This window comes from Anabrus simplex, chromosome 10 (assembly GCF_040414725.1).
Source record: "Anabrus simplex isolate iqAnaSimp1 chromosome 10, ASM4041472v1, whole genome shotgun sequence".
In the NCBI taxonomy this organism is placed as follows: domain Eukaryota; kingdom Metazoa; phylum Arthropoda; class Insecta; order Orthoptera; family Tettigoniidae; genus Anabrus; species Anabrus simplex.
The window spans coordinates 3,805,171-3,945,476 of record NC_090274.1 but is presented as its reverse complement, the minus strand read 5'-3'; the positions used below and the strand labels follow the sequence as shown (position 1 = coordinate 3,945,476).

The 140,306-nt window shown below is 39.9% G+C and overlaps 1 protein-coding gene across 1 annotated transcript; it reads right to left on the bottom strand.

Moving 5' to 3' along the window:
- Positions 1 to 39,723: 39,723 nt before the first annotated feature.
- On the bottom strand, positions 39,724 to 130,390 carry LOC136881997 (uncharacterized). The gene is made up of 4 exons (XM_067154476.2): positions 130,200 to 130,390; positions 85,943 to 86,011; positions 76,903 to 76,973; positions 39,724 to 41,032 (listed from the first exon to the last, which is right to left on the bottom strand). The coding sequence occupies exons 1-4, from the start codon at positions 130,314 to 130,316 to the stop codon at positions 40,873 to 40,875; spliced, it is 417 nt and encodes a 138-aa protein (XP_067010577.2). The 5' UTR covers positions 130,317 to 130,390; the 3' UTR covers positions 39,724 to 40,872.
- Between the last annotated feature and the right edge of the window lie 9,916 nt (positions 130,391 to 140,306).

Sequence of the window (140,306 nt, the reverse complement as noted above, 5' to 3'; positions counted from 1 at the left end):
GTTCCAGTTCTCGGATCAAGTAATCCTGGTGAGAGTTCCACACACTGGGGTCTTACCAGAGACTTATATGACCTCTGGTTTACATTCTTACTACAACCCTAAACATCCTCATGACCATCTGAAGGTCCGCGTTAGCTGCCATCCTCACGAGTCCTGGTTCGATTCCCGGTACTTTCAGAAAGGTAAGAATGGCAGGAGGGTTGCAGCTCACCTCCCTGAAAAGAGCTGCACCACCTCTGGATGAGGACACATATGGAGATAGTTCCAGCCCGGCCCCGCGGTGTAGGGGGCAACGCGTACGCCTGTCACCCGACGGCCCACTGTTCGATTCCCGGCCGGGTTAAGGGCTTTTAATTGTACGTGATTAATATCCCTGGCCTGGAGACTGGGTGTTCCCTTCCTCACATTCAACACTGTACACTTCCGCAATTACGCTTACACGCAGGTTCATAACATGTGTTGCAAAAGATCTTCTTGGGTCGACGCCCCGAATAAAAAAAATTAAAAAGCCCGCACCAATTGCCGGAAAATGTATGGATCAAGAGCGAACTCTGAACACTAGCATGCGGCCTAGGCGGCTCAAGTTGGATGGACGCCTTCTCACTCATCAAAAGCTACAAGACTGCAAGCATGTCGCTCAGAGAAGTAAAAGGACACTTAGCTTCAGTGTCCTCTACCAAAGTTTGTTAAGTCTCGCTAAGCTCTTTCACAGGAGCGAGGAACAAAACAGAACTAGTGGACTTAAATCATCATCATCTGTTTACCCTCAGCGAGGGATCCCACCTCTACCGCCTCAAGGGCAGTGTCCTGGAGCTTCAGACTCTTGGTCGGGAGATACAACTGGGGAGAATGACCAGTACCTCGCCCAGGCGGCCTCACCTGCTATGCTGAACAGGGGCCTTGTGGAGGGATGGGAAGATTGGAAGGGATAGACAAGGAAGAGGGAAGGAAGCGGCCGTGGCCTTAAGTTAGGTACCATCCCGCCATTCGCATGGATGAGAAGTGGGAAAGCACGGAAAACCACTTCGAGGATGGCTGAGGTGGGAATCGAACCCACCTCTACTCAGTTGACCTCCCGAGGCTGAGTGGACCCCGTTCCAGCCCTCCTACCACTTTTCAAATTTTCGTGGCAGAGCCGGTAATCGAACCCGGACCTCCGGGGGTGGCAACTAATCACGCTAACCACTACACCACAGAGGCGGACGGACTTAAATCACTAATAAATTATTATTATTATTATTATTATTATTATTATTATTATTATTATTATTATTATTATTATTATTATTATTATTATTATTATTATTATTATTATTATTTGGGAAGTGAGTAAAAGTAATCTAATCACACGGAATGCTGAGAGTAACTTTTTGAGTTAGCGGAACGAGTAGCTTCACCGGGTCTGAATGAGACATTCCATCCATGTTCTCAAAATTAAACGCAGGTATCTCTTCGGGTGCACCTACAGGGCGTCTTTGTAGTAAATACGAAGATGTAGTTTTCCGCTTAAGACGTAGAGAATTGGCGGTTCCAGTTTTAAGAACGACTTCGATTATTTGGAAAGTAAATAGAAAATATTTTCAAACGCTAAAAGTCATCACTCAAGTAAAAGTGTTGGGAAAAACAATTACAGAGAATTCCGGGCATCATGTTGAAACTCACAGCCACTTAATGCCTCCGGAAATAAAGTAATATATTCCTTTCCCTTGCAGACTTCCAGCCCCTAGCGAAAAGAAGTCAGCCATTTCCTTACAACTAACGTTCTGTAAAGTAATTGTAATCATACCGATTACTTGTTGAAAAAGTGGTTTGCAATTGAGCCCAGTAACTTTTCTGTTGTACTCTTCCGATCACTGATTATTACCTACCCTCAATCGTTCAATGTTACTGTGTCGGGTTCAAACCGGAAACAAGTAATCGCATTATTGAAAAGCGGAAAAGAGTTCATGCGGCATTCCGTGATGTTGGTGGCCTGGGTTCCATTCCCCATGGCTAGAGGGCTGCTGTCTAGTTGAAATGGTACAAGCAATCAGTGTGTGCTTCTGGACGTGGACACGACTACCGAGCAATTCGGGTCACGTATCTAACAGCTTGCATTCGAGAGATAGTGGGTTCGAACCCTACTGCCGATAGAACTGGGGGTGGTTTTCCGCGGTTCCCCATTTTCACGCCAGGTTGTACCTTATTAAGGCCTTCTCACTCCTAGCCCTTTCCTATACCGTATCGCGATAAGACCTATCTGTGTCGGTGTGACGTAAAGTCGATTATATAAAATTAATAATAATGTCCGCCTCTGTGGTGTAGTGGTTAGTGTGATTAGCTGCCACCCCCGGAGGCCGGGGTTCAATTCCCGGCTCTGCCACGAAATTTGAAAAGTGGTACAATAGCTGGAACGGCAGCCTCGGGAGGTCAAATTAGTAAAGGTGGGTTCGATTCCCATCTCAGCCATCCTGGAAGTGGTTTTCCGTGGTTTTCCAGTTCTCCTCCAGTCAAATGCCGGGATGGTACCTAACGTAAGGCCACGGCCGCTTCCTTCCCTCTTCCTTGCCTATCCCTTCCAATCATCCAACCTCCCACAAGCATAGCATAGCAGGTGAGGCCGCCTGGGCGAGGTACTGGTCATTCTCCCCAGTTGTATCCCACCGACCCAATGTCTCACGCTCCAGGACACTGTCCTTGAGGCGGTAGAGGTGGGGTCCCTCGCTGAGGTTAAACAGATTAGGAAAGAAAGAATAAAGTCTGCTTAGATGGATTAGAATGGTAATGGATGGTAGTGAATGAATATCTAATCTGTTCATCAGAATTATTTTACTTACTTTTCATTGCACGGCCAATGTTAGGAACTCCAGGGCCCTGAAAAGGGCCTGTAGGTGTCTTTCTCCTCCGTTTTACTTGACCGAGAGGTCGTATACGACACTTCGGCATCATCTTATTCTAATGTTGCTCACATAGCACCACCCGGCGGACAGTGGCCCCCTCCCTCTTCTTTCTGACATATCAGCTTCTCCAGCTAAACGACTGAAATCCAGATATCCTCCTTGGTGTACTGCAACGAATGTACAGGACACCTCCTTTAATGTATCGGACACCAGGAAAGAACAATGGCAACAGCAGTCCTCGTTACCACATCATTGAGAACCCCTGCAAGTGCGCAGGTGGTTTTTCCTTCCCAGATGGCAGTGGAGGACCGCCTAAGGTAGATGTGGAATCATTCTCTTCAAGTGGGGATGGAATGTGACTGCGGAGAAGAGGAACTGACAGAGGATCACATTGCTTGAGTAGCCTTTGCGTGCTTATCTACAGAGTACTTACACTGTGTCTCAAGCGAAGCTCTTTTCTGACTCTCAACTTTCGAAATGTAACTTTAGTTATGAACTTGAGATGGTTGTTCGAGATACTGTATATACTATTGTATTCATCATACGCTAAATAAGTACTTACTGCTATGAACGACATGGTATTTTGCGTAAACTCACCGACTCCAGTCGGGATTGAAATCGCGACCCAAAATACAAGAAGCTAGCATGCAAACCACCAGGCTGGCTGAGAAAGTAAAATAGCTCCGGCGTTGCGGAAAGTCAAACTTGAGAATTTCAATTCATGGGTAGAAGAGGATCATAGGCTAGTGTCCTCCTGAACGAATATTGCAAAACGAAAGTTTCCGCACAAAACACCCTGCTGCGTGAATTGGCTGGATGACAGTGGCGAAGTCAACCACAAAACAGTACAAGAAAATAGTCTACTTGAGAAATCATCATCATCATCATCATCATCATCATCATCTGTTTACCCTCCAGGTTCGGCTTTTCCCTCGGACTCGGCGAGGGATTCCACCTCTACCGCCTCAAGGGCAGTGTCCTGGAGCTTCAGACTCTTGGGATACAACTGGGGAGGATGACCAGGCAGCCTCACCTGCTATGCTGAACAGAGGCCTTGTGGAGGGATGGGAAGATTGGAAGGGATAGGCAAGGAAGAGGGAAGGAAGCGGCCGTGGCCTGAAGTTAGGTACCATCCCGCCATTCGCCTGGAGGAGAAGTGGGAAACCACGGAAAACCACTTGGAGGATGGCTGAAGTGGGAATCGAACCCACCTCTACTCAGTTGACCTCCCGAGGCTGAGTGGACCCCGTTCCAGCCCTCGTACCACGTTTCAAATTTTCGAGACAGAGCCGGGAATTGAACCCGGACCTCCGGGGGTGGCATCTAATCACGCTAACCACTACACCACAGAGGCGGACTACTTGAGAAATACTTTACTCAATTCTTTCTGTAAAGACGCTGTGCAGGGCACTTGAAAAATAACCTGTGTTCATTTTGAAACATAACCCGGCGTTCTCCATTCTCTTTTGCATTTCATGACCCAGGATCTAAATGCTGCTAATCCGTGCAAATGTATAGTGTAGTGGTAACGCGCTGGCGTGCCGATACTGGATACTGGAGTTCGAATCCCAGTGAAGCGAGACTTTTACTGAATATTAAGTGGATGTAACTTTCAGTAAGAGAGTGTCGAGCAAGTGAATGGAGCAGAATAGATGATGTCATACCGTCGATATGCAGGACTGGAGAAACCTGGCAACGGATGTCTGAAATGAGACGAAGGGAAAGTCAAGGAAATGATTACGAAGAAATACGATGGGTGTAAAGGACTGCGTTTAAGGGTTGGACTCCATGCGCCTGTGAGGTAGGCAAGCCTCACAGCAGGAGTCAACGACCTATTTTGCATAAACCGTCGTAGCTTCCGTCCGTTGTTTAAGATAGCTGGGGTCGGACGAGCCCGCCCTTATACGTCTATTTATCAGCGTGAATGCATTGTTTAGCCCGCCTCTGTGGTGTAGTGGTTAGCGTGATTAGCTGCCACCCCCGGAGGTCCGGGTTCGATTCCCGGCTCTGCCACGAAATTTGAAAAGTGGTATGAGGGCTGGAACGGGGTCCACTCAGCCTCGGGAGGTCAACTGAGTAGAGGTGGGTTCGATTCCCACCTCAGCCATCCTCGAAGTGGTTTTCCGTGGTTTCCCACTTCACCTCCAGGCGAATGCCGGGATGGTACCTAACGTAAGGCCACGGCCGCTTCCTTCCCTCATCCTTGCCTATCCCTTCCACACTTCCCATCCCCCTACAAGGCCCCTGTTCACCATAGCAGGTGAGGCCGCCTGGACGAGGTACTGGTCATACTCTCCAGTTGTATCCCCCGACCAAGAGTCTGAAGCTCCAGGACACTGCCCTTGAGGCGGTAGAGGTGGTATCCCTCGCTGCGTCCGAGGGAAAAGCCGAACCTGGAGGGTAAACAGATGATGATGATGATGATGATGAATGCATTGTTTAGCTCTATTCTCTTTTGAACTTCATTACCCAGTGTCTCAATAACAACATTCTACAATGATGTGTGCGCTCGGGGTAACGCTCTGTAGTATGAATGCTGAGCGCTGGAGTTCGAATCCCAGTAATGCGGACATTTTATTAATAGTAAATAACCCAGGTCCGCCTCTGTGGTGTAGTGGTTAGCGTGATTAGCTGCCACCACCGGAGGCCCGGGTTCGATTCCCGGCTCTGCCACGAAATTTGAAAAGTGGTACGAGGGCTGGAACGGTGTCCACTCAGCCTCGGGAGGTCAACTGAGTAGAGGGGTTCGATTCCCTCCTCAGCCATGTTGGAAGTGGTTTTCCGTGGTTTCCCACTTCTCCTCCAGGCAAATGCCGGGATGGTAGCTAACTTAAGGCCACGGCCGCTTCCTTCCCTCTTCCTTGCCTGTCTCATCCAAACTTCCCATCCCCCCCCACAAGGCCCCAGTTCAGTATAGCAGGTGAGGCCGCCTGGGCGAGGTACCCCAGTTGTATCCCCAGACCCGGAGTGTGAAGCTCCAGGACACTGCCCTTGAGGCGGTAGAGGTGGGATCCCTCGCTGAGTACGAGGGAAAAAACCGACCCTGGAGGGAAAACAGATTACAAACGATGTACAATAATCCCTTTGTTCATATAATCTGACAATATATTTATTGAATTACTTTTACCTTAGATAATCATAGATTTATTTGAAGGAGCACTATCACATTCATTACATCCCCGACTCTGGGGGTGGCAGTTAATGACTACACCACAGAGCTGGACAATTTGACATTTACTTCACAAAATAATTGATTCTCGAAATTCTCATAGGTAAAGCAAAGTACGTCTTTGTACTCGATGTAAAAACGCTCCACATGCCAATTGAAAAATGCCTGTGTTCATTTTGAAAAACAATCCAGCGTTCTGCTTTCTCTTGCATTTCATTACCCAGGATCTAAACGCTGCTATTACGCACAGTGTAGTTGTAACGCGCTTGCGTCCGCATACTGAATGCTGGAGTTCGAATCCCAGTGAGAGGAGACATATTTCAGTAAGAGAGTGTCATGGAAGTGAGTGGAACAGAGCAGCCAATAGGAAGCTAGACGCAAGGGCTGAATGTCATACCGTCGATATGCAGGACTGGAGAAAATTAAAAACGCATGTGTGAACTATGGCGGATGCGAGAATATGAAGAAAAAATATCTGAGGAAGGGAAAGTCCAGGCAATGGTTACGAAGAAATACGTTTAAGGGTTGGGCCGAAAGTGAACCATGCGCCTGTATAGCAGGCAACCCGCACATCAGGATAAGTTCGCTACACACGTCAGTTCGCCTTGTCAGTTAGAATTGAGAAATCTACAGTAACTGACACAGCAATCACATACACACGTTCAGTTTGGAGTGTCAATTCGATGTGGTTAACTCCAAAATTTGGTCGTGCTTGTGTTTCGGAAATTGCAACTTAATGTTTTCGGACGATACGTTATTACTGATGTATGGTGCAGTGGCTTGTGTAATTGTGAAAAGAGGACATCAATTCAAGCGGAATGTGTGGGTTAAAGACTGGCTTTTAAGACGAGCCGAGTACTCCCATGTTAACCTCTTAAAAGAGCTTCGGTTTCACCCCAAAGATTGGCATAATTATTTGCGGATGAGCGAAGAAAGATATCTAGATCTGCTGTCCCGTGTTTCTCTGTTGATAAAGAAGGACACTGATAACGAAGATTTGGACATCACTGGTACCTCGAAGTACCATAGTTTAGGTACATACAGGTCGTCTGCACTCATTCCACTAACCAAACTGTCTGTTTTACACAGTTCTCAGATTCTTTGTCACTAGTGTTTTGTTGTCAAGAGGATCGATCTCTTTAACTTTTTGTATGAGCGTGTTATAAGCTGCCTCACGTTTCACTTTATGATAATCTTTAGAGGTTATTTTCCGCAGGCATTTTCCCCCCCTAAACAACTCTATGAACTGAAGAAGGAAATTCTTACTCCAAGAACTCATTGCACTGACAACACTATGTAATGTAAATAAAAAAAAATACTTTAGCAAAACCTGGTGTCACTTGAAAAAGGGCCATCAATGTACTGACTACGCATACGGCAAAAAATACGCGGGACACTTGTTGCGCATGCGCAGAACAGCTGATTTGAGGAACTGAACTGGCGCTCCCACACACACGATCAATTCGGCTTGCCGTCAAGCCGATGTGTCAAGCAAAAATGATGAATTTCCATCATGCCATCAGTTCAAATTTCTGGCTTGTTCACATGGTTTGAACAAACGTTTGCAATTCGGCTTGTCATTTCGATGTGGACAAGCCGAATTTATCGTGTGTAGCGCACTTTAGACTAGCTGATGTACCCGCGCTTCGCTACAGGATTTTCAGAAAGACTGACTTTGTGGTTTTCCTAACTAAAGTCAACATAGGTCATTACAAAAACGTCAGTAGGAATGTAGCTATTAAAAACAATGTTATCATGTAAAATTCTCGATCAAATGAAAAACCGCAAATATTCTCACTTTTAACGAACAGTACTACGGTGCCGATCTAACAGTCCTAAGTTCCAGAGCTGGAATGACCAGGCCGCAGACAGCCGTGAACACTCCTCTGCCATTATTTCGTGAAATATGCACACTGCTCATTCCAATCAGTGCCTCAGAGTAGGGATTGAATAGCTTTAAAGCTATGATGAAGCAGAGGAACCGCATGCTAAAGAAGACAGTTATCTAACTCTCCAGCTACTTCCCGCCAACATTTAGGAAGGCTCTTACATTCTGTATGACCGGGCGTGATGGCCGTGTGGTTAGGGGTGCGCAGCGGTGAGCTTGCATCCGGGAGATAGTGGATTCGACCCGACAGTCGGCAGCCCTGAAGATGGTATTCCGTGGTTTCCCATTTTCACACCAGGCAAATTAATTAAGGCCTTAATTGAGGCCAAGACCGCTTCCTTCACACTCCTAGCCTTTTCCTATACCATCGTCGCCATAAGACCTATTTGTTTCGGTGCGAAGTAAAATAAATTTTAAAAAATATGTACTCGGTACGCAGCAGTAATCCTATCTGTCGGATATGAGTGGCAACAGAAGACACAAAGCACACCACAACAAACAACGGTCAATGCAATGTTATTGTTGATCAGTTTTTTGAACTTTCTACATTGTAGGCCTTCACATTTAGTTTTCTTTCGATTCTGTGATATTAGGGCGTCTTATAAAATTATTTATAGCGTAGACTGTAGTTCCTTGTTCTCAGACTTTACATACCGATTTTCATTAAATTCTGTTCACCCATTTTCTCCTGACTCGGCGCTGATATGGATTTAGTAACAAAAATAAAATTTCATGAATATCTCTGTGATCATCGCCGGCACAATATTGTGATAGTACATATATCACACCCCCGAATTATATGTAGAAGTTAGAGATATTATTGTCAGTATTCAATTTATTATTATTATTATTATTATTATTATTATTATTATTATCAGTATTTCATTTGTATATTTTGCCATTTATATTGGTAAGCTGGAAGATATCCACGTATGTAGGTATGAGTAATTTGTTTTGCACGAGTGGGAAAACATTGCTTTAATAACTCTGGTAATTTGGTTGAGTCATGTGGTTACCCCAGTGTTTGTTGTGATGTACTTGTGTCGGGATATTCCATGAGTCATGTAAATATCCCAGTGTCTGATGAGATGTGTTTGTTGATGTTGTTGTACTAGGGAAGTTCGGTGAGTCATTTAATAAACCCGAGTGTTTGTTATTGTCTTGGAACCTAGTATGAGTTCAGGGCATGGTATTGACCACTAGAGATCACTCATGATTGGTGGGCAAGGAGCAATCCAGACGTATCATCTGAGAGGAGGGGGATGTTGATGTCTATAAAGGTTGATCATATGGCGGCAACCGAGGTGATTGTAAAGGAACGAGAAGGAAGACAACTACAACTACAACTGACGCACTGTACGGGAAGGAAGTAGTGCTGATACACGGTACTGGAGTGACACGGCTGCAATGGACTGGACTTCAAACGTTCGTGGAGCGTAGTCTTGTTATGTTCGTGGAAAGTGGCTGATTGTGGAGAGTGCTTGCGCATTAAGTATTGTAGCACTTGTGGCGGCCTAGCATTATATGTTGGTGAAAGCTATCTCAGACTTTCCATAATTTATGTTGAGGATCGACAGACGAGTGTATATATCTTTATAACAAGTGTTAAAATATGTGAACACAGTAGTACAAGGTACAGTATCTGTGTGATGTGATAACTGCCGATTATGAGAATCGGTAAGTCGAATTGATATAGAGACAGTGAAGGGTATTTATCTTCATACATGTACATTGTTCATCGGACTATCTACAAATGGTAGCTTAGTTCTCGCTTTCGTTTTCCCACGATTTTCATTATTGTTGTTGTAAATATGGAGTCTTCCATCAATATTTTATGTGTGTATTATATGTATAATGTTGTATGCTGATGAGGTGCTCATGCACGGAATTTGTTAAGAATATAGTTAGCTATTTTAGAATCAGTGTTATTGATGAACCTAGGTGCAGTTCCTACCTAATTAGTCGTTTTCAGGAGGTTAGGTAAGGCCTGCAGCAGATGTACCAGTACGCAGCATTATGTACACGCCCTGGGATATAAAGTCTATCATGGTCTTATCTAAATTCGAGGGATCCATTCTGGTGAACTCTGGCGCCCATACTACGGACAGTTCGGTTAACTATTTTTATTAAAGTAATTCATTTAAAGTATTCTATGAAGTTTTTGAGTAATTTTATTTATATATTTTTATTCATGATTTATTTATTATCAGTATTCATAAAAAAAAATTACAATATATAAGACATACATGATGGTAAATTTAATACAATATAACTTAAGTTATGTAGTATTTATCGATACGGCCACTAATATAAATATTTGAGGATTAAATTATAGGCCTTCCTCTAAACTACCAATTCATTCAGCGTGAATAAAATTATTTATGGGCTAGATTGTAGCGACTTATTCTCTGACTTTGAATACCGATTTTCATTACATAGACAGACAGGTCCGCCTATGTGGTGTAGTGGTTAGCGTGATTAGCTGCCACCCCCGTAGGCCCGGGTTCGCTTCCCGGCTCTGCCACGAAATTTGAAAAGTGGCACGAGGGCTGGAACGGGGTCCACTCAGCCTCGGGAGGTGAACTGAGTAGAGGCGGGTTCTATTCCCACCTCAGTCACTCTCTAAGTGGTTTTCCGTGGTTTCCCACTTCTCCAGGCGAACGCCGGGATGGTACCTGACTTAAGGCCCCTGTTCCGCATGGCAGGTGAGGCCGGCTGGGCGATGTAGTGCTCCTCCTTCCCAGTTGTATCCCCCGATCCAAAGTCTCACACTTCAGGACACTGCCTTTGAGACGGTAGAGATGGGATCCCTCGCTGAGTCCGAGAGAAAACCAAGCCTGCAGCCGTGACTTATAAAATAGAAACAAATAATAGTATATTTTTTCTACATTGTGCATAATAAATCAAATTCATGGTACCTATACTTGAGTGCATGGCCTTTCTTAGCTCCGTTCTCTTTAGAACTGCATTACCCAGTTTCTCAATGATAACGTCCGACAGTAATGTGTGGTCTGGGGGTAACGCGCGGTAGTGTGAATGGTGAGCGCTGGTGTTCGAATCCAGTACGGCGCAAATTTTTCTAAGTTGTGATTCATATTTAAGTCAATACATTCATTACGTATATATTTTTACTACATTGCGCGTACTAAATCAAATTCGTGGCACTTATGCTTGAATAAATGGATCTTTTTAGCTTCCATCTCTTTAGAACTTCATTACCCGGTATCTCAGTTACAACTTCCGCGAGTGATGTATGGTCAAGGGGTATCGCACTGAGGAGCTGATCTTGAGCAGCGGAGTTCGAATCCCAGTAAGACGGAGAATTTTTACTGAATAGTAAATGAATATAACTTTCAGTGATAAGAGCATCAAGGAAGTGAGAGGTGCAGAGCAGCCAATAGGAACAGTTAAAATAGAAGGTGTCATGGCGGCGACATGGATGGCTTCGGAAACTTAGAAGCAAATATCAGAAATATGGCGGATGATAAAATATGAACTAAGGAATTCTGAAAAACGACAGTGTCCGGGGAATGGATAAGAAGAAGTATGATTTGAGTAAGGGAAGGTGTTGAAGGGTTAGGTTGAAAATGGGGGTAGTGCCTGTGAGGTTGGCTACCCGCGCATCAGGGGTCAACGACCTACTTTTAAACAAACCGACATCAAGTCCCCCCTGTATTTAAGACAGCTGGGGGTAATGGCTCCGGTTCCCCTCTGGGATCGGCCGACCGCTGTCTATACCACTGTACCGCCCTTATACCTACATTTATCAACACACCAGATCTACTGGTTACTGATTGGTTGTAGGCGATCACATGCTCACGCATGCGCACTACAGTTGTAATCGTGCAAGCGAAGAGGAAGGTTGTTGAGTGAGTGAGTGAGCGCACGGTAGAGGCAGGCCCATGAGGTGCAACAGAGCCGGACAGCAGGTGAGTTTGATTTCAATTTTGATGGCTGCATCCGTGATGGCAGTGTTGCTGGTCATTGGAGGGGTCGAGATTAACCCCGGACCTGATCATGATAATACGGTTGGTTGGGAAGAGATGGAGAAGATAAGGGAAATCGGTAAGGCTCAAGCTCAAGCCCAAGCTGAACAAATGAGAGAGTTACTACGAGTGCAATCTAGTGAACTACGAGAAATAGTGAAAGAGGAGATAGGCAAGGTGAAAGAAATGGTGTCCCAAAATAATAAAGAAAAGTATTTTTACTTATGAGCTACCCGAGAACACTAAAGAAGACTTGGTATACAAAGTGTTGGAGCTAATTAATGAGAGGTTGAAGATTAGCTGCAGGGAGGCCGATATAGACGAGTTACAGAGAATGGGGAAAGCAAAAGGCAAGAGACCAGTGAGAGTGAGGTTCGTATCAACCCTACTAGTGAAGAAGATTCTGCACAATACAAGCCGGTTAAAAGGTGAAAACTTATGGGTCAAACAGGAGATAGAGAAAGAAGCCTTCAGGAACCAGAAAATGCTACAGTTCCACCCCGGGCAGGACTAATGGCCTACATTAGTGGTGGGTGATGGCAAGTGGACCAGAAAATGGGGGGTACCGCAGCTAACACAGTGAGTACGTTGGCCGAGGAGGAAGCTGTGACGAGCAGAATGTGGAGCAGCGAGTGACGACCAGGACAGAGAGAGGAAGAAGCAGCTGAGTGCTGACTCTATGAGAGACACAACACCGAAACGCAGACGGGTGAGTCTCAAGGACTTCTGGCACAGAAAAGGTAATTTAAACGAGGGTGGTCTCGATTAAGAATGTGTTAATACTCTAGATGAGAACTCTGATGAACTGGGTGTTACTAGGATTACGAGGTCTAAAAACAGCCAGAGTGAGAGAAATAACTAGAGATAATAGTAGGATGTATCAATATTGAAGGCCTTAGAAGTAAGTTACAGAATGAATCTTTTAAAGAGTTGTTACGTAGCTTGCATATCCTCGCATGTGTGGAAACCTGGATTCCACCGAATAGTAATGTAGAAATAGAAGAGTTCACGGTCTACTTTAAGGCAAAAGATAGACGAACCGGCAGGGGCAGATATCCGGGTGGGATAATGGTTATGATTAGAGAGGATTTGCAAGCTAGAATAGTCCAAATAGAATCAGAAATGGAGCAGATGATGTGGGTCAAGGAGAATGAGCCAGATTTATGTATTGGGTTTGTCTACAACCCACCTGAAACCTCGCCATTTGCGAAAGGAGATTTCTTTGATGAGTTGGCACTAGAAATTAATAGAATGCAAAATATTTTTGAGGATGCAGGCATCCTAATAATGGGGGACTTCAATGCGAGGGTTGCAGACCAGAAGCCGGTGTATGACAAGGAGGCAGAAGAAGTTTATGTACATAAGAGAGTGAGCCAGGATAAGGGTTGTAGTAAAAATGGAGAAAAGTTGCTAGAGCTATGTGGTACGATAGAACTATATATTTTGAATGGATGGTGGCGTGGCGACGAATTAGGGAACCTGACATACATAATGGAAACAGGGGGTAGTAGCATAGACTTGGCGCTATGCTCCAGCAATGCGTTGCCCGTGATTAAGGTTAAGGAATGGGGTGAGTCACATCATCTTCCAATCATTGTCAGAGTAAAGGATGGAGAGGGTAGGACATTAACAAGCAATATGATAAAATTCAAAGAAACGTTAGTTGCTAAATACACGTGGAGAGAGGAGGTAAAAAATGAGTTTATGAACTATTATGAGGGAGAAATACGGCAGATAGTGAAAGCTGGAATAGATTCAATGATCGAGATTAACCAAACGAGTACAGCAGTTAAAATAATAGAAAACTCTGTAAAGATAGCAGGGGAGAAGATGAGGATAAAGGAGGGGCAGAACATAATAGGAAAAGGCTGGTACAATGATGAATGCAGGCATAAAAAATATGAAGTGCTGAAAGCATTGAAGGAGTATAGAAAGCATGGGAGAGAGAACCATAGGATGGAATTCTGTAAATTGAGAAGAGAATATAGGGAATTATTATATGAAACTAAGTCCGAATGGCAGGAGCAGAGAGTTGCTGAATTAAATAGTAATGCAAAACAGAACGATAGTAGGAAAGTATGGAGTACAATTAGCAGGATTTGTGGTATGCGGAAGCTGTCGCGACAGACTGAAATAAGTCAGGCTACCTGGATGTAGCACTATAAGAAACTACTAGAGGTTGAAGGTAGGTGGAGACCGAGAATTAATATCGGTAGGGCTAGGGTGTACTGTGCCTGCATTAGACAAGGAAATATCGAAAGAAGAAATAAGGGAGGTCCTAGGGAAAGCCAAGAAAGGCAAATCAGGAGCGATATCGGGCATCACCAACGAATTTTGGAAGCAGGTGACGCAGAATAAGGATATCCTAGAAAGTATAGTGAAACTATTTAACAGAATATTTGAAGGAGGTGAGTTTCCAAAATCTTGGCAAGAGGGAGTGATCTGCCCAATCTATAAGAAGAAAGAGATAAAAATAACCCAAATAACTACAGGGGAATAACGTTGCTAGATACATTAAGTAAAATATACACAGGTGTGTTAGCAAAACGGTCAATGAAGTGGGCAGAGGGGGAATTGATTCTGGAGAGGCTGCAATCAGGCTTTAGAGAAATGATGAGGACAACAGATAATATTTTTGTAGTGGAAACAATAATAGATAAGTATGTAAAAAAGAAAGGTGGAAAAGTGTACATTACTGCTATTGACTTGGAGAAAGCATTTGATTCTGTGAGGAGAGGGGCGGTCGTAGCCAAGATAAGAAGGACAGGGGTGTCCCAGAAGATGATAAGAGCGGTTGAAAACATATATTCAGAAGTAAGGTGTTCAATTAAAACCAAGGAGGGAGCAGTATTTGGGGAAATATTCTCTAAAATAGGGTTGAAACAGGGTTGTAAGTTGTCACCAGTACTGTTCCTACTCTTTATAAATGATATCTTTCAATCGAAAGGTTTTAAGGCAGTGGTTTACCCAAGTCTTGAGAATCAGGATATTCCGGGCCTCATTTTTGCTGACGACATCCTTCTGCTCACTTTGACACCCGATAGTATGCAGAGTAGTATAAATGTAGTGGTAAAGTACTGTCAAGAGTGGAATTTAAAAATTAATGCACAGAAAACCAAGGTAACGGTGTGCAAAAAAGGATATAAATTGTCAAAGAATGAAAAATGGTGGATGGGCGAGACGAGGTTAGAAGTGGTCAAGAAAGTGGAATACTTGGGCCTGATATTAAGTGGAAATGGGAAATGAACAGAGCAAATAAAAAGATCAAAACTAAAAGGTATGAGTGCATTGTCAGCCATTAGCATACTGGAGAAGAAGATGCCCAACACAGACTACAGTGTGTATAAAAATGTGTTTAATGCAGTAGTTAAATCTGGAGTGTTGTACGGAGCGGAAATTTGGGGAGCTGAAGGGAGGGTTGATTCACTTGATACAATTACGAGTAGATTTGGTAAAATAATTATGGGTCTACCCAGTTGTACAGCTAACTGTGGAGTGAGAATGATGCACAAAGATATAAGTCTGCGAGTGGATATTATCAAAAGGATAATAAAGTACTGCCTGAGAATGAAGCTGCGAGAAGGGGGTGAAGTTTTATAGATAGCGTACCAACACCAAATGAAACATCAGAACCAAGGTTACTGGGTGGATGGGGTACGGAACATTTTGGAAACGATAGGAATGGGATATTACTGGAAAAGAGACTGTATAGAGAAGGTGAGATAGTTTTAAGAATTACAGATATTGAAAAACAAGACATTGATGTACAATGTAGAAGCAAAAGGTCATTAGAAGAATTTTGTAATGTAAGTGGGAGAATGAGGATAAATGTAGAGATTATAACGAAAAAGGGAATGAGGGGTATAATATGGTGGTTAATGGGGATACATAAAAATAAAGCATACAGACGAAACAGAGATGAAAATAAATGTTTACTATGTTCTGAAGAAATGGGATGCGCACACCTTATAAAAGATTGTTCAATGACTAAGAAAATACGAGGAAAATTTATAGATGAGGAGGATGTAAAGAAAATTGAGAACGATAATCAGTTGTATACAATTGTAAAGTTATTGAACAGAGAATGGATGCACCCGGGTAGAATCGCAAAATTATTTAACATTATTAGGGGAATGTGGAGCAGGAAACTAAGGGAAGGAAAGGATGTGATACATGTCAGCCAAGAATCGAATTGTACCTAAGGTAACCTAGACAATATAACTCCGTTAAAGTCTAGAGCCACTAGGTACATAGGCTTATGGTATAGTATGGAATTACCTTGTTGCAGTAGTTCTATTAGTTTGCTGTACTGCCGAATAATAATTTTCGCTTTATCCCTTTTCTTAATAGCCTGCAAAGGCAATATTGAGGTTTTTTTAAGGTCTTGTTTATATCTGAAAAGATATCACTATGCATAGATGTTTCGGTCTTTCTTTCAAAATGCCATATATTAACGTAACGCCAACAATCAGGTTACATTATTCTTTCTCTGTTCAATCTCTAATCATCTGCCTGATATGTATATTCATCGTATGTACCAATTATTAATACAATTCACAATAGTTCTCTTAAGTTACTCCTTCTAATTTTGTATAGGCCCTACTGCATGTATCACAAATTATGAAACGATTACAATAAATAATACCCTCTCCCTAATCTATGGTTTTCGAGATTAAGGGAGACGAGTATCTTTGTCTTTGTCTTTGCATGCGCACTAGATTATACTGAGACTTGCTATTGTCCGTCAGACTTTTAGAATCATCACATCTTTTCCACATTCACGGATACCAACACATACGTACTTTCTCGCTCATAGACTACCTCATTAGATTTCTTGTTTGAATTCCTGTAAGTTTTATGTTTCCCGTCCCGTGATTTTGTGTGCTGACGACGCTACTTAGTGATGTCTAAACGACTTTCGTTATCAGACCTTATTGCAGATTTTTTATTTTAATTCACACTTCTATAATCATCTGTCCATAAAGCAATTATTCTTGTAAACTTCAAATACCGTAATTGAGCAAATATACATCCCAAAGTGTTCGTTTGTGAAAGGAGAAAGAAATCGGTTTAAGGGGAAGAGAATCGCTATTACCGGCGAGCTGTGTTCAAGGCGCGGATTAAAAGGGGAGGCCAGCGCCTGTGTTGTAAGCGACGATAGAATGATAAAATTCTCACTGTGATAAATGTAAGCATCATGGAAGGCTTTATCCAATACTTAGTTTTCGGGAAGTCATAAGACAAGAGAGATTAGTTCAAAACTATTGTAGATCATACGAGAACAGCCGAACAAGTGACAAAGGTACGTTAGCTGATGACAGTGGATGAGATTAGCACAGGATTTGCTGCACTCTCAACTACAACACGCTCTGCTGCATATTACCATTTGATTCTGGCTTCTGATTGGTAGACGTTAAATTATCACGCTTGCGCACTGTGGTATTATTCACAGCGAATTTTGAGGAAATCGCGTTACAAGCCACTGGACCGCCGCCCCCTCAGTTCTTCAAAATCTCGCTCGTTTGAATGACCGGTCAGGGCAGAGCAGTACTCGTCACTTCCAACACTCACACAGGCACTGTACTTGTTACCACATTAGCCCGTCATTTCAAATGTCTGCCAAAGTTACTTGTAATTTTGTCTTTGTTAGAGTCCAAATTTAAAACAATCCACAGCCTGCTTCCAGTCATTCCACGGGTCAGGAATGGAATGAATGAAGCCCCCATCTAGCATCTAGGACAGGAATTGCGCCCGCTGCCGAAGCCTGTCGCATTCCCCTCTGACAAATGAAATGATATTGGAGACTGTTGCTAGAATGAAAGATGACCCCATCTCAGCTTTGTCCAGCACAAATCTTACATGGAGTGACCCAGCGGTGAGAGGCCAGTGCGCTGCCATCTGAACCATGGAGGCTCTGCAAATATAAAATAACAATAATTATAATAATCATGAATGATAATAATATGTCCGCCTATATGGCCAGTATCCAGTATTCGGGAGAGAGTAGGTTCGAACCCCACTGTCGGCAGCCCTGAATATGGTTTTCCGTGGTTTCCCATTTTCACACCAGGCAAATGCTGTGGCTGTACCTTCAGCCCTGTCCTGTCCCATCATCGCCATAAGACCTATCTGTGTCGGTGCGACGTAAAGAAACTAGGCCTGGGTTCGATTCTAGGCTCTGTTACGAAATTTGAAAAATGGTACGAGGGCTGGAACGGGCTTCAATCAGCCTCGGGAGGTCAACTGAGTACAGGTGGGTACGATTCAATCGTCAGCCATCCTGGAAGAGGTTCTTCAGGCGAATGCCGGGATGGTACCTAACTTACGGCCACGGCCGCTTCCTTCCCTCTTTCAATCTTCACATCCCCCCCACCAGGCCCCTGTTCAGCATAGCAGGCGAGGCCGCTTGGGGGTACTGGTCCCCCTGGGATACAGATTCCGCCATCCCAAAGTCTCACACTCCACGACACTGCCTTTGAGACGTTATGGTGGAATCCCTCGCTGAGTGCAGGATGAAAAGCCAACCCCGGAGGGCAAGCAGATTAAGAAAGACACAAATAAGGCGCGGAACGCAGAACAATTTCTATTACATTTATGTTGCAAATAATTCAAATCTATTAATGTCACGGTAGAGTACCTAGTGGGTACAGGGACTGCATCAGGTCGGTTCCTTGTTGTACTTTATTACAAGAGATCTAAACAACAATGCTCGCTGGTGCCTTGTGGTCTCGGGGTACGGCACCGGGGTTCGGGTACAGAGCGCATGAGTTCGATTCACCACAGGGCGGAATTTTTTTACTGAACAGTAAATGAACACTACTTTCAATAATCGAATGTGACGGTGATGGTTCTAAAGATCTGAAGAACAATATTTTAAGTCCCAATATTATGCAGTGCGCATGCGTGACCATGTGATCGCTTACAACCAATCAGTATCCAGAACCAAATCTTGGATTTCTGGTCTGTTGTTTGATGTAGGTATAAGGGTGGGTTAGTGGTTGGGAACATGTCGAAGGCAGCGGTCGGCCGACCCCAGAGGGGAACCGGAGCCATTACCCCAGCTGTCTTAATTACAGGGGGGACGCTATGTCGCTTTGTTTAAAAAGAAAAAAAGGTCGTTTGTCCCGTCATGTGCGGGTTGCCTAACTCACAGGCGCTACCCCAATTTTCAATTCAACCTTTGAACACCTTACCTCACTCATCGCATTTCTTCTGAACCATTTCCTGGACATTGTCATTTTTCAGAATTCCTTAGTTCATATTTTATTATCCGCCATATTTCATAGATTTTCTTCTAGCCACCCATGTCGCCGCCATGGCACCTTCCAATCAGCTGTTCCTACTGGCTGCTCTGCACCTCTCACTTCCTTTTGCTACTCTTATCACTGAAAGTTGTATTCATTTACTATTTATTAAAAATTCTCCGCCTAACCGGGATTTGAACTCCACTGCTCAGCATCCACTCTCCATTGCGGTACCCCAAGACCATTCATGCCTGTCGGACGTTGTGACTGAGATACCGGGTAATGGAGTTCTAAACAGAAGGAAACTAAAAAGATCCATTTACTCAAGCCTAAGTGCCACGAATTTGATTTAGTAAGCGCAATGTAGTAAAAATGTATACATAATGAATGTAATGACTTAAAAAAAGAATCAGTTATTTGCAACACAGAAAAAATGCCGGCTGTACTGGATTCGAACACCAGCGCTCACCATTTCCACTACCGCGCGTTACCCCTGGACCACACACCAATGCCGGACGTTACCATTGTGAAACTGCGTAATTTAGTTCTAAAGAGAACGGAGCTAAGAAAGGCCATGCACTAAAGTATAGGTACCATGAATTTGATTTATTATGCACAATGTAGAAAAATATACTATTATTCGTTTCTATTTTATAAGTCATCGCTGCGGGCTCGGTTTTTCCTTCGGACTCGGCGTCTCAAAGGCAGTGTCCTGAAGCGTGAGACTTTGGGTCGGGGGATACAACTGGGAAGGAGGAGCAGTACCTCGCCCAGGCTGCCTCACCTGCTGTGCCGACCTGGGGCCTTGTAGGGCATGGAAGAAATAAAAGGAATAGACAAGGAAGAGGGAAGGATGCTATCGTGGCCTGAAGCACTTTGAGAATGGCTAACCAGGGAATCGAACCCCTCTACTCAGTTGTCCTCTTGAGGCTAAGTGGACGTCGCTCCAGCCGTCGTACCACTTTTCATATTTCGGCGATGGCAGCTAATCGCACTAACCAATACGCCATTACTCATCAAAATATATACGTAACCATGATTCGAAGCACAGATTCAATTGTTCGCATTTCAAGCAGACTACATTGTACAGCTTAAGACTTTTATCGGCTTCTTGAGATAAGTGAGCTCAAGAATTCTATGTGCACGAATGAAATTAACCACAGATTTTGTGAGCCCTTCATAGCGACATGTAGTCCGTTTACCCTCCAGGGTTGGCTTTTCCCTCGGAGTCAGCGAGGGATCCCACCTCTACCGCCACAAGGGCAGTGTCCTGGAGCTTGAGACTTTGGGTCGGGGGATACAACTGGGGAGGTGGACCAGTACCTCGCCCAGGCGGCCTCACCTGCTATGCTGAACAAGGGCCTTGTGAGGGGATAGGAAGACTGGAAGGGATAGGCAAGGAAGAGGGAAGGAAGCGGCCGTGGCCTTAAGTTAGGTACCATCCCGGCATTTGCCTGGAGGAGAAGTGGGAACCACGGAAAACCACTTCCAGGATGGCTGAGGAGGGAATCAAACCCCCTCTACTCATTTGACCTCCCGAGGCTGAGTGGACCCCGTTCCAGCCCTCTGGGGGTGGCAGCTAATCACGCTAACCACTACACCACAGAGGCGGCGATTTAAACAATTACTAAATATAATATAAATATATATATAATTATTGCATTATTTACTTTATTGTGTTTGAATGAAATTATTGTTCTGTGTTGGAATTCGATTCGCGCAGATCAGAGACTTCTGAGGATAACGTCTCGAGGTGAACAGCCAATTTGTTCTCATAATGTACTTCGTATAATAATTTTGACAGTAAACTAGAAATATTTTTCCTCATACTTTGTTTTTATCGCAAATTAAGTTCAGTCGAATTTCGATATCTGAAAGTGCTTGTGGAGGCTGAAAACACTTGGAATTACCGAACAACGAGCATATTTCTTTGGACTCCGCCAATACCATCAACAAGTTGGTGTTTCCAAACAAACTTTATGGGGAACATTCTGATTTTGGATACTTACAAATTCGCATAGAAGAGGAGTCCTTAATTTTCCTTGGCTGTTTTCTTTGTAGCAATGTGCTGTCTACATATTTCTCTATCATATTGGTTGCAACAAATACGTCGTCATCAATTAAACCTGCGAAATGTGGCCGAGGCTTGACCTACCCAACAGTACAGGAAAGGGAAAGCTACACATAACCCCGTACTGTCAACAGCTTGATTAGTGCTGCAAAGTCACAATGAAATGTTGACCGATCTATGGGCCCTGCGAACTGTTGCTAAAAGTGCCGAAGGTCGATCTGTCGGCCACATTTTCTCTCGCCTCTATGTTCAATTGCTGCTGCACGATGGCAGCATAAGAAATACCGCCGGAAATATTGAAGCTTTTACTCTCTGAAAATATCGATATCAGTGTTTTATAAAAGGTTTCTTTCAACACATTGTTAAGTTCCGCATGGTGTCATTTCCAATAGTGTGAGGATAGATAAGTATATGAAAGATGATTACAATATGCGATATTTTAACATTAAGTGATTCATTAGAGAATAATTTATTTATTGACAAATGTTCCAAGTAAAGAAGAGTTTATTGTGTACCGGTATTTAAACTGCGCGTGCATAATTTTGAAAACAAATCGTAATTCTCAAATGTACTATCAAGAATTACGTAAAATAGTCGTTTCTTAATTCAAAATTAGCTTAATATTGTCGCGAAGGTATCATACCCATGATGAAAATACACTATATATGGAAGAGTTAGGTCAAATTTTACATTTCGTTCACTTTTAAATGAAGAAGACGAAACGATAATGCACCCACACGTTCTATATTCATCTGTGTGCTATGGAAACAAAGGAACACGGATTTACCTCCAAAAATGTACGTAGGAGATTATTTTTCCTTTTCATTAAAATTGTCTTGGCATTCTTAGCGCATCTACTACATTACAGCCTGCCATCAAAAATGTGAAAACCAAATTTTAAACAGAAGCACATATTACTGAGATATATACCACACGACATTTGGAGTTGATTAGTTAATTGGTTGCAAAATTACTGATCATTTTTACTTGTATATGTTGCAGGGAAAATGCTCCTTTGGACTGTTCTCACTTTTTGGGGCGGACTTGTCAAACAGACTCAAGAACAAGTTCGGGTTTTGCAGTCAGGTATAAACTATTCGAGGCATCATTTTTTCATTTTTCATTCAATAGGCAGAAATCTAGTTTCGTGCTATTTCAGGAGTAAAACGCGAAGGTGAAATTCAGAAGTATCTTACTTCCTGTACATATTCAAAAACTGTCTGAAAATGTCAGGTGACTCCGATAAGAGTCCTCTCGCAAGAACCATTTTGCGGATGACAAAGAGCTGACAAGTTTTAAGGTAGAGAAACACACTTGCTTTAAAACTGCGCTGGACTATAAATTACTCCATCAGATTACGGACAGCGTAGACGTACTACAAGGTAGCCCTATTATTTAAATTGTAGTCCGAAGGAACTTTGAAGCTAACTCAGTGTGAAAGAAAGTGTTGTGGGCTCGCTACTCTTTAATTCCGACATTCAGAAAAGTGGTATAAGGGGATGTGAAACAGAACGAATTGGGAGATTTCTTTTAGGTTAAAATTTAATACTCAATTGTTTGGTCAAAAAACGCATCTCCTGTGGTACGCGCCTACTCAAGCAATACACTCTGAGTACAATGTAGAGATTACTTATACTTAAATAAGGTGCCGCCATAAGTTCACGAACTAGTTTATCGTTTACGCATAATTTCCACGTAGAAAGACTCCTTTGCCATTTCATATACCAGCCTCGTTTGTGTGAATTTTGACACGCACAGAGTGCGTTTGAGGAAGCTTGCTTTCACTCTTTCGATGACTGCCAGGTCTGCAGTTGTTAGATTATTCCATATTAATTGAATCCCGTATGTGATTATGGGCGTTATCTTAGTATTAGCCGCCTCTGTGGATCAGCGGTAGAGTATCGGCCTCCGGATCCCAAGATAGCGGGTTCAAACCCGGCAGAGGTAGTCGGATTTTTGAAGGGCGGAAAAAAGTCCATTCGACACTCCATGTCGTACAATGTCGGCATGTAAAAGATCTCTGGTGACACATTTGGTGTTTACCCGACAAAATTCATTAAATCTCAGCCATAGACGCCCAAGAGAGTTTCGGTTTACTCGGTCTGCCATCTAGTGGGGGCCTAGAGTAAAACGGAACGTCGAAATTGACGAGCAGACAGCCAGATGGCGTCAAATTGAAATGTCTGCACACGGTAGCTGAGGCCATACGATTATTATTATTATTATTATTATTATTATTATTATTATTATCATCTTAGTATTGAAGAGCAATAATGCCGTCTTGAGATCTAATAGTTCTGGATGTGAGATGTCCTCAAAGGCTCTGATTGCTGCTATCGCTTTCTCTTTTACATACATTTTGAACGATGTCCTTGTTGATTGTAGTCGTATTCCTAGGTAGTTATAGTGGTTGACTACCGTGAGTTCTTCTTTTCCATATTGTATGATATCCTTTTTGGCTATTTTGCCACCCTTTCTGAATATCATTTGCACGGTTTTGCTTCTGTTTAAATTGAAGTCATTCTGCTTAGCCCAGTCTTGTAGTCTGTCAAATGATTTTTGAAGTTCTTCTTTGTTACTGGAGCCGATGACCATGCCATCTGCATACGTGTATATTACTACTAGTACATTGTCAGCTATGACCATCTCCACAATATCTGCAGTTGCCACGTTGAATAGTATTGGGCTTATTGGGTCTCCTTGTAGGCCTCCATTTGTTTGTATAATACTGTCTGAGATACTGGTTCCATCATCTATGGTTATTGTGTTTACTGTGAGAATGTTGTTTATTATGGTGACTAATCTGTGATTTCCTCCTAAGATCGCTTCTAGTTTCTTGATTAATTTCTGCCTATTTAGGAAGTCAAATGCCTTGTTGTAATCAATGAAGATTGCGAAGATAGGATTTCCATACACGATTGCATCAGAGAAACATATAAAAGAGAGATATGAAAAGAGATCAAGTATTTGGGAAGATTTTTACAGCACTGAAGCCATGATGAACAGAGCTTGGACGATGGCAAACTATGAGCTCAGGCATATGGCAACCCGTTACGCAGTCAATGGCCTCCATCATAAAATATGCGTGATCAAGTCATTCCATACGCCAGGTGATAAGTGTAAATGTGAACTTTGCAACAAAACATGTACAAGATACCATCTACTCAGTTGTGCAAAAAGAGTGAAATCTCTCATAGAACTAACTATTTAAAAATGCACAAATGTGCGCATTTGTTATATTATTACAATTTTTACGGAGAGAAACACATTTTACACCTGGGTTTCACATATCCTTCGAGATATAGACAATTCGAGTAACAGAAGTTGGAGTTATGGAAGTTTGACTGTAAATATCGAAAGTAGGTTTAGTTCTTTGTTCTGTCTGTCTCTTATGACATCGCGGGAAAACGGTTTAACAGAATTGCTCGAAACTGGTATTCAAGTTGAGGGATTGGACTGCACAGAATGTTCCCAAATAAGTGGAAAATATAATCGGAGGAGTGGATTTTACGCCCCAGCTAAGCCCGTTTCAGTTATTAACTGGAATGTTGGAGAGTTCGTATTTAGTATTACGTTTGGAGTCAGACGTGCAGCGTGTGGGAGTGTTCCAACATGTCCGACATGTTCAGGTGCAAGCACTTCTTCCGGTACACGTGAGATGTAGACCAATTGTTCATACAGAATTCGTGTGTTATTTTGTGGTATACTTCCCCCCCCCCCACCACACGATTACTTCCCTCATATTTGGTAACAGTCTATATATAACTAAGCAGTATTACCAGGAGTATGCATAAGTCTGTTCCGGTTTCACTAAGACATGACGCCAACGAACAGTACGCAGTGTATGAGTTTGACACATACGTCAGTTGATTATAAGAACTGTATTACCATTAGTTCACCAGTATTGTACCGTTTCCATTGTTCTAAGAGCAATTTAGTTGAGTCGAATTGCACGCGATTACCGCTAGTGAAATTAAACATTGTGCATAAAGTGATAGAATATCAAGGAAATACGGAGTAGTGCGACAGAGTATGGTCACGATCGCAGAGGCAGTGCATAAGACAAATTACCGTTCGAACTGTTAACGCCAACACCAATATAAAAAATTACAAATGAATACACATTGATGAAAAGCGGACAATCTTTGGTCAACAAAGGAGCAACTCATTAAAGCATTGAAACTGATATAGCAGCGGAAGAAGAAAAGGATATATTGCAATTATACGCAAGAACAATGGAGCAACTCATTAAAGCATTGAAACTGATATAGCAGCGGAAGAAGAAAAGGATATATTGCAATTACACGAAAGAACAACGTATAATTACGATAGTAATATTAATAAATTCATGCTAAATACGTGAAATACTGCAAGATTCAATCAACCAAGCGTTAAGGAGAAGGCATAGAATAGGCCTTGGCTCGTAAAAGAAAAAATGAACTATAAAACGCCATTAACTTAAGTAGCAATTGCATTCAATATAAAGAAATAAAGCAAAAGCGGACATATTGAATGTCTGCATAAAATTAGGGAGATAAACGTCTATTTAAACGGGTTCTCGATATCATTGTTATGTTAGAATGACTTTGCTTATGTCAAGATGTTTCAACTAATCTCTTCTATGAATTTGCATCTTCAAATTGCGCAAGACAACTACGTCATGGACCTGTAAAAAATGTGGGCCGACTGCTCTTAGAAAATTTAGTCGATATGACGGGCACGGAAGAGCTGCATTCCCGAGAACATCCTAGTGACTGGCGGCGGAACATCGAGGCTGACCAAGGCTACCGAAGGCTAGCCAGAAATAACAATCCTGGTGGCCAAAGGGAAAGATAAGTTTCGTAGAGATATGAATATAATCGCTAGTTTCTGCTTGCATTTGATTAATAGATGGTTAATCATATATGTTTTCGAAACGAATCAAATTAAGATAGTTTCTCGCGAGTGACCTAATAGTGTCATTATAATGAAGGAAATAAGCAGTCTTCATAAAACATACATAAGACCATCTCTAGTTAGGGAAGTGACTAAATAGTATGCTAGTGCAATGTCTACGATATTAATGAATCATAGTGAATCATGCCGTAACATATGTGAAGTATTTGAGAGTAGAATGCTATAGGATTTTAAATCAAATGTATATATTATGTCAACGAATATAGGTTAAATGTTGTCATAAATGAGTGAGAAGAGGTTAGATATGGATATAAAGATAGAAAGAAGACATGTTGATGTTAAATGTGAAGACATTGATCTGATAATAGATTTATTTAGTTAAATATGAAGTTTGTTATGCGTCAATGTAGGTTATATACTATAAATGCTGTGAAGTATTGCAAGAGATATGAAGTGAAATGTGAGACTAGGAATATGAGATGATGTTATGTGAGGATAAAAATGAAAGAATTGAAATATGGATATAATGCTACGAGGATATAATGGAAATGGAAATAGAAAGAATGAAGTATTGACGCAGACGCGGATCGATAGTATTTATTAAGCAATAACGATGTTTGTTTGGTTGGAAATCCATATCGTACAGTAAGATGACAACATGAGGTATTAGTTGTGAATAGTGAGATAGGAGTTGATCATCAAAGATAAATCTTAATATGAATGATTATTCATTTAAATGAGTATTTCAATATGATATTCCTACTCATATGTTTTATGAAATATCGATTATAGCAGGCATTGATTAACATGAGTAGTTATTCCTACTTCTTATTAATAATTTTATGTGTATTATAGTCACTCATTACCTTTAACCGTGGTATTCTCTACACTCATAGTTAAGTTATATAAGGTCATGCATTGACATTTTGATTCAGTTGAGAGTTTACTTGGATGCTTATGATATATTTAATTTAGGTTGGAAGCTGTTGATGAATAATGCAAGGATAATCAATTAATGTTATTGTTTTGGATGAATTATAGCATATAATTGCTACTGATATACGAAACTAATCTTATCCTTTCCGCCAGTCCTACGAAACTTACAATAAATAAGAAAAGTATTTGTCCTAAGAATTGAACACAGACTTGCGGTAAAATGAGGAGTGTCATACGACAACAAAATTAAATGCTAAATTTAATTGATATTAACTCATGCGAATTTGCAATTGTTAATTTTTTATATGATATAGTATGAAAGTGAAGCAGATATCCATTTCAATGTTGATATTAAGGAGACATGCTTCGAATAATGATTATGTATGAACGATTCCAGCTTGTAATACTGAGCTAATTGATTAATTTTGGATCTTCAGTCCATATTTACACATTCTGTCCATCGTATTTTCCTTTTATGAATAAATGATAGTAAGGTATTTTTGAGATGTCATTCATAGCTACTTAGTATACTATATAATTTTGATTTAAATATTGCATAATTTAATATGTCTCGTCCCTCGACGACTCGTTTGATCGAGACGTCCATCACTGTTTTTCTTCGTCAACCAAATATTTAGTTAGGAGTCGGGTCCTTTTTGGACACACGTTAAAATACTACGATGATTACCCTGAGATACTCGCCAACCCTAGTTGAAGTTTTCTTGTACGCCATCCATCCTGGACGCGGGAACGGCGCAGTATCGTGTGCGTATATCACCAGCTTTACACTCAGTTAATAAACAAAGTTGCTCTATTCATTTAAAATGTAATGGTATTTGTTCGTGGCGTCGACTTCTGCATATCTTTTGTCGCTACTTTCACCGTATGATAGGAACATGCGTGTAAGTGCAATTGCGGAAGTGTAAAGTGTTGAATGTGAGGAAAGGAACGTTAAGGACGACATAAACACCCAGTACCCAGGCCAGGGATATTAATCACTTACAATTAAATACGCCTGACTCGGCCGGAAATCGAACCTGGGTCGCCGGGTGACAGGCGGACGCGTTGCCCCCTACACCGCGGGGCTGGACAAGTTGCTCTAAGTAATGATGATAATAAGCGACTTGGTATACCTAATTCAACAGTTACTCTAGCCTGGGGTAATAGTTCATTGATCATTATTACTTCACGTAGGTTTACAATTAGTTTATGTAATTTGTTTGTTAGATGATGTGTATTTGTACTGCATTGTTGTAAATAGTGTCATGTCAATAATGTAAAACAACTCTCATATTTATGTACCTAATTCCATCTCGTCGAACGCCTGTTGAATGCCCCCCATCGCATCGATCGTGATAGCCAAAAGTGATTTCTGGCTTGTGTTCGACGCGATGTCGTATGAAACACCACAATTATAATGATGTTCGACAACGTAGAATAGAGAATCAGGTAGTGGTGGTGGTCGGGGGCAGAGTTGATATATATCACCTGTTAAATGACATTTTTTGTTGAATTTTAAGCTCAAAAGCAGTTTTTTAAATTATCGGTTTAGGAGATAATGAATTTTTAAGTTAAGGGATATTTCCATCCCCTTCCTAACCGAGTATATTTTAATACACCACTACAGTAACACAGGTTGTCAATCAAATTCTGCATACATACGAGTATAAGTATACGAGTCTGATAACCGCGATGTTACAAAGCTCCTAATGCATCAACAATAACATACAGGTAATGTATAGCAGTTATCTTGCCTAGCAGCTGGTGTAGGGAAGGGGAGCCTGCTGATGAGGAGCCCCCGCAAGCGACACAAAACAATTACTAATGTCAATCACAGGGTATTTTCTCTCTCTGTAATATTTCAGATTTACCTATCGGAGTAGAAATATTGTCACTTCACACTTCTGCAACTGAGGTACTTGTCGGCAAGGTAATTTATCTGATTGATGTCTTTACTTCATTGGGACAAATATTCGTTTATAGGAAGGGGAGTTATGGATTGGAATAATTTACCAAGGGAGATGTTCAATACATTTCCAATTTCTTTAAGAAAATGCTAGGGAAAGGAATAGATAGGGAATCTGCCACCTGGGCGACTACCCTAAACGCAGATCAGTAGTGATTGATTGATTTTTGAGAAACATTTGCTGACAAATACAATTGCAACTTACCATTATTGTAGACCAGTTCGTCTAAGACTCAAATCAGTGGACTGCTGGTACGATGGCGTATTGTTGAAAAACACATTAAGGAACGGATTCAAATCACCTCTTTGGAAGGTACCGTTTCACAAATTTTGACTCAATGTTACTTTGTTGCATCTCCCACGCTACATTTTTCCAATCACTCCCATATAAACATTTTTCATAACTCCGCTAAAGAAGTTTAACTTCAAAAGTATGAGTGATTTGTAGAGTACTTAATGAAACTTACCTTTTGGAAAATACTTCCTGATGTGCATTTGATATTATCAAGGTCGCCGGGAATATGAAATCCACATTTTGACAATTTATTTAACACAATATCACTTGTGCGTTTTTATGAAAATGTATTCAAAATTGGTCTTATCTGATTTAATTTTCTTCAGCATATTTATTACGTGTATAATGAAAGCAAATTTCATTCGTGCGATACAGTTGGATACGACGCAAACGATTCAGCCGAAGAGGGTATGAGGATTCAACGTCGGGCAGGCGAGTGAGTCCCCGCTGTCAGTCTAGCCCTGCCTAGAGCTTCTCTTTCTAACATGGCAGCCTCACGGGAATGATGTGTAGGTAACGATACAAGGGAGTGATTAGAACAATATGAACAATCGTCGAAGACAAAAACTTAAAAATTGGAAACTGATCGTAAGTTTAGCTGTCAATTTCTCCATGATTTGTTTACCATTTTCTCATTCGTGGATATGTATTATAATAACTGTTCCGGGCTTTGGTAATTTTTGTCCGAGAGATTACGTTTAGAATAACTGAACAGATCTATTTGGATTCTACACTTTAATAGAGTTGAACATTGAAAGGTAAATCTGAAATTCCCTTCAGTTATTGTCTTCTTCGTTCGTTTAATTTCAGGTCCGTTTATGTGCTACGATAGCTTATGTGGTTATATCACTTTGACGGATTCATATTATTATCATTATTTTAGCTTGTGAGGGTTGAAATTATTCGGACGTTTAGCAATTTCTATCGCATAACGAATGATTCCAGGAATAAAATGTTTCTCTTTACAAATGACAGAAGCTGCATCAAAAATTATTTGATGGTCATTATGTATGGCATGTTCTGCCACAACAGACTTCTCTGGCTGACAAAGACGTAAGTGCCTACGATGTTCTTCAACCCGTGTTGCTACCTTCCCACATGTTTGGCCAACATAAACCGATCCACAGGAGCAAGAAATCATATATATTCCAGCGCAGTTTAAACCAATAGGATCTTTGACAGATTGCAAACAATTGCTTATGATGACATTAGGCTTAAAAATGGTCTTGATATTGTGCTTTCTGAGAATATTGCCAATCCTATCCGTGACAGATTGTACGTGGCAAGAAAGCCAGACTCAAAGGACGAGAATCACGTGACAATCTGTCTATTGGCTTAGGATGTAGCACTTCGTCAATCTGTTTCCTTGAATAGCCATTGCTCAGAAATGTTTTTGTTAGGAACTCAAGTTCACCGCTTAATTTATCCTCCTCAAAAACCTCCTTTGCTCGGCTGATAAGGGTGTTAAACACAGCACGCTTTTCGCAAGGATGGTGATGAGAGGACTCATGAAGATATCTATCAGTATGGATAAGTTTACGGTAAACCGAATGACCTAAAGTTCCATCTGATTTCTTAGAAACCAAAACATCCAAGAACGGCAAGCACCCTCCACGTTCAGTCTCCATGGTAAATTTAATGTTTGGATGTATGCTATGCAAGTGATCAAAAATATGGATAATTCGTATTCACCATCGGGCCAGATTACAAATGTGTCATCGACAAATCTCAACCAGATGGAATGCTTGCAAGATTGAAGACAACGCTCTTCAAAATCTTGCATATAGAAATTAGCGATGACTGGTGCCAATGGCGATCCCATCCATTTCTTCGTATATTGTACCACGAAAACTTAAATATGTGGTGATGAGGACAATGTGAAACAGATTTACAATGTGACCAGGAAAGATTTTATCCAAAAGAGACAAGGTGTCCATGATTGGAACCCTAGTGTGAATAGTGACACAATATCAAAACTGACTAGAATATCACCAGGAGAAACATGCAGATTGGATAAAATGCCAATAAACTGCGATTAATTCCTGATGGATGCCCCATTACCTATGTACGGCTTGACAAGTTCTCCAAGATATTTGCAGGTTGTATGTAGGGGAACCTATACTGTTACCAATAGGTCTAAGGGGAACTCCGTCTGTATGGATCTTAGGAAGGCCATAAAGTCGGGGAACTGTGGAAGCCTGCTGTCGCAAACCGCGAGAAACATAATTCGGAATTGAGCTAGCTTTAATAAGAGACGCTGTTTTCCTTCCATGGCGTTGGTAGGATAATTATTTTAGCACCATGTAGGTGGGATCACCGAGAAGTTCCCCAATCTGTGTTCATAACCACAGTCGCATTGCCTTTATCAGCCTTCAGCACCACCAAGTCCTTGTTCATTTTTAGTTGTTTAAGAGGATACCTCTGTTTGGAGAGGACGAGGCGGTTTGAAATGTCTGATAATGGTGGCGGTTTCAAGACGAATCTCTTCAGCAATATGATCCGGTAAAGGCTTTAAAGAAGTCTCAACACCACAGATGATCTCCTCCGTCGGAAGCTTAAGAGGTGAAATCGCAAAATTTAATCCCTTCTCGAGCACAGACATAGAAGGAGTATCCAAATAGTGGTGGAGAAATTAACCACTACTTTTGAAGAATTTTAAGTGTGGGACAGAATTCTTCCTCTGGCACATCGATAAACGGGAAAATTTGGATACATGTCTAGCCCTTGAAGAAGATGAAAGCGATAAGGATGCCAAGTGAGACACAAGGTCCAGATGGTTGAAAGTGTTCGCCTCTTATGTCCGACTTAAAAGAAAGATGAAGCTTATACAGTTCACCTGAAATAGAATCCAGTTCCCTTCTCAAAGCATGAATCCGCTCTCGAATGAGAGCAAAGCTCGCCCTACGTAGAATTCTACGAGTATGTGGCGATTCAGTCGAATGCTTTAACACCGCTAATTTAGGGACGATGTTATTGTCCCAATATCTAACACAGAATTTTAGAGACAACAAGATACGAGCCGTTTTCAGCCTCAGACGTTCAAAGGGTTTCATGTCGTAAATAATACTCTCCCCATAGAGTTTAGTAATCTTAATATGTAGACTTTCACGACCACTAAATGAGATTATGATAATTATTTGGGGATATTAGGTCGTGTTATATTATATACCAACTGACGCGTTTCGATCCTGCGACCAGGATCGTCTTCAGAGCAGTAACAAAGCATAATGGCTACGGTCACTCCATAGTAACCAGACTCAAGATAGAGAGACCCTGTTAGAAATACAGTTCATTCCAGGGCCTCCAGAGTCACGGAAAAAGATGTTGACGAGTTAACTATGGAGGGTAGCCATGATCTACTCAGTATATAGCCGTCACCTTTGTTGAAATTATTCGGGCGTTTAGCAGTTTCTATCGCCTCACGAATTATTCTAGGAATAAAATGTTTCTCTTTACAAATGACAGAAGTTGCATCTATATTATTTGATGGTCATTATGTATGGTATGTTCTGCCACAGCAGACTTCTCTGGCTGGCAAAGACGTAATTGCCTACGATGTTCTTTAACCCTTGTTGCTACCTTCCTACATGTTTGGCCAACATAAACCAATCCACAGGAGCAAGGAATCATATATACTCCAGCGCAGTTTAAACCGATAGTATCTTTGACAGATTGCAAACAATTGCCTATGATGATACTAGGCTTAAAAATGGTCTTGATATTGTGCTTTCTGAGAATATTGCCAGTCCTATCCATGACAGATTGTACGTATGGCAAGAAGGCCAGACTCAAAGAACGAGAATCACGTGACAATCGGTCTTTTGGCTTAGGATGTAGCACTTCTGTTTCCTTGAAGAGTCATTGCTCAGAAATGTTCTGGCCAGGAACTGAAGTTCACCGTTTACTTTATCCTGCTCGCAACCCCCCTTGCTCGGCTGATAAGGGTGTTAAGCACAGCACGCTTTTCGCAAGGATTGTGTTTATTATTACACGACCGAATATCCCCAAATAGTTATCATAATGTCATTTAGTGGTCGTAAAAGTCTACGTATTAAGATTAATATCTTGAGTTTTAAACCCACTTCACTGTCAAGTAGAAGATCAGACGACATTTAATTCTACGGTGGGAAGGAAAGATTCAATATCATTATCACTCATTATGAATGCACACCTGCCAAGTCCTGACCTTGTCTTCGTAAAAGGCTTAGGAAAATACCACTTTGTGTCACCAACCTGTCAACTCATCAGTCCTCACGAGTTAGGCTGCCCATTGTTTCATACACTTCTTACAGAGGATACGTTCTCTACATGTCTGTTGTTCGATTGTTGTGTCGCAATATGTCAGAAAAGGAGACTCTTTGTTGTAAAACGCTGCATGGCATTATAGTAGAACTCCGTGAAGAAGATGCTACTGTGGTGTAATCACGACTGTTTCATCCCAGTGGATAACCCTACTAAGTGTGCTATCATCAGGCTTTTCGCCTGTAAAGAAACTATAATATCACAAAAGAAAAGTTGAAAGAGTTATGCAAAGCTGTCCTTTCTGTGTAGCAGCAAATTTTGCAAGAAAAATCTTGCAGGGTGTTCCATGATAATAGATGCAAAACTCATTACTTTCACAATTTCAACCATTCAATCAGTTAACGCCTAGAAGAAGGATCGGTGGACTAGCATCAGGGCGAAGAAAGAGGAAAACAAGGGAAATGGTCTGTGGTTCACAGCACATCAATAAAATGATGGATCTCCTCCAGTTTATCGATAATTGGAACCGGCTACTAGCACGAGGAGAATAGACTATTCTCGTAAAGAGAAGTAAAATGATTCCATATGTTCCAGATGTAACGTTTGCATACATACGAGGGTGCTACAATATACAGATAAAGAAAGCACACATCTATAGTGGACCTCGTGTTTTTGTGGGTGCAATGACTGCTTCGAGGTAGTTATTGAAGGAGAAACTACGAAGGATGAGGTTAATGTAATGTTGCCCACTTATTTTCACTGCACCATTCAGTTGGAGATACATATTCTGTTAAATTCAGCAGGAAATTAATTTCGTTTGGCTATTTCCAGCCAGATGCAGCCGTTGTAAGGGACAGCACAAACACCCAGCCCCCAAGCCATTGGAATTAACCAAAGAAGGTTAAAATGCCCCACCCTGCTGGGAATCGAACGCGGGACCCTCTGGACCAAAGGTCAGCACACTGATCATTTAACCATGGAGTCGGACAATTCATTTTAATTATATATATGAATCATTTCTTCCTCTTCAATCTGTTCCTCCTCTCCATTTCTTCGTGTAAGCTGTGATGAAATGCATAAGCAGGTGTATCGCAGAATATCTTTAAATATCGTTCTTGCATTTGAAACAAATGTGAGTGTTTTATCTTAAGTTAATTCTAATGAGTGAGTAAATTTTATGAATTTTCTTCAACATTTGTTGCTGGCACATTGGAACATCTTCGTATGTATGAGAACGTCTTGTTATCATCTTACTTCGAGTGAATACTATTATGTCAGTAACAAGTTTAACTTGTTTTAATACTTATAAATGTTACCACAAACCTATTTACATTTTATTAGCATGTATGAGTTTAAATCTCTGATATAGATTTTTGGACAGTTCTAATTGTATAACAGTGTACGTATTTCTATCCTTACCTAGAAACAATTATGTACCTTCTTACATGCAACACATGGCTAATTGTATACCTATATCTAATGTAGAATGAACTTTAATCTTTAAGGTTTAAATATTATAATATGAGCTTTGGCTATCTGGACATGGCTTTGTAACTCTTCCATCTCCTCCAGCATCAGCCTGTAAAGAACATGTGAATATGTTCCATGTTTGAAATATAAGGTAGATGACAAATAATATGTATTTATGTAACATAAAATAATTCATCTATGTTTAGAGAAATTTATTGAGCTTGTGAACAAAGTTTAAACTTATATAGTTTATATATTAAAATAGGAGACAACAGTTACCACCATCTGTCCATCACCCAGTCCTCTTCTAAACTCTGGAATCTCTGCTTTTCCATTGCATAATTCATATCATCTCTAACAATGCAAGCAGACAGGAATAGGTACTAGCATAGTTGGGGACGTGTGGGATCTAGTTATGACAACACAAAAGATGTTTAAGTAACAGAGATTGATATCAGTGGGATACTGTGTAGGTGGGACACTCACTGGAGGGCTATCAGATATTAAAATGAGACTATAGAGTGGGTGTGTGGGAGATCGGAAATGAGACGTATAGATCCCAATGGGTTGGTAAGAGATAGGGATGTGTACTCATGTGGCTTTCACTTAACAGCAGTGGTATGTGTAAGTTAGGGCATTCGTTGGAAAGGATACTGGTGTGGTGATGAGAGGATAGGGAGCTGGAAGTCAAGTAAGCGTGAAATAAGTTGCTACTGTTAAATTGTAGAAGTGAAAGAAATAGATATATATTTATAAGATACGGTATTGTAAGAGGAGTTGATTCATGGTTGAGAAGTGATATTATGGATACATAAATTTTCTCACAGAATTGAAGTGTTTATCATAGAGACAGGATAGGAATGGTAGAGGTGTGAGCATTCATTGTAAAATAAGAATTTGTAAGCTATGAAAAAATTCAACATGAGATATATGAAATTCTAGGTGTAAGACTCGTCTCAAGAGATAATAGGCAACTTGATGTTTTTGTGGTGTAGAGGACTGGAAGGAGTGATGATGACGGTAATGCTGATACTGGTGGGGAATTATTTAATAAGATAAGTGAATAAGTTAATCTCGGATGGACAGCTGAATCGGAAAGTGATGGACAATGCAGTGATGGTTCAAAACTCTGACCCGTTCCAAAGCTCGTGCTAATAATTCCGGCATTTAAGACAGAACACGTCATTGCCGATAAATATGAGATTTCAAATTCATTAAACTGACAATAACCTCAACAATTGCACATGTTAAATAAAGACTAGAACTGTACAACTAGCCACCTAATTAAAAAAAAACACACACACACACACAAAATAAACTAACAACGAAAATAATACCTATTCAGGAAACAAACATGTAAATAATTGCATAAACCAGCAACAACTTGCACAGTACCACTCCGAATAATATCACAAAAGCGACTGAGAGCAAGCCAACCCACGTGGCGACAGCTTCCTTATATGTAGCATCTCTGTTATCGTTGCCATAACAACAGACCACAACTTTATCTCGCCGGTGGCGCTATCTCGTGATCACATCTATAGTTACTAAACTATACTCTCCTTCAGGTCGATAGGGAATCTGTCACCTCGGCGACAGCCCTAAATGACGACGGTTGAAGTGTAGACCGAGCTGGCCCGAGGACATTTGTACAACTTTTCGTCGAACTGTGCGCGATGCAATTTACGTGTAAACTGTGCTCGCTGGCACAGCTTCTCTGCGTTCCTATGCCTCGGGACTCGGCCATCAAGTCTTATATTATAGATTATACTCCCTGTACGTTGTCATTAAAGCATGTACATGTCTTGCTGTGCATTGTTTATTTCTAACAACCTAGCAGTTGACTGTACTAAATCACTTGTTGAAGTTTGCCTACATTAGACTTTACTTTGTTCGCAAGTTCACCTGCATGTCGGAAGTTTATAACAATATTCGTTAGAACGCAATGTATTGCATATTGGATGTTTATAGTTTTCATCGCCATTAAAATACTCTCATCACAACCAGCCACTTGCGTGTAGTACCGTATGTCGCTTGTTAAGTGAAGAATAGGCACGCCAGCGTCTCGAAAGATAATGCTGGTGCAGTGATTCTTACTTTAAGAAATACAGCCAAGAACCAAGCATGAAATATTAGCAGTTTATTAGTGTGTAGAATTTAATGATACTATTTTAACAATTAAAAACAATTTAACCTCTTATTTCTTTGTTTCGCAAAACACGAGTGATGTGTCATTCTAGAAAATAGATACCAGTATTCAATTTTTTGCTTTTTAGAAACGGAATATTTGTCACTACACTCCAATCTTCTTAAGAAAGCCATAATATTGACAACAATTGACATCTCTGTATTTATATGACATATCTTCATATATTATGTCGTCAATCGTCTTCCCTCATCTCTCCACTGAATAATGGGCCGGGATCGCAAGAGAAAAAAATCTGAAAGTTTCAGCAAATCAATGTATTCATCATGTGAAACACGTGTGGTCATTATATTACACCACTTGTCTGAATTTTTTAAAGGAGCTGTTCACATACGTACAAAACTTTTCAGACAGTTTACTTAAACAATAAACTGCCAAATTGTCAATTACAAGAATATTATTTTCTCATATTACAGTGTACACATTTTCACCGTTTCCCACTCAGGTTCTTTAGAAAAGAATCAACCAGTTAAACACAGTTAATTCATTATACTGCCTAATCCATTTGATAATGTATTAACTATAAACACCGTAAGAAAACAAATGTTTCTTAAAGACATTAAGAAGATGATCATTGTCACATTTCCAGATACACCTGAAACTTTGAAGCAAATGAAGTTGCTTTTCTCCCTCTCTTGCAAACTTGACACAGTTCACTAAGGATGGAACCATATTTGCTGTTACAAGTAGCTCGAGAAACTAGACATCCTTCAGCTAAAGGATTCTCAAGAAACAGCCTAATTGTGACTTGGAAATGATTTCAGGGTCTCATACAATTGCAAAATTCTTTCAGTTGTAGGCCTAAGTAGTAGCCACTTGTTTTGCTGTGAGATAGTATTGTTTTGAAAAAAGACAACAATGGTGATGAAAACTATGAATCATCATGGCAAGTATCCCATGCAGACACCAAACAGGCTTTCAGTTTAGCTCTTGTGCAGGCCGTGAATTTACTAAATCCGCCACAATCCTCTACTTGCAACTTTAGTTCTATACATCTTATCTTTAAATCATTAGGAAGCAAGTTTAACATTGTTGTCTTGGTCCCTCTCTACTTCTCTTACCCTCCATGACGAGTCCATTAGGTAACCTATCCTCTTTCATTCGCTTCACATTACTCCACCACTGAAGCTGCTTTATGTGTTCAGCTTCATCTGTTGAGTTCATTCCTAACTTAGCCTGTATTTCCTCACTCTGTATATCTTCCAACCATTGTTTATGTGCCTCCTGTCTCTTCTTAGCCTGTATTTCCTCACTCTGTATATCTTCCAACCATTGTTTATGTGCCTCCTGTCTCTTCTTAGCCTGTATTTCCTCACTCTGTATATCTTCTAACCATTGTTTATGTGCCTCCTGTCTCTTCTTAGCCTGTATTTCCTCACTCTGTATATCTTCCTACCATTGTTTATGTGCCTCCTGTCTCTTCCACATTATCCCCTCTTACCCAAATATCATTAACTCTTGCTGACTCAGCCAGTTCCTTCTTTCTTTCTCTCATAAGCCTCATTAATATTCATAGCTTCCCATCATATTCTATTTCGTTCACCAGATTGTTTCCAAGAAATCCCTCGCCTGTCAAATGGAAGTGGGACTCCGTTACTGCCTTAGGTCTCAGGGTTGCTTTAAAATGTTTTGAACTCTGTGGGTTCTATGAAGCAGGATGCTACCCTTACTTACACATAGCCCAAGTGAGGATATCTCCTCTATTGAGTTAGGGACCACCGGTGGATTGATAGACCTAGCTGCCTGAGCACAAGGAGGGCCATGACTCAAAATATATTCACGATGCCCCCCTCCTTTAGTAAGCTATAAATTTAATTTTTGTTCCATATTAATCCTTTTCAATACAATATAGCATGTGAATAATATTACATCAATCTTGATGTAATTTATTTCTTATATTATCTCCCCCCCCTCCCTTCTATTCCATAGCAACTGGTACCCTGACTCTCAGGACCACTTACTAGGTCACTCAGCTGTTGCCCATGGTTCATGGACTTGGACATGACTACAGTAACCTACACCCATTGAAAAGAATGATTGTTTCGCACCAGTGGATGTTTTGTGGATAAGGGAGGGATATACCAGCAACATCTCGGATGTCATCTGCCAGGCAAATGAGCATTCCAGATTTTTAAGGTACGCATGTAGTGTACTTTTATTATTACGTACAGTATTACAGTAAATACTATCGATCCTTTCGTAATCTGACTTTTCCTGCGTTCTGAACATGCCTTTAGACCCGAAGATGATGGATTAATGAGGTTCCACCTTGTATCCATACAAGTAGAGAAATATTTCAATTTATATTTGTTTCCAAGCTTAAAATAATCTTGATGACTGTAGAATAGGAAAAGATTCAGAGGACTTCCATGAGTGAATTAGGATAATAAAAGAAGCAAAAAATTATTATAAATGTTAGTGATGAAAGAACTTTAATTAAACATTCTCCAGAACTACAAAATTATAATACAACATATATTTTCTATAGATACCTATTACTTTCAATAAATAAAATAAGAGATAAAATCTTTTAACTAAATATTTCCCATAACAAAAAATGTTTTTTTATCTATATTCTCTATAGATAGCGTGATACATAATATTCTCATTATATATAAAATGTATCAATATATTGTACTTTATGACTAAGCTAAAATTTAAGCTGGCAATATGGCAAGCTTAAAAATATTGCAATATGACAGACATCCATAAACCAATAAAACAACTTACAAAGCAGAGAAAAATGCACAATGAAAGTTCAAAATATTTGCATTTTCTCTACACAAAATAAAATAAAACAAAGGTGCAAATGAAGGTATAATAGAATGTTTTTTAGAGTTTCAATGGGTGTTACAAACAAGGTTGCATTATGCGAGAAATATAGCTATTAAAAAAACATCACCACATGAAACTTGAAAAATATTTGTTTTGAAAACTTTCTAGGCTTAATATCAATACACCATATAGCTGCATAAGTTACCAATGTCTTATAGGGCCACTGACAAAACTGATTACCTCTTAAGTGGTCACCTACACCTTCCACCACTGAAAATTGTTTTATTAATGCTGTTCTTCTGACCGTATAGGCCCCAACATGTGGCTGGTTTGAAACTTGGTCTTCAGTTCACAGAAAAATATATGATCTTATTTATAAAAGGTTTTATTGCTCAATTTTCAAAATTCTCAATGTAAAATTTTCACTAAACCATCATTTTGAAAATTATTTCCAGGACAATTCCGAAGATAGAAAGTTTTTTTTTTAATGCAAAAGAATCAACTTCCTGAATTTACAGGTTGCCACTAAGGCTCATTAACAACCTGAACATCAATGGTGAAAGATATTTGCATTTTAAGAGGAAGAAGTTCTTAACACTTTTAACAGCACCATATTTTAACATGGACCCTGGCAATGAACTGGGTTTTTCCCTAAATTCTAATACAATATTACACAACAGCTAAACATAGTACATCATATGAAGGCATCAGCCATCCAAAATGAAGATGTTAATCACAAAGTACATATCTAAAGTAATTTTAATTATACTAGTATTATGCAAAACATAAAAAAATGTACAGAGAAAACTTTTACATTCAAGTTAAAGCCTCCCAAACAATAAAAATGAATCACTCAAACTTAGCCCACAAAAAATTATATTTGAAATACAGAACTGACCTATTTAGGAATAGCTTGTGTTGATAACATTCGGCTATGCACAGTCCAATCTTGCACCACCCTGTACTTTCTTTTCGCGATACAGGTGAACCAGCGGTTGTGTCTCTTTGTCTAAAAGAAAAAATAAGCCCAAAGTTCTGGACAGGTGAAGTATTTCCATCAGTTGTATTCAGAATAAAATAATGCAGCTAAAAACTTGCATTTAGAAGCAACATAACAAATGAAAATCTTGCCTGAATTACCACTTGATATGTTATTTGGTTCCTAAGCAAAGTCTTCATCACTGTTATTATTTCTGAACCTGCTTCTCACTATCATTGAGCTGGTGTTAGGACATGGTTTGTACAATAACACAGCTGACAGCACAACAGATTTCACGTCCCAGCACCGACACTTTGAGTGCTTCGGCAAAGGTCATAGCAAGGAGAAACTACCCTTTATATTGTTTCAGTTTGAACTTCCTAATAACTGCTGCATTCTAGTAGACATTAGATAAAACTACTACACTACCTGAGAGCAAGGGGCAGGAACCATATGGGATACATGCAGCTGCCTATAAACATGGGCACCGTCCACAACCGGGAAAGCAGTGTGCATGTATCTGTACGGGCAGTGTTGAAAGTGTTAAAAACTTTGAAATTATGTCATATTTCTTATCAAAAATACTTTGAGAATGTTTTATTAAAGACTAGTTAAAGATTGAGGTGGAGATTATAAACAGCACTAGGAAGGAGACATGAAAATCTTGTGCAAATATCGTGAAAACTGTACAAGCCATTATGTAAATCGTAAAAGAAGGTTGTATGTATGTATGTTGAGTATTCAGCCCGAAGGCTGGTTGGATCCTCGACAGGTTCACCATTAGCTGTCATAGATGGCCTAGGTGTCACTGAAGAGGCGTACTAGGGAAATGAGGAGAAAGGTAGTTTCACGTTGCTTTCCTCACTGAGCCAGAAGTTGCTATTGCACATCATTTCACTTCATGGTAAATAGGAAAAATCTATTTTATTTTACACTGGAAGCTGAATGTCCTATCTCAAGAATCAACTAAATTGTGAACATGACTGCCAAAATGAATAACAAGCTTTAGATCCTTTAGAACCTTTGAAAAGAAACAGATCACTTTCAAATGTAAAGCTGCACAGATAAACGCAAATACACCGACATCTATTGAATGCAAGATAACTGACTGTAACGAGAATTATTGCGTGTCAGACTTATATTAAGCAAAACATTTCACAAATTACAAACAAAAACTCTGGTATGTGCAGGCCTAGTCTAATAACCTTAAATGCGTAATAAAATGTCGTAAGATAATAGGCACTGACCGAGCAAGGAGAGGAAGTGAGCCTGGGAGGGTGTCTACTAACTGACCAATCACATGGAGCCGCATTGCCCTGGTAAATCCTCTTTGTACGTACTCTCCTGTTTAAAAGCCTCATTTTGCTGCTACAGGCTTGTGTTCTCACAATGTTGGTACTCCTGTGTGCTGCATTATGGTGTCGAAGGATGTACATTAAAAGCAGCAGCAACTCGAGACCAAATTCAAACCTGCGCAAAACATCTTACTTAATTTAGACACGTGTAGACATTCAACTCGATAAAAGAGATGATTGCATGGAACAAAAACGAATACTGTTCGGCGAAATGTGTGTGTAGAAGGCATACGTCTGTTTGGAGCTTCTGTTGCATTCCGACCGGGTTGTCCAGATTAAAATAATGTCTATGTATTCACCGCTGCTGATCACACTAGCCATTGGCCATAAGCAGACAATAAATATAGTGCGGCTGTACCATACACCGGCTTAGAACTATGAGGTAACATGCTGTGAGTGTGACTCTGTTTCTTATCTCTTCATATTCTGACGTAACCTGCCCGCTGGCAGTAGTTCTCCTGTTAAAATCAGTTGGTAGACACCCCACACATCACTTATGCATGTGGGACATTTATAAGTAGAAAGTACGGCGTCCGTGAGCCACCTGGTACATGCAGTTGGTACAAAAATATGTAAAATCAAAAATATTTGTTTTGTTGTAAATCCTACCTTGTTATTGGCTAAAACAGTATATAAGGAGAGTTGTCCTGCCTTAGGACTGATTGGATTTGCTTTGCCTGTAAGGCAACTTGCATGGATTCCCTAGTTTTCCTCATAAACAAAATTATTTCAGAACCAAGCACGCAGACACACACTGGTTTATTTTCGTTATATTTTATCAAACTGATGGCTGAGAGTTTTGAGTTACTAGTAATTAGTTGATGATAGGAAGGGAACAAAAAATAATGTAATATTACAGTTGTGAGTATAGCATACATTTTTGCACCACAAATGTTAAATATGTCTTCCCTGCCTCCCACACACCTGCCTCCCAGAATATGAATTTAAAAATATTGGTGCTATCTTTTTTAAAAATATAATTTTCTTCATGTTGCACCGGCACACATAGGTCTCATGGTGATGGAATATGAGCTCCAGGGGTTCTGAACTTTTGAGCGTAGGTTGGCGATCACGGGGCCCTAAGCTGAGTCCTGGCATTGCTTCCACTTACTTGATTAAGGCTCCTCACTTTCATCTATTCTTTCCAACCTCTTTTGGTCAACTCTTGTTCTTTTCCGACCTGATAGTATTACGTATGAAGGCCTAGGGAGTCTTTCATTTTCATGCCTTTCACAGCACTTGTCTTCTTTTGGCTGATACCTTCACTTTTGGCTGATACATTCATTTTTCAAAGTGTCGGACTGCTACCTTTTTTCCTTCTGATTAGTATTATATAGAGGATGGTTGCCTAGTTGTACTTCCTCTTAAGACAACAATCACCACCTCCACCATGATGGGATATGAAAGGGCTAGGAGTGGGAAGTGACCATGGCCTTAACTGGGGTACAGCCCCAGAGTTTTCCTGGTGTGAAAATGGGAACCACGAAAAACCATCTATGGTGCTGCTAATGGTGGGGTTCAAACCCACTATCCCCAAGCTGACAGCTTCAGGACTTAAGCCACACAGTACTATCAAACATTGGTCAAATAGTCTATGAAGATCATATCAAGACTAGGTTGGTGTGACGGAGCCTACAAGAACAGCACCCAGTACAATTGGACGTGGCAAGTACGGAAGGAACACTGCATAATGTTATGGAGAACAAGGCCTACACAAATAAAAGAGAGTGAAAAGAGTACAGAGGAAACTGGAACTGTGAACAGATGATAAATAATCCTACCCAATACCATACTCTTTGACTTAAAACAAAGATTTGCATACTGTAATTGTTTTTATTTCTCATGAAGAAAGGCGTTTCTTTTCCACCTAATCTACACATTGATATCAGTGGCGGCTGGTGGTAACTGAAGCTGGGTGTTGCAAGAACATCTTCAGTGTCACATTTTTATAGCTTGTAGAGTCCGGCTCCATGGCTAAATGGTTAGCGTGCTGGGGTCCCGAGTTCGATTCCCGGCAGGGTCAGGAATTTAAACCATAACTGGTTAATTTCGCTGGCACGGGGACTGGGTGTATGTGTTGTTTTCATCATCATTTCATCCTCATCGCGACATGCAGGTCGCCTACAGGAGTCAAATTGAAAGACCTGCATATGGCGAGCCGAACTTGTCCTCGGACACTCCCGGCACTAGAAGCCATACGCCATTTCATTTTCATAGCTTGTAGAAATAACAAGAAACTCTATTACCGTTAATTAATGAACTACATTCCTACTAAAACTGCAATACATCTGGAAATTACAACCCAGGAAATAAGAGGCTAATTGTACACTGTAACTACAGTTACTCTTATTTTAATGTTATCGGCATTACGTCCCACTAACGACATTTTACGGTTTTCGGAGACGCCGAGATGCCGGAGTTCTTTTACATGCCATTAAATCTACTGACATGAGGCTGACGTATTTGAGTCCCTTCAAATACCACCGCACTGGGCAAGGATCGAACCTGCGAAGTTGGGGTCGGAAGGCCAGCGCCTCAACTGTCTGAACCACACAGCCTGGCATAGTTACTTTTGCCTCACTTGAATTGAACATTTGCCCTCCTGTTTTTCATTGAAGCAAGACGTTGTGGGTGGTCTGGTATGGCGTGGAAAATAAATTACTCAGCAAATTGGCCGTGCGGTAAGGGTCGTGTAGCTGTGAGCTTGCGTTCGGGGTATAATGGATTCGAACACTACTGTTGGAAGCCCTGAAGATAGTTTTCCGCGGATTCCCATTTTCACACCAGGCAGATGCTGTGGCTGTGCCTTAATATTAAAGACACGGTCGCTTCCTTCCAACTCCTAGCCTTTCCTATCGCATCATCGCCGTAAGTCCTATCTGTGTCGGTACAACAAAAATTAAACTTCTAAATTTAAAAAAATGAAAATGGATTACCTTTGGGAGAGGAGAGGAAGTAGGAATGAAATAATGTCCGCATAAAGGCGCAATCTAACAGGGACATTTGGAACTGTTTCTCGATAGGGGACTTGCTAGCCTCGTGCAACTCCCTGAGGCTGATACTGGCGAGCATGCTACCTGATGCTATGCAGGCTTAGGCTCGCCCCTGCTGAGGTACATTGCACCGTGCTGTCCGCTAGGGAGTTGTCGTAGGAAAGCAAACTCCCTGAGTTTGATTCGAAGCCAGCAGCGTTTGTTGGTCCGTTACGAAGCATTAGTGCAGCGAACGATCAAAGATGGTTGATTTTAACAAGTTTTCGAATACATGTTAGGTATATTCAACTAAAACATTGGAAGAAAAGACGACAAAAAGTACAAAATTATTGGGAGTTGTGCAACCCTGCAACAATACCACGCACCGCCCCTGATTGATATGATGAAATTGCCATAAATTCATTTAAGAAAAAAATTTTGGACTAGTTTTGATCGTTATACGATCATCTTCAGCAGTTTTTAGAAGTCTAAGATTAGACATAGCAATCATGACATAAATGGAATTGCTTTATCATCACACTAGTGACCATTGCTACTGGGATATTCCTCAATTGTGATGAATTTCTTATTAATAATAATAATAATTATTATTTTAAAAGATCATATCATGCATACATTATCATTATAGACTGTTATGCCTTTCAGCGTTCAGTCTGCAAGCCTCTGTGAATTTACATAATGTCGCCACAATCCTTGATTTGCAACTAATGCTGTGGCCTCATTTAGTTCTATACCTCTTATCTTTAAATCATTAGAAACCGAGTCTAACCATCGTCTACCATGGTCTACCTCTACTTCTCATACCCTCCACAAGAGTCCATTATTCTCCTAGGTAACCTATCCTCCTCCATTTGCCTCACATGACCTCACCAGCAAAGCTGGTTTATGCATACAGCTTCATCCATCAAGTTCATTCCTAAATTAGCTGTTATCTCCTCACTCTGAATACCCTCCTGCCACTGTTCCCACCTGTTTGAACCAGCAATCATTCTCACTACTTTCATGTCTGTTACTTCTAACTTATGAATAACATATCCTGAGTCCACCCAGCTTTTGCTCCCGTAAAGCAAAGTAGGTCTGAGAAAAGACCGATGTAAAGATAGTTTTGTCTGGGAGCTCACTTCCTTCTTACAGAATACTGTTGATCACAAATGCGAGCTTTACTAATCTTTGATGCAATCTCACTTACTACATTACCATCCTGGGAGAACACACAACCTAAATACTTGAAACTATCAACCTGTTCTAGCTTTGTATCACCAATCTGACATTCAATTCTGTTGAATTTCTTACCTACTGACATCAATTAGTTTTGAACATACTTTTAAGTTAAATAGAATAGAACTGCCAAGTTAAAACACAGTTAATTTAAATGTATATTTAATGTATTTCAATCTTGACCAGCCTACAATTAACAATCAGTTCAAAAATCTCCACTTGTTCTTGACAACACAACCTGACATCAGTTACAGTACGTGGAAAGTATTGAATGGCTGGTTTTTATTAAATTATCATTAAAATTCTATGCCTAATATCAATTTAGCCTTCGAAAGGCTAATTTTCATACCATACTCATTGCACCTATTTCAAGTTCCAAAATATTAGACTGCAGGCTTTCGGCACAATTTGCCATTAAGACCAAGTCGTCAGCATAGGCCAGGCTGCTTACTACATTTCCACCTAACTGAATCCCTCCCTGCCATTTTATACCTTTCAGCGGATGATCCATGTAAACTACGAACAACAAAGGTGGAAGATTACAGCCTTGTCTAACCCCTGTAAGTACCCTGAACCAAGAACTCATTCTACCATCAATTCTCATTGAAGCCCAATTGTCAACATAAATGCCTTTGATTGATTTTATTAACCTACCTTTAATCCCATAGTCCCCCAGTATAGTGAACATCTTTTCCCTCGGTACCCTGTCATATGCTCTCTCTTGATCTACAAAACATGAACACAACTGCCTATTCCTCTCGTAGCATTTTTCAGTTACCTGGCACATACTGAAAATCTGATGCTGACACACTCTCTGTGGTCTGAAACCACACTGATTTTCATCCAACTTCCTCTCAACGACTGATCGCACCCTCCCTTCCAAGACGCCAGTGAATACTTTGCCTGGTATACTAATCAATGAGATACCTAAATAGTTGTTGCAATCCTTCATGTTCCCTTGCTTATAGATAGGTGCAATTACTGCTTTTGTCCAATCTGAAGGTACCTTACCAACACTCCGTGCTAATTTTACTACTCTGTGAAGCCATTTCATCCCTGCCTTCCCACTATACTTCACCATTTCAGGTCTAATTTTATCTATTCCTGCTGCTTTATGACAATGGAGTTTATTTACCATCCTTTCCACTTCCCAAAGCGTAATTTCACCAACATCATTTTCCTCCTCCCCATGAGTTGGCTGTTTGCAACACCACCAGGAAGATTTCCTTTTACGTTGAGAAGATGTTCAAAATATTCCTTACACCTCTCCAGTGATTCCCTGGGATCTATTATATGAGTTTACCTGAATTTCTTAAAATACTGTTCATTTCCTTTCCCCCCCCCTTTCTAAGATTCTTTATTACTGTCCAGAATGGTTTCCCTACTGCTTGACCTAGCCTTTCCAGGTTATTACAAAAATCATCCCATGACTTCTATTTGGATTCAACATCTATTTGTTTTGGTCTGTATCATTCATCTACATACAAATCCCTGTCTGCCTCAGCTCTTGTTTGGAGCCATTCTTGATAAGCGTTCTTTTTATGTTTACAAACTGCTCTCACCTTATCATTCCAGCAAGATATTCACCTTTTCCCATCTTACTACAAGTTATAAACCTCTTTATTGTTCCGTATTGAAAAGTGTTATAGTTCAAAGATAATGAAGTTATTTATTAAATCACCTGTTCAATACTTTACATCCACTTTTAAGTGGTTACATAAATATAATAATACTTAATATATTTTGGGACATGTTTTGCCCCTAATTTAAGGCATCTTCAGCCTGAAATACAACGTTAAAAATTTACACATATTATTAAAAGATACAAAAAAATCGGCCTTTTATCCTAATTTACTAAAAATTGGTACACTTAATGTGAATAATACAATGATAAAACATGTTATTGGAGCATTGTCTATGGTAATTCTAAAATTAATGGGTCTGAGACTAAAACTTGTTCTTATAAAATTATGTGGTTCTAATAAAATTGGTTCAAATAACAATTGGCTGTTATTTCACCAAATGTGATATTGCGTATTTTGCCAACAAAATTAGGCATTAAGACAAGCACACAAAATTATGTCTTGCAAACAATGTGTTTAGGGCTGCTTTTAATGTTGTAAACATGAGGATATAAATAATGAGGAAACGGAAACATCAGTTGATTATCATATAAAATGTAGCCCTTTATATAGGTAATACTGTAGGGAACCTTTGGCAAGAGAAACCAGTAGTATTCTGGAATAATGTTGTCTGTAAGAGAAGGAAAGGACATCTTAAAAAGGGTAAACACACGGAGAGAATCCTTTGATTAGAATAGATGAGGACTTAAGTGCTTTTTGTAAGCTGTTACACATTATCTTTTGTTGCGTTAGTAACCGCCATTCTGTTGGCTCTGTTTCTCATATTGTATCTTCTGGAGAGGTGGGCGTGAACTCGAAGGGGAAGGGAATGAGGAGTGTGGAAGGGAAGGGAGGAGAGGATGGGTGGAGGTAACTGTGCAGCAGTTGATGAAGGGGTGGAGTTATCAAATTTGATGGAAGTAGGCCTACTATTCGAAGATATGGAAGGAGCTTTAGAGTATAAAGAATTAAATATATTAGGGATGCTAACTTTATCTGAACTATCCATATTTAATAATTTAGGCATTAATTCATGTAATATACTTTTAATGTCTGTGAAGTCATTAAGATTCTGATCCTTATTATACGCCTGGTCTAAATAAATATATAAGCTTTCTAGTTTGTTTAACATTCTTCCTTTTTCTATATTTCTAATTAATGCTATAGTGCTATTAAAACAATGTGCGTGTTCTGACAGCTCTCAGCGTGGTAGTAGGAGGTGGCAGTTACTATGGCAACCGGTACACGCCTCCTGTTTCAGCCAATCCCAGCTCGGCATGCACTCTCCCTTTTCCTACCCCCGCTGTCTGAAAGCTTCGTGAGGCGGTCGGTCCGAGTTCCACGTTGCCAATATAGTATACCGTAACACATGTGGCTGGGCTAACAATGTCTACTTTGAGAGATATCATTGTCTGTATAGTGTGTTTTTTTAAATCAACTAAATATTATAGTGCTATTGTGTTCATGTTAATAAGTGTATCGTTATCGAGGCTGGCATTCTAGTGTAGTGTACCAATATAGTATACCGTAACACATGTGGCTGGGCTAACAATGTCTACTTTGAGAGATATCATTGTCTGTATAGTGTGTTTTTTAAATCAACTAAATATTATAGTGCTATTGTGTTCATGTTAATAAGTGTATCGTTATCGAGGCTGGCATTCTAGTGTAGTGTAAATTATAGTATTGTGTAGTATAGTGTAATTTTAACACCGTCTCATTTACTGAATTCAAAATGTTGCAACCCGTTCAGAGCGCCGCTAAACACCGAGGGCGACCTAGAATGCATTCACCTAGAAAAAAGGCAAGCGTAATGGAGAGGCATGGCTTCGCTATACGTGGTCAAGTTCGCGATATGGTATGTGCCTTACGGGAATATTTTGAGGCTGAAGGGATAAATGGAGGCCCACTGATAGACGTTAACAAAGTTGTAGAAAGAACAGCAGCAGCTTTAAAATTTCTCAAGCTACAGTAATTAGAATAGGGAAAGAAAAAGAAAAGAAAGAAAAGGAGCCTTGGGAAGAAGGTGAAGGGGAAAGAGAGGGAGTGGATGTAATTGGACCATCACATGACAGGTTATCAACACCGGGCAAAACCCGACTCATTAAAGCCTATGAGGAAGGTGAATGAGGAGTTTGTCTTACGATATTTGAGCTGATAAAATTACTGCTGAGCCATCTTGGAATAATAGCAACGATATTTAACGTTTTTCTAACTCTTTCATGATCGCCGTTAATGGATATTATTTTCCGCAGAGCCTAGCGCAGAACGAGAGCTGTTGACTGTGATGTAGTAACTCATGCCGGATCATGTGGCAACACAGCGCTCCCACTCCTTTGTTCGGCGCCACGTGCTGCGAACTGTCAGAACACGCACATTGTTTTAATAGCACTATAGATCTTTATCTATGGATTCAAATTGGTGGCCAGTCTCTCTCAAATGCAAGCTCATCGCTGAGTACTTTTTATGCTTTTCCGCATTAACATGTTCCATATATCCTGTCATAAAGCTTCTTCCAGTTTGTCCAACATATGAATAATTATACTGTGAACATTTAAGTCTATATACTCCCAATCCCAAGTAATGATTTTTGTCATAATTTACTCTATTATGATTAAAGAATATGGATTGGCTTGTGTTAGTAGTTCTAAATCCTATATTAAAATTATGTTTTTTTAAATATGTTAGCAATCTGTTGAATAGCTGGATTGTTATAAGTGAATATAGCAAACTCAGTCTTTTTGGTTTTGTCTGGTAGCAGGTTCATTGATAACCTGTTCTTAATTTTATTGATCAGTCGATTGATCATTTGAACTTTGAAACCATTCGATTTAGCAAGGGTTCTAATATAATTTAGCTTTCTCTTCAAATTTCTGGATGATAGAGGAATTCTAAGCATTCTGTATATTGGACTGTGGAAAGTTGCCTGTTTTTGTGAATTCGGGTGTAATGAGGAATTGTTTATAGTTGTAGATGTTTGTGTCGGCTTTCTAAAGAGTTGGAAATCAAAGGTGTTACCTTTATGCATGGCTGTTATATTTAGAAAATTCAACGAGTTATCTACCTCGTCCTCTTCAGTAAATTTCAAATTGGGTTCGATTTCATTTAACTCATCTAAAACTTCTTGGCTATTGGTGACCTCTTTGTTTATAATTACAAATGTATCGCCTATGTATCTCAACCATAAATAAATTCTTTTAATTTTTGCTTTTATTTCATTGTGCTCGATTGAATCCATGACTAGGTCTACAAGGATACCTGAAATTGGATCACTCATTGCTAATCCATTCTGTTTATAAATCCTATTATTAAAAGAGAAGTAACTATTATGTAATACAAATTTTTATAATCTAATTAATTCCTCAACTTCCAGTTTACTAAGCCCACTGTGTTTACAAATATTATTGTAAATAATATTAACAGTTTTTTTCTGTCGGAATATTCGGAAACATATTCACTACGTCAAATGAGCACGTCGCCTGATTTGGACCTATACCAAATTTATTCAGAATGTTACACAGTCAATGGAATTTCTTAGGTGTTGCTTATTATTAAAAGTGTAATGTTTTTTCAGAAAGTTATGGATGTATTTGGAGACCTTATACGTGGGACTATTTCGGCAATTAATTATTGGGCGAATCGGAAGATCTCTTTTTTTTTTTTTTTTTTGTACTTTGGGCAATGCTCTAGTTACTGGGAGCCTAGGATTCATATTGACAAGTTTTTTCCTTGTTTGGTAAAAAGAAATATGGATCTTTTAAGTAAAGCCTTTAAGTTGAGTTGTACATTAGCTAGTGGATCTTTAGTCATTACATTGTCCAACACCCGGATTGATACAACTTTATACTAGTTATATTCAACACGATATCCCTCGGATTAATGCAGCAATATAGTACTTACACAGAAGACTGCAACCTTATACAAATTTCATGTGCATGAGCACATTTTTATACTTGTCCAGTGGTCAATTGAGCGATAAGTATCATTATTTTTGTTATCAATTGCGCATGAAGGCTGTACATAATCATACACTTTACGTCCAACATTCAGATTTTAATCCTCTGTATATGTATTTTTCACGCATTATGATGAATGTTAGAAAGATTTCAGACCTATTTGACCTTTATAAAAGGACATTTTATGTTATTATTGCTATGTTTCTTTCTTAAACTTTATCTTGTAAAAACTGCTGACAACTTCATCACATCAGTGTATTGATTAGGTTGAAAATACAATCTTTTTCTTAATAAGAAATGAAGTCATATCCATGAACACAGGCCTAAGAATGAAGTTTACTGCATATACTGTTTTTGTTCACACAGACTAAGATGTACCACATAACTGAGGTGAGGCCTCCCTGCACCTAGATCAAGGCTCCTACTGTTATTACTAATTATAGAAACCATTCTGTAGGCGACTTTTTTTTAGAACAGGTACGCATGGACTTTTATTTGTAGAACTTTTGCTCTACAATTCTTGCACATATAATACTTCATGCATATCTAATTCTTTAGGTCGCATAAGCTGAGACATTTTTCATGTTGTGTCATTGTCAAGGGATTCCACATAAACCATTACTAGTCAAAGTTTCCTTCATCACAGTCCAATATTTAATATTTTAAAGAAAACTTCAGGCAGAAGCAAAAACCGTATAAAGATCTGTCCAGTGGTTCTCGAGTTATAATAACCTATCACACACACACAGTGTATGTAGTGATATTCATCTCAAGAATCAAGTGAATACACTTTTATGCGGTAAAAACGAAACTAGGTGGGTTTTATTAATTTCTTAACGCAGAATTCGAGAAAAAATTAGTTTTGGCGAATCAAGCCTGGTTTGGTGGCAATTTTACAAAATATTCTTTGGTTCTTACGTAAAATTGTTGATACGTAGTATTGATTAAATTTGATATATTAATGTAAATTTCAGCTTGCAAAACGTAATCATATTTTTCATGCATTGAATACACATAAATGCTGCTTTGTAAGCAAGTAGATAGTATGTATTAAATTTTTAATGCATATTGAAATTTGTGAAACTGAAACATAAAGCGCCTATTTAGTTTCGACTGTACAGTTGCTTTTAAATTAATATAACCGTACCTTGAATAAAAATTACATGGTTAAACATATGTAGTTTTATTACTTACATTATGTGCAGATTAGATTCACACCTCCGTCGTATTCCGTGGAATTTCCGGGTTTTTGAACTTCTTGAATGATCTCTAGAAAGGTTGTCTCGTGTAATCGACCAACAGTAATCGGCCATCATATTCACATCCCAACGTCCCTGATAGCGTCGTTCTGCATCTTTGAGATCCTGGTGAAACCTTTCACCTTGTTCTTCACTGACAGCTCCTAAATTTAGAGGGAAATAATCCAGATGCGAAGCTAAGAAATAAAGCTTAATGCTCATATTACAACCGAGTTCTTTAAACTTTACCAACATTTTCCTTACAATTTCTTTGTATTGAGGGTCTTTAATGTTGCCAAGGAATTTAGACACTACCTCTTTGAATGCGTTCCATGCCTTTTTCTCAATTTTGGTCATCGTGTCTGTGAAAATTTTATCCTCCATCTGTTTACGAATCTGTGGTCCATCAAATACGCCTTATTTGATTTTTGCATCTAATAATGAGGGAAATTTAGTGGATAAATATTGGAAGTATAGGCTACTTTTATCTAATGCCTCGACATACAGTTTCATCAGTCCTAATTTGATGTGCAAGGGTGGAAGTAGAATTTTTTCACATTCAAGACTTTTGGGATTCTGGTTGTAGTTGTTTCCTTTCTGTCCAATTCACTGTATCCAAATTTTATCCCTTTCCCTGCTATCCCATTCGCATAGGAAAAAGGGAAATTTTGTGTAGCCTTTTTGTTGCCCCAGCAACAATCCAATGATCTTCAAATCACCGCAAATTTGCCACCCATGCTCATGATATTTAATTTTTTCAAGCACCAACTTTAAGGTCTGGTATGTTTCAGATATTTTTGGGGAGTGTGCAAGTGGACGGATGCCAGAACATTTGTATTATGAAGCAAAACAGCCTTTAAACTTATTTTGGAAGTCAATAAAAACACGCCAGTTACTAGGATCATACTCTTTCTCTCCCAATCGACGTAGAAGATTTGAAACATCCGTACAAAATACAAGTTCATCTTCATGAGTATAATATTTTCGGACTGCTATATTTGAAAGAAAACTGCTTTATCAGTCCATCATAAACATTGCATAAGGGCTGGGGCTTTTAACACGTGTGATTATTCAAGTGGTCTAAGATGAAAGACAAACTCTCAACTGTCTTATCTTCAATCATTCATACCTCGCGGTCTATTGTATATATGGGGGAGTTTGTTATGAATTTACCAGGAAATCCCCAACTACAAAATGAAAATTTAGACAGCAATAAACCTATAATAAAATGCAAACAATAACAAATCAAATAATTGTAATCTAAAAAATGTTGCGCGAGGACATCTCTCAACATTACATCTTACAAATTCATGCAGATACTAAAACACCGAATTGCGTCAAAACTAGACATTATAGGAAAAAATAGCATCATTTTTGGAATCAGGGCAGCAATTACATATTTTAAAATCATGTTGGCTAGTGTAGTTGTAGTGCCTATGTATACATTATAGTGTATTAATAAAGTGTAATATATACATAGGCATCACAATTATGGTATAGTATTGAGTAGCTGGATTAAAACATTGTCAATTAAATTATATGTACTCTTAATTCAATACCGGAACCAAATGAAATTCATAACCTGGGACACTAAAGGAGTGCTTATAATGTGGCAAAACATGTATGCTTCATAATGAGTATGTAAATAATAGTTCAGTTGGTGGATTGAATGTTGCCTTTATACAAGGTTAAGTAGTTAATGTGGTGTAAAATATATTTTTCTACTTTAATATTGTACTCTCACCTCTTTCGAATTAATTCAAGCAGTATCAGTATTTTAGGCAAGAGATTCCGGACTATCTGCATCATCTTTACGTTCCTGTTGACAACTCGTGGCCATGAATTTGCGACAACATATTACGATTATGCTTTACTTCTGAATATTGTCCAGCATAGTAACTCAAAATTTATTTTAGTTGAGAACCACTGATCACACCTGAACGGTCATTTGTAATTCGGTATGTGTCAAAATATGACTTTCTAGATGTCCTTTGAAGAAGAAAGATTTGGAACATATCTTGCATGTGTGCTTTACCTCATTTGTGTGTTTTCTGAGATGTGAATACATCTGCTGTTTCAGTATGAATGCACGGCCACATAAAGTACATGGATAATGTTTGACATCTGCATGATGAGCCAAATGGTACCTTAGCGAAGATTTAGAAGTGAATCTCCTACCACAAAATGAACATAAATTTCCGTCTCCACCAGTGTGAATTTTCTCGCGAGTCTTCATTTCCTTTTGTATTGGCACTGTAATGTTATGCTGCTCGTCCAGATTTACACACTTTTCTGGTGATTTCTGGACGATTGAACCCTTAGGGCTGGGTGTTTGACCACCCAACCTGTTAAGATTGCCACTTTTTCCTTGCTTGTCTTTTGATGTGTCTGCAAGATTGTTTGGACTTTTGTTCTCAGATGTGTCTGCAAGATTGTTTGGACTTTTGTTCTCAGAAAGGTTAAGAGATTTTGCTAGTCTAGGATACTGAATTTGTCTGGTTGGGGTCTTCAGATAGGAAAGGTTTCTGCTAGGACTCACCACTGGGATTTGTGAATAGCTTTTCATTCTTGTTAAAACATTTCTAACTTCAACACAAAGCTTTTCAAATCGCTCTTTCTTGTTCATGTCAGTGGAGTACCTATCTGAAAGAGTGCAATTTGTCTTAGGTTTGCACATTTCTCTTCCAATAGGTTTACATATTTCTTTTCCAAACGAGTCTTGCAATCGTCTGGGATCAAGAAGAATAGGTTCAGGAAGTTCCTTATCTGTTGTAATGGGTATTTCTTCATTCTTTCTTTCCGTAAATGAAGTAATATCAGCAAGAGCCACAGTGTCAGACTTCGTCTGAAGTTTCCCATCACGAACCAATGATATTTTTTTGGTAATATCTTGAACAAAATCTTTCAATGCTTTATAAGTTCTCTGATCTGTGTGAACGAAATCCATGACACTCTGTGTACTCTTGAGTGTAATCTCATTCTTTGCGATGTGGATTCGCTTGATATGTAAATGACATGTGAGCATTCTCCTGAAAGAAGTCTTGCAAAGCTTACACATGAAAGGTTTCTTATCTGAATGTATCAGGATATGGTTTTGCAACTTAGATTTCACCTTGAAGGACCAGTTGCAAAGAGTACATTTGTACCAAGCCCGAGAGGCATGAAGCTGCATATGAGATCCAAGAGATGAATCCAATGCAAATGTCTTTGGGCATTCTGGGCATTTAAAAGGTCGCCCACCAAGCTCATGATTAGTGCGGTGATTAAGCATTAAGCTGTACTCCTCAAACATACTCCCACAATATTTGCAGGCATACTTCTTTTCACCAGAATGTGTCTTAACATGCGATAAAAGTGACGCCTTGAAATAAAACATCAAGTCACAATATGAGCATTTGTACAAACCAACACCTGTGTGTATACTCTGATGTATTTTCAGCCTTAAAAGATTCGTAAACCTCTTGTTGCATTTACCACAAGCAAATTTTAAATCTTCTTTCTTCTCAATGCTTGCAGAGTAACCAAATGAATCTTCGCATTGACGGAATTCTTCATCAGGGCAATAATTTACATTGGATTCTTTTGAATTATTAACATTAGGGTGTGGTGAAAAATGATCTGTATTCGAACTAGAAGGTGGTAACTTATTTTGAAGTAGAGAATTAGTTTGATTTGTAGGTTCAACAAGTGTAGTAGTAGAAACAATGGAACTATGTGATGGTTCCATCGGTTTGGGTGCACTGTCATCTTGAGTTAGTGGGTTAATGTTCTTGTTTGGAATGTCAAATGATGGAGACAAATTATTTGATATACTGGACGCTGATTTGTTAGATGATCTTTTATTTTCACTGATCATTTGTGGAATACCCTTCTCAAAATGGTCAGCAATATGGAGACCTAGTAGAAACCTCAGTGGAAAACGATCAGTGCAAATGGGACATTTATGAATCAACTGACCAGCATGAGTCTTTTTATGGACTCGAAAATGAGGCAAAAATTGAAAAATTTTACCACAATATTTGCACTTAAATTTCCCCACTTTTATCCGTGAAGGTTTGTTCTTTAACATGTACGTAGAACGTTTAGGAGGTTCTAATTCTTCTTTTTCACTGGAAGCACTTTTTCTATTCTTCCTCTCCGAGTGATTAGGTGTAACGTTATTTGACAGACCTAATTTATTACAATGTCCCATGTCATCGGCAGGGTGGTCCTCTTTATGACACCTGTTTTCCCCCTTTGCAGAATGAATTGAAGTATGTGCAGTAGTCCTGAAGGTATTAATTTTATTAGTTAATGGGGTGGATGTTGCCATAGGTGGGGACTTACTGATCACTTGGCTGTTTTCTTTTTCACAATGATTATTGACTGCATTTTCATAATGAAAATAATGTAGTAGAGTTCTTGGACCAAGTTTGTTATCATCCTTGGACAGACTTGTATCCTTAGCTTCAACAGACAAAGATAGTTTTTGAGTGCCGTTTCTGAGACTTTCATTGAACTTCTGAGATTGACCTTTATCATCAATTTCCCTTCCACTATGAATTGTATTTTTAGGGGATTTCCTGCTTTTGTGAAATTCTTCTGATGCATTTTTATTACTTCTAGTTACCTGATTTGCAATACTTCCTAACTTACAGTCTTCCAATCTGGTCAGAGATACATAACAATTTTTAAATTGTGAACTATATTTTGCATTCTTCTGGAATGCTATACTCTTGTTTGAATCAACTGTCATTTTCTCTGGCGAAAGAATTGGCATAGTTCTCTCCATATCTTCTGAACGCATACAGGTGACGGATTCTCTATTTGAAACATCATCAGCAAAACTCACTCTTAACGTGTTTCTCTTCTTTTGCAGAGATCGTACATGATGATTTGTATCCTTCAATATACATTTCCGTTTTGATGAGACAAGAGACACTTTGGATGACTTCTTTACAATTTCATGATTTTCCAGCTGGACAGAATCCTGAGAGTCACTCAGTCCTTCGTTAATACTACAAGCAGCTGATGAAATGTCAAAAGACTTGCTTCTACCAACTGAAGATGACAGCTTCCTGCTTGGCACTGTTGACTTATCAACAATTTCATCACTAACAGCATCACTGGAAAGATCAGCACATTCATGCCACTCGAGGCTATCATTACTGGATACTGCAGTTCCTCTAGCGAGTGGAACCCTCTTAACACTTCCGATATCATCTGATGTATGAAGATTGCTGCTTGTTTTATCTCCACCATCAGTGAGGAATGCTGGTGTTGATTCCTGTGATAAAACTACTTCCGTTTGTACCTGTATGGATAACTCTGGTGTACTGTTTCTTAGCTGTTCATTTGACAATTCGTTCAACTGGTTAGTATTAATATCATCAAGAATCATCATAATTTCATCATCAGTGTCATTGAGTTCAACTTCATCTGTGTTATGGATTTCCTTGTTCACAGTATTTTCATCATCAGAAAGCACTATAATATCATCATCAGCTGTATTGAGATTCTCATCATCCAGACCATCATGTAATGTGGTTTCACTATCACCAATACCAAAGGGTTCAACATAATCAATTATAGGTGAGCTATCACGTGCATTCTGTAAGCTATCTGGATTTCCTGTTTTAGTGTGTTTCTGTGTGTTACCTATGAGTATCTTAGCATCATGCCACCTGATATGTCTCTTAAACAAGAAACTGGAAGAAAACTGAGAGGCACATCTGTCACATTTGTACAAGAGTTGATTTGAATGTAAGGACATGTGTTTATTAAGAGCAATTTTTGTTGTAAAATTTTTACCACATTCTGGACACACTCTTTTCCTATGTGTTCTCAGATGAGATCGAAACTGGGTGCTTGTATGGAATTGTTTGTGACACCTTAAGCATTTGAAAATATTTGTGCATTTAGGCATAGGTGAATGCTGCATGTTAATATGATTTTGAAGGCTTTCATTGCTTTTGAATATAAGCAAGCATTTGGAACATTCAAATACTGTTCCACCTCTTTTACTATGTGGATTTCCTGTGCTAGATGAGAAAAAATTATATTCTGTAGACACAGCATGTTGAACATTTGTTTGTTTACTTTCAGTCCCTGATTTCTTGGTTACCTTCCCTTTTGGGCTTTTCAGGGAGGGTGTGTGGTTTAATTTCATATGAGTTTTTAGACTCTCAGAATCAGTGAACTGGATATTACACTCCAAACATTCAAAATTTCTTTCTGATATCTGTGAACATGTTGGTGATTTCTCAAGTATAGGTACTGCATTTGACTTACTGTCTTTAGTTACTAACATTACCTTCTTCTGTCCCTTTGGAGAAGGCTGCAGATTTTTAGCTGAAACATGCAAAGTATGATTCACTTCTGAATATTGAGATCCCATTTTTGATGAATGATTTAACTTCATGTGAGACTGAAGTTCATTCCTATCACTAAAATGCATGCCACATTGTGAACACTGAACAGTTGTCCCTGTATTGTCCATAGATACTGACATATTCTGAAGTTTATCTCTCTGGATTGAATTTATTTGGGTGTCTAGATCAGACAAGTCTATTACAACTACATCTTGAGGCAAGGTTGCATCACATAACTTGGTAGGTTTTTGTATGACTGAAGTATGATGTTTCATATGTGAATGAAAGGAACTGCCATCACGAAACTTCATACCACAAGTTGAACAAGTCAACATATTCTTTGCTTCCTCCAGTTTTGGTGAATGGGTGAGTGTTGTATGGCGGGCAAGCAGAGCTTGATTGTTGAACTTAATTCCACATTTAGAGCATTTGTGCTGATTACTGCTTTGGATCATGGAATGTCGTAACTTCATGTGCCTTTCAAGTAAAGCGTCACTAGAAAATGTTGATTGACACTTCGAACATTTAGGAGTACTAATAGTACCATGATCCTTCATGTGTGCCTGAAGTGCATTGCCATTGGGAAACTTCAAATCACATCGTGGACATTTCAATAGCATTTTGGAGTGACTTAACTTCATATGATGCTGAAGTGATATGTCATCAGGGAATTTCATGCTGCAGTTAGAACAGACCAGTGCTTTTTCCTTTTCTAGCACAGATGAAGGGCAAGTGTGAAGATGATGTTCGAGAGCAGTGCCATTAGGAAACTGCAGATTACACTTCACGCAAACATGAAGAGGAACTCCAGTAGGCGAACCTGATATGGAAATTGAAGTAGTATGAATGCCTGAGTTAGGCACATGGGTATGATCTGATTTCAAATGCAACTCATATGTATTGTTGTCAGTAAACTGTATGTTACACTCCACACATTTGTAGAAATGTGGAGAAATTAACAGCGGTTCTTTAATAATTTTGCTTGTGTTTTCAGAAGGTTTGCTAGGAAAGTGTTCGCGAGACATATGAAGGAGCAAATCCTCATTCAGGTCGTATGATTTTTCACACTTAGTGCAACTGTACAAGGGACTTTCTGAATGGCATTTCTCATGTTGCTTCAGTATGCATTCTGCAGGGAACACTTTATCACACACCGAACAATTAAAGAGGCCCTTCCTCTTGTGTGTATTCAAATGTAACTTAAAATTTCGTTCCCGTCTGAATACCTTGCGGCAACTCTTAACATTACACTGGTAAAAATGTAGCTTATTTTCCGCAATATATTTTTCTTCTTTTGGATCAGCATCTTCAGAAAAGCGAATATCTATATTTTGTTTTGATTGTTTCGTGCCATGGACATTTCTCCGATGCAATTTCAGATGACTCTGCAAAGTGAACACCTTGCGACATATGTGGCACGAAAACAGCTTTTTACTTTTCCTCACCATTAATTGTTGATAGGTTGTCAGGGCAGTGTTTGCTCCTCCAGATGTCTTTACATTATCCGTATCACTTTGGCCTGGTTCCCTTGGAGGGGTACTACCAACAGGAGAGTGTTTCTTACTAGGGCTTACTTTTGTTGTTACATCCTTCTGAGTGTCCGGGACACTGCTTTTGTGAGGTGTGCAGACGTTATTGCATAAGACATTTTCAGTAAAGTTCTTAGTTTCTTGGGCCTTTCTTGTTACTGCAGTAATTTTCTTGGATTCTACAACATTCTGCACAGGGCAAATGACATTATCAGTTACTGAGGCAGCCCTTACATTTTCTGTGTGTTTATCACTAGCTGAGCTACACTCTGGCACTTGTGCAGAATTTTCACTTTCAAAGGTTGCCTGATGATTTGCGAGTGAATCTGGACAGTTGGAACTTTCATTATGAGAATTAACTGAGACTACATTTTTGTCAGATCCACCACCATTACAATCATCATAATTATCTTCTTGTTTAATGTCCAATGGATCAGGATCTAAATCTAGATTTAACAATATATGCTCCAAGCGATCTCTCTGTTCTTTTAAATCCACTAAACCTTCACTATTACTACAAAACTGTTCCATTGCTTTTCGAGCACGTGTTCTTACAAGATCCAGAGCATCATCTGATGAAGATGGTACATTGTCACTTTCCAAGGCATTAGAAAAACATTTTATTGCAGTTTCTTGAATGACATTCTTCATCATTTTTATGAAAGCATTTGTATCAAGGGGTGGACTGTTGTTATCTGTTTCAGTGCCCTGTTCCTTATCAGCTTTACCATCACTATGGCTTCTCATGTGTAGTTTGAGATGATTACTTTGCATAAATACCTTATTACACATGTTACATGGAAATCTGCTTCCCCCTGAATGAGAAGATGTAATTTCCTCAAGTTCTGTCTTCTTTTTTGTCCTAGGAGAAGATGACTCTCCCTGTTTTGAAGTGGAAGCCATCGTTGATCTATTCTGTGGACCACCATCGTCTATTGAAGTGCCACAAACCTCCTTCTCATAAAGAGTACATGACCGTCTGACAGGGCCATGACTCTTCAGATGTAAGACAAGTGTATCACTGTTGGGAAAATTCATGCTACACCTGAAACAATGATGCTCCTTACTGCCTTCCTCACCAGCAGGTAAACAGCTGAAACAAGAAAAACATTCATTATGAGACAATGCTATAAATAACAGAGTTTATCTTACTCCAAGTGCTCTCCACAACAAACCAATGTTAACTACAGAAGCCGGCATGTAACTTGACAGTTGTTCACGCACAGGTGTGGAGCTTCTTCCTGTGCAGTTGCTATGTTCTCAAGAACAAAGTGTTTGATTGTGCCCTACTGTGGCGGGGGCTTTAGGACACCCATGCTATTCCCTGCCTCTCTTAAGTTGGTAACATGGGTTGGTGACCACAGGGCCCTTAGGTAAGTCCTGGCATTACTTCCACTTGTTCCATTTTTCTCTATCCTATCCAACCTACAATTGTACTTCCTCTTAAAACAATAATCACCAGCACCATATTGGTTGTGCAATCAAATACACCTAATTATGTTTACTTCAATCAAGTCTGTAGTAGCAAATGATGTGGGTGGATTTGTCAGTTGGAGGAATTAGGACTAGAATTGTGTCCGTGTATTCACCATGTGAGGGTGCAGATGAGGATGAAGTTGACAAGTTTTATGAAACATTGAGTGACAACGTGGTCAGGGTCAACTGCAAGGACAGAATAGTGCTAATGGGCGATTTCAATGCGAGAGCTGGGAATAGAACTGAAGGATACAAAAGGGTGATTGGTAAATGTGGGGAAGATATGGAAGCAAATGGGAATGGGAAGTATTTGCTGGACTTCTGTGCTAGTATGGGTTTAGCTGTTACGAATACATTCTTCAAGCATAAGACTATTCACCGCCACAAATGGGAGGCAAGGGGTACCTGATCCATAATAGACTACATCTTAACCGACTTCAAATTCAGGAAATCTGTTAGGAATGTATGAGTTTTCCGGGGATTTTTCGATGATACAGACCACTATCTGATCTGTAGTGAACTAAGTATCTCTAGGCCTAGGGTAGAGAAAGTTAAATCTGTCTGCAAACAAATAAGGGTAGAAAATCTCCAGGACAAGGAAATTAGACAGAAGTACCTGGATTAGTGATTAGTGATTAGTGAGAAGTTTCGAACAGTAGACAGTAAGCAGTAAGCAGGTTCAGGATATAGAAAGTGAATGGGTGGCAAACAGGGATGCTGTAGTAGAAACAGCAAGGGAATGCCTAGGAACAATTGTGTGTAAAGATAGGAAAAGGCAAACATCTTGGTGGAATGATAAAGTGGGTGCAGCTTGTAAACGTATAAAGAAGGCTTATCAGAAATGGTTCCAAACAAGGGCCGAGGCGGACAGGGATTTGTACGTAGATGAAAGAAACAGAGAGAAACAAATAGTTGTTGAATCCAAAAAGAAGTCATGGGAAGATTTTGGTAATACCTGGAAAGGCTAGGTCAAGCAGCAGGGAAACCTTTGTGGACAGTAATAAAGAATCTTAGGAAGGGAGGGAAAAAAGGAAATAAACAGTGTTTTGAGTAATTCAGGTGAACTCATAATGGATCCCAGGGAATCACTGGAGCAGTGGAAGGAATATTTTGAACATTATCTCATTGTAAAAGGAAATCATCCTGCTGGTGTTGCGAACAGCCAAGCTCATGGGGAGGAAGAAAATGATGTTAGTAAAATGACGCTTGAGGAAGTGGAAAGGATGGTAAATAAACTCCATTGTCATAAAGCAGCAGGAATAGATGAAATTAGACCTGAAATAGTGAAGTATAGTGGGAAGGCAGGGATGAAATGGCTTCATAGAATAATAAGATTAGCATGGAATGTTGGTAAGGTACCTTTACATTGGATAAAAGCAATAATTGCACCTATCTGTATAAGCAAGGGAACAGGAAGGATTGCAGCAACTATCAAGGTATCTCATTGATTAGTATACCAGGCGAAGTATTCACTGGCATCCTGGAAGGGAGGGTGCAATCAGTGGTTGAGAGGAAGTTGGATGAAAACCAGTGTGGTTTCAGACCACAGAGAGGCTGTCAGGATCAGATTTTCAGTATGTGCCAGGTAACTGAAAAATGCTACGAGAGAAATAGGCAGTTGTGTTTATGTTTCGTAGATCTAGAGAAAGCATATGACAGGGTACTGAGGGAAAAAATGTTCGCTATACTGGGGAACAATGGAATTAAAGGTAGATTATTAAAATCAATCAAAGGCATTTATGTTGACAATTGGGCTTCAGTGAGAATTGATGGTGGAATGAGTTCTTGGTTCAGCGTACTTACAGGGGTTATACAAGGCTGTAATCTTCCACCTTTGCTGTTTGTAGTTTACATGGATCATCTGCTGATAGGTATAAAATGGCAGCGGGGGATTCAGTTAGGTGGAAATGCAATAAGCAGTCTGGCCTATGCTGACGACTTGGTCTTAATGGCAGATTGTGCTGAAAGCCTGCAGTCTAATATCTTGGAACTTGAAAATAGGTGCAATGAGTATGGTATGAAAATTAGCCTTTCGAAGACTAAATTGATGTCAGTAGGTAAGAAATTCAACAGAATTGAATGTCAGATTGGTGATGCAAAGCTAGAACAGGTCGATAATTTCAAGTATTTAGGTTGTGTGTTTTCCCAGGATGGTAATATAGTAAGTGAGATTAAATCAAGGTGTAATAAGGCTAATGCAGTGAGCTTGCAGTTGCAATCAAGAGTATTCTGTAAGAAGGAAGTCAGCAAGAGCTGGGTGGACTCAGGATATTTTATTCATAAGTTAGAAGTAACAGACCTGAAAGTAGTGAGAATGATTCCTGGTACAAACAGGTGGGCAAAATGGCAAGAGGATACTCAGAATGAGGAGATAGAGGCTAATTAAGGATTGAACTCAATGGATGAAGCTGTACACATAAACTGGCTTCGGTGGTGGAGTCATGTGAGGTGAATGGAGGATGATAGGTTACCTAGGAGAATAATGGACTCTGTTATGGAGGGTAAGAGAAGTAGAGAGAGACCAAGATGATGATGGTTAGACAGAGTTTCTAATGATTTAAAGATAAGAGGTATAGAACTAAATGAGGCCATGGCACTCGTTGCAAATAGAGGATTGTGGTGATATTTAGTAAATGCACAGAGGCTTGCAGACTGAACACTGAAAGGCATAACAGTCTATAATGATAATGTATGTATGTATGTATGTAGTTCATCGTAAGGATTTACTGATATTCAGATTTACTCTGTCATGTTTTTATCAATACAAAACTGGGTTTCAACAGTATGAATCATCAAAAGGTTCAACAACATATTTTTCAAACAGTAATAAAATTAAATATCTTTAGCAAGACAAAACTAGCATTAAACAGTAGGAAAGATGAACACTTTTCCCTACTCTTCCCGACAGAGTTCAATGTAGAATGACTTTGTTTCTTCATGAGGACAGTTCATCATTGACAGCACATTCATCTTCTGACCTTTCACGACAGGTATTTCAGCTTTCTCTATATCTTTCATGTCTTTCCTTTTAAAACATTAAATTTTTTCCAACCTTCAATATCCTGAAAACCTTTCAAGCCTATCCCACATCTACTCAAAACAGGAGGCTTTTGTAATGTTCATTTTATTAAGAAGTCTGTGACAGATCACAAGTCAAAGAAACTGTTTGCTTCCATGTGTACAACTTAAAACTTAATCATGTTTTCTGCTGATGTAATCACTTTTTTATGATCTGCTGGAATAAATTACTTCAGTACTCATTTATGTTTCTCAACAAGAGCAAAATCACTACTGTACTATAAATAACTGTGCCCACTAACAAGAAATTTATGCTGAATGAATTCAAAAGCTCCAAAGGCAATTAGCAATAGGTGCAAATATATATTACTCCATTTTTGATTTTGTACTACACAGTTACCACTAAACATATGTAGTTCTTCTTTAATACCACGATTAATAATATGTAAAATACATTAGGGTATTTCGTTACATCCTTTATTAGCAATACCTTCACGCCATAAACACACATAGGAAATGTATCACCTAGGCTGACGCAGAAGTTAAAACAGCTCAACTGATGACAATAAAACATCTCAGAATATGTAAGTGTAGGAAAAAAAAAAAAAAAGCTGCAAATCCATTCAAATAGTGGATATTTCACTTCCTGGCATTTAAGAAAGGCTAATGCCGTCTTTCATCTTGTTTATAGCACTTTCTCCTTTACATAGGTGCAATTTTAGTGTCTGTTTTGCAGATACACTTCGAGGAATTTGCACTCAAATTTCGCATTGCAATTTGTCAGAGGTTTTATATGAATCTACCACTGGGCGGCCGAACTTCAGTTCAGGAAAGAAAGAAAGAAAAAAAACCCTCTAACAGAATTTGTATCCAACTGTGCAGTCTGAAAACATTTCTTTAAACACAAGTGACAGGCTGTGAATATTCAAGTCAGAATTCAGAAATTGTGTATTAGATCTGGCCCTTGAGTAATGGCTTTTATCCTTTGGTTATGAATTAATATGACTTTTTACTCTGCACTTATCATCTGTATACTTACACAATGCACTTTGTTTCCTGTTGTAACATGCATCACTATTTCTGTTTTTACAAATTATCACTTCTATTTCTTTGTGGCCTACATCATGAACGGATTTTTACAAACCTGAATGAAGTTGCCTTTTCCATTTGGGACACTGTACAGTGCAATAATCTGCCATCTACTGGTCCCTTCACACTCGTTATTTCATTGTTGATGCCTCTGAACGTCTCCTAGGAAAGCATGTTGCATAAGAAAATTTTTCTGGCATCTCGGATATAGCTTGCAAAATTTCATGAAGACATGCAGTTTTGAATCTTGAGTTCTCTGCTTTGGAATTTGTATTTATATATTTTCTGCAAGAATTAAATTATAAAGATGCAAGTTATCATATTAATAACCCAATCCCTATCCCAAACAGTGGTTTCAGTTTTAAATCACAATTTACTATCATAAATGTTAACATGCCCTACACATATCCTGAGTGCTGGAGGTTTCTTCTCTTTAGATTCTGTATTAGAAGGCATGATTACAATAAGAAAATATAATATTTTCACTTAAATTAAAGCTGATGTGTATAATATGGTGGTAATGAAACCTGAACCAAGCCGAAATCAGAACCGCCAGCATTAACAACGTTAATTTCCATTTCATCAGTGATATTATCAATGTGGCAGTGAACACTTTTCAAGAGGCCATGCATGACATCTGAATTAATACCAGTGCTTTCTATCGCCATCAGTTTCAACATGAAGATGACGAACAGGAACAGCACTTTTGAGAGAAAAATGGCCTCGGCTTAAAGAACTTTTCTGAAGAAATATCTCAATTTTGTTAATTTTGGCACTTTACACTTGAAAATTTCAGTCATCAATTTATGAAATACATTTTCTGTCCTCCCATTGCCTGCACTTCAGAACCTCAAACAGCATAAAATAAAGTGCAAACAAGTCACTGAATGGCAACGAGCTATTCTCATTGGTCACCATGAATGACTTTAGTTATTGACACTATTGCAAGTTCGACTTCAACTGCCATGTTACATACCAATCACTTTAACATCAATTTGATTTTCAAGTGCTTATTATGGGTGGCTACGAGTGAAACTCAAATTCAACCAATTTTCTTTTTACTTGGGATTCAGGTGTGGGGACTGGGAGTTTGTATTAGTCTTAATAAATTTTTCTTCAATCATGCACAACACACGACATTCTAGGGTTCGGATGTTCGGGAAGCGTCATTTTTCTCCTGTATTTCCTTTCGGCTAATTGTAGGAATAAAGCACAAACTGGATGTTCTGAGCAAAGTTGGCCTAATTTGATAGGTCATATAAATGAATATTTTCCAATTTTTATGGCTTTGGTAAAATATCGATCATTTTACTTGTTTAAGGTCATATTTTGTACAGAAAAATGAACTGTAATTTGAATGTGATATCCGATGTTGCATGTGTACATGTGCTTGTGCCATTGTGAAGAAACCTGAAGCTCGGGCCTCAAAGCTGAATAGTTGACACTTATTGTATTCTGTTTGAGTTAACATGACTCACAGTATGGGTCACGCTTGTCTTAGCACTTGTGACCACTTTATGTAGTGCCTGAATTACATTTTCCACCTCATCTTTCTTAACACATTGTGGACGGGAGACGAGATAACTCTCGTCTTTATACAATAATATAGTTTTATTATGAATCCACCTGTTCAATACATTATAATGTTGTTACATTAAAATAACTTCATTAGTTAAAAAGTTATATATGGGACATGTTTCGCTCCCTTATAGAGCATCATCAGCCAAATCCGAATCTCAAACAATTGTTATTTACGTAACAAAGACTTAAGAACCATTAGAACACTTTTGACAAACTTAAAACTTATTCTATTCAAGAATCATAAAATATAAAATCTTTGTATACATGGCTCAATTACATGTGCTTAATAGCAACATACATTAAAATTATGGAAGAGAGAGTACTAAAATATAAAATAAATAATATATATATCATGTCACCACATAACCTCGGACAACACCAAACCGACAAACAGCAATTGGAGGAACATTCAACAAGATAAACCAAGCAGCAGCTTTCAATACAAACGTTGATTTACGTCCCTTTCAATCATCCTTATCAAATCCATTAGTTCAACGAACGGTCATTGACAACTATAAGAACATATCTTTTCAACAGCATTCGCCGAGGTCACATGACAAGCATTTAAATTTCTTGAAGACCAACATTTATCCTGTTATAAGTTCAATCATCAAATTTGACGATAAATTTTGAATCTTTATAGACTCTTATCCACAAGGGATAAATAACTTTTTTACCAGATCTTATTGCTAAGAAGATCCACAAATTTGGCTCCTAAGATTGATCTTCACATCTTTCTAGGATTTTGGACATGATATATATATTATTTATTTTATATTTTAGTACTCTCTCTTCCATAATTTTAATGTATGTTGCTATTAAGCACATGTAATTGAGCCATGTATACAAAGATTTTATATTTTATGATTCTTGAATAGAATAAGTTTTAAGTTTGTCAAAAGTGTTCTAATGGTTCTTAAGTCTTTGTTACGTAAATAACAATTGTTTGAGATTCGGATTTGGCTGATGATGCTCTATAAGGGAGCGAAACATGTCCCATATATAACTTTTTAACTAATGAAGTTATTTTAATGTAACAACATTATAATGTATTGAACAGGTGGATTCATAATAAAACCATATTATTGTATACTAACAGATTTCAATACGGATTAAAACATGAGATTAGTCACTTGCAATAACTCTCGTCTTCACGAGACTCGTATGTTTGGTGACATCCGTCGAAACTTCTGAAACCAGTTGGCAGTCAAGGTTACTAGAATCTCTGTGTTTAAGCTTTTATGTGATTCCATGCTAGCTTTGCTTTACGTTCTTCTTGTGTTTTATGATTAATTTGCTAAGTTTTCCTACCTCATATTTATATCGTTCAAGGAGCCATGTGGTGGGTAAAATGGCGCTTCCCAAACTGAACGCGACCTTAGACGCTGACGATATTTTTAATGAATTATATGTGGTTAAGTAACCGGATTGCTCCAGAGATGTTGACAATCGTGAGTTCGATGTTGAAAGCTATTGTGACAAAAGTGTCCCGGTTGATAATGATGTATGCCCTCCAAAACAACGTAAAGTAGAGGTGGTCGATTACGAGGCTGAAAGAGATGTTGTGAGTGTAAATGGAAGTATATGCCTATCTATTTTTTCTGATGAATGGGTAGAAAATAATGGTTCACCGACTTCACAGGATTAACCAGGAGTTCCTGGCATAACGGTAAGACTTCATGAACCTCAAAACATTGACAAAGTAGTAGGGCTTATTGTTTGTGATAATTTCTTTGAACTTGTTGCTGAGCAGACGAAATTGTATCACCAAGAAACAGCTTCATCATAAAAAATATTCCCTACGAGCTTGAAGTGGACTGATGTACTGTAAATAGTAGTGAGATATGAGAATATTTCGTGTTGTTTATATGGATGGGACAGGTAGAAAAGTCATATTGGAAAGACTACCGGTCAACTGATCCCCTCACAAAAAACCACATATACAAAGAGTAGAAATAGATTTGAGCAGATACCACACCGGAAGTATTATTAGGACTTTTACCAAAGGTATCCTGTAAATTTCACCATAATCAGTACAAGGTTAGTGAAGCTAGACTAATTTGCTTATGTGCATGTGCTGTAGCAATAAGTTACACAGAAAATGGCCGGGCACAGAGGTTGAACAGTATAATGAGCACCCGGGCTGCAATGTGTTAAAAATTTCAACAGAGAGAGTTTTCAAGATTCATAGTTACATTAACAGTGACGGAGCTGACATAAGCATACCTCAAGAAAGTATAGTAAAAATGCTAAATTAAGAAGTTGAAGTAAGCAGTTCTACTGAAGGGAAATGTGAAGTGCTATAAAGCAGCATAGCGACACACAGAAGGCATGGATTTTACTTCCGTGCCCATGACAACTGATGGCACGTTCTTAATTTTGATAACTAAAATGATTTTCATCAAAGTGACGATTTATTTTAATATTGTTTCTTAATATTTAATGTTCAAACTACGCTTTTATAAACAAGAGGTTGTGCACAATGTGCAATAAATGTTATTTAAGTGCAGTTATAAATCTATGTCCATCCCAATGGACATGTGGTCTGCAGGCTAGCTTTTCCCATAAGTGACCCTAACTTATTTCAGACTACACATTCTTGCATTACTTATTTATTTTATTTTTATTTTTAAATGCTCTCAAAATAGAGTAAATATGCAGGTAATGGCCAATATCAAAAAAATACAGGCCTATGCAATGTCATTCTCTAAATTTTCAGAGCATCTTCATCCTGATAAAGATGCTGATCACATATTGGAACTGCTGATGACTGGAGATGTTCCTGATTTAGAAGAATTGCAGAGTGATGAAAGTGACTGTGAGCTGGATGTTGAAAGCAGTACTGTAAGGGAAAAAGTGTGCCTATGTACTCCTGAAATCCGTGAAAATATTGCGAAAATGTTTGGTTTGGTTTATCAGTTGTACTGAAGCTTTCAGAGAGGAGCACCACTTTCTATTTTTGATACTTACTTTTCATCCTTCAACTTGCCTGAGTTTTTGAATGACATGCAGGAGGAACTGTTAGAATTTCTTGCTTTCCAAATGCTCCACTGACTTTGGATAAGGAAATAAATAAAAAAGGTCCAGGAGGTTGTTAGTCTGAACGATAAAGTAACAGACCAGTTGTAGGCTGTGGTACAAATGATGAGGTAAAACTGTGGGATAAGGAGAAACGGTCATATATTTCTGTGAAACAACTTGAGATTGTTCGTCGTTATGACCACGCAATGGGTGGTGTGGACAAGTCAGATATGCTAATTAGTCTGTGCAGGATATTTATAAAAATCTAGGGATTGGACTCTTTAGATGCTGTTACATGCAATAGGTCTTACTTGTGTACATATTTGGTTGGAGTATAAGAGGGAGATGGTGGAGTTGGGGGAGAATACGACACTAGATTTACTCCATTTTAAGTTAAGAATTGCTGAGGCTCTTTTAAGAAAGGTAAACCAAATAAAAGGAAACAGGGTAGGCCAAGGAGTGATTGAACATCCAGCATCAGGAGAATGAGAACAGAAATTCACACTGCACTAGAAACATGCCATGATATGAGTAATCATTTTCCTGAGTTTGATGACAAAAAGGAAGCATTTAGGTGTAAGATGGTTGGCTGTGTGAAGAAAACTCACATTTATTGTGAAAAATGAAATGTACACTTCTGTTTTGTTAAAGGGAAGAACTGTTTTAAGAACTTCCATAAGGAATGATTTGCACCTCTTGAGACCATTTGCCCACTGGAATGAGATTCTGTAAATATTAAATAAATCAATTTTTTAAGCAAATTGTTTTATTTGTGTGCTCCTATACTAGTACATTGGAACATGCATATATTTTTTTTAGGTATCCAGAAAAAAAGTCAGGTCTGAAAGGGTTAACAAAGATACATTGATAAAGAATCTGGAACATATAATTGGGAGAAATAATCTTCTGACCATCTCAGTAAACAATCTTTTAGCAAAAAATTGAAATTGTGGATGGTGTAACATCCTGGTCCGCAACGATACAGACTAACGATGAAACAATAAAATAATCCTATTTAACATAGCCACAGCAGATATAACGAAGATAACAGAGAATTCTTCAGTCGTACTATATGCCTATGCAGAAGACAAGATATTGGGCTCATACAGCAGAAAGTATCTCCAAGAAGCAATGAACAAGCTACGGAAGTGGACAGACGGAAACGAACTTCACCTAAACAGAAACAAAACTGTATGCATAGTTTTCTGGAGAGTAGGAAGAGTTGCAACAAAGAACAAAATTATATCCACAGGGAAACTCTTGAAAGCTGTTGGCAATTTCTGATACCTCAGCATAACTCTTCAATCTACTGCAGTGTTCTCTTCAGAAATTTTCGTAAGCCAGGTGGCAGGAATAAGTAGCTGAGTGGCGAATACTACATAAAATAATGAATATTATAAAATTTCAATTTATTCCCCTCAGGGCATTAACAGTAATATCATACAGGTAAAACACTAACTTCAAAATTTAACTATTCTAGTGTTATTATCATGAATAAGACATACCAGAGTATTTTGAACTTCTAGAATTCTACTGCTTCATCATAACCATGTTATACCAGGAATTACCACTTACTTGCTGTGAAGTGTCATATGGGTTTACGACATCACGTGGACTCGAGTGCTTGTATGCGATTGCAGGCTAATCAAGACGCCGCTTGTGTATGACACTACGTAATAGTCAAGCTAAACATTTAATCGCTGATGTAACAGATGCAATAATCCTGACAATAATTAAAGTTTATCATTTAAATAAATAATTTTACAGCATATACATTTTAATTTGGAGCACCCAATGAATTAAAAATTATTATGTAACCAGCACATATCAAGGTTATGTTAGTCAGGCGGTCTGTAAAAAATGGCAGGGCGGTGGGCCCATTAAAAAGGTCCTAGGGAGAACACTGTACTGGGATGTCATACGGATTAAACATCACAGAAAAGATGGCGACAGCCATGAGTGATCTATGACATACAAAACCTTACCTGAAAGACACTCACCTACAGCACTGAAATTATCTGGGAACACTTCACACTGACTGACTTAGAAACTTTGGGGGAAATAATAAAGCTGATTCCTGACAAGAATACTGGGAATTGGTAAAACAGCACCATCAAAGTTGGCATATATACTGTACGCTTGCTAAAGAGTGTTTCCTCAAGGAAGATTTAAGATACAACCTTCAGCTGCCATCTATGCCACAAGTAGTATTAGAAGAAGAAAAAGATGACAAGGGAAAACATATGGCCAGAGTTTTCAACAGAGTCTAACAATGGAGGGACCCAAGCCAGGAGCTGCGGAGCATGAAGTGCCAAATACATTACCATTCCACACTTTGTTGCACAATGTACAAAGAGGGACAAAACCCTAAGTGAATATAACAAAGAATATCAACTTTATGCATATTCGTGCACATTATTCTTAATTCATAATTTATTCCTCTATTGTTTGCATTTTTTTTTTTTTTTAGATAGGGAAGAGGTGTTCCAAGAACTTGATACTCTTCATTATAAAGAATGTGAGCCTAATGGAAGAACAATCTACTGAAGGGATCACTAAATTACTTACCATATAACAAATGGAATAGAATTAGTACTCGAAAAAGCAGCAAAAAGTCCACATACTAGGAACAGCATCCAACCCCCCAACAAACTACAGCTGTTACCAGATTCAAAATTTCTGAAGAGAAATATCCACACATTAAAAGGAAACAAGAGAAAGGATATATCATGTACCGATCACAGTTCCTGGGACAACAAGTGTCTGACAGGTTCATATCTGCAAGAAATAGCATGCACATTGTAAAAAACAAAGATCTACAGTGTTGGGCATTAGAACTTGCTATGAAACTAAACTTAAATGAATTTTGAGCTAGTGTCAAATCGCCTCACTATTTTAGTAAAAGGTTTTTATTTTGCATCTAGGAAGATAACTGTGCTGAAAACGAAACTGGGACGGTAAAATGTTCAAGATACAGCAATACCATTTGATATACAAATTAACCCTATGCTTCCGCAATATGAAGAACAGTGTGTCTTTAACACAAACCAAAGTGGATTTGAACAAGATATGCACAACATGCTAACTCTTGAAATAAAGGTGAAAAACAAGTGTCAACTCCAGTCGTCAATTTAAATACAACCACCCATTCGTACACCATTCAACCACTAATACATCTGAATGTCTAATTATCAGATAAACTTTGTATTATTCTTAAAGAGGCAGCAGGTAGGCAAGCATTAGCAAATTCGTTAATGATCTTGGTAATGTGTATGCATGAGGTAGCAGCAGTGGTAAAATCACAAGTGAACTGTGGTGTTCCTTCCTTCTTAACCCAATTGCATAATCTGACGAGCTGTGGTCGTGTGTGGTGCTTTGGTGCACGATGCAGTGTCTCGCTTATCTTAGTATACGAGAAGCAGGTACTGTTGGTAAACAATGCTGTCTGTACTTCTGGAAGGAAAAATGAAATGGCGTATGGCTATTTTTTTTTTATGCCAGGAGTGTCCGAGGACAAGTTCGGTTCACCAAATGCAGGTCTTTCGATTTGACACCCGTAGGCAACCTGCGTGTCGTGATGAGGATGAAATGAAATTAAATTCTCCAAGTTTTTCAATAGTGGGTGAGGTAAAACAGACTTGCTTACTTTACATGCTAGAGCTCAAATGGCTCAATTTCAGCCCTGTTGACGGTGTATCATCGGCAGCTTTTTGTTTCCGAGCATATAATTTCCTGACTAGAAGCTCATTTCAAATTTGCAGCAGTTTGTGTTTAAACTTCCGGTGGCTGTACAGGCTACAGTTTGTAAACTTATACTTAACGTACTGAAAAAGTTTAAAGTTAAAAACTTCATGATTGTTCCGTACTGAATAGAGAAATAAGAAGATGTACAATATTATAGGGAAGGATCCACCTTTCAATACTCCGTAGTAAAAAGTAGTTACAACCTGTTTATTGGGACCGGTTTCAACACATTTCAAGTGTCATCATCAGCCAATTAGCGAAGATCTTAAAACAACTAATATATTGAACACAGGCAAAATATTAACATTGTATCATATTGTAGCAATTCAGTTATTTGCTATAAAATGATATTTTCGACGATGATATTTTCATTACATGTAATAAATATCATTTTTGGTCCGTATTGATGATATTAGATTGAAATAATAACATTAAGTTATTTATTAGACCACCTAATCAATACAAAATCGTCTTGGATGATTTACATAAATTTGTTAGCTAATAGTGGGACATGTTTCGCCTTCCCTGAAGGCATCATCAGCCATAGTCTTAACCTTAAATTAAAAATAAGCGTCTAAATAACATGTAGTGATGAAATGAATTTTAAAATCTTGAAGAGATTTGAAGTAAAATAACATTAAAAATAATAATGATGGTTTGAAAATACAATGTGATGAGATACAATAGTGGAAGTATTAACAAAATTAACATTAGAAGGCTGCTAAAATAAGTACAATGGATAAAACAGATTGTTATACAACCAGTAGTAAGATTGCATAAAAGTAAAGTTGATAGTCATGGCACAAAACTTCAGTTATAACACACGTAGCAAGAAGTCTACTGTTGCAAATACTTCTAACTCATAATATTACAAGCTATCTTTGTCACCGTCAAATGGTAAGTGCATACGATTCTACTTCAATATTTTTCAAATATCTTTTCACACAATTAACTCTACGTTTCTTGCTTCCATTTACAGATTCCACTTGTATATGCTTTTTCAACTAGAATATCTACAAACTCACAATTTACAACATTTGAACATCACTTCAAATTTTGAGATGGTCCATAGTGATCCTATTTGAAACTGTTCTTCAACTTCTATTCACCAACTTCATATCCTCAACGTGTTCTACAACTTCACCATATGCATCTGACTTTCGTCTTTTATCTTCAAGATCATGATGAACTTCGGATCTCTCGACTAACTTGGACTTTTATTCTCTCCTCTTTACTTTGATTATATAAGATTTTTCGCCATCGTCTAATTATAACCGCCATGACTATCAACTTTACCCATTGTACTTATTTTAGCAGCCTTCTAATGTTAATTTTGCTAATACTTCCACTATTGTATCTCATCACATTGTATTTTCAAACCATCATTATTATTTTTAATGTTATTTTACTTCAAATCTCTTCAAGATTTTAAAATTCATTTCATCACTACATGTTATTTAGACGCTTATTTTTAATTTAAGGTTAAGACTATGGCTGATGATGCCTTCAGAGAAGGCGAAACATGTCCCACTATTAGCTAACAAATTTATGTAAATCATCCAAGACGATTTTGTATTGATTAGGTGGTCTAATAAATAACTTAATGTTATTATTTCAAAGATGATATTTTCACCCTTGAGCAAAGAAAAAAAGATGGCAATAACTGCAGCGTATGCAGCCCAGTCAAGTAGTAACATAGCTCTTACTCACCTTTCCACATCTTTTGTAGCTCCTTGGACTCCGTCCTCAAATGGTGTAGTCACTTTATATGCTGTTTCATCCTATAAAGAAAAAGAGAGATACATTTTAAAATCACTCTGCACTTTAGCAGTTATACAATAAACAAGTCTGTACTGAGTATTGCCCCTTCTCAGCTTAACCCATTCCTCTACAACGATGGCTCCAACACTGTCATAAATTCAAATTGGAAATACATTTCAAGATGCATTAAGGGCTTATAGCCCCATAAACCCTTCTTCAGGAGATTGGCTAAATCAATTCTCCGTAGTTTATTCTGTATACCTACAAAATTCTGATCCTTTAGGTTGGTATGAGGTTTTGATTCAAGTGATGCCATTATCTTATCTTGAATCTCAGTCTATGAACAGCTCGAATACAGCACCACAGTTATTATTTCATTCTTTCAAAGAAGACAGAACAGAATCCTAAACTGAAGCAGATTATTTTCTATCTCATTCACCTGGGGGTCAAAATAAAAACTCAACAACTCGTTCCTGGTTATCCAAAACTTATGCTGTTGATGTACTGTAAATGTTTCTGGTAAGAGGACATTCCTTTGGACAATGTGATAGAAATTTTGGACAATGAAATCCAAATTTAAAAAGACAGCAGGATTGAAACTCCTGAGATACACCTTCTCCTTTTTTTCTTCTTCACATCTGTACTTCCTCACTTCAGAAAGACCTCGTTAGCTAAAGGAGCTGCATTTAAAATACAACAATACTTCATCCTCAAATGCAAATCTTGTGGGACCCTGTTGTGTAGTAAGACTCACAATGAAGTGTTTCAACCATTCAGGTATTTGAAAAGCTTTCCCAAAGAGCATCTCCAGAACCTGCATCACTTTAAATCAAGCAAAGGTTAAGGGTTTGAGAGACGTGTTTTCTTACCTTTCAGAAGAAAGTAGGAGCTTCTATATGAGAAACTGATAAACTTAGGGAGAGAATATTGTCCAAAAGGCAGAAAATGAAGATAGTACTACAGATCTGGAATGTGGATGCCAACAATGATCATATGGATATTGAATGAACAGTAAAAAGATCTTGGTATTGTAATTTTGTTGCCTTGAGAGTGATACAGTACATTTTAAGAATTTCATTCTTTTTAATTACAAATGTTTAGAAAAGTATAACTAGTGAAATTGTTTAATCTTTTTGTATTCTAAGTATATAATTGTTGTGCGCGATTGAACTTACGTAGCTGATGAATTTGCCTTCCTCTCTTCCCAGAATCTCTTCATCTTCTCTTCTGTCCACGCAGTGCTGGTTCTTCTCTTGGGTTTTGCCGCAAAATGACGTTTGTTTACCAGCGTTCTAAAGCCAGACCTGTTCTTGACTTTTACTGAGGATCTATAATTAAATATCATTTTAGCCAGTCTTTCATTGTCCATACAAATATGAGCATAAAATTTCAGTCGTCCTTTTCTAATAGTGTCTGATATTTCTTCAGAATGCTGGTATCACCCACACTTCTATGCATACTGGACCAAAGCTTTTCCTTGTTTTTCTGAAGTTTTAGTTAGTGATCTGCCTCCAAAGATCAAGGTTTCTGTTGCGTATAATCCTTCAGGCTTAATTACCGTGTTATAGTGTTTTAGCATTACAAGATACTGATTTTGTTGTTGTACCTGTTCAACATGATTCTATAAGCTTTTTGTAATTAAGAATTTCTTTCTCAGCTTGCTTCAATCCAGATGGCTGGATTTCTCATAAGTATTTGAAATTATTTTACCTGAGGGATTTTGCCAAACTGAGTTACCAGAGGTCATTTGTCCAAGTCTTGAATAAACATTTGTCTACTGACTAACATGGACTTTAAATTTACATATTTCTGTACTGTAAAGTCAATACAGATCGACTACGAGCTTCTTAAATTGCAATCTTTCCATGTACCAGCTTCTCTCCTGAGATACGAGTCCAATTTTAGATGCAATTGCATGAAGTTTTTCCAGGGACTGAGTTGCTTGTTGGATAGAATAACCAGATCTGCGAAGGCCAAACATTTTATGTAAATTTTATCTTGAACTAGCTTGCTGTTATTAATTCCTTTTGTCTCCTTTTCCCAGGTTCCGACTACTTTCTCTAGCACAAGATTAAACAGTAATGGAGATAAGCTATCTTTTCTGACTCCAGTTTAATATCACAAGGACCGAGCTCGATAGCTCCAGTCGCTTAATTGCGGCCAGTATCCAGTATTCGGGAGATCGTGGGTTCGAACCCCACTGTCGGCAGCCCTGAAGATGGTTTTCTGTGGTTTCCCATTTTTACACCAGGCAAATGCTGGGGCTGTACCTTAATTAAGGCCACGGCCGCTTCCTTCCCACTCCTAGCCCTTCCCTGTCCCATCGTCGCCATAAGACCTATCTGTGCCGGTGCGGCGTAAAGCAAATAACAAAAAAATCACAAGGTTCAGAAATTTCACCTAAGAACTTCACTGACCAATTTTCCTGTTTTCTTATCTACTCTAAACTCTTCCAGCACATCAAGAAGGGTTTATCTATCTAAAGAATCATATGCTTTTCCGAAACCTATAAAAACCATCAGAGTTTGTCTGGTTTTATGTATCTGTAAGATTAAAAATTTGTTCTTCACATGATCTTCCTTTTCTGAAACCTACCTGAACCTCACAACACCTGATTTATCAAGGAGAGCATCTGACAGAATTGGTACATTAATGCACAATACAAGAGTTGCGACTAGCTGTGGGAGATGCCCCGGACTATCTCCACAAAACATCTGTCAGGACATGTAGCAGAATTCAGCTGTCTTAGAGTCTTTATCCTCGGAAATGTAAACCATCAAGTAAGACAGTGTCCATTTAGCCATTACCATTGTAGTAATGAAACAAATTGGGAGGGACCAGGCCCACTCTGTGGCCATCCTGTAGTGTATAAAAAATTACAAACTATCTGGGTGTCACTTTAGATGAACTGTCCTTCAAAGAACACCTAAGGAAGAAAGCCAGAAAATTTTAGCCTAGAAATAATATTCTCTAGCAGCACTACTTGGGGTTCCTCAGGTAACACACAACATATCACAGCCCCTTAGCCTGGTCTACTCAACAGCCAAATACTGCTGTCCAGTGTAGTTCGATATTAGTTATACCAGTACAGCAGGATACCATCACGAAACCCATTACCAAGTCATCCGACAGTCAGTGATGTCAACCTACTGTACATCTGGTGCCTGTTTCATAAATCTTGTTATTTATGAGGGGCGTACTATATTGTTTTCCACTTTATTTTTTGTACATCCATGTACGATTCACATTTCACTTTTGAAGGTGGTGATGTGTAACTAGTGTCTTGTTCCACAGCTTGGTAGCACACACACAGGGGCCAACGAATGCACTCGTCACAGCCATTTCATAACAACACTGTCAGCATAGGAGCAGACAATATGGAAAGCAACCGTCAGGGACAGCACTATATGACTTGTTGGTTCCTATGGAAAGAAGGCGTGACCACTGCAGAAACTCATCGGCGCTTGGTGCAGTCTGTGGAGAACATGCATCGTCACGGAAAACAGTTTACAACTGGGTGAAACGTTGGAAAACAGGGCACACATCGGTGGACAAGGGAACCAGTTCTGGAAGGAATGTGACAGTGTCAACACCAGGCAACATGGCCCAGGTTGAACAGGCCATTCAAGGAAACAAATGCATCACAATTACGGAAGTGGAGGCAGCCACGCGAATTAGCCAAAACACCCTGCAGCAGATCGTGAACGGCCACTTACAGATGGGAAAGGTGTCATCCACGTGGGTGCCTGGACTCTTGTCTGCAGACGAAAAGCAGAGGCATGTGAACATGTGCAGAGAACATTTGCAATGCCACGATCAAGATCCAGCCTACTTCTTGGCTAGGCTTGCAATTGGTGATGAGATATGGCTCTATTACCATGAACCATAAACGAAGCAGCAATCGATGCAGAGGAAGCATAGGGGCAGTCTGCCACCAAATAAAGTGATTATCACATGTTCAGAAACATGAAGAAACCTCTGCGTGGTCGCCGTTTTGCGGATTTTGCAGAATTGGACACAGCTGTCAAGGCATGGGTACGCAGCACTCCGAAAGAATGGTTTCAGGAAGGTCTGGAGAGACTGAAACATCGATGGCAAAAGTGCATAGAGTTACAAGGAGATTATGTTGAGAAGGTGGACGTAACAACTGATGTGTAATGTACTTCATTTGGGTAGAAAAAATGAAGTGTAAAACAATGTAGTACGCCCTTCGTGCTACAACTTCTTCAGTTGTAGTTCAGAAAAGGCCAATTGTCAATCAGAAAATGTCAAGGCGTAATTAATTTTTCATTTATTTATTGAGTTTCTACAGACTATAATATACAATTAAATATGAAATATGCCAGGAGTAGAAGAATTGCCAAGTGAACTCTTAAAATAACAATAATCTACGCACAAATATGAACACAATGTAAACAAACAAACATACAAACAAACAAACAAACAAATACCTCAACTTAAGAACAGAACATATTAACCTTTGGCATGCCAGCAATGATATATCGTTGTTTGAACAGCGTGCCTTACTATCTGCATTTAACATGATTATGAATGGCAGATGGCAACATCTTACGTTTTGCTTCCATAGAGTAAAGACCATAGTTTCTAATCTTATCACTTCACGCCTAATTTGTTAATTTACTTACGCACATTGGATTACTGTATTTCGTGTGTTGGCAGTTACATAATGTTATTACCTACTGACTACCAGTCAGATACTTTTCAAATTTTCTGTGTTTATTCGCTTGGATGGATGCTTTGTAGAGGGATTACCACATTTTATCTGTAGTTTTAATTTTAAATTATTTTTATTGCTATTTTTGAAATTTGATTTTTTGTTTTCTAAGCATTCAGAAAATATTTTAATTTTCTTTTGTGGTAATTTAACGGTATTGCAATGATTGTCGGCAGTAAGTACATACCATCCCCAACATTTCGCGCAAGTAGAAAGTCAAAATATTCAAAATTGTAAATTATGTGCACTTTAAATAGGGACTTGCAACGTGCTACTGTCAGTGCAAGAGCACGGCACTAAGAGAGTTAATAAATAAAAAACAAAAAAATGTCCTGCCATACTGAATTTATACATTTCATGCTCTGATAAATATGTTAGTTAAACTGGTAACTTGGTGTTACGTACTCAAATGTTTTGCATAGAATATTCTAATTTATTACCTTCCTTCCTATCCCAGTAATATGTTTTACCCACATTTTGAGTGTATCTCACTTAAGGAGTTCGGTTAGTTTCCGCCAAACACGATGAAAACCATGATAACATAAGAGGAAAAGTTAAAAACATAAACCATACATAACCCTGAAGACTCATAAATCTTATTAAACAATAATTATCTACTAAAAAAATAAATCTTAACAAAATCAATGCCAATCTTACCTCATAAGAAATTGTTTGAGCAACAGCCCGCAAGCCCCCTAATAGTGCATAATTAGAATTTGATGATCACCCCGCAATCTCCGAATGCTAACCACTACTAACAGCTCAAGGACTGACAGCAAACTACAGTGAAGTGGTAGTAACTGCTTGACAAGTAGGCTGCTTTGCAGTACTATTAGTGCTTACTCCAGGAATTCTTTAAAGGTTTGAAGATATTACTTGGTTAACGATGCTGATTCATCATTTTTGTCATAGTATGCTAGATTGTTATGGCGTAAATCAACACCAGTGTGGTTATGCTCTAAGATAAAAAAAATGCCATATGTGCTATTTTTTCATAAAGTGAGATACATGCCCTGAGATGCACTCCACACTTTTCTCTCTTAGAGATCGACTATTAGCATGATCTAAGATATAGAGAAGACCATATCTTTCTAGGGAAGTCAATGCAAATAATAAGCTCTTGCAGGCTAACTTCGTCCAGCTGAAAAGAGAGGAAATAAAGAAATATGGAAGGCAACTATCTGGTGCACAAGCAAAAGAACTGCAACAGAGAATGATTGGTGGCACTGTGTAGGGCTTTTGGCTTGGTTAAGAAGATCACAGCCCTTAGACAACTAGCTAGCAAACAGAAAACATGGATCTTCCCCAGATGGATCATGTGGCTATCTTGAAAAAGTCTCAAAATCCTGAGAGGCACCAACCTGGCTTTAGATCACTACCAGCAAACTGAGACTCCTCCCTGGAAACACAAGGCCCCAGAACATCTCCTAAACAACCAAGAAGTAAGTCAGAGGTTGAATAACTTGGATCAAATAACTAGGACCATCTGAAGGAGGCCCTTGTCAAGATGGTCTGTTAACTCGCTCCCCTAACAAGGAGGAAACATGTGACTACACTATAGCCCCACTACAGCTGCGATGCGCTCCCAGAAGACCATGTAAAACTGGGAGAAATTCCAAGAAGATAGGATTCTTGACCAACATGAAGAATACAAAGGCATTAAGGTTTAATACCACCAAATTGGACCCATTTACTTTTATCAGTGAAGAAATCCAGGATGTGGAAAGTTTTATTTACTTTGGCAGTGTAGTTGCTAAAGATGGAGGAGCTATACAGGGTGTCTTACAACATATTCACACTTCTCTGTGACCCTATATGATACAGAAGAACGGAATATGTGTGAAGACCAAACTGAATCTTCTGAAGAAATGTAAAATCACTATTGCTGTATGAGTTTGAGACATGGAAAGTAACAAAAGTGATGACCTCCAAGCTGCAAACCTTCATCAACTGCTTTTATCATCTACTGATCAAACCACAAACTCTGAAATCCAGACATCCCTACAGATCACATGACAGAAATCTAAACTCTGAGGAAGGGAACTGAAGCCATCAAGATGCAACTTGCAGGGCTAAAGGGAGAAAGGGAGACCCAGGTACCTGAAGCAGATTTGTCCATTCTGAGCCACTGACATAAGCAAGGACCTGGAATGATGTAAGGAGGTTGGCTGACTGCAAGATGATGTCATACATTCCACATGGGACAAGTGTGTTAAGTAGTAGTCGAAGGGTTTATGCAAGGCGTGCAACCACTCACGAGTTAAAGGACTGGGGTGATGAACTGCCATAAATTCTAAATGAATAGAGAGAGGTTGAGAAAGATCCAAATTACAATTTCTGACTTGGTTGAGAATAGCAATACAGCAACAGAGACCTGAACTGGTACATGGTGAAGGGTGAAGAGTGGTGGAGAATCCAGCTACGACATTTAATCTCGCATATTAGACATCCCTACCTGACCTTTCAGGACAAGAAAAAATAATACAAGCTCACACTATTTCATTTCAAATTTTTATAGCAGTAAACCTAGGGAGCCTCTTAAATGCAAGGAAGAATTTATATATATATATATACATATATATAAAAGACGCTATGCTTCGCAGCAAGTGTACAGTACTGTGTGTTCAGTTGTTGATCTCATTTTACTAGTTTTGTTGCATACCATTCAGTTTTAAGATTTGAAATATACCTACTAAGGTAATTTTAGTTGAAAATTAAATGTGTCCACTAAGCGAGGACATTTTTTCCAAAATTTTAAGGAAAAAACTGGGTCTGTTGTGTAAAATTATCAGAAATTCAATTTTTATGTATTTATACATTTTTATTTTAAAAACAGTGCAATCTAGCAATAATTACCCGGACTTTTGAGGAAGTCAGACACACCATCGCAAAACTTTTGCGGGATGCCATCAAAACCGGCCTCCAAATTTCATATGAGAGAAAGCAGTACATGAATTCCAAGACTCCTGGTAGAGGCCAGAGCAAAATGTAGCTTATGGCTGTGACAGTATGGATCCTGCTGTTAGTGTGCCTGAGTGTTATGTTCCTCATTGCCCCAGTGATGAAAGTACTGCCAAACTACCTCACGCCTTGTCTCACCTAGCTCGCCTCATTTTGGTGCCACCATCTCTTTTTTTGCAGTTTTCCATAACCGCACAACCTTTGATGGTCCTCTTTGACCGAGCAAGTTGGCCATGTGGTTACGGTCACATAGCTGTGAGCTTGCGTTCAGGATATAGTGGGTTAACCCCCACTCCCAATGTTGGTAGCCCTGAAGATTGTTTCCTGTCGTTTCCCATTTTCACACCAGGCAAACTGTGCTGCTTTTAATTGGATATTTCAAGTTCTCATATCAACTAACCCCGGTGAAGGTCCCATACACTAGAACCATTACTCTAGTTGCGGTCTTACCAGACTCTTATATGCCCTCCCCCTTACATCTTTACTACAACCCCTAAATCTGGAGTCAAAGGTAAATTGTTGTAAATGCGAAATGATTTTCAGGTTTCTATCATACTGTATGTGGCTTGTTTTGGTTTGTGTTTGCATGGGTACACTAATGAATGTATTTGTTTAGCAAGAATCAACACAAGCTTTGTGATACTATTGTATGTGCAAGGAGAGCTCAGCGATACACAATGGTAAGAGATCATACAACAGTTCAACCTTATGCCGTTATCCTTATCGTATTGGATCTTACGATGTCTTACCATGTTCAGAACTGTTGATGCGACCTGCCTGAAAGGAACCAAATATGTGCAGCTTCTTTCTGTTCTCAGGGAAGTTAGTGACATGTCACTTATGTTAGTTTACCTCTGTCATCCAGAAATATCCCCATAACTATGTGAAGAGATCTGTGACTTATTTACAATCCTGTTTTAGGTGATTACCCCAATGAAGATCTGTCCTTATATTAACTCCAAAGCACTTACAGAGATCCCCATGAGGAACTTTCACCCCATCAATGCAGTAATTAAAACTGAGAGGATTTATCTTCTTTGTGAAACTCACAAGGTGACTTTTCACACAGTTTGTCATCATACCGTTATCTGTTGTCCACCTCTCAACATGCGGAGGTCTTTTTGTAGTTGCTCACAATCTCAATTTATTCATTACTCTATAAATTATAAAATCATCCGCAAAGGCCTCATGTCTGATTCCAGTTCTTTACTATCACTTATATAAGAAAATGGAAAAAACAAATTGTATTGCCAGGCTTGAGGCTAATAATTTGTAAATTATTTATTCACTCACCTGTTCCTTCAGCCAACGTCCTTTCACACGGCTGTCATTGGCGTCTTTTGATGACCGAGTTGTGCGTGTCTGAAAAATTAAAAGGAAACAATTCCAGTGAACTAGGATAACAACAACAATAATGGCTGGCGTTATGACTGGTCATTGTTGAGGCCTTCGGTTCAGAGTGTCTGTATCTGTAATTGCTTTGACTCGGGGCTTAAGTATTTGTTGCAATACACTCCACCTCATACACATAGCACAGAAAAACTGAATACATTCCTCCACATAGCACTGACATTATGAAGGGCAGTCGGCCGTAAAACAGGGCCAAATAACATGTCCAAATCAGTTTGCAACTGCAACCTCAGAAGCAGCAGAATACTCCACGATCGTGAAGGCATCAAGTCTACACCGTGCTTGGCCAGCACCAATCACTAGATTGTGTGCCAAAAGCCTGGATTAAATTCGTCATTCGGATGGGGACGTTAAGCCATGAGCAGACTCGCTGGTGCTATTTGACAGGAGCAGGCTACGTGCCAGGACTGGGTTTCATCTTCTCTCCCCCCTTGTTTTTTTGCTATTTGCTTTTCGTCGCACGGGCACAGATAGGTCTTATGGCAACGATGGGACAAGAGAGGCCGAGGAATGGGCCGTGCCCTTAAGGTACAGCCCCAGCATTCGTCTGGTGTGAAAACGGGAAACCACGGAAAATCATCTTTAGGGCTGTCGACAGTGGGATTCGAACCCAACTATCTTCCGGATGCAAGCTCACAGCTGCGCGGCCCTAACCGCACGGCGAACTCGCCCAGTCTCTCCCTTCCTACTATCATGTACCTAGTCATTTATTTCATCTCAATAACTTATCTGATGAGGTTGACGTCAGGAAGAGCATCCGGCCATAAACATTCGCTACGACGATTCATCTCACTTCACATCCCACCCCATGGAGGAACGGGTCAAGGGTTGGTTACACACTGTGATTTACAGTGCGGAACATTCTGCTTAAATTTTTGAAGTATTTCGACCATGCCTTTAACTTGATTATTTAGTAAGTAACTGCCAAAATTACAGAACAGTACACTTTGTAAATAATCGAAAGCAACAACGATGGAGGTACAATTGTGTGCCATAATAAAAGGAACAGATGGACATTTTTTGAATACATTAATACTAGTACAGTACGCATGTCATTAGTATTAGGCCTACGTATTTTACAGTGCATAAAAATCCGGGCCCTCGCAGTTCGCTTTCATCTATCCTATCCGACCTCTCTTGGTCAACTCTTGTTTTTTTCCGACCCCGATGCTATTAGGTTTGCGAGGGCTAGGGAGTCTTTCATTTTCATGCCCTTCGTCTTCCTTTGGCCGATATCTTCATTTTTCGAAGTGTCGGACCCCTTCCACTTTTCTCTCTGATTAGTGTTATATAGAGGATGGTTGCCTAGTTGTACTTCCTCTTAAAACAATAATCACCACCGCCACCACCTCGCAGTTCGTGTGAGGGTTACTGAACTCGTCTCCTATTTCGTGAATCTTTGGCAACAGCTGAGTAGCCTGGTAAGTTGTCCTGAGAGTTGTCAGTGTGGACATGCTCATTTTATATTTGATCTAATTCTTAACAGTAGGTTGATGGCGTTTGATTACCCTACTTTAGACATCTCAGTTGTAAACGTATCTTGTTTTGCAACAACCAATCCTGCGTACCGGTTTTCATCGTAGTACATGTCCGAGACTTAACAATTTCCACGTTCCACATTAAAGCCCTTGTTCAAGAATATGATAAGATCATGTCCAATCCAACTCTACCTATCCACAGAGATGTTGCAGATCTCTGGAGACAAAGGCTGAAATCCTGTAAGCCACCAATGAAAACAGCTAAGAATGTAATGGATGCTGGTTTCAATTTAAAAGAGGAATGGAAAGAGCAATGGATTCGTAGAGCTACGGAGTGGCCAAGCCTCTTTAATCCAAACCATGCCCCAGCTGGTTTCAGTTTGCCAAGAAGAACGTGGGCATCACTAAACAGGTTTCGCACTAATTGTGGAAGACCCGCATTCTCCCTTCACCAGTGGGTCTTCTGGGACTCTCCGGTGTGTGATTGTGGTGCTTTAGTCCAGACCATGCATCATAATTATAATGGACGAATGCCCCCTGCGTGCTTATGGTGGAGACCGGAAAGACTTTGCTAATGTCTCAGTATCCCTAGTGCAGTGGATAAACAATTTAGATATCCATGTGTACTTGTTCCCTACTTACCATGTATTCTTTGCAGGTTTTTCTTTTGTATAATATTGTATATACTTGTCCATTCTGTAAATTCCATACGCTTAATAATAATGAGGCAAACAACGAAGAACCTTCTCCTTGATCCATCGTTGGCAGAATTCATCTCACTGAGGCAATCAGTCACCTGGTCTTATTCGATTTAAGAAGTACGATCGAAATGAAACGCATCCTTTATTCTTCCACCGATATCGAACTTTCTTGAACTCTCAGTAGTCTGGAACGTGATCCTACATACTGGATTATCCAGCGCAATTTGAGGAATATGTTTCTCACAGTAGGGAAGTCACTTATCCTTCTTCTGATCGCAAGTCAAAGTTATCCAAATCTGTACATGGTCGACGTCTATACTTACTTTTGATTGGTGTTCTGAAGTTCCATCAACACTAATTCCTTTCTACTTGTATTAATTAACGGCACAGAAACACCACACGCAGAAAAGACACGTACATACACTCTTTTGACAGAAATACCCGCACTTTCCGTCTTCATAATGAGAAAACATTTGCAATAACATTCCTTCTCTCGTATGGAGTGTTGATTATACGTGTACTGTATGTCCAACCCTTGTCCTGCTTCTCTACGGGGTCGGATAATGCCTCTTCAGAGATGATGACAGTAGAAAGGGAGAGGATAGCCTACACCAAGGCTTAACGTGTCCATCAAACGGACGACCGTCATATGGACACTGCAGAGAGGTTTGTAATTGTACTCAGGCTCTTGTAAAAAAAAAAAAAAAAAAAAAGAAAAAAAAAAAAATATATATATATATATATATATATATATAAAAATCAAATAACCAACATTACACCAATGTGCACGAAGAGAGAAATCAACAATAAGTCTCACACATTGGAGCTTCTAACACACCAACCACTTCACAAAATATGTGTGTGTGACGCAATAAACTCGATCGAGAAACGCGAAGAACAGTTAAATAGAACTGCCAGGCTCACAGAGCATCTCACACGCGCATCAGCACCTCTTCCACCACCGACTTCCCGCTTGCTGAATACTCCCGCCGAGAAAGCGGAGTTGTTCTACAGTACCTCTGAACGGAGTTGTTCATCAGCATAGCCATAGCTCACAACCAGGGAACATGTGCATATATATTTAGTTATTTTTATTCAAATATGGAATTATAAACGGACTTAAAATTAAAAAAAAAAACACATCATAATTTTCATTTAATATTAAAGCTAAAATAGTAGGATACTTTAATAAGAACTTTGAAGAACACACAACCTTTTATTTTTTGTTACCAAAACAATGGATTAATTGTATGAGAATACATACATCTAATAAAAACTAAAGCTGTTACAGATATGAAAAATTGGTATTTGGATCTCCTTTAAAAACAAAGAAAAACGCGTTTGGGGGGGGGGGGGGCGGGGCGGGAGTGAAAAGGAGTTGAATTCCTTTCATGAGGACACATAAATCAAAAACTGAAGAAGTAAGAGTCGTGATAATTGGTATTTAGAAGATCCTTTACTATTAAAGAAGCAAGTATATTTTTCCGGAAAATTCGCCGGCCTCTCACAGCTGGGTTCCGTGGTTCAAATCCCGGTCACTCCATGTGACATTCGTACTGGACAAAATGGATGCGCGATAGGCTTTTCTCCGGATACTCCGGTTTTCCCTGTCATCATTCATTCCAGCAACACTGTCCAATATTTCATTTCATTTGTCATTCATCGATCATTGCCCCAGAGGAGTGCGACAGGCTTCGGCAGCCGGCACGATTCCTATTGTCGCCGCTACATGAGGCTTTATTCATTCCATTCCTGACCCTGTTGGATGACTGGAAACAGGCTGTAGATTTTCGATGTACTTATTCTGATCATAAACCGATCATTTATTTTCGTTTTCAACAGCCATCTTTTCCTTCGGAGAACGTTCTTAGATTACAGTAGATTTTCCTGGCATATAAATAAAAATTTAAACACATTTGAAATAAATGATAAGAATAAGATTGACCGTCAAATTGTTCACCTCTATAATGAGGTCAATAATGCACGGAAGTATGTCATTCGTATCACCAGAAATCCCGCACACTTGCCTACGCGCGACAATGGTGCTGGTCACTTTGTCAACAATGACAATGCAGCAGATGTAATTTACCGCCAAGTTATGAGCGGTCTTGCATCTTTTTGTGGGGTCCAGAACATCTAATAATAATAATAATAATAATAATAATAATAATAATAATAATAATAATAATAACCTAAATTCAACTAATATCACCCGCTATAATAATAATAATAATAATAATAATAATAATAATAATAATAATAATAATAATAATATTCTGAACTGTCGTCAAAATGTGCGGACCGCGCTGGAAACGGGTCCTGGCCGAGTAATGACTACGAATGCAATCCGGCCGCGGGTTCAGTACCGCCAAGGCACCGAAGACGACACCACGCCGGATCTCTAAGGATTTGATCTATATTAAAAATGCTTATAGGAAAAGATGGCAACGATTTAGGGGCCCAACTGACCGTGCGGAATACCTGGAGCTAGTCCGGGAAGTACGAAATCGATTCCTGGAAAGAAAGATTGAAAAATGGGAGGAAATTTGCCGTAATCTCTCAGAAAACGAGTCAGATCACGAATTTTGGCGGATTCTCTCAAAAAAAGAGTCAGATCGCGAATTGCGGCGGATTATATATAAAACTTTAAGCGTTCAATTATAAATTTCAGTATAGTACCGTAGCGAAGCACGAGTCTTTTATAAAAGTTAACTTGCACAAAATATTTTTCAAGACTTCTTTGACAAATTTCCTTGACAGTGTATTACCAGCCACGGACTATCATCTAGTCTGCATCGAACTAATACTAGGCATAGGATAGAGAAAGTAAAGCCTGTCTGCAGACGGATAAGGGTAGAAAAATTCCGCGACGACGAAATTAGAAGTATAAAGAGACGATTAGTGGTAAATTCCAAAGATAGAACACAGGTCCCGGGTATAGCAAGAGAATGGGTGACATGCAAGGAGGAATGGCAAGGGAATGCCTAGGAACAACTGAGTGTAAAGGTGGGAAAAAGCAAACGCCCTGGTGTGATATGACGTCAGGGCAGCTTGTACACGTAAAATGAAAGCCCATCAAAAATGGCTCCAAACAAGAACTGATACAGGTAAGGAAATGTGCGTAAATGCGAGAGAAAAAGCGAAACAAATAGTTGCAGAGTCCAATATGAAATCGTGTGAAGATATCGTAATAACCTGGAACAGATTAGGCAAGCGTCAAGGAAACATTTTTAGCCTATACCGAAGAAGAGAGTTGATAGGAAGGAGAGCAATGATGATGATGATGATGGTGAGGAAGTGGAAAGATTGGTAAACAAATTCCACTACCATAAGGAGGAGGAATAGATTAGACCTGAAATAGTGAAATATAGTGAGAAGGCAGGGATGAAATGGCTTCAAGTAATATAATTAGCATGGAATGTAGTAAGCTACCTTCTGATTGTACGGAGGAAAGGGAACAAACAGGATTAACTACTGAGGTAATAATAATAATAATAATAATAATAATAATAATAATAATAATAATAATAATCGTATGGCCTCAGCTACCGTGTGCAGACATTTCAATTTGACGCCATCTGGCTGTCTGCTCGTCAATTTCGAAGTTCCGTTTTATTCTAGGCCCCCACTAGATGGCAGACCGAGTAAACCGAAACTCTCTTGGGCGTCTATGGCTGAGATTTAGTGAATTTTGTCGGGTAAACACCAAATGTGTCACCAGAGATCTTTTACATGCCGACATCGTACAACATGGAGTGTCGAATGGACTTTTTTCCGCCCTTCAAAAATCCGACCACCTCTGCCGGGTTTGAACCCGCTATCTTGGGATCCGGAGGCCGACACTCTACCGCTGATCCGCAGAGGCAGCTACTACTGAGGTAGTATCCTCCGACTGATCAGTATACCAGGCAAGGTGTCAAATGATGTTTTGGAACGAAGGGTGCTATCAAATGTGGAGAGTAAGTTATGTGAAAAGCAGAGTTGTTTCAGAGTGCAGAGTCAAGACCAGATTTTCAGTTTGTAGGACGTAATTGAAAAATGCTACAAGGAATAGCTATATTTATATTTTGTAGATGTAGATAAGTTATATGACAGAGTATGACAGGAAAAAATGTTAGCGAAACGACAGTCCGCTCTATTCCTTACAAGCCTCGGCGCTTGAGCCTGCTGTACTGCCTGTAAGCGACAGCTTGACCGTTAGAGACGTCCAACAACGGGCCCAAGTGATTGTTCTAGTTCAAGCATGTGGTGTGGATCACTTTGTGTATAAAGACATTCCCTATTGTGACCTTTGTTGTTGATAAGTGAGTGAACATGAGCGGTTCTACTCAAGGCTTAACGTCTCCATCCGACCGGCGAATCACCACCAACATCGTCATATGCCCTCACTCCATCTGAACACTGCAGAGAAGTTTGGAGTTGAATCCAGGCTTTTGGCACGCAATCTAGTGATTAGAAATGCTATTCTACATTTCTTATCCTGCCGTCAACATTCAGATGGTGAAAGATTTTTCCACCCCCTGTGGGCGGGGGACGCAGACGAAGAATACACCTACGGTATCCCCTGCCTCTCGTAAGCGGCGACTAAAAGGGGCGACCAAGGGATGGTCGAATTAGAACCATGAGACTTCTTGCAATTAGTACCACTAGCTATATGAGCGACAACGTGGGTTTGCGTTGCCTTTGATTAGTACACCTATGTGAGAAACACCACAGGTCTGCGTTACATGTGCACATGACATTACCTGTGAGTAGCACCATAATAATGTGTGGAACACCGTGAGTCTACATGACAAGTACCATGGTTCTGCTTTACTAGCGGTAAGTACCATTATAAGGGGCCGTTGACCTGCATTTTGGACCCTTTTAGACAATAAGAATTACCGATTCAGGATTGTGCTTTAGAAGCTGTCCCTTGGTCAGTAATACTATTGTTTTACGCTAGTTTCTGGGAATGTGGGACATTGCGGGTCGGATCCACTGATTGTTGTACATTCATTCTTCGTCATCACGTTTTGAATTCTGGTCAGTGGAGGATTCTGGACTTTTAAATTGTCATTACATTTCGTATCATTAGGGGACGATGACCTAGATGTTTGCCCTCTTAAAACAAATAGCATCATCATCATCATCAAAGATGTTTACAGCCATGGGATTTGAACCGGCTAACCATGGTGCCAGCAGTATTTAACGATCGTGGCCACCAGGAGAGCTAGCCGTCAGCTAACATAAGCCCATACTTCCGAAAGGGACAGGTTTTAATTACCTACACTCTCCTCAAGAACAACAAAAGATCAATACACTTCCTTTATTGTTTAAAATCTACAAAGAAAACTTTCAAGAAAGTATATTTCCCCTAAAATAAAAGTAGATTTTTTTTTTTTTTTTGCTATTTGCTTTACGTCGCACCGACACAGATAGGTCTTATGGCGACGATGGGATAGGAAAGGCTTAGGAATGGGAAGAAAGCGGCCGTGGCCTTAATTAAGGTACAGCCCCAACATTTGCCTGGTGTGAAAATGGGAAAGCACGGAAAAACCATCATCAGGGCTGCCGACAGTGGGGTTCGAACCCACTATCTCGCGAATGCAAGCTCACAGCTGCGCGCCCCTAACCACACGGCCAACTCTTCCGGTAGAATGGTACTGACAACCTCCAAATTTGCAGATCGTTGTTTCTTAATTACATTTCTTTCTGTATCTACTCCATGCTACTGCTGTCATGGCTAAAACTCGATCACACGATTCGAATATTATCAAACAGGCAAACAAATTCCGTATTTAATTTATTTTGCAACCTCGAATGTTGTCACCCGACAACATGACTAAGTCGTAACATGTGTGCCTCCGTAGCGTAACGGTGCGTACTGTTAGCTGCCGTCCTGTTAGTATGTGGTACATTGGGGGTTGCCTACCTCGGGACGAGTTTAGTTGTAAGATCTAATCGAGGTTCATCTTCTATGTGCTTTGTAGCTGTGTTGATAAATTAATGTAGATAGGTGGTGTTAAAAGGTGATCAAAGTTTGATAGTCTTGGTAGTTATTATTATTATTGAATTTCCCATTACAAACCCTATTTTACAAGTAGTATATTAGGGCTATAGATAGTGAGACTAAGTTAATACATGACAATTGAATTAAAATAGAGATGACTTATAAATGAGATGGAGAAATTTAACAAACACTTATAACAGCATCTTCTCTGAAATACCATAGTGAGAGGTGCTTGGTATTCTATATTGCACATGTTTAAATGCATTAATAATTCATATCTACTCCTGTTAAAAATCGGACACTCAAATAAAAGATGAGGAACAGTTTGTTGCATTTCACAGGTACAGCTGTAGGGCTTCTGAATACTGATACCAAACCTCTTGAAGTATGATCCAAACTTTCCATGTCCTGTCAAAAACTGAGTTATAATATGTTCATGTTGCAAAAACCTACTTTGTGGTCTGTCTTGAATATTTGGGAAGAACAACTCCCTTGTTAGCCGGCCATTAGTGCTGGTTGTGCTGGTTGTTCCACATATCTTGTGTATACTCCCTCAGTTCCTTTTGTACATGAGACATAGGGGGACTTTTCATATATCAACAAGGCGTCAGAAGAAGCTGCTTTGGCAAGTTCATCAGCTCTCTCATTTCCTTCTACTCCGTCATGACCTTGGACCCATTTCATGCATATATGGTTACTGTAGCCTAATATGTGTGATCTTATATTAACAGCTACCGGATTAATGTTTATATTTTTCTTGGATTGCTCTCAAAGCCGCCTGAGAGTCACTCAATGTTTCCGCAGCACAACTGTGTTTTTTAATCCATATAACTGCCTGTTGTATAGCGCACAATTCGGCTTGAAAGACTGAACATGAGGGAGATAGTCTAAATTTTTCAGCATGCACCTCACTGTTATTCTGTAGCACTACAAAAGCACATCCTACAAACCAGCCATCTTTTTCTTTGCTAATCTGGGATCCATCCGTATAAATATTGTAATGATGTTGTGTGTTGCACACTTCTTGCACAAGATTATTGGCAAATTTACTTGGGTGACCTGCTGTCAATGCATTAGCTTGCAGTTCAGGAGCGACCGTTAATATCCTACCAGGATACAAAACACCTTTTTTTTGTTAATGTGAGCTCAGCTTTGGCAATGGCTGTTAAATACAGAGGTGGGATTCCCGCCACGACAAGGGCTGCTTCTGTGGATACTGTGCGATACGCACGAATAATTCTGAGTACAAAACCTCTTTGAATTTGGGCTAGTTTGGCTTGAACCCACTTCCTTTTCAATACCTTACGATAAGCAGATGAACCATACAATAATGATTCCACTGCTCCATGATACATTGTCTTTAATAGTTCTGGATTAAGACCACATGTCAGTCCGGTAGCAATAGTGAAGCCGGACAGCAATTTGCTAGCTTTGGTAGACAGAGCATTGAAATGAGCTTTAAATGTTAGTTTTCTATCTAAAACAACACCTACGTATGACATTTGGTCCACCAATTTTATAACTTGTCCATTCATGTGTACTACAGGTGTTTCAGCTTTCCTCTTCCTCGTAATGAACATGCCGCTCGTTTTTTGAGGGTTGAACTCCAATTTATTTTCAAACCCCCAGTTGTAAATTATATTCAGCGCTGTATTAGCTCGAAAAGTAAAATTTGAAACATCATCACTTTTAAGTAAGAGAAGGGCATCATCTGCATAAGCAATTATGTGACAGTCAGTAGGTAATTCCAAAGTCAGTAAATCATCATATAGAATTGTCCAAAATCCTGGACAACATGCAGAACCTTGAGGACAGCCTTTTGTGACATTTTTGGTAAATGTAGTACTGCCCATTGTGAGCTTTGCCATTCGATTATTAAAGTAGTTTCTGATTATTATATACAAGTTTCTAGGACAGGATTTTTCCTTCAATTGATGTGATATTTTTGGCCACCAGGCATTGTCAAACGCTCCTGAAATATCTAACAAGATCAGCAGAGCGGTCTTATTTTCTGCAAATACCTCTTCTATCCATTCGACTACCAGTCGTATTGCATCCTCTGTTGACTTCTGTACTGTGAACCCAAACTGGTTGTCCTTTAAAAGATTGTTACTGCGGAGGTAGAACATAATTCGATCGATTAATAGTTTTCCTAACACTGGCAATAGACATATAAGCCTATAAGATTTTGCACTAGCCTTGTTTGAAGAATTTGGTTTTGGAATAATTTTCACTGCAGCCACCTTCCAACAGTCAGGGAACACACCAAGTTTCAGGCACATATTAAATATATTCAGAAATAGTTTTGGGCAACACATTTGGATATTTTTTTATTATATTGGCTGATATTCCGTCTATTCCTGGGGATTTATTATCACATTGTTTGTTGATTACACGTTGAACTTCTTCAAGTGTAAAGGGAGAATCATTCATCGTGTCTGGTGCAGTTTTTGTGGAATTTCTTAAAGTTATTATCTTTGATTCTTCGGGGAAGAATTTTTTCAAAAGTATCTCTGCTGTTTCTTGAATGGTTGTTGTGAACCCACTCGCTGTTTGTAAGGTTGTGATAGTATTATTGAAATTTTCAGGTCTTCGTATCATTTTATATACAATGTTCCAAGAATTACTGGTCTGTTGTGCAGAGCAGAAAGCTGTCCATGCCTCATTTTTGGTTTGAATTATTTTTATTTTATAATCCGATTTATTTCTATTATAAATAAGCCTCTTCATAATGTCGACGAAGTATTTCACAAGTAGATAGCTTATATCTCCTGTATGATGCTAAGACCTTCTTTCTTATCCGATCTAGTTCTGAGTTCCACCAGTAATTTTTTGCAGGTTGCTGCGACAATTTCGGAAAAGCGCTTCACAGATATTATAAATAGTTTGCGTAAGGTCATTTATCATTATATTTATTATTATATTAAGTTGTTTGGTGTTAAAAGGTGATCCAAGTTTGACAGTCTTGATACTTGGTGTTAAAAGGTGATCAAAGTTTGGCAGTCTTGATACTTGGTGTTAAAAGGTGATCAAAGTTTGATAGTCTTAGAACTAATAGTTTCGTAGATAAGAACTAACAAAATAAGCTGGTTTCAGGTTCAGGTGCTCTTCAAACAATGATACATGACATTTTAAATTATTGAGCAGGACCAAAATATAAAATATGGCTAAACTCTCTATTTTCATTATTGCCACTCCCGTTAAGATTTTTAAACCTGATGTTATACTCTGAATATGCAGGGTGAAGCCGAACTCCACGGTAAACTTTCGGAGGTTGTTCAGAGTATACGCGTGGTTACAGAGTAATTGCCTATCGTTTGGTTTGTTGCCCAGTTAACTTTGTAACTGTATTGCAGTGACTAGTTCTTGACAAACGCAAGACTGTCGGAATTTCCTCCCACAGGAGTCCTTTGACGTGCCCTGATCATGGCTGTCAGCATTTTGAGCAATATCTGTAAGGGAACAGTTCTACATTTGTTATTTACTATACTGTACAGAACATCTGTCTGTCTGTTAGGTCATCAGCCCAGAGGCTGGTTGGATCCTCAAACAGCACCACCAAAGGCTATGCAGTTATAGTAATAATAATAATAATAATAATAATAATAATAATAATAATAATAATAATAATAAATATAATAATGTTATTTGCTTTACGTCCCACTAACTACTTTTACGGTCTTCGGAGACGCCGAGGTGCCGGAATTTAGTCCCGCAGGAGTTCTTTTGCGTGCCAGTAAATCTACCGACACGAGGTTGACGCATTTCAGCACCTTCAAATACCACCGGACTGAACAGGCTCGAACCTGCCAAGTTGGGGTCAGAAAGCCAGCGCCTCAACCGTCTGAGCCACGCAGCCCGGCATGCAGTTATAGGGAAACCGCAAAAACCAATGGCAGAGCGCAAATCAGGCGTACTAGGCAAGATGAGGAGTGAGGTAGTTTGCCATTGCTTTCCTCACTGGGCCACAGAGTGCTACTGCAGCAGGACTGATCCTATGAGCAACACCTTTCGTAAAACTACTTGTTCTCCAAATGTCATTACTCAGCACCACTCACACCCCAGCAGCTTCCATATTGTCACAACCATGGATGAGACTGGGACTTCGGTGGAAGCTACACTTTACTCTGGCCTGTGCCAACAGACGGATACAAAAATACTGCGTCCATCAAGAAATGGCAACAGGCGTGTACAGTACATAACACACTGTTATAAAAGTGTACGTCAGAGGGTTGTTGCATTACTCTGTGTTTTGTGTTTTACGTTTTGGTTATTGCATAATACGGGCTTTTTCACAAACATGAAGCTATTTTCACAGAAACAAGGATGACTGGGGTAACAAACCGAATAAATCCTAATTACAACGTAACGAGGTGAGGAAAGCAACAGGAAACTACCTCACTCCTCATTTCCCTAGTATGCCTCTTCAGTGATGCCTAGGCCAGCTGATGGCAGAGCTGTTGAGGATCCCACCAGCGGAATCACTGACGGACTGAACATGCATACATACACTGTAACGAGCCACCCTGAACAATGTGGCTTCATCTATTTATCACGCCATTAATTTGGCAGTGAATGCCAAGGAAGTTGGTTCATAGAATATTGTCTGAAAAATTCAGGACGAGTGTTACTGTGTAAGATTTTAAGGATATGTAGGAATACCTCGTAAAATATTTGAGGGAAGGTACTGGTAGGATGCTGGATAATCATCAAATAGCATAGTAGGTAAGTAACAATGCACCATTCCATACTTTTTCCTCTGCCAGAATCAGATGCTGTTCCTGAAATACAAAAATACATCTCTCATACCAATCACAGACTAAACATAACAGTTCACAATTTGAATGTGTTTCCTAACTGAAACTGAAGTTTAAAATGACCATTATATATGAGGTAGATACATATAGGTTTGTAGCACTAAACAAAGCTCAAAAACACTTGGTACCACATAATATCTAACGTTGAAACTGCCGCCACTACAACAATGTTCTACTGTAAATTAAAAGAGAACATATTTATAAAGCCTTTTCTTTTTCATAAAAGGACATCTGAAAGTTCAGTAACTATCATTCAATTGTTAACAGTGGACGGGAATATGCGAAGTGGCATACTTCTGGAAGAGTTGGAAATGTTTGACCATTTACACATCACAGTTCGTTTTTTGTATACCAACATCTGCTCAGGATTAATAGAATATACAGTACATCCCGTAAGTTACGCTCGTCACTCAAATCACATTCATCAAAGAATTTGCTTTCCCCTGACATACTGTAGTTCCATTGACAAAGCGGAGCTATTGCGCACGAACGTAGTGGTTCACGTTCTCCCACCATTCCTACAATCATTGCAGGTGCTTCTCCTCGTCGTTTGTCTCCGACCAAGTAGTAAGACCCGTCCTTGCCCTGTAACAGATTCTCGAACAAGTATCCACCATCCGTCCTTTGGAACTTCCTTGCTATCGGTTTAAACATCTCCGTTAGACAGGCTGCTAATGGTATTAACACTGGTCGTGCCGTTGTCGTAACTTGCTTCCCCTTCGGTTTTTCCGAGGGTTACGAACCTCCATTAAAATTTAGTTTGCGCTTCATTTGTTTGTTCGGAAGAGCTTCTTGCTTGGAAGGAATCGTATCGGATGAATCTTCCAGGCACTGAACACTCCACTGTTCAACGAGTCGTCTAATAAGTCCTGGGCGTTTTGTGAGAATTGTTGAGCTAACGGTGATGGTGATGGTGTTGTAAGTGACGTTACTTCTTCTTTTACTGGAGTCTGCGTTGTTGATGGTAGGAAGAGAGACTTCAACACTGTAGCGGTAGTAGATGATTTACCTTCAGAAAAGCCGAACTTGTTGCAAGCTGTTCTACTTAATAACAGAGAGGGAACACTCGACCGCATGCAGAAATATACATATATCCGTATTGTTCAAAGTTCATCTACCGTCATCACTTTTAATACAGCAATGCGCACACCGGATGTAGGGTTAACATCGCGACTTTCTGACGTTATCTTCAGAGTACAAGCTCTATTCGATAGCATTTTAATGTAGTAAAATACGACAGCCTTGTGCTATTGAAAAATAAGAAACCATAGATAGCGGGATCTAGCAAGATGGTGATGGGAAGGGGTATCCGCTAGCTTGCCTTAAAACTAGGATCGTCTCAAGTTAATGGGGGTTTAATCGTAGCTCTATATAGGTGTGAAACCTTTCCTACCCGCCCCCCCCCCCATCGTCACTATAAAGGGCCCCACAGTCTTACTGTCCGTCTTGCCTGCGCAGTTCTAAGATGAGAGGTAAGACGGAACACGGAAGAGGACACAGACGCTCCGTTTTGCTGTCAGACTTGCGATCAGTTTTTGCTACTCGTGCACGGATAACATGCTAGAGCAACTTCTAATTTATACCGCTCTAGCATTAGCTTTGAGATCAAAAGCTAAAAAGAAAAGGGCTTGATCAAAATGGGCAAAAGCTTGGTTAGTTAAACGAGATACACTGTCGCATATAAATTTAATCAAAGATTTAACTCTTGAACCAGGTGACTGGTACAATTATTTGAGGATGGACAGTGAAACGTATTTATACCTTCTTCACTTGGTAGCGCCCCATATCAGAAAGAGTGACAGTGCAATGAGACGGGCAATAACACCGCATGAACGACTCAACGTCACACTTCGTTTCATAGCAACCGGTAGAAGTTACGAAGATCTGAAATTTTCCGCTGCGATTTCAGTCCAGTCTTTGGGAGTAATAATTCCTGAGACTTGCTCTGCAATATATAAGGTGCGCAAGAATCAGTATCTCAAAGTAAGTAAAATTTATTTATAAGTTTCTTGCACGAGGTAAAAGTAAATGTATTTCATGTTAATTTAATATAAAACAAGGTATAATGTATGCTTAGAGTACAATAAGAAACAATTATATAACGGAGTGTAAAAATTAAGTCTTCGTCCAACCAACCTAAAAACAAAAAATATAATTAATTACATTGGGTTAAATTATATTTTAGTTGCATGATTTAATAATAATAATAATAATAATACTAATAATAATAATAATAATAATAATAATAATAATAATAATAATAATTTTATTTTGTTTCAGTTTCCAACAAAAGAAGATGAATGGATTTGTACTGGACAGCAGTTTGAAAGAAAATGGAATTTTCCAAATTGTCTGGGTGCGGTTGTTGGAAAACATGTAAAAAATAACCCTGTACCGTGTACTCTTTACTTTTGATTTTCCACAAGCACGGATTACAACGGTATAGCTGTATGAATTCCATTAGAAACGCTCGAGGCATGATTGTTAAATCCGACATTATGTCCTACGAGCGAACTGCACTGTAGGAGCAATTGGTTAAAACTGACGCTAAGTCTGAAGACCCCACACACGCTCCAACTTGCTCGCCGACTTACCTGTACACGCACAGAAAAATCAGGCGCTGCCAGATTCACTTCGAGCCAAGCCTAAGACGGTACAGGGATGAAAATTCTACCACACACGGTCCGTCTTAACTGTCGTCTTGGAACTGCGCAGGTAAGACGGACGCTAAGACGGACCGTCTGTGGGGCCCTTTAGACCTGCCTGTTTCGGTGCGCACTAGCAAAAAATAAATAATAATAATAATAATAGTATCGATTATTCATGTTGTGGCAAGCAAACTTCTCTCTACTTTGACTATCCCTGTCGGTACGCCCCTCGTAATAACGAAGGGGGCCTTGGTCTACCAAGCGACCGCTGTTCAGCCCGAAGACCTGCAGATTACGAGGTGTCGTGTAGTCAGCACGGCTGTTGGCTAATGCGAAACGACGGAAAACTATCTTCACCGGCTGACGACACTGGGATTCGAACCTAAACTAAACCCTATAGCGCAACAGCCTCTCGAAGGAAGCCTTGGCCTACCCGGGTTCGATTCCCACCAGGGTCAGCAATTTTAACCATCACTGGTTAACTTCGCTGACACGGGGGCTGGGTGTATGTGTCGCCTGCGGACGTCAAATCTAAAGACCTGCAACTGGCGAGCCGAACATGTCTTCGGCACTTCCGGCACTAAAAGCCATATGCCATTTCATTCAACCTGTCATAAAGCTGCATCTGTGAGGCAGTCCTGAAATGACTGGCCTGCCAGAATTCCTGACCTGAACCCAATGGAATACAGTATCTTTGGGATGAGTTAGAACGTCGACTTCGCTCCAGAACCTAACGTTCAACCTTCTGGGTTTCGGTCCTTTGGAAGGAATGGGCTTACATTTCTCCACAAACCTCAATGTTCAATAACTCTCAGAGTCACGTGCCCTATCCTCATTGAAGAACACATGTGTGGCATTGTTTTTCTTTAAAATATGCTTTATAAGATACTAACCGAATCTCTGCACAATCCAGTTTCAGTCTTCTGTCGTTCGCCAGTAGCATACCCTAAATTACAACACTGAGGACGAAGAGGGATTATTAAGGTCAAAAGATTTGCAGACCGGACACTTGGCGCTGTATTAGATCGTCCGCGTGGTACACTAGATGATTACAGGATCAGTTTAGCTAGATTTATTGAAAACTTTTTGGCTTGACGTCGCACCGACACAGACAGGTCTTATTGCGACGACGGGATAGGAAAGAGCTAGGAGTGTGAGGGAAGCGGCCGTTGCCTTCATTAAGGTACAGTCCCAGTATTTACGTGGTGAGAAAATGGGGAAACCACGGAAAACCATCTACAGGGCTCCCGACAGTGGGTTTTTCCCGAATGCAAGCTCACAGTTGCGCGATCCTAACCGCACGGTCACTTGCTCGGTTTGGAATTCTTTGATCATTTGTACAACCCTTCAGTGACGATTTGGTTTTTATCGACGAGAATGTTTACCCCCATCGAGGTGCATCAGTGAGGAAATTCACGAAAGAGGTGGATGAATTGACCCCGTAATTCACCGGTCATGAACTGCATTGACCACACGCGGGACAGGTTTTTTGGTCGTCCACAACCTCCACATTCACTCGCAGACCTCAATAGATGTGCTGAATTATATTTCATAATGATTAAAATAAACTTCCAAGGACATCGCAGTTGATGCAGAACTCAGAAGAATGTATTGCCCCAGGGAAGTGCCTTGTCTCCCATTTTACGAGGGTGAGTCAATAAATAAGTCGCAAAACTGAACTGAGGCAAAAATAATCAAAGTAACCTTCTGACATTTATTTCACTTTTCCACATATTCGCCCTGTACATTCAGGCACTTATCCCATCTCTTTACAAGTCCTTGAAAGCCAGCAACAAAGAAGTCCTTTCGTTGCTGTCGCAGCCAACGTGTAACCTCATAGATTACGGCATCATCTGTATCAAAATGACGGCCACCCAAATGATTTTTTTAGGGGCCCAAACAGATGAAAATCACTGGGGGCTAAGTCAGGACTGTACGGTAGATGTTCCAAGCGCTCCCCATCTCTGATACTTTTCCTTCCATGGTTAAACTTCTGGACCCAATTGAACACAGCTTTCCGTGAGAAACAGTTTTCACCATAGACGGGATGCATTTCGCGATGCACTTCTTTTGTGGACAGTCCTTTGGCCCACAAAAAAAAGCACAACTGCATGCTGTTCTTCTCGTGTACAGTCATGCAACACACGTGCCATCACTGGCTGAATGCCTGCGAGATGTCGTACGACAAGCATACATACGCTGCCATCTGCTGGCAAAACTTGAGCGCGTAATTTCAAATGGTAAAAGGCACACACATGTTTGCGACTTATTTATTGACTCACCCTCGTATTTAATGTGTACACCGATGATCAACGACAGCCTCAAGGATGCAAAAACGTAATTTACGCTGAAGACCTTGCTCTTGTTGCTCAATCAGAAGAGTTTGAAGTCATACGGCATACGCTCAGTAGTGGCCTAACAGCTTGGTACTTACTATGAAAGGAACCAATTCATACCCAACTCTATAGTCAATTGCCTTCCACCTGCAACATATGCAAGCTAATCGGGAACTTTTAAGTATTCTGGAATGGTACGTTGCTGGTTCACTGCTTCCATCCTAGATATCTAGGGGTCAACTTGAACGGTACACTTACATACAAGGGGCAGTGCCTTAAGCTGAAGATCTCTTCGAGGAACTGCCTCCTCCCTCCGTATACTGGCAGGGACTAACTGGGACACCCATCCCCAAACGTTAAGAACATCACTGGCTGTACGCTGCTCAGCAGGAGAATATGTCTGTCCTATATGGTATAAGTCAGCCCATGCAAAACAGCCTGATGTTGCCTTAAAGGAGAGTTGCAGGTTTATTTCAGATTGCTTGAGTCCAACTCCCATGAATAAAGTGAACTATCTGGCGGGCATTGCTCCATCTCATTTCAGAAGAGAGCTGGCTGCTCACACCCACTCTACGGATATCAACCTGCTGGAAGGAAGAGCTCCCTAACAACTACTCAACCATTACAAGGAACAGTTGCAAAAGCACGAGTTGCCATGTGGAAGGAAAGAACTAATAATTTCTTATGTTGCCCTTTGTACCCATCCAGATGTACAACGAGTGGTTTAACTCAAGCTAATTCAAGGGATCTCGAAGTGGCCAACCTTTGGGCGGGAACTCTTTGAAGATACTTGAACACATATTTGTGTACTTATGTCAATTTCATGCTTCTTTTTGAAGTTGATATGTTTCATATTTTGTAATTCTGACACGAATAACTAAATAAATAAATGATTAAAATGAAATCTGTTTACATTTAAATGCAAATAACATAGATAGAACTCTACCTGCTGATAAGAAAATCAATCACATCGAGTGACGCACTCGAATCCTGCAATCAGTGTGTATAAACTGGTACCACGGCATATTTTTTCAGGCGATCTTCCTCTATGCGTTGAGAGTTCAATGGTGGCGTTCCTGTGGCAATGTCATAATTTGTGCCTTGTGGGACGGGAGCTTCTGTACCTCAATGCGAGGTGGTGTGGATGGTATAGCTGCTCACACTCGGTTGTTATCCATCATTTCATTCGCGAGATGTCTGTTGCACTGTAACTCGTCTAACTGCTCTAACCATTCGACGATTACCCGTCAATACCACCTTTCACTGGCGATGGTGGTTTTATCGGAATCTGCGTACACATGGTACATCGTCAACAGTGTGGCCCATAGAAGGTCGATGGCGTGAACGACTTGGGAGATGGATTAGCTCATACGTATGGCACCGACAACCTGGCCGCGATCATAAGCGCGTCTCGCCCATCCTATGCTCATCTGATGCTCACACAGCCAGTACCAGGCGTGAGGACATCGCACCCATGTTGCACGCCAAGCAATTACATTCGCCGGGTCGACCACAGCGCTATCATGCCAAACCGGCAGCTATCATTAGCTCAATTGCTCATCATTCGGAAGTCTGGATATGCCGATAACTAGGTACTAGCTGTAAGACACTCTAAGGCCGGTTCATTCAGAACCTCTACCCATTGTCAAGGAAATATGTTAAGTAAGCCCAGAGAAAAAGAGAGTAAGATAAGAATTTGGACGACTAATTTCGAAATTCTTATAACATCATTACTATTGACCAAGTTGAATAACATGAGCCAAAAATCAGAGAACATCCACCAGTTTCCAGAACAGACCAAATAATACACATTCAGCATAACTTTCCTAATCAAAGAAGAATGCTCGTAGAACCAAAGAAGATCAACGCTCAAGATCTTGCAAAGTCAAAAAGAATGTCAAAAGTTGGGAAAACCCCACACAATTTTGTAAAGTACGAACTAGCCGTATAAAGTGACATGACATCTTACACACGTACGTAAACCAAATGAGGTTTTCCTTGTCCCGCAGCTGCAGTGTCAAAGTAATTAAGTCAAAACGAAAGTACTTAAATGCTCTGCATGATGATTTGGCCTACTCTAACAGCTCATGGGCAAGGAGATGGCTTAGGCTCCTATGCAACGAGTCCAAACGCAGTGTACAATGTTTGATAAGAGAATCCCTCAGTTAGGTAATGGGCAGCGTGAAGTAGTTATGTCCACCAATCACTGTAAACTGATGGCTCCAGAAGGAAGTAGATAGGACGATGGCTGTGACGTCAAAGTAAATTGAGTCTTTCCGTACGAGGTGACCCGATAGTTAGGATGTTTGCTCGGTGGCAGTACAGTAAGAGCTGCTCCGAGCGTAAACACGAGGACGAGGCGAAGGTCCATTCCGAACAAACCCAGTAGAATAGGACAGCAACGTGAGCGATTGCTACACAACAAACTGGTCAATAACGAAAGTCGGCTCCATTTGTAGAAGATATTGTTTCCACATAACAGAAACCCTAAATGTCTGGGGGTAGTGCTGGACAGAATTGTGATTTTCAAGGAATATTTACCAAGAATACCTGTAAAGGTCAGAACAAGGAATAACATCTTGGAGCAATTCCGTAGGGTTACATTGGATTCGTCTGCTCTAATGCTAGCGTACCCGGTGACATAATACCGCCCTGTAGCCTGGATTAACAGTACCACTCACAACAGGCGACGTGCATCATCACAGGATTACACGGGAAAAGGGAGCCCATCCTTAGCTATATAGAACCCCGATTCCTGCGACGTTCATGTTCTCTCATAGAGGAGTTGACAAAAATAACTACTAAACCTAACCTTCCTGTTAATGAAGATATCCCAACCATTAACAGCAATATGCTTCGATTCTGCGAACCACTCAGGTATGGAGCCAGTGCTACCCCAGAGCAACTACACTGATCTCAACCAAGTCAACAGAATACAGACATAGTGTCAATGATGCGCCGTCTCTTTGGTTAAATGGTGTATGAAACCTTCATCCAGCTGTGATTGTTGTGCTGTTCAGCATATTATCGACATGTGGCCAATACAAGCGTTTCCAGGAGGAATTTCTGCTGGCGACAATTATTAGCACCCCAGATACTATTCCATGATATTCCTAAGCTCTGTTACATGGACCTAAGCTTTATTAGCTTAGTTAGTTCTTGATGTGGTGTTAACCATACATTCAATAAGCCCTGTGGGAGTTCACTCTCAACAAGATAAAGTATGGTTCCAACAGTGGGAACAGAGTGGGTGCAAGTACACATCACCGTTTTGCACCAATTGTGATTTCAAAGCATTATCCAAGGTCATTAGTCGTAAGTATGGTACCGCACATGTCGTCACGCAAAAGTCGAGAGATCTTAGGACAACCAATTCGAGTTAGGATTCTCAAAAGAGCATCTCAATCAACAGAGTCCAATGCCTTGATAGAATTTATGAACGTCATGCACAGGGACGATTTTGTTTCGTGGATTTCTCTTGCACTTGTATAGCGCAGTACATATCGACAGAGCCATGGTATCAGGTAAAAGCTCTTCAGCATGTGGCAACAGAATTCCGCCCGCAACAGAGAGCAGAGATAATCCACGGAATTATTGCAAAGATGAACTATACTCTGGTATTCGTTAGAAAGTGGCCCGAGGGACGGCATAAGAAACGATGACCCGATATGATCGACTATGGCTCAAACAAAATAAGCGCATTTTACAGTTCAAAAGACGGACGGTTATTTGGGTATTAGTGGATAAAGTGAGTTCAACGATAATTACAAACATAGATGGTAATTGCGGTTAAAGGGATAAAGGTTTGGTTTATTTATGAGCAGTGTTCAATTACTTGTCAAACATCAAGACTAATGAAGAACGAGGGATATGAGTCATCCTACTTCCAGTTGTAGGGACCCAAAGCATTGGATGCAATTTGTTTCCTACATAAGCTTGTCTGGGATATATCCGAACCATTTTTTTACTTTTCTTACATTTTGAATGCCACCACCGTTTGTGTTCTTTCGAACCACCAACATTATATATTATCAAATCGTAGTTCCAATTATTGTAAACTGTGTTGGATAACGGGCACCTACAGGAATCCTATCCCATTCCTCACAATAGACTTTATAAAGACCAGTGCCAGTGCCAGATGTCGTTTTAAGAGGCGGAATGCACAGAAATTCATAAGACGATGGAATGCCCTGTACTTAGAGCGCATGGATCCCTATTTGCTGTTCCTTTTTCACCGCTTTTCCACACTCCCGTGAGGTTGCGAACTTTGTAGCGTATGTTGACTTGGCCTTCTGTTAGAGCCAGATTTGCTCCCAGACGCCAATCCTGTGTATATGGATGTACTCACTACTGCGTGTTTCTGTAGTGGTTGGTAGTGTAGTGTGTTACGTGTATGCGAAGAGGTGTGTACTCAGAAGATTTAACCAGACACTGGTAAAACCCCTGGCCCAGTCGGGAATCGAACCAGGGCCCATCTGAACAGTAGGTATCAACGATGTCAATTCAACCAAGGATCATGTTCCCTGCTGTATTTTCCAAAAAAAAAAAAAAAAGGTAGGTAAGGCTTGATGCCTTGTTCAATTGAACGTGGAGCTGTGGGATATTCTCTCCATACGAACGATGACCGTAGGCTGGACAGTTGTCCGCGTGCTCACAATGAAAGAAGAGGTTTTCACCCTCCTCGCCATCTGAAATTGGGATGGTGGATTTTCGTTGCACGACTTGAAGGACAGTAGGCAAATATTCACTGCTGTCCTCTTACGGGGAACTTTCATACTGGGAGCACCAGAACGCACCGTCGTGCACAGTTATTTTCTAACCGGCCAAAGTATTCTCCCGACACTGTTCCACTATTCAGTCATACTAGAAACGTGTACGGAAAAGGGCTATGATAAAACTTCTCCAATTATGGTTATTTTTCACGGAGCACAAGACTATTCACTACAGTTGCATCAACCACTCAGCTGAATCTCACAGTGGCGTCGCAAAGTCGTTCATATTTTGATATAATCATGTTTTATGACTGAGAGTGATCCGAAGATTTTTGTAACGTAACGCGACAAAATGAGCGACGGAAGTGTAACCATAGCAACCGTGCCATCTAAAATTAGCAGCATAGATGGACGGTCATGACCGGGAGACATAATCATCATCATTTGATTTTCGCAAAGGGAAAGGGGTTTATTTTTCTGAACGACCTCTCCTTATACGCACCGTCATCATGCGTACGGAGACGATTTAAAAACGAAGTGTTTAAAAGTGGAGAAGCTTGTCGAATGAATTACTAACGCACTAATGACCTTATTTATTAAGCAGAAATAATAATATATTTATGTAGCTCGAAACAAAACCTACTGTGGGAAAACTGAAGATTTCTGAAGTTGCTCCAGTTCAATCTACCTGCCCCACCAAAGAAGTAAACGGCAAACTCCAAAGACTGATTCTTGTACACTGTGAATAATTTCTTGAATATTTTCCAGCATAGAACTCTTAAGTCTGAATCGGGCTGCCAGACTGTGTTAAAGGTTTGCACACCTCTTCACGTGCGTATGGGAGTATTTACGGGTTGTACTAAGGATGTAAGTCTCTGGTAACATCCCAACTAGGGTATGGTTCCAGTGTATGGGACCCTCACTTGATACGAGAACTGGAAAAAAATGCGAAGGAAAGCAGCATGATTTGTTCCGGGTAATTTCCGACAAAGCATTGGTGTTAAGACAATGTTGGGAAATTTAGGCTGGGAAGACTTGGGAGTAAGGAGACGAGATGCTCGACTATGTGGTATGTTACGAGCTACCAGTAGAGATGGCGAGGAATGACATTAGTTGATGAATAAGCTAGAGTGGTTCTTTTAAAATTATGAAATATAATATGAAGATGAGGGTAACCTCCGTGGCTCAGGCGGCAGCACGCCGGCCTCTCACCGCTGAATACCGTGTTTCAAATCCCAGTCACCCCATGTGAGATTTGTGCTGAAGAAGGCGGAGGTGGGACAGGTTTTCCTCCGGGTACTCTGGTTTTCCCCGTCATCTTTCACTCCAGCAACACTCTCCACTATCATTTCATCTGTCAGTAATTAATCACTGCCGCAGAGTGCGACAGGCCTCGGCAGGCGGCACAATTCCTATCCTCGCCGCAAGCTGGGGGCTTCATTCATCCCATCCCTGACCCGGTCCTTAACTAGAAAACAGGTTGTAGGTTTTCATTTTCAATATGATGATGAATTTCAAGGACATATTGGGGCCAATACTGATTTATAGGACGAGGAGTGAGGAATTGGAATACTTTACCAAGAGAAATGTTCGATAAATTTCCAAGTCCTTTGAAAACGTTTAAGGAAATGATAGGGAATATGCAACCAGGGCGATAGCCCTACAGGCAGTCATTAATAATTGATGATAAAGATAACTGGGCGAAATTGAAACATCCAGTATCACTCTGTTCCCGAAAGCTGTGGCAAGGAGATTTGCAAATAGTATCAAAGTCTTAAATATCGAAGGCATTAAAGTCCAACATTCGTAACAAAGAACATGACAGATTTGGCGGGAGTGAATAAAATGACCGCTTTAGTGGTTCCTACCGACTGCTTGATGAGGAATACAGAGTTCCCAAAATTGTGGCGCACGCTGTCCTTTTATAAAGCCCGACGTGCGCCATCGGTGGCGCACAATGTGGTTCGACATACATGTTGCTTTATATTGCAGTCGGCATTCTGCGCAAGGAAGCAGAGTAATGCTTCGGCTTTGTTAGGACTGTGTACATTGTGTACCATCGGTTGTACACGATACAACAAAAATTGGTGCACGAAAAGGTTGTAAATAACTGTAATTCAATAAGTTCTTTTTTTATGAAAACATAGCATTTTATCTATTTTAAACAATTTGAATATTACAAATTCCGTATAGTTATAATAAGGTTGATTTATTAAATCCCAATGCAAATTGACTTTCATGGTGTAAGAACACACAGGTTTTGACTTTTGTTAGGCGTGGTTCAACAATATTGTTGGTTCCTCTTTATTATGGAAATGCAAGCATTTCAGCAGGGTGCCAAATCTGCGTCATAGTTTTCTTTATAGGCTCATTTCCATACACAGGGTTGTTAGAGCAGTATATTTTTCTTTGGGGAAAAGAACAAATGCCCATCTACATAAGAACTCCAAGCAGCTTCTTCATTTCTTCTTTCGTGCAGTCCTTCCATTTAGCCATTGCTGAGCGTCTTTTTACTCTTCTAAATGCAGCGTTCTGCCGTGCATGTGTGTTGGTTTCTAAAACAATTACATCTAAGATTTCATCATCTAAAATTACTTATACACTGAAAAATGGTCTGATATATCCAAATTATACTGCAGCCCTGGCTGTCCAGAATAAGGCTTTCAAGTCAGTCCACTCGAAAATACTGTTTACATGATCATTATGAATAGCACTTACTTACTGGATCATAGTCACTCCTTTTTTCATCACTTATAAGGTTACCATCACTTTCAGTATCTGGTTAAAAATCTACTTCAATGCATGTACCACCGGTGGCAAACATCGGGATGAACGTGTTGAAGTACAATAAGTTTTCTTTTTCGTCAAGTGGAAAGTGCAGAAAGCTGGCGATCATCACGGTTTCCTGCCTCCTCGTTGGTGACTCAATGCGATACATCCACATTACAAAGGCCTGCAGTTGGACCATCCTTTAACACGAAAGAGTTTCTATAGGAGGTCATTGCTCTTTAAGCTCATCGCGATGTTTCTATAGCCGGACCTCATGCCTGCGTTAACCACCATCCCAGGCACTTGAAATGGCTTTGCTGGCTAATGCGAGAACAGGGCTCATTAGTTATTACCGTGAGCTTAGTTTCCTCTGTTTATTCAAACTCCTTCCTTATTTTGCTGATACAGCACTGTTCACAGGAATTAAAACTTCAAAAATCTCAGCAAGTATCACGATGCCAACGGCACAGCAGATGGTGATCTCGAAACCTTTATCAACTTCCTCAATGATAATTCGAAGATTGGCGTCATAGTATAAATTAGAAAGACTTCGAGAAATAATACAACCTTGTCTCACACCTTTTTGAATCGTGGTATCTTGAGCAACGTGGTTTCCAATTTGTTCCTATACGGTTCTTGATGATGTTTGCACCTTTACGGTCAAGCCCAGCGTGTTTCAGTTCAAGTACGACAGTAAATAGGTACCTGCTGTCCGTTTAGAAAGAAATTCCGTTTGTTCCTCGTAATGAGTGACGTTTTCAACTTCTTGTCGTTAGGTAAAGCATGTTTTTACATACGTGAACATCTATTGTTATTGTGAATTATTCGCTTCGCCCTCTGCTCTATAGTTGTTCCGGCCATTGTGTCGAAACACAAATATTTTTGAAGACAGTCGTTAAAATTTATTGTATGAAAGGTTTGAAACTGTTTCGATCGCAGTGTACCCGCTTCCTGATAAGTCGATACCGACAATGCCCCAACAACATATATATCTCCACACATGGCCGTAAAATGAGCGTTTTTATTGGGACATCAGGGATTACTGGGGGTCCTGCATTTCGAGAGCAATTTGCAAGAACAAATCGTTGTTTATATTTTCCATTTAATGTTATTCACTTTAATTTTATAACCAAACCTCAGTAAATTAAACAACATTCGCAAAGAATGAATAAGTAGAGCTAATGTATTCGTTACTTAGCCTGCTTTTATCCGCAAAACTCAAGCACAGAACACGGACAAAATACAAAACTCTGATCAACATCGTATTTTATACAAGATTAAGCATTCTCTTTCGATTTGAATTAAGGTTATTAATTGCTTTTGAAAAGTTAACACCAATTCTCCTTTCGATAGCCAAAAGAGCTAGAGGACATTTCCTGACCGATCGTGATCCCGCAGTATGTTTCTAAACGTCGCAAGCATGTAAAAGAACTCTCTCAGACTGCTGAATTCATTGGAACTGTAAAAAAAAAAAAAAAAAAAAAGTTGAAAACTGTGACGGAAAAGACGTTCCAAATACTTCACTTCCTTTATTGTTTTTTATTCTTCCATTTTCTAAAAACGGAAAGCAGATCCTTTTCCAAACATCGTCTACTTCCCTCTCACTTAGAACTTGAAAGTGGTTGGGAACATCTTGAAGCCTGGTCTCCCTTACTTGCTCACGCATGCCAATAACAGGAAACTGTATTTTAGCTTTGTAGTACTGTTGAACTGTCTCAAATGGAGCCTTACTTCCACCGCCAAATTGCCGGATTTTTGCTTTTCTTGACAACTATGCTAATCCTCATTTCTCAACGACGTTCGTACAGTGATTGGACAATTTAGTAAGGAATTCTTCATTTCTACAAATCGTAAAATTTTTAAGTGGGCTGTTTATCACTGATTTTACAACTTCGTAGGTAACACTGCCAGGATGTAGGTTCTCCACATCGGGTTAGTACTCTCCTGAGGAAACACAAATCTCCATCCACTTTAACAAAGCTTGTCCACTGCTAGCAGGATCAGTCTGTGAAACTTCCTGTACAGCCGATAGAGTAGCTTCAAATGTATCCAACAAGCCCATCCGGATTCACAGAGAGCCTTCAATGTTACTGATCAACCGCAATTTTGTACTTTTTAAATATTATCAAAAACAAGTCGTTCGGATGACGTTTCAATGAAATTGTTTTTTTTTTTCTTGCTAGTTGCTTTACGTCGCACCGACACAGGTAGGTCTTATGGCGACGATGGGACAGGGAAGGGCTAGGAGTCGGAAGGAAGCGGCCGTGGCCTTAATTAAGGTGTGCCTGGTGTGAAAATGGGAAACCACGGAAAACCATTTTCAGGGCTGCCAACAGTGGGGTTCGAACCTACGATCTCCCGAATACTGGATACTGGCCGCACTTGAGCGACTGCAGCTATTGAGCTCGTTCAGTGAAATTGGAAATGACTTTGAAGTACAAATAATGAGTTCTTATTGAAGTCACGCCTGTGCAACAGATAACAATACACAAATATATTGCATGCGTATTACAGTGATTGTACTTTGCAGTAAGGCTTTGTTCTATAATCCTAGCTACAACTCCTTTATACGGGTCTCACATGCTGCAGCACTGAACACGCAAATTTTTAATGTCCATGAAACCAAAACGTTCTTGAGGGGGTTTGCAAACGTTTCGCCGTCAGTTTTTCCAGTACGATAAAACCTTACGAATGATTCATGAGCTTCTAAATTCTCATTCGCACGCCTCAAGACAACAGTTACTTGTTTTTGATTTGCTATGTCTTGAATTTCATCAGCAAAATGGCAAAAAATGTTGCCACTGCTTGTTAGTGATGTATATCTTGATTTGTTATTCGATAATGAATAATAGCTCATTCTGGAAAGTCACTGATGTGTATTGAAAATTATCCTGACGCTCAATGACCGGTGAAACTGTGTAAGTACTGAAAAAACCACTGTGACTGTCTTATTGAATAAGTAACAGCAGTCTCTAGAGTAAAACGCTACCACTTGTGCCCATATTTATCACCTCCGGTATGTCACAATAATTTCATATGGCTATTGCTCGCTGGTGCAGTCTTTATAAGACATACCTTCCAAGAAGCGTGGATGCGATCTGCGGCGCATGTGAACTACGCTTTATTGTGGGGGAGGATAAAGTTCTGTGCGAGATGTAGGAATATTGAGGACAACACAAACACACAGCCAATGGAATTAAACATTTAAGATAAGAATCCCTTGATCCAGCCGAGAACTGAACACGGGGCCTTGAGAACTGAAGGCCAAGATGCTGACCACTCAGCCATGAAGCCAGACGATGAAATCACAGTTCTGCAATGACAACTTGAACCTCAAGTTAAGACAGTGAATGATCAAAAGTGATGAATAGCCAGTTTTACTATATTGAAGGTGAGGACCATGAAGTGTCTTGAAAACTGGAAGATGTGGGTTCACAGAAGTATGCTTTACATTTCATGGACTCTGCTTGATGCTTGTTGCTTAAAGGGACATAACATTGAGGTCATCGGCCCTTCATGGAATCTCACACTGAAAAATACAGCAAAGAGCTGAAGTGAACCAGGGATTATTAGTTATAATTAAACATGAAGAACTTAGACCACATCATGTGAGGAAGTAAATACCGTCTGCAAAGGAAGACTGAGGGATGATGGGGGAAGAAACTGTGGCGTTAACAGGGAAGCACATTTAAGAGTGGTCAATGCGCAAGGAACCAGACATTTTTAAGAAGATTTACGACAGTTGCCATAGCAACACACCATCTTCACTTCAACTCTTTCCTGGCGCAATTGTTTTCTGCTCGGTGAGCAAATGGTGGACAGGTTTACATGGTAGCGATGCAATGTCACCCCCATCTCTAATAACCCTCAATGGTTTCTGCTAAGGACTAGTTACATCCAGATTCTCTGCAAAGCACTGTTAGTGATGGTTAGGTTGTGCAGTATCCTTAATACATAATGTGATGAAGATGTGTGACCTCTTCTGCTTTTACCCATAAGCCAACTGAAGAGTCATGGAACCTCCTGTCAACCTCCTAGAGAAATTGTGGCAGCACTGTCTGAAAAAGGCAGTATGCTAGTATAGCTAGTATAAGCACGTGGTCATGGTTATCTCAACTTTTCATAATAATCACAAATTGTTTTGTTGCTATTCATTGTCAATGTGAACATTTCTAGACATCTTTAGATCACCTAAACAGCACAATTATTTTTCTTTCAAAACGGAAGAATGCTGTCACTAGAAAGGTCGGAAAACTGACTCATAATTAATTTTTTTTAATTTAACCATTATGGTTTGATTTTGGTCCGTACTGGCTTATATCAAATTATATTGAAATTATTTTGTATGTGATATTAATTTTTTTGATAACTTCTTAGTAAAAGAAGACTTGTTCTTGAGGAATATGCAGACATTTTCAGACATTTACCTGCTGTGAAAATGGGAAACAATGGGAAAACCATCTTCAGAGCAGCTGACAGTAGGGTTCAAATCCACTATCTCCCCAAAACAGCGAGCTCACAGCTGCGCGACCCTAACCGCATGGCCTTTCCTAATCTATCCAAATATTTTTTCGAGCACAGTTAAGAAACTTACCATTTCTGTGAAAAGGCAATCCTTGTAGACATATGTTTCCTTCAATAATAGTATGTCTACCCTACAGTCCCTTTTAATAATAAAAGCCCTAATTAGAATGTGTCAGTGAAGAGCTGTTAGGCTTAGCAAATTAAGATACCCCTGATGACACACATACTAGAAAAACAAATTGTTGCTTCGTTAAAGAAAAGACTACATAATAAGAAATGTAATTTGATCAGAACACAGAATAAACTAAATGTTGCTAAAGCTAAAATACATTTACTGGATGTAAAATCAAACACTAGCTTCAGGCATATAAAACAGGTTTGCTCTTAGAGGGGAAAAAAAAAAAAAAAAAAAAAAAAAAAAAACTGCAGTCAATTCAATGTGACAGAAATGCTACCTGAAGAGCAAAAAAGAGAATTAGACACAGTAATGAGTTTTTCTTGGATCCTCTACTTTAAAAAAGTCTCCCAAGGGCACTCCTTAAATCATGAGTTGCTGCCTTTTAACTTCTGAGACTATCCTATGAAAATAGGTGAAACACCATAAATTCTCTTATCACATAAATTATAATGCTACTTTAAAAAAATTATTATTATTGTATGGCCTCAGCCACCGTGTACAGACATTTTCTTTTGACATCTGCCGGTCTGCTCATCAAATTTTACATTCAAGTTTACTCTAGGTCTACTAGATGGCAGAGTAAATCGAGTCTCTCTTGGGTAACTATGGATGTGTTTTTATATTGAATTTCAAGTGATGATGATGCTTGCTGTTTAAAAGGGCCTAACATCAAGGTCATCAGCCCCTAATGGTACGAAATGAGACGAAATGGAATGACAAATTAAAAGTCCAAAATTCTCAACTGACCAGAATTCAAAACGTGAGGAGGAAGAATGAATGGATGGAGATGAATTGAAAACAATCAGTGGATCTGACCCACAATGCCTTACATTCAAGATTCTGACGTAAAACAATATGATTACTGACCAAGGGACTGCTGCTATAGCATAACATTGAATTGATGATGCTTGCAGTCTAAAGGGGCTCCAAAATCCAAGTTATCGGCCCCTCATAACGGTACTTATCGCTAGGAATGTAGAACCATGGTATTTATCATGCTGCAGTACTAATCAAAAGTAGCAGACTCGCGGCATTCCACATATTATGGTACTACTCACAGGTTATGAAATTCGACATATACTACAGACCTATGGTTTTTCTCACATTGCGGCGCCATTTACAAGCAATGCAACCCTATGGTGTTCAGCACATAAGAGTACTAACCTCAGGGACCTTCACCTATCCCATGGTGTTCTTCATATAGTGGGTACTAATCATAGGCAAGGCAGAACCATGGTAGCTATCATCCCATGGTCCCGCTCATATGGTGGTACTAATCACAGGTACTGCAAAAGCCGACCGCACGGTGCTCCTGTGTGCTATTAATCACAAACCCATTTGGTACCTAATATAGTGGTACTACGCGCAAGTAAAAGCGACCCATGATGTTCTCCGCATGGTGCTACTAATCACAAATAGTTTCATGGTTGCAAGACAATCATCCCTTGGTCGCCCCTTACGACAGGCAGGGGATACCGTGGGTGTATTCTTCATTTGCGTCCCCCACCCACAGGGGGTTGTGTGTTTGGTCTGCGAGAGCTATTTTATTTCCCTCAAGTCCGCCGGCAAGCCGGTTAGGACCCCCCTATTCGCCACCTGGGAAGCGCCACGTGGGAGTATGACCTCTCGCCCTGCTACGCCAGCGTAGTAGGTTCGTGGGAATTTCAAGTAAACACCAAATGTGTCACCAGAGATCCTTTATACACCAACATTGTACGACATGGAGTGTCGTGTGGGCTATTTTCCACCCTTCAAAAATCCAACTACTACCTCTTTCAGGTTTGAACCCACTATCTTGGCATATAGAGGCTGACACTCTACCACTGATCCACAGAGGCAGCTACTGCTACTGGTGTCATAGCACAATTTATTTATTTGGTACATTTTTTGACTTATTGTGGTAATCAGCCAAATACATTTAAGGGGGGATGTAAATGAGAATGGTTGAAAATTTTGATTTTTTGAAAATGGTGTTTTTTGAATATTTGGGATGTTGTTTTCACCTTGTGAAATTTTCATGGTAATATCTTTTCTAGAAGTGGCTGAAAAAATTAATGTTTATGTGGGTGCGCGAATGTATTGCACCAAGCTTCAACCTACTCTGTTGCTTTTGGATGCCCCAAGGATGACTGGTGTAAGTACAATATTTATAGAACTACTTACAAACAAACATTCACTCCCTGAAGCGTTATGGCTGCAATAAAGCCAACATTCAAAGTTCTGGCTGACCCAGAATTACTAAGAAAGTGTATTTATGGGAAGATACAAAATAATAATGAAAGTTCTGAAAACCTAGTGTGGGGTCGGTGTCCAAAAACTACATTCTGTGGACTGAAAGTGTTATCTGTTGATGTTTATGATGCTCTGTTGTGGTTTAATGGGGGAAATAAAGGCAGAATTGAAGTTCTAAGGCAGGTAGGAATGGAACCAGGAGTACATACTATCCGGATATTGAATGAAATAGATCAGAAGAGGATTACAAAAGCTGAAGCCAGTCTACCAAAATTACAGCAGACTGCAAGACAACACAAAAGATCAGAGAAGAGAAGGCAAGAGGATGATGAAGAACACTATTCCTATGGAGGACATTAATTCTCTGGCTTAAAAAAAAACGAGTATTTTCATATTGAATGCAAAGAAAAAAATTTTTAAACCTTCATTTCTCACAATCACATTTTTCAAACTATTTTGTACCTTTTCTCAACAGCTATTAGAGCTAGAGTAATGTAATTTTCAGTACTTGCTCATAGCAACACAAAATCCCTTAGGAATTAGAATAAAGAGACTACAGTTATTAGAAACCAAATTATGGGGTTATTATAAACTGAAAAATGGGGTTGAAAATATTTTGGAAATTAAAAATTTAATTTCTACCCAATCACTTCACTCAAATAAAAAAAAATCTAGTTCCCAAAACTAACATATGTTTGTAAATTATGCACAACAAATTTCATAGTGATATGTCCATTGGTCTTGGGAGAAAGGTGCACTTTGGTTACAATGGATTTTCTAAAAATGATATAACTTTTTGACCAAGCTGTATAATATTTCTAACTGTAATAAAGCATTTAGACTCACTAATACCATTTTATTACATGTGCAAAATATGAAAATTCTATCTTTAAAAACAAGCTCACAGTGATTTTTTTAAACACACACTGAATTAATGTTGACATCCTCCCTCAACAAAACCAGTGGAATAATATCTTAAAATCTATGAATAAATGAATGAATGAATGAATGAATGAATGAATGAATGAAAAAAAAATTATGAATATCATATGACTAAATTTATCTCTTAAATTGTGGGTTGGTCCATCAAATATTGAAAGGCAGACCAGAAAATTTAAATCCGTAAGAAATGTAACCAGGAGAAACACCAACTGTGCCATCAGAGACCATTTACATGCCAACATGAACTGTCAAGTGAAAAGGTCCACCTATTCAACACACACATTTAATTACGTATTATTTTTATGGAATACATGTTTTGACTCGTAAGGAGACATCTTCAGTTCCTTCAAAAGACTTAGCATAAAATCAAAAAGATAACACCAAAAATTATTATTGCATATATATTTTTTAAATGATTAAAGTCTTTAGTCTTAATAGTATCAGTGATGGGAAAGTACAAAATAAAAGTAAATGGCTGTTTTAAAGCTACCTGAGAAAAATTGTATTAAATTACAATTACTTCACAGAAAGAGAATCTTGAGGAAATCACCAACGTTCTTTCACACAGGGATGAAATGATGAAAATGATGAAATGATACGGAAGTCTGCAAGGAAAAATACCTTACTCCATTTTGTGTTAACTAGCATACAGACATTACGTGGCTACTAGTCAGACATTCAATATTATTGGTCCCAAAGCAAAATTTACATGTCACTTTCGTGTTTGCATTATTTTCAGGCAAAATGATTCAAAATATTTATTCAAACATTCACTGTTACATGTTTATTCTGGCTTCCTGTGGGTAGGGGTGGTAGAATAACATCTGTGGTATCCCCTGGCTGTCATATTTGAGGTGACTAAAAGGGAAACCAAAGACTGTCCGCGCGGGTTGGCGACTCTGGAATTGCTTCCGCTTGATTGTGTCAGTGTCCTCTTATATTAGGTTTCTGAGGCCCACGCCCTTCATGGCCCTTCCCTGTCTTTTGCCGATACCTTCACTTTTTGAAGTGTCGGACCTCCTCCTGATTAGCGTTAGTCGAGGATTGTTCCCCACCATCTCGACCAACTGGTAAGCAGTAACCACGACAACTTGGAATTGTGCACACCTGAACAAACAGCCATGGCACGAGCAGATCCACGCTCATCTACAGGCTTCCACTGTTCATGGGAGTGAGATCGAAGTCCCTCTGAAGAGAGTACCGTAAAATCTAAAAAAACAAAAAAAAAAGTCTGGTACAAGAAGACGTCCCTGCGCTCCATCTTCAAAGGTTGAAGTCACCCCATCCACCTTTGCGTGATGCTGCTGTCATGACCCGCAACAACTTTAACGCAGTGAAAGTTGGGAACCTTCAACAGACTTGTCCCTTCACAACATATCTTCTGGCGTGCAACTTATTAGTGGATTCCATCTACCACGCACGCAGTGGGTCACTCTTAACAGTGTTTGATGATGATGCTTGTTGTTTAAAGGGGCCTACCAACTAAGGCCATCGACCTCCAACAGAGTTCGGACAGGCCATGGAAGATGCAAGGACTCCTCTACAAGTGGAATTGCATGTCACTGGAACGTGACTGTGGTGCCCCATGGCAAACCATCGCTCACATCATTCGCAGCTGTAAACCACGTGCTTACTCGGATAGCTGGGCTGATTTCTTTATACCATCAGAGGCAGTGTTAAGACTGGATGGAAGAGCTGGATATCCTGACATGAAATATTGTTCTCTTCTTATTGTAATATATTGAATTGTACAGATGTAGACTTTATGCCATACACTAATTAATAATAATAATAATAATAATAATAATAATAATAATAATAATAATAATAATAATAATAATAATAATAATAACAACAACAACAACCCTTAGTAGAATGCATTGCGAGCGTTGGGACTCCAAAGTTGCTAAGCTCACAATGTGATGTATATCGATTAATAGAATGTAACAATTGCAAGTTTATTTCAAGAAGTTAGAGTAAAAAATGGCATTTTGTGAATCATTACAAGTAATTCAATTACTTCCAAACTCTGAACAGTATCATAAGCACCAATCATGTAATCTATGTGCAACACACACACACTTAAAAACCAAACCATTTTTGTAGATATAATTTAAGCCTGCCTTGCTGGTGAGACTTGGTATTTACAGTGTGCACTATGTCTTCTGGTATAGGATAGAACAAATTTGTTACTTTCATTGATCTGTCTCTGTCTTATCCTTGGTTTTGAAAATGTGAAAGTGACTGAGGTATGAGCGATGCTAATAATACCATTCCTTATGCAGCCAGTCTCTGTTATGAATGGTGTGGAAATGTTGCTCCTAGGGTCAGCTGATGCACGAGCTTGGCAGACTGATATGCAATAGTAGCTTCTGGTTCAGTGAGGAAAGCAACAGGAAACTACCTCACGGCCCTTTTCCCTAGCACACCTCTACAGTGACGCCTAGGCCATCTATGACAGCTGATGGTGGAGCTGTTGAGGATCAAACCAGCCTTCGGTGGAGGTGGTGATTATTATTGTTTTACGATGAAGTACAACTAGGCAACTATCCTCTATATAACACTAATCAGAGAGCAAAAATGGAAAGGATCCGACACTTCAAAATGAAGGTATCGGCCAAAGAAAGACAAGGGCCACACAGGGCGAGAAAATGAAAGGCTCCCTAGGCCTCGAGTACTCTTATGCCGTCGGGGTCGGAAAAGAACAAAAGTTGGCCAAGGGAGATCGGATAGATGAAAGTGAGGAGCCTTATACAAGTGGAAGCAATGGCAGGACTCAGCTAAGGGCCCTGTGGTCGCCAACCCACACTTGCGAGTTCAAAGCCCCTGGGGCCCTTTTTAGTCGCCTCTTACGACAGGCAGGGGGAAACCATGGGTGTTATTCTACCGCCCCATCCACAGGGGGACCAGCCTTTGGGCTGAATACTCAACATACATAATCTAAAGCAGGGCCTCTGAGGGTGCATGCACCGGTGCATTGCACGGCACAAGGTGCATAAGACGACTTCTCTAGGTTGACCAGAGTGCAGATTTCCCACTCCTCGATTTTGAGCAATAGCTCTGTCCCTCTCTTTCCCTTAACCTGTCTCTCTTGCTTCGCCTATTTCTCTGTTCCTCACTTGCTCTGCAGCACTCCACCATCTGAGCTTAGCTGAGCTCAGACGAGTCAAAACACTCGTCCAAACCAAGCCCTGTCGGGCCAATGCACGATGCACAAAACTTCTGCGCCTAGTGCGCGCATGATATTTTGGGGGTTTGAGGCCCCGATCTTAAGTCAAACGAATGCCAGCAGTTATTAAAATATCCAATATATATGCTGTTTACTTAGAGATCATTATATCTCTTTATGAGGAAATTAGATGGTGTTTAGTTAAAATATAATGTTGACTTGAAGTACAGGAAATTGTTTATGAGGTTCATATGTTCCAACATCGTACGCTACGTACTTCACAAATCTGACTAACTCTGCTCTGTAGGGAGGCCGACACACTACCACTGTTCCATAGAGGGAGCTATCAAAATTACTGGAAGTGACTAGTTACGTCTTTTTGCCCAACAACCAGTGAAAGTATTTGAAAAAGTAACTATTTTAAATGGAAATATTATACTTTTACCTTCAAAATAAGATCAACATGAAGGTTCTGTCAAAATCAGAAGCAAGTTTATGATTTTTTTTCCTTGTAGTGCATGTGAGGAAAAAAATTTGCATTTTTGTCACGTTCACAACCCGGCTGTATAAATATTATGAACAAGTGAGGACTAAAATTTCATATGAGTGTGCCACTTTGTGTACTGTACTTTAAAATCCACATTTCATGTAAATCTGAGATGGCGGGGTGGTAACTGTGATGATTTGACGTGAATTGACCAGTATGTTCTCTGTCAAGTCAACTCCCTCTCGCAAATAAATATGATTACAACATTCACATATACATCTTCATTACGGACTGTTACCCCTTTTACCATTCAGTCCGAAATCCTCTGTGAATTTACTAAACGCCTCGACAATACTAATTTGTAACAAGCTCTGTGGCCTTTTATCTTTAAATAATTACAAACCGAGTCTAACCATCATGGTCTTGATCTCCCTCTCTCATCATCCAGACTGAGTTTATTATTCTCCTAGGTAACTTACCCTCCCCCATTTGCCTCACATGACCCCACCACCAAAGCTAGTTTATGTGTACGGCTTCATCCATCGTATACTTAAAAGGTATGGTCAAAATAGTATTGTAAAGGTGGAACATTTGACCATACCTTTTAAGTATACGTACCACAATACGGGCTTTATAATGAAATTTATTTTAAGCAATTCATCTATCGTGTTCATGCCTAAATCAGCCTCTCTATCTCATCATTCCAAGTACCCTCCTGCCACTGTTCCACCTCTTTGTACAAGCAATTATTCTCGCTACTTTCAGGTCTGTTACTTCTGCCTTATATAAGATATCCTGAGTCCACCCAACTTTCACTCCCAAACAGCAACGTCGTTCTGAAAACAGACTGGTGTAAAGACAGTTTCGTCCAGGAGCAGACTTGTTTCTTTCAAAATACTGTTGATCACAACTGGATGCATAATGCATTAGCTTTTTTGCACCTTGATTCAATCTCACTTACTATACTAACATCCTGGGAGAATACACATCCTAAATACTTGCAATGATCTACCTGTTCCAGTTTTGTATTCCTGATCTGATATTCAATCCTCTTGGATTTCCTCACCACTGATATTTTCATCTTGGTAATGCTAAATATCATATCATACTCACTGCACCTAGTTCCAAGTTCCAGTTACTTCTTCAGCAAAATATTATTCTTAAAACATGCAACAGTCTTCATTCCACCACAGGCTAAAATTTATCATAGACTGGTGCTGCTGTAAGAATTTAATGCAGACAGGTGTAATTGTCAACTGAAACAAATAAATCGGCTGAAGGCTCTTATCAAAATGATCCAGCGTGTAAGCTGTTAATTATGTATCCCTGACAATTTAGAATAATGGAATGTCTCCACAAGCCAGATCTCTCTAGACCAATGGACTTCCAACGAGAAGCATATTATCAACAGCTGGCAGAGTGACTGACAGACGTGGGTATAACTTCACTAACGGTCCTGCATTAGCACCATGAGACCACACTACGGCAGATACAGAGAAATGTGCCCTCTTGTTTCCCCCTCCTTCTGCACTTTCTTGCTGCTGCTGCTGCTGATGATGATGATGATGCTTGTTGTTTAAAGGGGCCTAACAGCTAGCTCATCGACCCCTGCACTTTCTTACGAGGGAGTGGACAATCCTACCAACTGCTGAAAGAAATCCACGTCAAGTGCAGGAGAAGATGGTGGGTGAAAGCCTAGGCTTCACACATTTTGGATAGTGATTGGTCTAACACATCATGGATGTTTAGCAAAGAGCCTCTCAAAGGGAGTGTGAAAGTGGGACCACTGATTCATGACAGGTCATTGGTCCAATTAATAATAATTATATTTTTGAAAGATAATTGGCTTTATGTTGCACTGACAGAGATAGGTTTCATGGCAATGATGGGAGAGGTAAGGGCCAGGAGTAGGAAGGAAGCTGCCTTAGCCTTAATTAAGGTACACTCCCCGAATTTGCCTGGTGTGAAAATGGGAACCACGGAAAACCATCTTCAGGGCTTCTGACAGTGGTGTTCAAACCCACTATCTCCTGAATGCAAGCTCACAGCTGTGCGCCTCTAACTGCAAGGCCAACTTGCTTCGTAATATTATTATTATTATTATTATTATTATTATTATTAATAATAATAATAATAGCAACAACAACACTACATATATCCAGAGGTACTGTTTTTTTCCCTCTACTCGTTTTACGCTGTGCCAACACAGAGGGGTCATACGGTGACAATGGGATAGAACAAGGCAAGGAATGGGAAGGAAGCGAACGTGGTCTTAATTAAGGTAGTCCCAGCATTTGCCTGGTGTGAAAATGGGAAACTACAGAAAACCATTCTCCGGGCTGTTAACAATGGGGTTCGAACTGTATCTCTCGGGAGCAAGCTGACTGGTGAGTGACCAAACCGCAAAGTCAACTCAGTCAGTAGGAAGTGCTGTTCAAGAGTTTTAAGGAGTCACGCCATAATTATTTCAGCCAATAGCAGAGTTCATTCAGCCACCTAATTTGGAAAAATGACCTATGTTTCATGATGTTCCATAAAAATGATACTATTTAGGATGGGTTAATGAGTTCCCAACAATGCACTGAATAATTCTCTCTGTCCCACACGTAATATGATGCAAAATTAATAAGATCCCACCAATTAAATTGTGTACTTTATCTCCAGGATTGTTAATGAATTCAGCTACTAAGTAATCTGCCAGCAACAAAATAATATCAAGTTGTGAGAGTCAGCATGCCTTCACCTAAGGTGAGTATAATACAATTCAGCCCAGGCACACAACCTGGCACAACAACAGCAACATCCCATCCAGTACCACGCCAGAGCACGCTCCACTAGGCATGGAGAATGATGCCTTTTTTCCTTAGCAACTACATCACTTACTAGTAGAATGTTACCATGCATGCATACATACATACATACATACATACATACATACATACATACTGATACATAGTTTACCGAAATCAGTAAAATACAATATTAATTTATGGTACTCGCCGTTCTTTAAAGAAAAGAAATATATAGTCAACTACAGTTGCAATGAAACTGTGATATTTACTCTTATTTTACTGTTTCTAACTGATATAGTAATCTGCCACACATAAATACACACACAGACAGAATGTTAAACAGCAACTTATGACCTCATGAAGGAAGATGGGCAGGATGTCCAACCTCACCAATCTGTGTGTCAGACTATAACTGGATTATATACATTAAAAAAAAAATAAAATAAAATAAAAAAAAAATTCTCCTTTACAGAGATTATGTAATAATGTTGTTGAATATAGATGGATGAAATGAAGGTGGATAAGCTACAAGGTCTCCTTTTTTATATGAGGTTTCTGTAGTGTGTGTATTTTTGCATATTCCATACAGTTTGCTGACATCTGGAATAAATTACAGTATTCTTTGTCAAGGCAACTGAAATAACCCTACTCAATCCAAGGTAATCAGTCTACCAGGTGCTGATCGACTTAAATTTTAACACATCAAAACTTGTGTCAATGTCATTCACTAGAAGAAAGAATCACATAACGTCCCGTGCGGGTTGGGACTGAACATGCTAAAAGAAGTTAATGAATCCGGCCCCGCGGTGTAGGGGGCAACGCGTCCATCTGTCACCCGGCGGCCCCGGGTTTGATTCCCGGCGGGGTCAGGGTTTTTTTAATTGTAAATTATTAATATCCCTGGCCTGGGGACTGGGTGTTTGTATCGTCCTTAACATTCCTTTCCTCACATTCAACACTCTACACTTCCCCAATTAAAATTACACGCAGGTTCATAACATATGGTGAAAGAGTGGCAAAAGATCTATAGTGGTCGACGCCACATACAAATGTCATTTTAAAAAACCAGTTAATGAAGAGAACGACCTGGGAGTGATCCTTGTGGTGGTGGTGGAGATTATTGTTTTAGGAGGAAGTACAACTAGGCAAACTTCCACTATATAACACTAATCAGAGAGAAAGAAATGGAAGGGATCCGACACTTCGAAAATGAAGGTAGCGACCAAAGAAAGGCAAGGGCCACAAAGGGCATGAAAATTAAAGACTCCCTAGGCCTTCACATGTAATACCGTCACAGTCAGAAAAGAACAAGAGTTGACCAAGGGAGGTCGGATAGAATAGATGACTGTGAGGAACCTGGCACAAGTACTTGGAAGCAATGCCAAGACTCAGCCATGGGCCACGTGGTCGCCAACCCATGCTCCCAAGTTTAAAGCCTCTGGGGCCCCTTTTAGTTGCCTCTTAGAACAGGCAGGGTATACTGTGGGTGTTATTTTACTGCCCCCCAGCCACAGTGGGGTGTAGTGATGATTGGCAGGGGTCTTACTTGCACTTTGCAGATAAGCAAAATAATAGCTGACGGATATTGAGGACTACGATTTATCATAAGAAGCAAAAAACCATTCACCAAGGCGAAATCAATCACGGCACTCTACAACACACAAGTAAGATCAAAACTAGAGTATGCGAGTGTAGTGCGGAGCCCAAGGTGTGAAAAATAGATCAGGTTAATTGAAATAGTCCAGAGGCATTTCATAAAATTGTTAGACTATAAAATGTATGTATGTTGGGTATTCAGCCCGAAGGCTGGTTTGATCCTCTGCAGCTCCACCAACAGCTGTCATAAATAGCCCAGGCGTCACTGAAGAGGCGTACTAGGGAAATGAGGAGTGAGGTAGTTTCCCGTTGCTTTCCTCACCGAACCTGCTGCTATTATATATCAGTCTGCCAAGCCCACCGAAATGCATGCACCAACCGACCCTATGAGCGATATTTTCACACCATTCATAACAGGTACTGGCTGCATAAGCAATGGTATTACTAGCATCACCCATACCTCAGGCACTTTCGTATTGTCAAAGCCAAGGGTGAGACTGAGACTACCGAGCTCGATAGCTGCAGTCGCTCAAGTGTGGCCAGTATCCAGTATTCGGGAGATAGTAGGTTCGAACCCCACTGTCGGCAGCCCTGAAGATGGTTTTCCTAGCCCTTTCCTATTACATCGTCGCCATAAGACCTACCCGTGTCAGTGCGACATAAAACAACTAGCAAAAAAAAAAAAGAGAGAGACTGAGACAGACAGGTCAATGAAAGTAACAAATTTGATATAGCCTATACCAGAAGACATAGTGCACGGTGAACACTACATCTCACCAGCAAAATATATAGTGTTTATGAAATAGTGAGTATGAAAATAATTAGCCTGGAAGATTTTAGAAAAGTTAGCAATGATAAATTGCTCCACAAAATTGTTAACAGTACCATAAACAAACTAGATGACTTTATATCCAGGATACGTTTTTGCATACCTCATATAAATTCAAGACAAAATATTACATTCATATATGACAAAACACACACTACCTCGCACAGCAATTCACCAATTTAAAGATAGTGTAACAGCTACAACAAAGCTGTCCTGAAGGAACAAACACTAAACCTCACTTTGCCTATCAAACAGTTCTCAAATATTTTCACCACAAGTACAAAAGACTAACAACATGACTTACAGAAGGCACTCCTTACAACTGTTAGTTTAGTTTCATAATCGTAAAAATTTAAATACTGATTAGAACTTGTCTTTATTTCAGCCCGTGGACCGCTATTCACACAGACATGTAACGACTGTCGTTTGTTTTATCGCTCATGGCCTTCTTGGAAAGGATGTTCCGCAGCAGTGCTCAGTGCTGCCAAACTCTCTACTTAGGAACTATGTTTCGAATTGTTCCCCGTTCTTGCCGTCCGCGAGCGGCCTTAGGCCCCTAGTTTTGTATACGGTTAGGATAGGATCTAGACAAGATGATTGGTCTGGACGGTTAGGATACTTGCTGTGGACAAGACCATTGGTCTGGGTGGTTAGAAGCCGCGGAGCGGCGTTAAGCCTCTCGTTTTGTATACGGTTAGGATAGGATCTAGACAAGATGATTGGTCTGGACGGTTAGGATTCTTGCCATGGACAAAACAATTGGTCTGGGCACTTAGGATTCTTGCAATGGACAAGACCACTGGTCTGGATGGTTAGAAGCCGCGGAGCGGCGTTAAGCCCCTCGTTTTGTATATGGTTAGGATAGGATCTAGACAAGATGATTGGTCTGGACGGTTAGGATTCTTGCCATGGACAAGACCATTGGTCTGGACGGTTAGGATACTTGCTGTGGACAAGACCATTGGTCTGGACGGTTAGAAGCTGCGAAGCGGCGTTAGGCCCCTAATTTCGTATACGGTTAGAATAGGAGCAACCCTCTACCCTCCTCTACATTAAGGTAAGTTTCATGTATCTTTATTGTTGTTCTGTACTGTACATTGTTTTCTTCGCATGTTACATTTACTTTTACTTGTGCTTTTATTGTGCTGCGGTTGGTAACGGATTATCATCAACATACTTGCCACTTTACTTTGGCCAACAAGAATATACGTACCTACTTCAGGAATGTACATGGCGTGTAATAATCTTAATTAGGTTATAAAAGTAAATGTGCTTCTTGGGGTGGGATAGTGGATTCCTGGACATCACAAAGAACACATTTCTCCTCTGAGATGCTCTCCAAGTAAGATTTCACTAATTCCACTCACTTGTAACATTACAAATTACGGCGGTCTACGGGCTGAGCTAATGCCTACAATTCCTGCAATGTATATTAGATATAGTTTTATGTTAGATTATAATTAAAATAAAATTAAACCAAAAGTAATTAGTGTATGTGTACTGTAATTGGGGTGATTTCACCGTTGTAAACCAGAGAAACTAAATAAGTAAGTAAGTAAATAAATAAAATAAGAGTCTCCTAGAAATAATATTGTTCATAACAATACTTCCGCGAACATAAACTTACATTTCACATTCTGACAGAAACATAACCCGCTCTGAGTTTGTTTAATGTTTAATGTATAGTACGCGAACCTTTTCTTGATACCTAAGCTCCCTAGTGCTGAATCGGAACGTGGTATCAAGAAAAGGTTCGCGTACTATATGTGGGGCTTGCAAACGATTCTCATTGCCACTCTTACGAGATCTGGGTCATATTAGTTCATAAGAGATTCCGACGATCCGTTCTATAAATAAAACAGATAAGTGTGGTCATTGCCTTAAGAAAAAAATCTTCTCATGACAAATTAAGAAGATAAAGGGACAACTAAAACTTACCGTTCTGTATTGTGGAGATTTCAACTTCAATCCGGCCACATCTTGTGGTCGAAGCCGCTGAAGTGCAACAAAAGGTGCCTTCTGAATCACTGTCGACACTTTAGTCCCTTTCGTCATTTTTCAAACACTTGCGGTCAAAAGTCGAGCATTTTTTCAAGATATCACTCGCATACCGCTCACAACATTATCAATCTGCCATAAGGGTCATGAAGAACGATCACGTGACGTCTAAATTGCTTACATGCTTAAACGGCGGTGCCGGATTATAAAATCTGGTCCATTTTAATGCTGCATTATCAAGCTGATATAATTATCTGTTTAAATGCCTTTAGTCAGTTTGTAAATACACGCAAATTTTTTTGTAAGTAGATTAGTCACTCCCTTTGTTTACTTTAAGGACGGGAAGACGAAACACTACACCACAGCAACTTCCGAAGTTCCGACAGTTCCGACGCTGCGACTGCAATGGAGAACGGTGATAAACAAACCGCTCCAACTGCTTTCCACTCATGTTCCCTTGATTTTTGTTCCAAATAGGTAAATATAAGGTTTCGCGTAGGTAACTCTCTGAACATTCTCTCAAAGATTTCGCTTCAGAATTTGCACCTTCTTGACAAACGGCAGTATTTAAAAATTTCCGCTGAGTCGAAATCCGTCTATACTCTTATGAGAGAACACTTTGCAATTCAGCCAGCTAGATAACGTGTTTGAAGCATTGGCCTTTTTGGGGGGGGCTTCTTTTTTTTAGTGCCATCTCCTGTGAAAAAGAAAGAAGAAATCGCAATAAGGAGATCAAGTTGTAAAACAGAAATTACACTCATCTGAAAAGTTAAAAATGGGCATCATGTAAAGGGGCATGTAAGTGGGTACAGACCTTCGAGCATAGAAATAGAGAGGGCGCTCCGTATGTTTCTACCGGCCAAGCCTTCGATAGTATTAATGCTCTAAAAGGGCCAAGCGTAGCACTAACATCCAAGCTCTGAGCGATCAGCTGATGTAGGGCTAAACTAGGCCACGAGGCCGCTATTGGGCCTATAAATCTTCCTTAATAAGAGCATTGCGGAGTGTTTTTAAATCCCGATTTAAACGTGCTCCTTATTTTTTAATTGATTAAAACTATTGAAGATGTGATAAATGCAATTCCGTAGGATTTCCCTTCCTCTTTGTACGAAAATTATTAAGTACCGGTACCATTTTATATGTGTGATATTCTGACGTATTTATGTATCAGTTAAGCGATACGGTGATATGAATAGGTCTCATGTTGTTAACCTATTTTAGTTACTTGTTTTCTAATTTGACAAGTATAATTTTTCTCCGTAATATTTATCTGAGCCGGCCCCGTAATGTAGGGGTAGCATGCCTGTCTGTCACCCGGAAGCCCCGGGTTCGATTCCTGGCAAGGTCAGGGATTAGAAATGAGGAGCTATTTGACGGTGGGTGAGATGGCGGCCCGGTCTCGAAAGCCCAGAATAACGACCGAGAGGATGCGTCGTGCTGACCACACGGCCTTCGGGCTGAGCAGCGGTCGCTGGGCAGGGGTAGAGAATATTTGTCCAAAATAGTTATTTTTAAAATATTTTCTAATAATGGCGATTTTATGCTGGTTAAGTCCTATAAATCAATCAAATCATTAAAAAAAAAAAAACAGCTACCACACACACACACACACACACACACACACACACACACACACACACACACACACACACACACACACACACACACACACACACACACACACACACACACACACACACACACACACACACACACACACACACACACACACACACACACACACACACACACACACACACACACACACACACACACACACACACACACACACACACACACACACACACACACACACACACACACACACACACACACACACACACACACACACACACACACACACACACACACACACACACACACACACACACACACACACACACACACACACACACACACACACACACACACACACACACACACACACACACACACACACACACACACACACACACACACACACACACACACACACACACACACACACACACACACACACACACACACACACACACACACACACACACACACACACACACACACACACACACACACACACACACACACACACACACACACACACACACACACACACACACACACACACACACACACACACACACACACACACACACACACACACACACACACACACACACACACACACACACACACACACACACACACACACACACACACACACACACACACACACACACACACACACACACACACACACACACACACACACACACACACACACACACACACACACACACACACAAGTTGTTCAACTGTTCTAAGTGCTCAGGCTATATCAAACTGAGTTACGTAAGCTTAATGAGATGTAACATTCAAAAACCTATCCTTAAAAATGTACAATATGATGAGAAACAGGAAGCCATGTAGGCTACAAGTCACCAAAACAGCTGCAGCCAGTTAATACACGAATGTATGATAGAACACAAAAATATAACAGTTAGTTAAGCCTAATAAGATGTAACATTCACAAAACTATCCTTAAAAATGTACAATATGATGAAAGACAGGAAGCCATGTAGGCTACAAGTCACCAAAACAGCTGTAGCCAGTTAATACACAAATGTATGATAGAACACAAACTGAGATAGTTAAGCCTAATAAGATGTACCTAACATTTAAAAAACTATCTTTAAAAATTTACAATATAATAATTTACAAAATAATATGATGAAAGACAGGAAGCCATGTAGGCTACAAGTCACCAAAACAGCTGTAGCCAGTTAATACACAAATGTATGATAGAACACAAAACTATAACTGAGATAGTTAAGCCTAATAAGATGTACCTAACATTTAAAAAACTATCTTTAAAAATTTACAATATAATAATTTACAAAATAATATGATGAAAGACTGGAAGCCATGTAGGCTACAAGTCACCAAAACAGCTGTAGCCAGTTAATACACAAATGTATGATAGAACGCAGGAAGCAAATATTTAAATGTAAATTATTCACCATTCTTCTCCAGGCTGAAGACCAGGAATGTTTCAAAAACCAATACTGTCCTAAATCACTGATGATTGAACAATATGTAACTTAAGTACTTCTTCAATACACTTCTTACTTTCTTTCTATCTCTTATATCCTCTGCCTTAGCACATTCATGTCGCATCCTGGAATAGACATAACTCTTCACAATTAACTTAACCAAGTCCATTTCATGGCTCTGTGCAAATTCTTGCTCAAGTAAATGATCCTTTATACAATAAAACAAGGTTCCATTCATGGGCGCCCGCAAGGGGGGGGGGGGCACTTGCCCCCCCTGGAATTCTAAAGATGTTGATGTTCAATTGTTTAATATCATACCGGATTATTTCATAAACTGAAATTACTGACAGTCATCTAGCATATGTTATAACTGGAAGTTTCTATAAACAATTTAATGTTGCTGACGTTATATTGGTTTTTATATTCAAGAAAATTGTTCATGTGCCCCCCCCCTCCCCCCTGGAAAAGATCCTGCGGGCGCCCATGGTTCCATTAACTCTCTTTCACTGTCTTTCACCCACGCCTCCAGACGCCCGACGAGCATAATATCGTTCTGTCGAGTATAGTCTGAAATATTTCAAGAACGTATGATGACCTGGTCTGAATTCGTCTCCTGAATACAGACTATACTCGCTGCGAACTCACACATGTGCTGGCGCACCGAGATGCCTGTCATAACCGTTACAATTCCTCTGTTGATGACAGCTCGACGCCCATCCCGTCATCGATAGACGGCGGGACTGACGCCCAGAACTTCGACGCGGGGGCGGGACTCATACCCACTAAATGGAGGGCATGATTTCCCCTTTGCAAGAGCAGTGCGGGAGCGTTCCTCTTCTCCGCCTTCTTTTCGTGTTAGACGGGCTGGGAGATCATTGCCCAGCCCTGGTCGACGATGCCGGCTTGGGCACGGCTTTCGCCGACCTCTGACTGGGGGAAGACTTGGGCTTCCACCCTGCTGCACCGGCTTGGAAGTCCTAGCCGGCACAGACTTCTTTGTGGTCGACGGTGGCGTGGTCCTCCCCTTCGAGCTTTTACTCTTTGCGGCTGTGCTCGCAGGAGCAACAGCCGCCTTGGGCGCAGCGGTCGTAACAGGTTCAGACGATAGAAACGAAGAACCTGGAAGACGCTATGCTATCTTCTTGTAGTCTAACGTCTTGGCGGGTTCATTCATAGCATTGAACTTACAGCGCACTTCCTGGTAGGAAAGTCCATCCAGGGTCTTGATTTCCTAGATTTTCTTCTCACCGAGTTATAGCGGACAGTTCCGATCTCGGGAAGAGTGAAGACGAGGACAGTTAGTGCACTTGTAAGCAGTCGACACACCTCTGCCACACGTACCACATACAGACTGATTCGAGCAACGAGATACCATATGCCCGAACCTCTGTCATTGATAGCAGCGGATGGGAGGCGGTATGTACGGCCTCACATCAAAGCGATTATGTTGTTACCTTGAATTTTTCTGGTAACACTGACAATTTGAAGAAGACAACGAACGCACCCGTGGCAACGTCCTCGCCGTTGACTTTGCGTAATGCGACGGACGTGTGTCACGCCACGGTGCTTCATGTCTTCCAACAACTCATCGTTAGTATTCAAGATGATATCACGGTGGAAGATAACTCCACGAACCAGATTCAAGATCTTGTGCTATTCCACTTTGACGGGAATATCGCCAAAGTGATCGCATTTGAGCAAGAGATCAGCTTGCACGACAGTGCGCGTTTTTAGCATCAAACTACCGTTGCGCGTATTCTTCAAAAGGTCCAGTTCACCGTAGACATCTTCTATGTGCCTGCTAAACCAAACAGATTTTACCAGCTTGAAGTCACTCCCATTAGTTCTGGTAGCAACCAGAAACCTATTGAAACTATATCCCATTCCTTTACGCTGCCCTTGTTCCTAGGGGGTTGAACCCCTCAAGGAATGACAAATTAAAGACTTCGGTGGGGGACCACCTTGGGTAGGTCGAGGACGTTTCGAAGCCATGCCCGAAGTAATCTTCCCAGAATGCCACCCTCTCCGATTAGGTGTCTCTGTAGCCGAACCAAGCAGCCAAGGTAATACCCACCTGGCCGTAACCGGCATTCCCCGGGGTCGGATGTTGGATGATGCCTAATACGGGACGACTGAGGCAATGAGCACTAGGACTCCCTTCTTCCAATTACCCGCAATAGCACGTACCCCATAGCATATACAAGGCACTAAATATGGAGATTAAAAAACAAATAATAATATGCCCTTTTGGCACTCGGCTGTGCGGGGACCTGTGTTGTCAGGCGGTTACTACTGCAAGCGTACATGACGCTCCCAGCCGCAGCTCCCTTGGTGGTTACTGCGCGGGATTTCGAGCGTAATTGCACACGCAAGAGGCTCATATCCGAGCAGTACGCACATCAAGAATTTGAATCGGTCTACAAGTAACCCTCAAAAAACAATAAAAACAAAGAGGGGCCTGTGACCGCATGATCCTTTTAGTCGCCTTCTACGACAAGCAGTGATTATCTGCCAATGTATTCCGCCCCTCCCATCCACAAGGGGTTCAACACATTATACCAAACCGCAATCCATATCCGCACCTAGGTCGCCACATTTAGTCGCCTCTTACGACAGGCAGGGAATACCGTGTGTGTATTCATCTGCGTCCCCCACCTTCAGGGTTTTGATATAGAATATACTCCAATGTTCATAAAAACAGAACACATTGAAAGACTAGAGATACAAAGTTCATATTCACAGGACATGTTCATTAGCAAGTTTTGCAGAAACTATTAGCATTTCAGTCACCTACGTACAGCATATGCCTCGTTGCCTAGCAGGCACTGGGCCCTCCAAGGGTATTGGTAACTTGTTCCACTCGTGATGGTATCGATGCGTATCAGGCGCAAATGGCGTTCTGGGGCATAGCCATCCACGCTGCATTCACCTGGTTCCACCGTTCATCTTTGATGATCGGAACTGGGATACAGCACCACATCCCACACATATTCGACTGGCAACAAGTCCGGTGATCGGGCGGGCCAGGGCATCAGTCTGACATCCTGTGACAGCAAGAAGGCACGTGTTTGTGCAGTAACATGTGGTCGCGCATTGCCGTGCTGAAATATGGCGTCTGGGGTGTCGTGCAGAAAGGGTATGGCCACGGGTCGCAGGATGTCATTCAAGTAGGTCAAACTGGTCACAGCGCCCTGGACACACACCAACTGTGATATGTGGTTGTAACCTATAGCACCCCACACAATAAGGCCTTAAGTTGGAGCTGTATGTCTTGTGCGAATGCAGTCAATGTGATGCCTCTCCCCCTTTCTGCGGCGAATCAAAATGCGGCCATCATTTTCAACAAACAGAACCTGGATTCGTCCGAAAACACTATCTGCTGCCATCCCTGTCCCCGGTGACGTCGTTCCATACACTATTGCAGTCTAGCATGTTTATGCACATTAGTCAATGGTAGGTGGAGGAGTGGACGACGCGCCGGTAACTAGACCACAATAAACCGCGAAGGACTCTCACTCCTGGCAGTGTACTGTAACCGTTCATCACCACGCCATAGGCATGTTAGGAGGCCCGGTCGACAATATATGCCGTTTTCCGCATCATTCTGCGACATATAGTGTCGTAATTAGCAATTTACGCCCCAAACCGGGATACGAGTTGCGGTACGCAAGCTCGAAGGGAGCAGGTGTCTGTGCTGTACCGAGTTGCGCTCTCACTTGGAGCGAGAAAGAAGAAGAGAGGACGCTGGGCGTAAAAGAGTATTTGGTCAGAGAGTGGGGTGGAACAAGGCGTGTTAACCCCCAAGAAATAACCGCACATTCATTGGTGCCAACCCACCATATTTAAGTAATAAGAATGAGAATAAGAATATTTTGAGATAACCTATGGGAATAAAGGACTCATTTGAGCGGCGTATTTTATGCAAATTGATGATGTACATAAACGCAATATTTTAAGAGTGGATCGACAATGACGCACGTCATACGGTAGTGCGTAGATTGAAGCCAAGTGTTAAGATCTGGCAACGTGAGAAAAAGTCGCTACGCGTGAATTTATGAAAGAACGCTTTTGAGATTGCGAACGAGTCAATGATCGGATAGACATAGAATTGGATCAGGGGTTAAGAGCTAATCTTCACGTCCCCGGAAAATTATGATTAGCGGAGCGGAATTTCAATTGGGGGTGTGGTTTGCTACCTCTCCGACCACTCAGCCAAAATACCATAAATTAAACCCAGACCTAGCTCCGGGAACACATTGTAATTTGTGCGGCCGTAGTGTTTACGTGTCAGTGCGGAACTGTGCAAAATGGTTAAAAGTGTGTGAAGTGCTTTGTTGAAGATATATATATCAGCGCGGTATAAATATCGCGAAAATAAGCCATGTAGTACGAGATAAGTACGGTAGTGATGAATAGAGGTGTTATTTCAACATTTAATCCTATAAATGTTTGTAACGTCAGTGACGGTTCATTATTTAATTATCAAAGAACGGGCAAACGCACAAGGTCGATCAGAATTAGTGAGGAAGCCGATTACATTCAGTGACTAATAGTGGCCGATTTTAAGGCATTTGAATAGTGAGTGACACTCGATAAATTAATAGAACCGTGTTCTTGATAGAAGAACATCTGCATACTCTATGGACAGCCACGGGGGAATTATAGTGATTTACACAGACTTACCGCTATTCAGGTTAGTCCATTTGAATCAGTGAGTGGATCTAAACACCTGTAGGTTCTTTGAAAACGCATAAAGAGTGTTCATTAACCAATTTACCATTTTTTCCTGTATGTTCATGAATGATCGTCGAACCCAGGATTGGAATCAACTAGAGTTGCGCCTAGTGCCTGCATTCATTTTTCAGGGAACGTCGAGATATTCCAACCGTAGGAGACCACAGTTCGAGACATCATGGACGGCACCACGAGGAAGAGGAACCTAAGATTATCTACAAGTGAAGCTGCCGAGATAGAGTTCTAAAAACCCCAGGTGTACCCCCGAGATGACAGCAAACCACACGCAGTACCGATGAGTGCATTTCTTAAAACATATTAGGAATGTGATCTGCACGTTCGCATATTGATATAATTATGCAAATCAGTCTTGTTTATTTTACATAATTATTAGTGTTACCGAGTTTTTGTGGTAGTTAAGCATGAAAGAAGGTGCTGGGTGGTGAATAGGTCTCAAGCTACTAAAGAGAAATTAAATTTTAAAATTTAACAAGGTTATATTTTCTTTTCAAAAACAAAGCAATAACAGACATGGCAGGTACAATGTAGCAAAACAAGGGGAGTTACAAAATTTACAGGTTTTGGGCTTCACGCCCTAACTTCAGCGATCAGCTCAGTTTTACCACAAACACAAGTTTTAACAGAGGGGCAGAAAACCCCGTTCATCCCTAGGAGCCCCTGGCTCCGAATTACACAGAAAAGCCTCCACGAGGCATATGACACTCCATTTCAAAAGAGCGATCCGCTCTCAAAATTTAAGCCTCTCAAAGGCCACACCAAACTCTACCTTCGAGCTGTCCTCTAAGGACGTATTTACAGGGGTAAAATACCCAAACTACGGAGGTCTATTACATGAAAAGAAGGTTGATTACATGACCTCTAAAATAACAATTTGAGAGGAGGCGAACTTGCACTCCTAATACACTTGTTTTTAAAACCTAATCTGGCTCTGGGCCGCTAACGCAAGGGCTAATCCCATACTACAGAGGTGACTTCAGAAAATAACAATTTACATTACATCACGGAAGAATTGGTTTGAAAAATAAGTCCACCTCAAAACAATATGAGTGGGAACTCGAGAGGGTTAGCACTCTCTATCCCAATATGTGGTTTAGAAGATAGGATAGGTACCAGTAGTCTTTACATTTTAAAGGAAGGTTACATGGTGGAAGGCCTAGAACCCGCCCCGAAGATTAAACTGCTGAGCAAGCAAAGAAAGAAGTTATTACTTGGCCATTACCTTGTTGTAGACGCCGCCGAAGAAAGAGGCGCTTCCCGCCTCCTGCTATGTACTTAATACACTGAAAGATGGAACAGAAATGGCCCGGAGACCCCAAAATCAGCAGTTTATATCCTCTCGCGGAAGATTCTAGGCGTTAGGGGAAATAAAACACCCTCCCACAAAATCTTTATTGGTTCGGGAAAAGAAACCCCTACATAGAGGAAAAAGAAACACATTATTGGTGGAAAATTAATTAAAGAAATTCGGGATTGGCTAGATCCAAACTAAGGGGAAAAAGAGGGGTATACAGCCAACTTAAACAATAACAGAAAGAAATTTAACAAGAAACAAACTTAAAGAAATTTAACAAGAAACAAACTTTTGAAATAAAAATTTCTCCAACAAAATAGTTCTTTGATTTCGCACTAGGTTGCACTATTGTAATTCTTCAGTAGTGTCCTCTAGAAGAGAAAGTTCACACTTCTTACTTCAAGCGAAACAAAAACACATCAAAAGTGACACAGTTCAAAAACTCAAAATTTTCCACGTGGTGACATCTTCTGAGAAAGTAGAGAATTAATAGAATAGATAAAGTTCAACCTTCCTCCAGAAGAGGAGTTTCAACTGGCGCAACTTTTAAATAAACAGAGTAGAGGTGTACCGCCCGGTACAGACCTCCCCCCCCAAAAGTTCCTCCAAGGGGTAACACAGAAGAACATAAGCTTTGTTTCCAAAATAAGGTCCAAGTTTTGATGTTGATATTAAGATTAATTGCGGAAGCATTTATAAGATTTTAGTAATTTGGTTGGTTGCAATTTCAAAATTTTGTTGTTGCCGGTGCAGTAAAGTTTTTATGTTTGTAGAATTTGTATTTCTGAAGATAAACTTTTAATACTTAAAGGTGAAGAAAAATTTTGCAATGTCCACCAAATATTGTTGTTAAATTCCCAAATGTAATTATTGCTTATGGTGACTGTCCATGTAGTTGATGTAGATTGAGTCGGATGGCCAGACCGGCCGTTGCAGCTTGCGTCCAAC

Excerpts from the sequence above, each read along its gene's own strand:
- LOC136881997 (XM_067154476.2), bottom strand. The coding sequence starts at position 130,316 with ATGACGAAAGGGACTAAAGTGTCGACAGTGATTCAGAAGGCACCTTTT. Across the intron at positions 76,974-85,942 it reads GACGTTGGCTGAAGGAACAG|GATGAAACAGCATATAAAGT; the intron begins GTGAGTGAATAA and ends TTTTCTTTATAG. Across the intron at positions 41,033-76,902 it reads GCTACAAAAGATGTGGAAAG|ACAAAGAGACACAACCGCTG; the intron begins GTGAGTAAGAGC and ends TTTTTCTTTTAG.